Source organism: Physella acuta, unplaced genomic scaffold, assembly GCF_028476545.2.
Source record: "Physella acuta isolate Inbredline_101_S28 unplaced genomic scaffold, ASM2847654v3 ptg000981l, whole genome shotgun sequence".
NCBI classification, from domain to species: domain Eukaryota; kingdom Metazoa; phylum Mollusca; class Gastropoda; family Physidae; genus Physella; species Physella acuta.
The window spans coordinates 1-114,317 of NW_026732498.1; the positions used below are offsets into that span (position 1 = coordinate 1).

At 38.1% G+C, this 114,317-nt stretch overlaps 10 protein-coding genes, 1 long non-coding RNA gene and 1 pseudogene across 11 annotated transcripts; 8 read left to right on the forward strand and 4 right to left on the reverse strand.

Moving 5' to 3' along the window:
- The first annotated feature begins 21,695 nt into the window (after window positions 1-21,695).
- On the forward strand, window positions 21,696-56,046 carry LOC131954221 (neurogenic locus notch homolog protein 1-like). The gene is made up of 11 exons (XM_059317784.1): window positions 21,696-21,877; window positions 46,221-46,372; window positions 48,272-48,528; window positions 49,395-49,563; window positions 50,735-50,905; window positions 51,969-52,076; window positions 52,953-53,193; window positions 53,882-54,057; window positions 54,745-54,849; window positions 55,495-55,689; window positions 56,024-56,046. Exons 2-11 carry the CDS (start codon window positions 46,243-46,245, stop codon window positions 56,044-56,046), a joined length of 1,575 nt encoding a protein of 524 aa, XP_059173767.1. The 5' UTR covers window positions 21,696-21,877; window positions 46,221-46,242.
- A 4,376-nt stretch (window positions 56,047-60,422) lies between these two features.
- Window positions 60,423-61,901, forward strand: LOC131954227 (adenosine receptor A3-like). The gene has a single exon (XM_059317789.1). It carries the CDS (start codon window positions 60,552-60,554, stop codon window positions 61,881-61,883), a length of 1,332 nt encoding a protein of 443 aa, XP_059173772.1. The 5' UTR covers window positions 60,423-60,551; the 3' UTR covers window positions 61,884-61,901.
- Window positions 61,902-65,091: 3,190 nt separating this feature from the next.
- Window positions 65,092-66,385, reverse strand: LOC131954231 (uncharacterized). Its single transcript, XR_009388746.1, has 3 exons — window positions 66,269-66,385; window positions 65,881-66,010; window positions 65,092-65,249 (listed from the first exon to the last, which is right to left on the reverse strand). It is a non-coding gene; the product is annotated as an uncharacterized LOC131954231 (long non-coding RNA).
- Window positions 66,386-69,453: 3,068 nt separating this feature from the next.
- On the reverse strand, window positions 69,454-70,927 carry LOC131954222 (adenosine receptor A2b). Its single transcript, XM_059317785.1, has one exon. The coding sequence runs from the start codon at window positions 70,894-70,896 to the stop codon at window positions 69,454-69,456; it is 1,443 nt and encodes a 480-aa protein (XP_059173768.1). The 5' UTR covers window positions 70,897-70,927.
- A 3,373-nt stretch (window positions 70,928-74,300) lies between these two features.
- On the reverse strand, window positions 74,301-77,801 carry LOC131954220 (adenosine receptor A1-like). The gene is made up of 2 exons (XM_059317782.1): window positions 77,653-77,801; window positions 74,301-75,642 (listed from the first exon to the last, which is right to left on the reverse strand). Exon 2 carries the CDS (start codon window positions 75,451-75,453, stop codon window positions 74,314-74,316), a length of 1,140 nt encoding a protein of 379 aa, XP_059173765.1. The 5' UTR covers window positions 75,454-75,642; window positions 77,653-77,801; the 3' UTR covers window positions 74,301-74,313.
- Window positions 77,802-80,151: 2,350 nt separating this feature from the next.
- LOC131954229 (adenosine receptor A2b-like) lies at window positions 80,152-81,817 on the forward strand. The gene has a single exon (XM_059317790.1). The coding sequence runs from the start codon at window positions 80,485-80,487 to the stop codon at window positions 81,655-81,657; it is 1,173 nt and encodes a 390-aa protein (XP_059173773.1). The 5' UTR covers window positions 80,152-80,484; the 3' UTR covers window positions 81,658-81,817.
- A 5,706-nt stretch (window positions 81,818-87,523) lies between these two features.
- LOC131954223 (F-box only protein 39-like) lies at window positions 87,524-92,429 on the forward strand. The gene is made up of 5 exons (XM_059317786.1): window positions 87,524-87,768; window positions 89,698-89,788; window positions 90,482-90,747; window positions 91,605-91,769; window positions 92,274-92,429. The coding sequence occupies exons 1-5, from the start codon at window positions 87,589-87,591 to the stop codon at window positions 92,427-92,429; spliced, it is 858 nt and encodes a 285-aa protein (XP_059173769.1). The 5' UTR covers window positions 87,524-87,588.
- Window positions 92,430-93,276: 847 nt separating this feature from the next.
- LOC131954232 (uncharacterized) lies at window positions 93,277-95,129 on the forward strand. The gene is made up of 3 exons (XM_059317792.1): window positions 93,277-93,451; window positions 94,076-94,240; window positions 94,747-95,129. The coding sequence occupies exons 1-3, from the start codon at window positions 93,416-93,418 to the stop codon at window positions 94,945-94,947; spliced, it is 402 nt and encodes a 133-aa protein (XP_059173775.1). The 5' UTR covers window positions 93,277-93,415; the 3' UTR covers window positions 94,948-95,129.
- Window positions 95,130-99,798: 4,669 nt separating this feature from the next.
- Window positions 99,799-100,949, forward strand: LOC131954230 (adenosine receptor A2b-like). The gene has a single exon (XM_059317791.1). The coding sequence runs from the start codon at window positions 99,838-99,840 to the stop codon at window positions 100,885-100,887; it is 1,050 nt and encodes a 349-aa protein (XP_059173774.1). The 5' UTR covers window positions 99,799-99,837; the 3' UTR covers window positions 100,888-100,949.
- Window positions 100,950-104,764: 3,815 nt separating this feature from the next.
- LOC131954224 (adenosine receptor A2b-like) lies at window positions 104,765-106,203 on the forward strand. Its single transcript, XM_059317787.1, has one exon. It carries the CDS (start codon window positions 104,785-104,787, stop codon window positions 106,201-106,203), a length of 1,419 nt encoding a protein of 472 aa, XP_059173770.1. The 5' UTR covers window positions 104,765-104,784.
- A 631-nt stretch (window positions 106,204-106,834) lies between these two features.
- LOC131954225 (26S proteasome non-ATPase regulatory subunit 8-like) lies at window positions 106,835-107,722 on the reverse strand (annotated as a pseudogene).
- A 5,798-nt stretch (window positions 107,723-113,520) lies between these two features.
- LOC131954226 (adenosine receptor A2b-like) lies at window positions 113,521-114,133 on the forward strand (the record flags this gene model as incomplete). Its single annotated transcript, XM_059317788.1, has 1 exon — window positions 113,521-114,133. A coding segment is annotated over exon 1 (613 nt), but the record flags the coding sequence as incomplete, so codon positions are not given.
- Window positions 114,134-114,317: the final 184 nt, after the last annotated feature.

The following is a 114,317-nucleotide window of genomic DNA, read 5'->3' on the forward strand; positions in this document are numbered from 1 at the left end:
TTAAAAATGGATTAAAAATCATGTCTATAGCCCGAGTTCCCATCCCCTGTTATTTTATATAAGAATATTCGAGAAAGTTTAGGGGAGATCACTCCCGGTTTATTACTTTCTCGTATATACGAAGTAGGCCTAATAGAGAAAGTATTGTAATCGTGCACAAAAATCACTTGAAATTTTAACAATTTCACCGTATTACGCCTCAGTCCTTCATCACAATCCGAGTATAGAGGGACTTATTTTAATCGGGCCAAAAATTATCAATCCAGATTTCTCAAAATTAAGAGGTTTTATGCGTAAGCCAGTCTGAAAAACAGGGCTTTGCAATTCTGTCCGTATGTCTGTGTGTCTGTCTGTATGTCCGTGTGTAAACACGATAACTTGAGTACCGTTACAGCTAGGTTGATGAAATTTCATATATAAGTATTTTATCAAAATCGTAGATTCGTATCAACTTTTGAGCGATTTCCGATAAACGGAAGTGGTACTTTTTCTTCGTGAATTTTCAAAAGCCTATAACTTGAGTACTGTTTCAGATAGATAAATGAAATTTCATCATGTAAGTAAAAAATCTAATTCTCTACCCTTCTGTTAAATTTTGAGTAATTTCCGTTGACCGAAGTAGTAATTTACGCTACTTCCGATTTCTCAAAAAACTAATGTAAATTTTTAAAGTACTAATAATATTGCGAACTTTTATGCACTCTTTTTATTTCGCGTTCACCTTGGTGTGGCTATTCTTTTGTCTACGAGATTTTATTCTATTTTTTAAAACTTTAAGTATTTAAAATGGGATTAAAAATCATGTCTATAGCCCGAGGTTCCCATCCCCTGTTGTTTTATATAAGAATATTCGAGAAAGTTTAGGGGAGATCACTCCCGGTTTATTCCGTTTGAAGTTGTGTATTTGTTTTTGCCAAATTGTTTTTAATACCGTTTTAATGAAGTATAATTTAAAACATTTTTTTAAGGAAATTATCGTCGCTTTTTAATATATTTTTTGTTGACATTTTGGAAAAAAAAATTTATAATTACATCTAGACTACTTATTCGATATTTTTTCTTTTTTATTAAATTTGTTTTGTTAAGTTATATTTTTTGAAAGTTATTATAACTTTCGTTAATTAACACAATTAAAGTCACCGCTCTACAATATAATTGAAAAATCACCCAGGGTAGATAGTTTACATAACTGGCCCTACGAGTAGATGAATTCGGACTTTGACTTTTACTTTAATTTAAAAAAGCTGCATGGCACCAAGATTTCTCTAAAAAAAAAATAGCTGTATGGCACCAAGATTTCTCAGCACGCTTGTGCTCACCATTCCTTGACAATACGTTTGTGTAACCGCCTTTTTAAACTTAATTAATCTCATTAGTTTTGAGGTCCTTCCTTAAAAGTCAACAAGGGCCCTAGGACTAGGAGTGAAAAAATGGAGGGGGGGGTAAGGATTTGTGACCATACATGACATGGGGGAAAAGTTGGGGGGGGGGGAGAAAGTGTGGCGAGATTGTTTCATCTTACAATATAGTGTATACAGCTTATTTTAAATGTAAATAGGCCCTACTTGTTTCAGAGTAAATTGCAATAGTAATTTATTAGTATATTTAATGTTGGCCGAGCTCAGTAAATATCAAAGAAGGAAATCGAGGTTTTCAAAAACAAATACTGCTATTTTGTTTGGGGCGGGAATAGGCTGAGGTGGGGCGGGGTATGTTTTACGTTGAGTGAGCATATGGGAAGTGGGTAAAGGTGAAAGTCATTTAAAAATCGTGACGGGAAAAACGGATGACCCGTTGTCTCCTAAATTTTCTTGTACGCCTGTTATAATTGTTTTGTTTTTTTTTGTAGAGAGGAGGAGGGTAGTCGAATTCAAATGACATTTTACACGATTTTTTTTATCAGTTCAAAACTCATTCGAAAATCTATAAATTCTACAGACTTGAAATAAAATAATTTATTTCTCCATTAAAAATATTTAAATTTACAAGCAACATTAGCATATTGGAATATTTTGTATTACCATTAAGAAGTAAGTCAACATTCCATCGTGTTTATTTTCGGAAATACCAATTCTAATTTTAGTCTTCGACGTGTACTCTCGCGACCAACCGGCATGGAATAACTACTATTTGGGTTCGTCTAACTCGCAGGCGTGGACGTAAACAAACAATGGGTACGGCCGCAGTTGAGATTATCAACTTTAAAATAAATTAAACAAAAGATAAAACTAGCCCGGTATTTGAAGCGCTTATCTCATGCTTGAAGTTCGAGTGGTTCGCCTGTCAGCATCGCCCAACCCCACCCAACCCCGCCCTTTTAATCTGCATGTAATACACGTCTTGCTAACAAAATAAACGGTTTTTTTTTCAACGATCATATAAATAAAAAACATGATAATTTTTGTTTAAATTAGATAAAAAAAACGACAATAAATTGAATCCATTTGAGGGGGGGGGGGGGGGGGATTTTAAATTTAAATTTAAAAGATCAATACACAATAATAGGATGTTGCATTTTGTAGCTTTAGCTGATGCAGAAAATGTTTTTTTTTTTTTGGTCAAAACCTTAAAACGAGATTAATTTAGGCTTATAAAGCCACTAGCTTCGTAGAATTCAGAGCAGTTATAACTTATAAGTAGCATTTGATGTAGCTATCATAAGAAGTAAATACACAACTAACTGCGCTTCTTATATCACACAAATGCGACAATTTTGGGAATGTCACATCATTACATTTCATTAGTTAATCTATGGCCACAGTGGTACTAAAATGGTGGTTTTGTTTGAATTTTTAAGAAAAAAATTTATTTTTAAAAAGACGATGACGCAAAAATATTATAGAAACTTTAGCAATACAAGTTTCTGTTGGAAACTGTTTTAAACCATTCTACACATGGAAAACTTGAAATTTTCGTGACTTTTTATGGCGACCTACTATATGTTGAAGCACTTGTCCGATATTTAAAAGGTAACAACCATCTGATCTATTCCTGAGGAACTTTACTCTCGTAGACATGTAAATGAAGCTCCACGGCGTAAGGCTCAACACAATACTTGCATTCAAGCATTCCCTCCCCTGGCACAACACATTTCTCGTCGCTTCACGATCATTGTTGAACGTCTCATTGTTTAAATCTACGTTTTGTTTTCTCTCTAAAAGCTAAACGGGAGCTTAGGCATACTGAAACCTAACACTGAGATCTTGGGGTGTTGAGGTTATTTTAGGGATTCCAAGACCTAACATTGACACCTTGGATGTTGGGGGGGATTTTAGGACCACCAAAACCTAACATTGACACCTTGGATGTTGGGGGTGATTTTGGGACCACCAAAACCTAACATTGACACCTTGGATGTTGAGGTGATTTTGGGACCACAGAAACCTAACATTGACACCTTGGATGTTGGGGGTGATTTTGGGACCACCAAACCTAACATTGACGCCTTGGATGTTGGGGGTGATTTTGGGACCACAGAAACCTAACATTGACACCTTGGAGGTTGGGGGTGATTTTGGGACCACAGAAACCTAACAATGAAACCTTGGATGTTGAGGGTGATTTTGGGACCACCAAAACCTAACAATGAAACCTAGGATGTTGGGGTGATTTTGGGACTACAAACACCTAACATTGACACCTTGGATTTTGAAGGTGATTTTGGGACCACCAAAACCTAACATTGACGCCTTGGATGTCGGGGGGGGGGGTGATTTTGGGACCGCAGAAACCTAACATTGACACCTTGGATGTTGGGGGTGATTTTGGGACCACCAAAACCTAACATTGACACCTTGGATGTTGGGGGTGATTTTGGGACCGCAGAAACCTAACATTGACACCTTGGATGTTGGGGGTGATTTTGGGACCACAGAAACCTAACATTGACACCTTGGATGTTGGGAGTGATTTTGGGACCACCAAGACCTAACATTGACGCCTTGGATGTTGGGGTAATTTTGGGACCACCAAAACCTAACATTGACGCCTTGGATGTTGGGGTAATTTTGGGGCCACCAAAACCTAACATTGACGCCTTGGATGTTGGGGTAATTTTGGGACCACCAAAACCTAACATTGACGCCTTGGATGTTGAGGGGTGATTTTGGGGCCACCAAAACCTAATACCGAGATATTGGTTTTGTTGAGGTTGGACGTGTTGTGTTGTGTAAACAAACTTTATGTTTGCTAGAGGGGACAGGCGTGGTCGAGTCGGTAAAGCTCATCGTTGTCAAACCAAAACGTCTCGAGTTCGAACCCTCGGTGAGATGAAGCTCGATAACTGTGGACAGCCAAAATCAAACAACTGCTGCCTTGTAATTTGTTCTTGTTTGGACGAAGGCTGTTGAAGCAAATCCAAACAGAAAAGCAGGCAGAAATACGGCGCATAACAAGTTGACGCGTTTTACTTAATTGTGTTGGAGGGAATCCCAACCACCACTAGATCAAAGAAGTAGTAGAAAGTTTGCTAGAGTATATATCAACATATATCACTCTGAAGATACTCGAGATATTTCTCCATTCAGTTTTGGCGACCCATGATAGGAAAAATCATTTCTGTATTGTGAAGTTGTGGCCATTAAATAATGATAACGCACACTTAAAAAAGACACTCAACTAGATATAACCGATTCGATGTCAAACGCCCTCGATCCCCAGCAGATATGTCGTAAAAAACGAGCCTAGATTGATACTAAGAGATCTTAAAGTTTTAAATAGATATTATAAAATATTTAAGTAATGTATTCATGGAGTTTAGATTTAGGGTAGCTATTTATGTAAACCTAAGTTATTTAGATATGTCACAGGTTAAGAATGAATTGAACTAGAATAATTAATTCAATAAATCTCTTGAATAAAATGCATGTGATAGGATAATTTTAAGACGGTTGTGAGGAGACTCGTGTGTACACTAATCAGAGGCGTACCGACCCTTCCCGGGGACAATCTTTCGATTTGCACCCCCCCCCCCCTTTCAACCTTTCAATTTATTTTTCCAACCCATTTTGGCGCTCCCTAAGGTCGGCGCCCGGGGACATATGTCCTCGCCCCCACCCCCTCGCTACGCCTCTGACACTAATTACTAATTAATGAGTGTCTGCGTCAGAGTGTTTACATTAAGTCACTAAAGATCAGAAGATCGCTGGCTTTACAAAAATTCAAAGTCGCAAACTGTTCTTAGATTTTCTACGACCGATGTATTTTTAACAAAAACATTTGCATAAAAAATATTTTGTAAGCACACATTTCGATTAAAATAGCTTCTACTTCTACTTATTAAACGATAGGAGAGTGTGGATTTTAGTTCTTTAAACTTTTGCTATTTCTTTGTCCAAACATCCGCTTCACTATTTCTAATTCCAAAAAGGGATATAACTCCCGGTTTCAAAATAAGGGATATAACTCCCGGTTTCAAAATAAGGGATGTAACTCCCGATTTTATTAATCACCCAGCGTCATTGTGAACTGATGAGTCAGGCAAATCTGTGAGTTATGTTGTAGTAGATTGGACATTAAAACAACAAAATGGTTAAACGTGCGTAAGAACTAAAACATTATACGGGAAATTCTCTACCGAAACAATTTTTAAAAAATAATAAATCCGAATGTAAAAACAGTAGTCCGAATTGCTGATCTGATCTAGTATATGTAAATAGTAGACTTTACTCCTTGGTTAATATGGTGCTTTTTCGACGTTTCTATTTCTGTCCATGGGTGGCTACAATGTTTCTTTTTTTACTTTCTCGTATATACGTAGTATAGAGAAAGTATTGTAATCGTGTAAAAAAAAAAAAAAACGAGATTTTTACAAATCTCGACGTTTTACACCTCACTGATACGGAAAAACATAATTTTGCAATCTTGTCTGTGTGTGTGTCTGTGTGTCCGTGTGTAAACACGATAACTTGAGTACCGTTACAGCTAGGCTGGTGAAATTTCATATATAAGTATTTTATCAAAATCGTAGATCCGTATCAACTTTTGAGCGAATTCCGATAACCGGAAGTGGTACTTTTTCTACTTTGAATTTTTCAAAAGCCTATAACTTGAGTACTATTTCAGATAGATAAATGAAATTTGATATGTAAGTAAAAGAGCTAATTCTCTACCTTCTGTCAAATTTTGAGTAATTTCCGTTGACCGGAAGTACTTATTTACGCTATTTCCGATTTCTCAAAAAACGCATGTAAATTTATAAAGTACTAATAATATTGCGCACTATTATGCGCTTTTTACTTTCTCGTATATACGTAGTATAGAGAAAGTATTGTAATCGTGCAAAAAAAAAATCGAGATTTTTACAAATCTCGACGCTTTACACCTCACTGATACGGAAAAACATAATTTTGCAATCTTGTCCGTATGTCTGTGTGTGTGTCTGTGTGTCTGTGTGTAAGCACGATAACTTGAGTACCGTTACAGCTAGGTTGATGAAATTTCATATATAAGTATTATATCAAAATCGTAGATCCGTATCAACTTTTGAGCGATTTCCGACAACCGGAAGTGGTATTTTTTCTACTTTGAATTTTTCAAAAGCCTATAACTTGAGTACTATTTCAGATAGATAAATGAAATTTCACATGTAAGTAAAAGATCTAACTCTCTACCTTCTGTTAAATTTTGAGTAATTTCCGTTGACCGGAAGTAGTAATTTACGCTAATTCCGATTTCTCAAAAAACTAATGTAAATTTTTAAAGTACTAATAATATTGCGCACTATTATGCGCTTTTTTATTTGGCGTTCACTTGGTGTGCAATTAATTTGTCTACGAGATTTTAGTCTATTTTTAAAACTTTAAGTATTTAAAATGGATTAAAAATCATGTCTATAGCCCGACTTCCCATCCCCTGTTATTTTATATAAGAATATTCGAGAAAGTTTAGGGGAGATCACTCCCGGTTTATTTTTAGATATAAATATATATATATATATATATATATATATATATATATATATATATATATATATATATATATATATATATATATATATCTAATATATAAAGCTCAGTTCTGTATGTAATGCATATGTTTGTCGTTGGAATTGTATGAATTTAAGTGTTAGAAAATTATCGTGCGCATTTGTCTAAATTTATGAGCTTAAAAATTACTATTGAAAGTGTTGGGAAATCATTTTCATTTTTCAAATTATAGTAATAATTGTCGGCATGTTCATTAAACACAAGTTTTAAAAAAAAATATCATCTTTTACAAAAATTCTAATTATGTCTTTATTTAGTCCTATAGCACTTACTTCCCTTTGATAAATTAGGAAAACACAATTACTTCCCTTTATAAAACCATTGCATTTTGTGGAAAAGTATTTACTTTTTAATTACTTTGTTTTGGTGTTGGGAAAAAAAAATAATTACATAATTAGCGGGGATTGATCAAGTGCAAATGTTGTAGGTATTTTACGGATAAGCTTGGAGTATTATAATTGTTCATCAAATTGAAACAGGCGCGTTCGTTTAAGTGAGTGCAAAAGACTATGAATACGTTGGGGTACTATCGTCGTTCATTAAGCTAAAACAGGTGATTCCGCCCCGGGCGTTTATGTTCGCGTTAGTGTTTTCTTTGTGTTTAGGTGGGTTTGCGTTAGTGGTTGCGTTTTGATGTGGTTCGTTTTTGTTCTTTCTTTTTTCGTTTTTGTTTGTGTTTTTTTCTTTGGGTTTGTATTTGTGTTTTTGGTTGGTTTTGCGTTTGGATTTGGTTTGTTTTCGTTTGCTTTTTCGTTGTTTTTTTGTGTTGGTATTGGTGTTTGTGGTTGGGTTTCTTGTTAGGTTTTTGTTTTCGTTTGTATTTGTAATTGTGTTAGCGTTATGTTTGCGTTTTGTTGTTTTGGTTGGTTGTGGTTTGGGTGGGCAATGCCGGGTTTATGATGATTACTAAACACACAGGTAATGGTCTTTAACAGAAAGGTTTTTCACAGAAGCCAGAGCAGGGCCTGGCCGGGACGGCTAGTATATATATATATATATATATATATATATATATATATATATATATATATATATAAGGGTGGTTACAATGTGAACTATTGACTCCGCAGCTAAGATTGGAGTACAGTAAACTAAGCAGTCAAAAGAAACCGAGTTTGCACACCTTATTTTAGTCTAGTTATTATAGCATTTTATTTTCTGACTTTGATTATTATATATGCAATTGATGTTCATGTCTTTGGTGCTGTGTAAAACTATCATATAAACGAGAAAAATGGCCCGTTGAGGAAGGATACACCGGGCGCTAGGTTGATAGTGCTGTCTCTTTTCTCTAAACTAAAACCAACCCACCCCCCCACACACCACCTCCACCCCCCCACCCCCCCAAAACACACCACCCCCCCACCCCCAGCCCCCCCCCACCCCCCCCCCACCCCCCACCCCCCAAAAAACATGTCTACCGTCCCATTCAACGAAATATAATTATATACTTTTTCCAGTGTCCGCCCCCTCCCAGAAAATTCTACACCCGCCCCCGAAAATTTCAAGTACCCCCACCCCTCTCCGGGGAGGAAAAAGTCTAAATTAAACCCCCCCCACTCACCCCCCCCCCCCCACACCACCCCCCCCCCACCCCCCCTAAAAAAACATGTCTACCATCCCATTCAACGAAATATAATTATATACTTTTTCCAGTGTCCGCCCCCTCCCCGAAAATTCTACACCCGCCCCCGAAAATTTCAAGTACCCCCACCCCTCTCCGGGGAGGAAAAAGTCTAAATTAAAACCGTCCCCCACTCACCCCCCCCCCACACACACACACACCACCCCCCCCCCCCCCACCCACCCCCTCTAAAAAAAACATGTCTACCGTCCCATTCAACGAAATATAATTATATACTTTTTCCAGTGTCCGCCCCCTCCCCGAAAATTCAACACCCGCCCCCGAAAATTCCAAGTACCCCCCTCCCCTTTCCGGGGAGGAAAAAGTCTGAAAGAAACACTGGTGTCGCGCTTAGCCACTACGCGAAGAATTGCATTAAAGAAATTGCGAGAAAACCACTTTTTAGATTAGACACATTAATTAGGCGGTAATTTTATTATAGAGTGTCGATGAAGAAATTTCTTTTGAGTTGGGGAGGGGGGGGGGCTCAGACGTTCTTACGCGTGGGGTGGGGCTTCGCCCCTACCCGAAGAATTGTATGCAAGAAACTCTTCACGCAAACCATTTAGATTAGACAATATTTCCTTTTTAATTCAATGTTTACGCGATAATCAATGACGTCATTATATTACTGTGTGCACTTTCCGCCTTGAGATTAATTTCTACTCTGTGCTAAATGTGTCGACGTCATACTTCGTTTTTCGAAATACTATGCATGTTTTTAAATTGCTTGTGTTTTCTCTAGAGCGTTCTTGTCAGAGCGTTCTTGTCAGATACACAGACAGACAGCGAAACTATTATTATAGATTACGAGAAAAATGGCCCGTTGAGGAAGGGTACAACGGGCGCTAGGCTGATAGTGCTGTCTCTTTTCTCTAAACTAAAACCAACCCACCCCCCCCACACACCACCCCCACCCCACCCCCCCACACACCACCCCCACCCCCACCCCCCACCACACACCACCCCCAACCCAACCCCTCAACCCCACACACCACCCCCACCCCCCACCACACACCACCCCCACCCCCACCCCCACCCCTCACCCCCACACACCACCCCCTCCACATACCGCCCCCCCACCCCCCACCCCCCCCCCCCAAAAAAAACATGTCTACCGTCCCATTCAACGAAATATAATTATATACTTTTTCCAGTGTCCGCCCCCTCCCAGAAAATTCTACCCCCGCCCCCGAAAATTTCAAGTACCCCCACCCCTCTCCGGGGAGGAAAAAGTCTGAAAGAAACACTGAAACCAACCCACCCCCCCACACACCACCCCCCACCCCCCCACCCCCCACACACCACCACCCCCACACACCACCCCCCACCCCCACCCCCCACACACACCACCCCCCCCCACCCCTCCACCACCCCCCACCCCCAAAAAAAACATGTCTACCGTCCCATTCAACGAAATATAATTATATACTTTTTCCAGTGTCCGCCCCCTCCCAGAAAATTCTACCCCCGCCCCCGAAAATTTCAAGTACCCCCCACCCCTCTCCGGGGAGGAAAAAGTCTGAAAGAAACACTGAAACCAACCCACACACCACACACCACCCCCCCACCCCCACACACCACCCCAACCCCCCCCCCCCCCCACACCCCCCCCCTCCACCCCCCCCCCCCCCCCCCCCCCCCCAAAAACACATGTCTACCGTCCCATTGCAAGAAAACCACTTTTTAGATTAGACACATTAATTAGGCGGTAATTTTATTATAGAGTATCGATGAGGAAATTTCTTTTGAGTTGTGGAGGGGGGGGGGGGGGGGGCTCAGACGTTCTTACGCGGGGGGTGGGGCTTCGCCCCTACCCGAAGAATTGTATGCAAGAAACTCTTCACGCAAACCATTTAGATTAGACAACATTTCCTTTTTTTCAATGTTTACGCGATAATCAATGACGTCATTTTACTGTGTGCACTCTCTGGTTTGAGATTATGTTCTACTCTACGCTAAATGTGTCGACGTCATATTTCGTTTTTCGAATTACTGTGCATGTTTTTATTTTGCTTGTGTTTTCTCTAGAGCGTTCTTGTCAGACAAAGCGTTCTTGTCAGACAGAGCGTTCTTGTCAGATAGACAGACAGCGAAACTATTAGTATTAATTATTACTGAAAAAAAAAATACGATATATTAAAAAAAAATATTACGATAAATGAGAGAATGTCCAGACTACGAACAACCCACGCTTTGAAATAAAGCCGAATTAAAGTATGACGTTTATAAGCAAAATGAATTTATATATATATATATATATATATATATATATATATATATATATATATATATATATATATATATATATATATATATATATATATGTTTTACGCAGTAGCACAGAAGTACTATTCGAATAAATGTTATTTCTTTCAACTGTTGATAGGCAAACGATGAAAAAGGTGCAGGGGGGGGGGGGGGGGGGCTGATACTAAGAAAAGTGTGTTGGGGGGGGGGGAGGGTATGGTAGAGGGTGATTAAAAAGATAACATCTCGCACTTCAAACAAGATCGTTGAATTCTTCCGCTGTGATCTTATCGAGGGTAACACAAATTGTTTATAGTACGCTATCGTCGGATACAAATTTCAGACACATTTTAGTGTAATGGGGCGGTTCTCAATATATGGGTGGTGTGGGTACTGTCAGTTATTACACAAGAGTCTCTTTACTGAATGTGTGGATATGAGAGCGTTCTGCGAAATCGGTTACAATGAGATCCTTCTTTCTTTCTTCTTCGTTCTTAGTTCTAGAGTTGGGAGGGATTCCTTTCAACACTATAAAGTATGACGTGTCAACTTGTTATGCGCCGTATAGGCCATTGGCTCCGATTTCTGCCTAATTTTTCTTTTTGGATTTGCTTCCATAGCCTTTGTCCAACCAAGAACAAGCTACAAGGCAGCAGCTGTTTACAATTAAATTACCGTAACTGTAACATCGAAGTGATATTGCCAAAACGTTCTTTGTAAGTTGTACGTGCTAATGTAACATTTAAAGTTATGTTTTGGATAGAATTATTAAGGCTTTTATTAAGACACCATACTTGTGATGACTTGTGATGGTGATGTCTGATAGACAAATGGACTTACTAGCTTAGTCTAAACCTGTTCGTGAACGCCGGCCATTGTGACGAGGGTACTGCTGAATAGATAGACTGAGAACCGTCGTGTTTTACCTATTAACTAGCTTTAAATCTCCGCGTTTGTCAAGAGTTCCTGGTCGTGTTTGTTATCTCAACACAATCACAGGGTGACAAGACACGCACCTCAGGACACGCTGTAGACAGGCGAATCTTCGGTGAATAGGACTCGGTATAGCTGTAGAGAGGCGAATCTTCGCTGACTAGGACACGGTTTAGCTGTAGAGAGGCGAATCTTCGCTGACTAGGACACGGTTTAGCTGTAAAGAGGCGAATATTTTATGTCAATGACATGGCCTCGTCGTAGACAGGCCAATCTTCTTCCCTGATACTTCAAAAAAAAAAAAAAAAAAAAAAAAAAAAAAAAAAAAAAAAAAAAAAAGCAGACGTAGATCTAGACTAATACATTTCATGATTCTTGTTTTTTAAATATTTTAAGTTATTTATTTTGCAATATGACATAATAAACAAATACGCAATCAAACTATATATCTAAGTCCAGTGTGGGTATAACCTTGCACGGCAGACCCCGTATAAAAAAAAGTTAAAATCCCGTTTCTCCATTATTTATATTTGATATTACAAAAAATGATGTAATATCGGACAAAAGTCAGAAGACTCCAGGAAACTAGTCATTGAGCCTTTCTCAATCAGGCTCTTATGTACGGGACACAAGTCGGGTGTCTGACACTTCGGGCAACAGTCCGATGTCAAATATAAGTCAGGTGTCGGACGCAGATCAGATGTAGGACACAAGGGAGGTGTCGGACTCCATTCGGGTGTCGGACACACGTCATGTGTCGGACTTTTCTCAAACTTTAAAACGGACAGAAAACTGATGCCTTATGTCTGGGGTCTGAATGTACGTGGGTTTTTGTGAGTGTGTTTATGTGTGTGTGTGTGTGTATGTGTGCGTGCATGTGTGTGTGCGTGTGTTTGTGTGTGTGTTTGTATGTGCGTGTGTGTGTGTGTGTATTTAAACCAGCCGCTGATCATAAGGACAATCCCCCCCCCCACCTCCCCACCACATATTACTTTCATTACACGGTTGACTTAACTTCCTAATCGGAAGTTAGTAGTTACACTCCCATGGCTTTTATTAAATTCATTTAGTATTAACTTTAAAAGAGTCAGTCTCGCAGTGCCGACTCTATTGGGTTAGGACTAGGTGTAAGAATAGAGTTGTACATTAGGGGTTGGTCTGGGTTTGTTATAGAATGCGGGTGTTGTACTGTCTAAATCTACACGTTCACACCACAAGGCCTAAGAAACACATCAACAAAAAAACGCTAGGTGTCTTTCTGTAATTTAATTTCACGATTTGTATTAAATTTAGACAACATAATTAAGCCTGGATAAACAGAACACCCGCAGACAACATTTAAAAAACCACCCAAAAATCTACCCCCCCCCCCCTCCTATCCCGCTTGTAATCCCACCAATATATCTACACAATATAAAAGTATTAAATCTCCCATTAGATAGTAACAACCCCCCCCCCACACACACACACACATACAGTCTGTCTGAACCAGGGACCCCCAACACCTTACCCTACCTGCCGCGTACAAATTGACGGGTAACCCTGCTATTCCCCGTGAAACGCCGACAGATATTTACCTGGGGCCGGGGCTTAAAATGTTTGGTGCTCCGTTAAGACGGACTTCACTCGATGTCTCCCCCCCTACCCACCCTCCCACACACTCCCCACACCCCTCTCCTCTCCTTTCCTCACCCCCCACACCTCTCGTTTCTCTCGCCCGCCGAGCTAGCCCCCTTTTAATCGTCCACATACCGCCGGTGGTGAAAAAAAAAACTAAAAAAGGGGAGACAAAAAAGTACAAGTCAAACTGGCACATGCTATCCTACCGATATCCTTGATGGAGGCGTCATAACTGATCTTATCTGGCCAGTTCTGCTCCCGCTAACCAGACAGGGGCAAGCGGCAATTACTGTGCTGTTTATTTATGGTTTATTGAAAAGTTTAACCTTTGACAATACAAATATAAATTTATATTCGATAAGTGAATTAACGAAACAAAACGAGACAGAATAAAAGGATTTTAAACTTTAATTATTGTGGTGTGAATTGTTTTTTTTTTCGGTTGATGAAGCGGCGATTACATCAATTAATTAATTATAGTAATTATGTCGTGTATGGAACATACCGAAATATAAGTACAGGAAACTGTTGATGAATTCGATTCCTCAATTGGAAATATTATTTTGAAGGGTAAGTAGATGCATTTTTATTTTATTTTTTAATGTAAAAATTACTTTTATGGTGTTAGTTGAAATTTATAGTCTAGTTTATAGCAATTAGCTGAAGATAGTCAGAAACGAACCTTATCTCGTGTCTTAAGGGTCTAGTAGTGTTAGGTTTAAGATGTAATAAAGATGTACTATTAAGGGTTAGGCTACGGATTAATATTTTATCACAATTTTTAATAGTATCTTAGATTTAAAGATAATATCAGCATTGTCACAATAGATTGGATTCGTTCATAAATTCATTGATAAATATTTGTTTCAAAATGTCGGTTAAAATGTTGAATGTACTTAAAGGCAAGCACCAATGACATTCGATCGTAAATATTTGTGTTTCAAAATACCCATTAAAATGTTGACTTAATGACTGTCCTTCAACGACAAAAAAATGTCCACTTAACGACAATACCCCAGAGAAATCTGAAACAAAAAGACACTCAGCAACCTTGTGAAGAGACATTTTGTTAGCCATTTTCGAACTTCTAAAATTATCGATTACAACATGTAGTTAACCTTAGTGGTATCCCTGGACGGGGTGGTCAGAGAGTAGAGCATACCACTACTAGCCTGAATGTCTCGAGTTCGGATCTTAGATCGAGTCCGTAGGGCGTCCAATGAGTCCACCCAGCTCTGATGGGTACCTGACACGTTGGGGGAAATAAAGGCGGTTGAGTATTGCGCTGACCACACTATCCCTTTACATGCAGTGGTCACTGAAACAGGTAAATTCTACTTCACCTGCACCATGAACCTTCAGGTTCAAAAGGGTCCACTCTTATTGCGTAAATACAAAGTTAGTCATAAGGGCACACCGAGTCCGCCAAACAATATCTCAACTGTTATTCACATCTGTCTAGCATTTCTAAACAAAGTATTTTTTCCCAAGCTTCATTAATAGAAAGTTTTGAAAGTAAAAATGTCATAACATATGTCAAAACACCTGCTTGATTATTAAAAAGGGATTTTTGTTTTAGTAATCCTGATAATAATTTTCATTGACGAGTGATTAACAATTAGGATAACACATACAATAACTCCTGCATTTGAAAGATCAGTAAATGTGATGAGAAACATTGACCTAAAAATTAAACCAAGAAATGGTAAAGTTTAGTCCAAGGATATGACGTTTTAACGAAGGTTGTAAACGACCAGAATAAAAAATAGTATCGCTTTTTTTCCTTGCAGTAACCGTCGTTTGGTTTAATTTCTTGATTCAGTATTTTTTTTTTGTTAGGGAAAGTGTTAAAGAAAGGATTAGAGTTCTGATTTGGACTGGGCTTGGATCTACTATAGCAAAATTAGCTAAGAAAATGTTACAACTGCTTCATGTCGTTGTACCAAACTGTAGCGTGGTTTTTCTTTCCTTCCTTGAAGCTGATGCATTTTTTAAAGGATGATGTCATACACTGTTACTCTATCTTTTCTAAACAGAGTATGTATTCCAATAAGTAAAATTGTCATTACGTATATTTTTAATGGAATAATTGTCCTACAAGCTGAATAGCTTCTTGATTAAAATAAAAATCCTTTTTTTTTAGCAATCCTGATAATTTTCATTGTCAGGTGAATTACAATTAGGATAATACATTCAATAACTCCTGCATTTGAAAGATTAGTAAATGTGATGAGAAATAAATACATTTAACGTAGAAGTTAAACCAATAAATGGTAAAGTTTAATGGAAGTATATGACGTTTTTACGAAGGTTGTAAACGACCAGAAAAAATAATGATATCGCTTTTTTTCCTTTTAGTAACCGATGTTTAGGTTATCTTCTTGGTACAGAGACAGTTCAATATTTTTTGTTAAGGAAAGAGTTAAAAAAAGAATTAAGAGTTCTGATTTGGACCGGGCTTAGATCTACTATAGCAAAACTAGCTAAGAAAATGTTTTAAATGCTTCTTGTCGTCGTACCAAACTGTAGCGGGTTTTTCTTTCCTTCCTTGAAGCTGACGCTTTTTTTTAAAGGACGATGTCATACACTGGTACTCTATCTTCTGACGTCAGCAGGTCATATCCTTGGTCATTTGTGTCAGCTTACATCACACACTGACGCTCGCAACACACCCACACACACGCACGCAGACACACCCACACACACGCACGCAGACACACCCACACACACGCACGTAGACACACCCACACACACGCACGTAGACACACACACGCACACTTACGCGCGCACACACAAACGAGAATGTCAGATGACTTGACCTAACAACCCTAATTATAACCTAAAACAAGTAATTATTTTTCACCCGACGACCGTCGTGGAAAAAAAAACGAGGTTAGCCTAATATGCCGAGTGTCACCAAAGTCACGTCTCCCCTCCCCCCCCCCCCCCCCGCCCCAAGTCAAGCCCGGTACAGCAGTCATGTTTTGGTGGATTATATCGTGTGTATGCTTTGACTGCTGTTCCATTACACGACGTCGTTCTGATAGTCAGTCAGTGGTTCTCAAAAATTACCCGATGGTCTTTTTTTAAACTAATTCATTAAATAAATTAAACGTTGCGTTGATGATCCATTTGGGGCTCCATTGATAGATGTTTCTTCCATACTTCGAGATTTATTTTTAAAAAAAAATCCATCTTCTTTGTTGCTATTCTATTGAATTTAGCATCAAAGAACATTAAAGGATTTACTAGTTGTTTTTTTTATATCAATTAGAATGTACAATGGATAAGTAAATGCAAGATCAACTATAAGTGAAACGTTTGTGTTCTTTACCTATAAAGATCCTAAGTGCAACACTTTTTGAGAAAATTCTTTTTTGAAACCGACGGTCCTAGGGTCAAGTAAACTAGCGGTCACCTCTTTCAGTGACCTCGTCATATGAAAGGACTATACCCAGCCGCCTTTACTTTCCGTAACGTGAGTTAGATACCCATCAAAGCTAGGACTCAAGAACGTTCTTCTGACTTGAACCCCGGATTCTGGTTCTATCGCTCTACGGCTAGGCCACGCCGCCCCGTATTACCCGCTTTCCTATTACAATTATTACATTCTCCCCCCCCCCCCCCCCTTCTCAATGCATGAGATGTTACAGCCACCCGTGTAATCGAACCCACAACCGTTACGTCAGGCTGAGTGACGGTGGCAGAGGCGGTTAGAAATCAGGCGCGTGAAAAATATGGAACAGCTGTCCTCCCACACATTCTGTAGTTTTCATTTGACTTGGTTAGTTTGTAAATTGGGGGAGGTGGGAGGTGGTGGTGATTGGGGGAAGGGGTGGTTGAGGCGGTAGTGGGGGGGGGGGGGTGAGAAAGGATGGGGTGAGGGTTGGTGTATGTGATGGGAGGGCGAGGAGGGACGGGTTGGGGGGGGGGAATGTTAGAGGTTTGGGAGGGGGTGAGACGGTGGGGATGAGGGGTCAAGTTTGCAAGTGGCATCTGCTTACACCCACTAAAACACACACGGTGAAAACATCTCAAACTTAAGAAACCGTCAAATTTAATCAAACTGAAAATTTGGGGTCATACATAGTGTCTACTACTCCTAGCTCTCCCCCAACCCCCAACAATCGATGTTTTTCTTATTTGAAACATAAATTTAATTCTAAAATAATAAATGAGCTGGGCCAAGATTAGACACATGTTCATTACAGTTTACAAAAGAGACTGAAAAACATGAGAAATAGCTGCAGGGTCTGACTAAAAACATGAGAAATAGCTGCAGGGTCTGACTGAAAAAAACATGAGAAATAGCTGCAGGGTCTGACTGAAAAACATGAGAAATAGCTGCAGGGTCTGACTGAAAAACATGAGAAATAGCTGCAGGGTCTGACTAAAAACATGAGAAATAGCTGCAGGGTCTGACTAAACACATGAGAAATAGCTGCAGGGTCTGACTAAAAACATGAGGAATAGCTGCAGGGTCTGACTGAAAAACATGAGAAATAGCTGGAGGGTCTGACTGAAAAAACATGAGAAATAGCTGCAGGGTCTGACTGAAAAAACATGAGAAATAGCTGCAGGGTCTGACTGAAAACGTAACTTAAAATAAACAATAATTTTTTTATGTGATATGTTCTAATACAACTTCTAATTTTCATTATTTTTTAACGCCTTTCTTTCCTCACGGTTTTAGAACTGTTGATAAATTATGTATAAGTTTTTAATAAACTCATTAAGAATGGAGATGCCAACTTATCGTAGTCTGGTTACAATCAATGGGATCTCACAACCCTCGGCTAAACGAACACTGAAAGGACCTAGCTGTTTGGTTAAAGTTATAGACAAGATCAGCTGGGATATTACATAGATGATATGTTTGGTTAAACGTATAGACGAGAATATTGATATGTTATATGGATGATTGGTTAAAGGTATAGACAATATCATCTGGGGATGTTACATAGATGATGTGTTTGGTTAAAGTTATAGAAAAAATACATCACGAAATGATACATAGGATATATTCGGTTTAAGTTATAGACACGAATGAACACAATATGTTACATAGATGATATGTTAGGTTAAATTTATAGACAAAAATCATCACGAAATGACTAAAGGCGGATTTGTTTTGTTTAGCTTATAGACACAAAATATCATTGGTTCAACTATGCTAGTTTTTCAATAATCTTTCTACCTTTTTACGAGTTTGCAAAAAAAGTATAATAGAACAGAGCAATTTATTAAAATCGATAAAGTACCTTGGCAATAAATGCCACAAAAATATGGAGATAATTTGGTCTAATTGGAAATCAATGTTTAAAGGTTCACCGATGTGCTGTTAAAGAAATTTGTCATGTATTTTCAAGATAGGTAACGATTCAGTAACGAAATGGAGCTTTTGTCAAATAACAGGAACACATACGTGCTATAGTTAACTATCAAATCACAAATGTTTGGTTAAGTAATACACATCAATACAAAGGGGTGATGTATTTAAATAAATAAGTAAAAACGTTATGTAAAAATTTATGAAGTTAACCAATCGGACAGATGGGTTAACAGCGCCAACGAAGTAGAGTTTACTACTTTTTTAGATGCAGTATAAGAAGAGATCAGTTGAACAATTTGATGCCCAACATACTGTACTTTCTGTTAAGGGATGAGTAGACCCTCGATCCAAACTCAAAATTTTTCGGGTTAGCAGTCGTGCGCTCTACTTCCGGGTCACGCCGTACTCTCATTACATCATCACTTTTCTGTGGGCCCCTTGTGATGCATAGGGGACACAACCACACCACTCCATCGAACTCGGTACTGAGCGATTCCTCCAAGTTGGGTCCACGTCATTCAGGCTGCTTCTGACAATCATCTTTTCCAAGTTTATTTTTGTCTACCAACTTACGTCTTTCCTAGGGGATTCCGACCTGGCGATATTGCTAGTTGGTTTACGCAGAGGTGTGTCCATTCAACACCCATTTGTACTTTCGTATTTCTTTGCACATCGAACTACAGGACTATGCAAAAAAAATAAATGATAAAGCAGTACTGTCGCAGTCGGGTTTTGCATGCATTACATAAATTTTAAAACAGTTGTATAGTGTCGATATAGGCAGACACCTAGACATTCGTCACCACGACTGGACTAGCTTGACCACCCAATCCAATCATAGAAGCGTACGTAGTACACTAATTGACCAAAATACGTCCCTTCGTCACATAGACAAGCCAACACACGGGTCCCAGAACAGAATGGAACCCCCCACCCCCGAAGAAAGTCTACCGCCCCTCCCTCCAACCCCCCCCCCCCCCCACCCGAACAAAATGGAATCTATTATAGAAAAGATATACTTTTAACAGTGTCCGCCCCACCCTCCCACCCACCCGAAATTTTCCTGAGAAAAAAGTCTGAAAGAAACACTGTGCCAGAGTGCACCACCAACTTGTCTGTTCAGACTTGCCGTGATCCCCGACGAGAACAGCCGCCATGATGGATTTACTGCCTCTATTGTGACACGGTGAATTTTTTTTTTTACTGCTGGTGATCGCGGTTTAGTGCCGCACTAAAGTCTGAAGCGGGCTGACGATGTCTCTTGGGACAGATTACACAACAATAAACATCTAGATAATTATAGATGAGTTGTTTTTTTACTGCTAGATTATGCCTCATGATCTTCTCGTAGGCTCTCGCTTGAGATTCCGGCCCGTACTTATTTTGTTTGTCCTTTATAAAAACAAAATTAAGCCAACAGAAGTATCTTGAGGGTATAGTTTTTGGAAGGTTTTGAGATGAAGAAAAACGTGTTTTTTAAACATATAATTTGGCTGTTTTATATTTAGTTTGCCATCAATATTACCTCAAGAGCGTAGTTTCAATATATTCATTGAAAAGAAAAATCGATTCAGGTCGCTTAGCTCGTAAATTGGGCGTAAAATACTTTTCATGATAATTCTCATAAATTGAGTGTATGTAGTATCGATTAGGCTTTTAATGTTTGAAAAAATGCACATAAAACGTTTTTTTAATAACACACTTTTATGAAATACGGCAATAAAAAGGAGAACATAAATTATGTTCTTTAAATATGTAATAATGAACTACTAGTTTGATAACTTAAAATAAAAGCGTGGGTCTCTATATAATGTATCGAATACCTTTACTTGAATTTAAGAAGCGACCCATGCTTTTATTTTTAGTTATGAATAACGCACCTAAGCAACATTATTTTCAACCAATCACTCTGACCACAGGGTATCACATCCTCCATTAAACACACAATTAGTCTGGGGGTAAAAAAAAGAAAACAGCGCCCAGCTCCGCCCATACATTGTTAATTATCACGTCCAGTTGTAAGGCGACCTTATACCGGTTCGTTACGGGCCGCTTCCCTCTGTTTCCTGTGTGGTTTCTAGAGCGCTGGTCAGGTATAGTGGGAGATGTGGAGATAACGAACCTGTCAATACATGTGGAACTGTGGTATAGGCCAGGCAATTAACAATCATGTTTATTCTGGGTCCAATCAGCTGTGTCATAGGCTCTGTATCCAACAATCAACTGTCATAGATTCTGTATCCAACAATATCAACCTTGTCATGGGCCCTGTATTCAACAATCAACTGTGTCATATGCCCTGTATTCAACAATCAACCGTATAATAGGCCCTGTATCCAACAATTAACTGTGTCATAAGCCCTGTATCCAACAATTAACCTTGTCATAGGCCCTGTATTCAACAATATCAACTGAGTCATAGGCCCTGTATCCAACAATCACCTGTGTCATGTGCCCTGTATCCAACAGGTAATTGTGCCACACGCCCTGAATCCAACACTAAGAATTCTTGTAGGTCATTTATCAAACACTCAAGTTTGTTATAAATCTACATTCAACACTCACTGATTGCTATAGTTCATGGAACCGACCCTCGTATATCTTGCCGGTAATTCCTTCAATACTACGATATCTTAAGAAATCCAACTTTTACATAATATATCATACTGCTCTGCTATTGGACGTACCGAACGAAGACCAACCCGTAATAATTTGGATTATGCTTTGCGTTTTATACAGAGTAAACTGTGACTAGTTCTGGTTTCAAATGCTAAGAGCAGTTATTAGACTTGACAATTCTAGATCCAGATCTATCAATTTTGTGTTTACGTAGTATTGTTATACATATCACGTGATCCGAGTTTACTTAATATTTTTTGGTTTATTCTTATTTCTGTTTTTGTAAAATAGTTTTAATGTTATCTCGTTTTTGTTTTATCCATAGGTAGACTTAGTTGTCTGACTGCTACACTGTAGCTACCATTCATTCAAACACTCTGGATAGCTACACTGTAGCTCTAGAACGTTCATGAACATTTTACGTACCCCACACTATTTGGACTTAACTTTTTTCTTAACCCAGCACCAGAGGAGAAGATTCCAGGATATTTTCACTTCTCTATTTGTGACGGGGTAAGTAACTCTATTTCAGATCCGTAGATATGTAGACCTTTTAGATTGTGAAGACTTGCACATTGGGTATCGCTAGGTGCCAACCTCAGGCAGAACACAACGAGAACTCGCACCAAAGCATGAGGTCGATTACTGAGGATCTAAACCTATAAAAAGTAATTTGTGAATGGTATTCTAATTGTGCATACAAAGCGAGAATCGCAATCTAGTCAATGGAAGTTTTGTTTTAAAATGTTTTTACATACCATGGACTATGTGATCAGAGAAACGTGTTAAGTTCCCTATTCGAACCTGATGGTCTATGGGGCAAGTGAAGCAGAGTTCAGCTGTTTCTATGACCTGTTTCTGTGGCCCACAGACAAAATTTGTATAGAAGTTAAATTTGTTTGTTAAGGAAACGAACACTTCTGTGAAAAACACAGGTGCTAGTGGATGAGAAATCAAACCGAGATCAACAGAGCCATATTGATCTAAATATTATCTGAATTGTTCTTAAATATAGGCGATATGTTCAATTATGTTCTTACAAGGTAATACAATTTACTATTTTTGAAAAACGCATTTCATTGTAACACGCAATTCAATGGTTTTAGGGGTTCATTAGGGGTCGGCGTGGTCGAGTCGGTAAAGCTCATGGTTGCTAAACCGAAAAGTCTCGAGTTCGAACCCTCGGGCAGATGAGGCTCGTTAGCTGGGGACAGCCACTCTTCAAGGAGAGACAACTCCAAAATTAAATTGTAGTTTGTTCTTGGTTGGACAAAGGCTATGGAAGCAAATCCAAAAAAGAAAAGCAGGCTGAAATCGGAGTCAATGGCCTCAATGGCGCATAACCAGTTGACACGTAACGCTTAATTGTGTTGGAGGCGTGGTCGAGTCGGCAAAAAGCTCATGGTTGAAAAATTCGAACAAAGTCTCGAGTTCAAACCCACTGGCAGATAAATCTCGATCCCCTTCAACACTAATAATTAAGAACAAAGAAGAAGAAGAAGAGGGGTTCACTCAGTGAATAGTCGAATTTCTGGAGATTAACGTCGTTACTACTTTTGTCTATAAATGAACGCTTTTGTAAATTATTGGGGAAACAGATACCAGTTTAGTATAATTAATTTAGCCAAGTACTAGTTCGGCGTAACTTAAAAAAAAGATTTCAAAAAGTTCAGTAAATAATAAAATAAGCTTGTAATTTTCAATAGTTAAAATCATTATACCGATTTCTTCAATGGCATTTTAAAACACCGAAGTTTAAAATTATTTTTAAGTAAAAAACACATCGTTAAAATTTGACTAGCACGGAACCCGAGTAGTTTTCGAACTCACGACCGCTATCTGATCTGATTACGACGACTGTTGACTTAGCGATTGAGTTTCAACGCCAAGCTGTAAAGTTACGTCTGCAAACAAAACACGACCAGCTGTTTCCTGTGCTGCGCGCGCCTCTCGCGTCAAACCGGATCCTCTCGGTGCAGCGCCCCCTTGCGTTAGGGTCTTGACGCTTCTTGTGGGTTGTGTCTGACGGATGATTGTGTCAATGTATGTGTGTCTGTAGTGTCATGTGTGCATGTATATGTGTGTGTGTGTCTATAGCTATTTGTTGTAAAGATAAATCGTTCAGCTCAACTAAAGGAAAAGAATTTAACATGTTTTGCATGATTTAACTGTATTGTTATGGGCCTTATTTTTCGAAAAAAAAAAAGGGTCTGTGCGTGTTTGGGGGTAAGGAGGGGGTTGGGGGGGGGGGGAGAGGGTATTGTTATTTGATTATAAAATATTAACAATTAGAGAACACAGGCATACATTACACAGTATTTAGAAATTTTGTTAAATTAATTTTTTATAAAGCTTTATTGGGTTTTTCTGTTGTAGTATTTTATCCTTTTATATACCTGAAGTATAATATATGCATCCATACATCCAGGCATATATATATATATATATATATATATATATATATATATATATATATATATATATACATATATAATGCCTAGCTACTAAATAATCTTCCACCACACCCTACAGACATAGCTCCCAACCACGACCCCGACACGTTCACCTATAAGAAAACACATGCGGTGTTAAATTCTCTTTTATAAATATTCAAATGGCCAAGTGTATTTCGATACCCAACAATTTACACAGAAAGAAAGAAAAAAACTTGAGCCTGACAGTTCCTCTCCCCCCCCCCCTCCACCCTGGGTTCCCGCCCCCTCCCCCCCTGGGTATCGTTTTGCTGTCATGTAGGTAGTCATTGAGAGAAGTTCTGTAGTTGGATCATTCGCCCCACAACTGGTGCTAGAGGCAGAAAAGTAATACGTGTGTCTTTGTGTGTGTATCTGAGTGTGTATGTGTGTATGCGTGTGTGTATGCGTGTGTGTATGAGTGGAAGAAAGAGGTTTTTTGGGGGACTGTATCGGCATGTCTGAGTGTGTGTGAGTGTGCGTGTATGTGTATGTATACAACTGTATATATGCTAGTGTGTGTGTCTAGGTAGATCAGAAACGCTTGAAATGAACCATGGAATTAAGAAAAAAGATGCTAGTTATGTTTGCTCCATACTCTAGTTAACTTCCCCTCATAGACTGAAAGGTCTTGTACATCAAGGAACTACACCATATATACTCATTTTAAATCAAAACTTTTTATCGTAAACTGATTGTTTAAAGATATTCTGATATTTAAATCTATTGACGATACTAGTGTAAACAATACAAAAATCCCTTCCTTTACTTGTATTTAAGAACCACCCGGGACAAACTTTCAATTTGGCGCCCCCATCGAGAGCAAATTTTCAATTTGCACCCCCATCAAACTTTCGATTTGCAACCCCCCCCCCCCCCCTCAAACTTACTATTTAAAATGCAAAAATGAAGCTAAAATGACATTTTAATCTGTTTTTACAACCCATTTTGGCGCCCCCTAAGGTCGGCGCCCGGGGACATATGTACCGCTTGCCCCCCATCGCTACGCCTCTGTGTTAATCTTGCAACTCGCAGGCTTCCGTTGACTTCAACAGCGAATTAAAAACACAATTAATGGACTGTTCTTTAAACCTCTAAAAATTGAAAAATAAATCTTAATTTAACTTACATATGGAAACGCAAACTTTTAATTTTTTACACTGGGAGGTCCACGTCTCCAGCCATTATATGCATGCAATTAGATATGTATTTAGTTTTCTTTTATACTTTGTCACTCCATGTGTGTATGTGTTTGTGAGTGGGAGGAGGGGGGTGAAGTGGGTCCTTGTCCCTACAAACAGGTGTTCATATTTACAAACGCCGATTATTGTATCCGACTAATCCATTGAGACAGGACTGATCGAGCACCAATACAAGAGATTCATCAACAAACACATAACGATCGAGATTTTACAAACATTATTTTTTTTACACATTTAACCTACCGCTGTGTAGTGGTTCATGCCGTTCCCCCCCCCCCCCCCCCCCCCCCCCGCAATATCTCGCGCTGCCATTGGTTTTGACAATGCGCCACAAATCAGCCATTGTTGGCGAAACGAACCAAAACACTTAAAGATATTTGTGTAGACACTCCACGTAATTTGTTTTTAACACTTGATGGCACGTCATTCAATTAGGACGCCCTGGCATTGCGTCTATTTTTATTTGTGAAAATATTTTACTGGAATAAGATTTCAGCAGGAGAGATAACCCATTTTTACTTTAGTCTGTTGTTTTGTTTTTACCGAAAATCTTCACCTGGTTAGGTGGTATCATTTGTTTCATGATTATTGGCTAGGGTGGCTGCATTCGTTTTAAAAGTGTAAACTTGATTCTTTACATAGGTAATTTTATTCGTTTTATAGGTATAGTGCAAACATGATTTTTTTTAATTTGGTCGGTATCATTCGTTTTATTGGTGTAAATTTGATTCTTTACTCTGGGAGAGGGGGATGTGGACATTTGTTTTATAGGTGTTAATTTTAATCTTTACTTGGAAAGGGGGGGGGGGTATCATTCCTGTTACAGGTGTAAACTTGATTCTTTACATGGGTGGCTTTATTTGTTTTATAGGTGTAAATTTGATTCTCTACATAGATCATTAACTCGTTTTATTGGCGTAAATTGGATTCTTTACTTGACTGGTAGCAAGATGTTGGTGTTATGTGTCTTTATGTCTGCCATGCACATGTGCCCCTGCCATTCCCTCCCCCCCCTTCCCATTTTGTTAAACATGTCAGTTTATCCAGGTCAAATTAAATCTGTTAAAATGAAAATAAAGGTTCACTGTATGTTTAGTCTACAGAAACAGACATAAGTTTCAAACTTTCATTTAAACAAATCTTCGATACAAGCCTGAAAATAGATGGAGGGTTGCAGTTAGGAAGAATTATAAAGGTTTCCGATATAACAGTTTATTAAATATAGTTTTGTTGGGACACTGTAATTTATATACTGTAGTACACACGTTCTCACACGTACATGTACAGATGCGTACACAAACTCTCATATACATATTTATTTATATGTTTCTTACAGCTGTTTGATGCAAGTTAAAATAATGCATTATATAATTATTCACAGCTAAATCTAAACTTAAACTGAATTTGTTTAAAAAAAATTCCGCATGTACTGATGGCTTTGAAGTGCAAAACAAGATTTGTCAAATTATGCAAACTTTAACGACCTGATTTTAGTGTGAAAAAAAAAACAACTCCAAAATAAAAGAGCGACCAGTAAAGGCAACGGAAAATGAAGCGCAGGATAGTACGAGATTACCATTGGATGGGACGAGATTATCAACCTTTGGTAATCTTTCTGCACTAGCGTCAAGGCACGGAGCTCAAATATTTTCATCCACGTCTTCACACGTCGGGGTCTTTACTTTTTTTTCTTCTAGCATGAACGATTTATGGCAGGAGTTAGGTCCCTTCTAGCCTCGGTTAGGGGCGTTCTCTTGTTTTATCGTGAGGGTATTGTAGGTGGTGGGAGCTCCGTATCGTATGTCTTGACGCCTTTCATCTTTTCGGGACGGGAAACTAAACTTACATATGTAAAGATGGGTGGCTTGGTGGGATACCCCACAGGTCGTGGGTGGGTGGTGGTGGTGGTTGATTCTTTGTGGTTGGTGATCATTTTTTTTTTGTGGTTAATGGTTGGTGGTTGGGGTTGGTGGTTGGTGTTGGTTGGTTTTTTATAGTTAGTGATTGGTGGTTGAATTTGGTGGTTGGGGTTGGTGGTTGGGGTTGGTGGTTGGGGTTGGGGTTGATGTTGGGGTTGGTGGTTAGTGGTTGGGTTTGGTGGTTGGGGTTGGTAGTTGGAGTTGGTGATTGGGGTTGGTGTGGGGTTGGTGGTTGGGGTTGGTAGTTGGAGTTGGGGTTGGGGTTGGTGGTTGGGGTTGGTGGTTGTGGTTGGTGGTTGGGGTTGGTGGTTGGGGTTGGGGTTGGTGATTGGGGTTGGTGGTTGGGGTTGGTGGTTGGGGTTGGGGTTGGTGGTTGGGGTTGGTGGTCGTGGTTGGTGGTTGGGGTTGGTGGTTGGGGTTGGTGGTTGGGGTTGGTGGTTGGGGTTGGTGGTTGGGGTTGGGGTTGGTGGTTGGGGTTGGTGGTTGGTGTTGGTGTTTGGTGTTGGTGGTTGGGGTTGGTGGTTGGGGTTGGTGGTTAGTGGTTGGGTTTGGTGGTTGGGGTTGGTGGTTAGTGTTTAGTAATTAGCGGTTATCGTTGTTTGAGGTGGTTGGTTCTTTATAGTTAGTGGTTGAAGTTGGTGGTTGGGTTTGGTGGTTAGTAGTTGATAATTATAAATTGGGGACGTCCTACAAACAAAAGCCTGGGATCCTAACTCGAGACTCATGTTAGAATTCGTGCGCTCTACCGTCCGACCACACCATCCCTTGCAGAAAGTTGTTGCCAGTTCTAGATGGGATTCTCTCCCTTGAAATAGACCTCCAATGGGTTAAATATCTAACAACGAATTTCCTTGATGTTTTCAAATATCTACCCTTGTTCTGCATTTTTTCACATAGTATATCTTTTGTGAACTTTACTTTCGAATCAATGCAGAATTTCGACATAACTTCATCACACAAAAAAGTATGCTTTTTGTAAACAACCACACAAACTACTCAAACGTCATTGTAAAAATTGTAACATGGATTGGCCATTTATTTTTGACAGAAATAAATGCCGTTCTGTTTGAAGAGTAAGCAGAGAGAAACCAGGGTACAAAAATAAATAAATACTGAAGGGTGGTGGTGAGGGGGGGGGGGGGGGGCAAAAATGTGGAGAAATATGACAGCGTGATTCCTGCTTCGAGATAAAATAAAATAACAGAAATAATTGAGATCAAATTTCTGCGGCAGTTTTTCCCCGTGTCTTTAGAATGCTGTATTTTTTTTTAAAGTTAAATATCGACTACCTGATCTAGGTTTTAGTACAACTATTTTTATCACAGATTTGTTGCAGTTGTCACGATTCCTTAATAAAATATATCATTTTTTTACATTTTGATAATTTTTATTGCAATACTATCAACTAGGTTTACTTGCATGTATCGAAATATAATCCATATTCTTTGAACAGGCAAATACGTTCAGATGTAGAATTCTGGTAAAAGTGGCGTCAAGGCTATGCAGGTTTAGTTTCTGTTCGTGTAGGTAGTAGGGTTAGTGTGAAGGTTAGCGTTAAGGCCGGTGTAAGGATAATGGTTAGGGTCTGGATTAGAGTTATGTTATGTTGTTAACTTGGGTAAATAAGTCAGAGTTTCTATTAGGCATCTCTTCAGAAGTGGGAGCCAGTGTCTCTTCCAGACTTTTTTCTCCGGGGATGCACTTGATATTTTCAGGGGAGGGGGGGGGGGGGGGTGGACAACTTTTTCCAGGGGGGGGGGGGCGGATACTGGTAAAAGTATATGTTTTCTATATAAATTCCGTTTCGTTCGGGGGGGGGGGGGGGGGCGAATAGATGCCTGGAAGAAATGCTGGGGGGAGCTCTGACCCCCGAAGAACTGTCTACCTTCCCCGTCCCTCGTTACCCCGAACGAAATAGAATTTATATAGAAAATATATAATTTTACCAGTGTCCCCCCCCCCCCCCCTTACCGGAGAAAAAAGTCTGAAACAAACACACTCAGGTTAATTTAGAGATAACAAAAAAAACTTAAAATAACTGCCAGATTTTTGAAAATCTATTAAAAAATATTTTTTGTATGTGAATTTACAAATTTTTAAAAACTTCAACGACCGCACGTGTCATCTAATTACAGCACCATGACACTCGTGAGCACTAAAGATCCGAGCGTTGCACGGGACGTGCGTCTATCTGTGTGCTCGTAAAGAATAGCCTTGTCAGACAGACGCAAGGGTTGCACTTAAAGACTGGTGGGCGGTAGACGCGAATACACCAGCGAGGTGTAGACCAATATCAGTGGTTTGGTGGAGGAAGGGGGGAGTAGGGGGGGTTGTTTAGTGGTTGGCTTGTATAGCGAGCAGAAAGGTACTAATTACATGCTTAGCATAAACTTGTATACACATTGTGACAGAGATTTACAGGCGCTGGGGGAAAAGGAGTGCAGTTGAAAAACAAGATACTACACGTTTTTTTTCTTTTCAAAAGGAATTTGAGGAAAGGAAAAAAAAAATAGAAAAACCAAAAAAATAACATTCAACTAAGTTTTGAACCTTGAAAGGTGGAATTTTCTTTTTTTTTTTTTTAATTCAATCTGTTTTGATAAAAATTACATTTCGATGAGCCATTAATCCCAGTCTTGTCTAGATTTGAACGTAAAAATATAAAAACGGCAGATAACAATGATGTATGTATGCATACTGCTCAGTGTTGAGAGAGATGAAACGTGTGTGTAGAGGCTGCAGTGTTTAGAGATTATGTGAGTAACATGCAAACTCACCATGCCTGACGTTGTATTGATGTTTACGATTTAACGATTTGTTAAATGCACTACACAACTGGCCCAACTCAATGCCTTCACGTTCTATGGACCAGTGTAATGGAAATATACTTCTCAACCCACACTGTAGAAAACAAATTCTCACCTCCAAATTATATCCAACAACTCCATATCACCTTCACTCTGTCTCCATCAAATTCCACCCCCACACTGTATCCAACAAATTCTCACCTCCATGTTGTATCCAACAAATTCTCATCTCCACACTGTATCCAACAAATTCTTACCCTCACACTGTTACCAACAAATTCTCACCTCCACACTGTATCCAACAAATTCTCACCTCCATGTTGTATCCAACAAATTCTCACCTCCATGTTGTATCCAACAAATAATCACCTCCACACTGTATCCAACAAATTCTCACCTCCATGTTGTATCCAACAAATTCTCACCTCCACACTGTATCCAACAAATTCTCACCTCCATGTTGTATCCAACAAATTCTCACCTCCATGTTGTATCCAACAAATTCTCACCTCCATGTTGTATTTAACAAATTCTCACCTCCATGTTGTATTTAACAAATTCTCACCTCCATGTTGTATTTAACAAATTCTCACCTCCATGTTGCATCTAACAAATTATCACCACACTGTATCCAACAAATTCTCACCCCACATTGTATCCAACAAATTCTCACCACACTATCCAACAAATTCTCACCACATTGTATCCAACACAACCAGATTCTTAACGCACCAGAAGACACTCATAAATTTGAGAGCAGATACATATGCTGTCAGGCTACCTCTACAGGACGCTGATAAGCTTCTAAAATCGGTTTTACATACGATGTTAAAACACACACACATCGCCTTGCTCTTTATAATAGCCTTGGTTAATTACTAGTTTAAATTTGAAATTTCTGCTTAAAAGATATTTTTTAATCAGCATAGATTGGTTTGTCAAAGTAACATGCTGACCGCTAATTTTGAATCTACTGCTTTGAATTTTTTAAATAGTTTTTCATAATGCGTCAAGAATACAGTTTAAAATTAGCACGAAAAAAGACACACACAAACAAATAAATAAACAAACTGACATACAGAAAAGCGGCTATTTCTGTCTTGTACCCCAATCTAACATTATTTCATATTGGGTTAAACTGGTTGTGTTATACATGTTTGGGTACATAACTGTCTTTGGTGAGATGAGACGCCGCAAAGAGTTACTAATAACAGTGGCGTAAGAATCGAAAGTTTGAGGGGGGGGGGTGCAAATCAAAAGTTTGAGGGGGGGGGGGGGTGCAAATCGAAAGTTTGAGGGGGGGTGTGTGCAAATCGAAAATTTGTCCCCGGGTAAAAATTGGACCCCCCCCCCCCCCTTGAGACGATCCTGGCTACGCCAATGACTAATAATGTATTCCTAGTAACGCTTTAAAGGTTCTAAGTATTTCCATGGGCGTCAACTAGCGGCAGATTAATTATCCGGATTACCGGGCATCGTTAGTTTTAGAGGCTCATTAGCAAAACGCGGGCGACGCATGGCTAATTTATTCAGACGGGTTAATTAATTAGGTATGTGCATTGTTTATGTGGAAGATGCAGTTTAAGCGTCTCCATGACGGGCCAAGGTGGTTTCAATGACAGGTGGTTTTAAAGCTATGACAGGTGGTTTAAAGGCTTAGGGAAATGGTGTTACGGTGTTAAGGGCTTAGAGAAATGGTGTTAGGGTGTTAAGGGTTTAGAGAAATGGTGTTAGGGTGTTAAAGGACAATTAGTTTTAAGAAAATTACTGACTTGGCTTAAGGGCCTGTATGACATGTGGTATTATAACTTAATGACAGGTGGTTTTAGGGACGTAATGAGTGATGGTTTAAATGAGCTAATCACAGGTAATTTTAAGTACAATGAGAAGGGGCTTTGGGGGACTTAATGAGAGATAGTTCGAATAATTTAATGACAAGTGGTTTTAAGGATTTAATGAGGTGATTTTAAGGACAATAAGAGAGGGTTTCAAAGACTTAAGGGCTGATAGTTTTAAAGGCCTTTTGGTTTTAACACCACCTATATTTGACGCTGAGCTGGTAATAGAGGACTAATGACTACACATGTCTACGAATGTGTTTGGAATTCGCTTGAATATTTTTTTTTATATTTTAGTGAATTAATTGAAAAAAAAAAACAACAATTGTTTACGGTATTAAAAAGTATGACCTTTTGTCGTAAGAATTCTCCCGACATTCCTCGGCGACTAGACGATGGCGTCATAATTAGCAAAGGTGAGTCAAGCAGGGGCAGATCGTGAGCAGCAGACTTAAGCTAGCTTCACATTTCAGACATGTGGATCATCGCAGGTTATAAACACACGGGCCGTAGTGCGATGTTTCCCACAGGCTCGATGCTGTAAGTCGTCTGCTCCATGCCTTAAATACCACCTGACCTTGACACCAAATACCACCTGACCTTGACACAACTCAAACCCCACCTGATCTTGACTCTACTCAAATACCACATGATCTTGACTCTACTCAAATACCACATGATCTTGACTCTACTCAAATACCACATGATCTTGACTCTACTCAAATACCACATGATCTTGAAACTAATCAAATACCGCATGATTTTGATACTACTCAAATACCACCTGATTTTGATACTACTCAAATACCACCTGATTTTGACATTACTGAAATACCACATTATGTTTACACATGATCTTTACACTACTCACTACAGTTAGACTTAAGTACCACTTCAACACCATCTGACAGCGACAACACACAAAAACCAAATGACACCACTCAAACAAAATGACACCACTCAAGCACCACCACCTGACACCAATTAAACACCAAAAGCCATCCCTATTCCTGACACCATACGAACACCACGTAACCTTGACATTACTGAAACACCACTGACCCTGACACCACTGACCCTGACACCACTCACACTACCTCCTTCACTCCTAAGCTCCCCAAAATATTTTTATTTTACTGTTCTGCACTGAACAGTTTAAAAAAGCTAAATATTATATTTTTACAATTTGTCGAAGGCCACGGATGAAGGAGGCCATTGTAACCGTGTGGCCCAGAATACATTGGTGTATAAAGAAACGGTACTAAACCTATTTTTGACTTCAACTTGAAGTATACTGCCCGTTTTGTCTACCATCATTTGGTGGGTATGTCTAAACCGTTTTATGCTTGTCTAAACTTGAAGTGAACGCTTCAGTTTCTCGGTTAGGTCTCTCATCATGCTTGGGAAGAAATTAGTTGACTAATTACAGATAATTAAAACCTCAAAGCTTCAACCAAAGTCTGCGTCGGTATAAAAAATAGATAACATAGCTATGTTAAGAATAGATTTTTAATACCTTGTAAATATTACAAAATATTAATTCAGTTTTTTTTTCTATTATAATTTAAGTAAAAAGAATATTTAGCCGAGAACTACCTAACATATGCTGGGTACCTATTATATCTTTGAGGCCCCTAATTCTATTTTAGGCCTCTATGTTTATATAATTATGCCCTGTACCAAAAAAAATTAGATAGTTTACCTCTAAAAGAACGTGTTCAAAAATAGTTTAATAACCCCAGAGCAGTATGTTATTTTTAGCAATGTTATTATTGTGAAATATATAATTTAATCTCCCTTCCCTTTTGATTTCAAGAGTGATCGTTCTTAGCGGGAAGACCTTCGCCGTATAACGAAAGTGAAAGTTCAATTATTCTATTAGTTTAAGCGTCTACTTATCCGTCGTCGTAATAGTGTATTCATTGCCTTGTAAAAAAACACACAGACATTCCTTGTCATCGTAGTATTTGCGAGTATAATTTTAATTTTAGTCCCAAAATTTGACACTTGGAAAAAAAAAAGACTTTAAAAGAAAATGCCAAGTTTCATGTTCATGGGTTAATATTTTATGAGATTAGACTGTTGAAGGTTCAGTTTAAAAACAAAATGGACGTTTTTATATTACAGAAGTTTCATTTTATTAAAAATGTATTTAACCTCTCTTAAATATTGTGTCGCAATTAGATCAGCTGAAGTCAGGTTACTGAGAGATACAGTTTTTGTCACTGTTTACATTTATCTAAATTAGGAGAGACAGATGATATGTGAACCAATATAATGGAGCTTAAAACTTTGCATAATAAGAGCTAATTATTGGAATACCATTCAATACTAATAATTAGAAACGACGAAGACGAAGAGCTTGGCTTATACTTTTAACAGTAGCAATATTTCTAACCAGTTTTGCAGTTTTGACGGCTCCGCAGTGTGTTTTAATGCGAAACATTTAATAATTAATATTTCCAAGCACGAATACTCTGCATATAAAAACATTAATAATTAATGTTTCCAAGTACGAATACTCTGTTAAGTCTGTTTGCATGTAAAAATGTAAAAATATTAATAATTAATAATTCCCAACACGAATACTCTTGTATCGCATTTAGCATTCTACTTTAGCTTATTTCTTTTCTTGTTTTTCTTCATTAAAAAAAACGAATTGTAATCAATTTAAAAAAAAAATTATGATTCCATAGAAGAAATTATTTTGTAAGGCCTGTAATAAATGTCAAAAGTTGTTAAAATAAAGTGGGTGTTTTTCTGTTCAACGCTCCAGCGACTTAAGTACTGTTCGCATGATGTACAAGGTTTGACACCATTGTGTACAAAGCCTCATCCAACATACCCCCCCCCTCCCCAACATCAATTATACAGAACAGGGTTTAAACTTAAGAGCTGGGGAATTTTCTTTCGCCTCAATAACGAAAATGGATTTATTCCCACGTTTTCTTTAACTTGCTTTCTCTGTTTGTGTGTTTGTCTTTCCAATCAAATCTTGCGATCGAAATTTCTGGCACTTCCCAGTTAGCTAGCGCGCTGAAATTTTCAGGGAAGCTTTCTTTTGGATGACCATTGAATATTCAATTGTTATTATTACTAAATTGATCAATGGAAACATTTTATTGAGCATTTTAGACCGCTATATAATCTATATATATAATTATCCTCTGCTAGCCATTAGAAAAAAAACCAGCGACGCGTACCTCGCGCGCAGTGAAGCGAACGATCACATGTCGCCACAGGCTTAGGGGCAGAGAATTTAGCTTGAACCGAGTTTAAACTTACAGGAGGTAGGCCAGTTTGGGGGAGACGATATGGTCGAGTGGTTGGGCACACGATTGCTATCCCACTCGACACGGGTTCAAATCTATGTGTTCTAGTCAGTAACGTATTCAAACAACGTGTTTTTTACGAGTTGTCTTTTTACGAGTTGTCTTTTTACGAGTTGTCTTCGTTTACCCAAAAAAAGTGAAAAGATAAAATCGATAGCAAGATTTTAATGCAAACAAACAGACAAAGACTAAAAAGTAGAAAATAATAATCATTAAAAAAGTTTTAAAAAACCCACGTTTTCTGATTGAACTAAAAAGTAGAAAATAAATGCTATAGGCCCTACATCACAATAATGCAAGCGATCACTCTACTATAAGCGAGCAAAAACGTGGGGCGCCGTGATTTTCTTACAGTTTCTAATACTGTTGACTCTCTACAAGCTCCCTAATAAAAGTCAATAGTATTATCTAATCAATAGTAATATAACTTTTACTTCGGCGCCCCACGTTTTTGATCGCTTATAGTAGAGTGATCGCTTGCATTATTGTGATGTAGGGCCTATAGCATTTATTTTCTACTTTTTAGTTCAATCAGAAAACGTGGGTTTTTTAAAACTTTTTTAATGATTATTATTTTTTTCTCTTTAATTTCGGACCATGAATTGATGTTCTACCTTCGTGTTATTTTTCTTTCGCATAATTATTGTAATTACAACAGAATTTTTTTTTTAAATTATTACCTAGGCACGTAATCTACGCTGCGGTCTAATTTGCACAGGCATATAGAATTCTTTCTTTCTTAACTTTTACGTTAGCGAATCATTTGGTATGCCGTGGATAGTTATGATAAAAGTATGTTTTTTTTATATAAATTTAGATTAAGTAGTTTTTGTCATTGTCTAACTAAAAATGTCCATATTGTATTCCACTATTAGACATTCGATGCAGTAGTATATTTCCTTATTAATGTATTAAAGAAAAGTGAAAGTAGAAGAAATGGATAAGAATCGTACATGACATTTAAGCCTTTTATCTGTTGTGTGTGAAGTGAGGAGTTGGGTGTCAGGGTGCTATCTATAAATGGCAGCACTGTGGGAAGAACACATGGGAATGAAATAATCGGCTCTCGACAAAACTGTGATGGGACAGTCTACTGTTCTTACTTTCGTATTGCCTATACAATCATAATAGAGTCTATCGATGATTGTATGCTGAACAGATCCCAAAAGAAGACAGAAACGAATTGTATCGAACCCATGTCTCCAGCAGCAAGGCAGTGCTGGTGTTGTAAAAATGTTATTGGCCCACATCGGTGCATCATTTGTGTAGTTGTACAGGGTAAAGTTCCCTGACGGTCCATAAGGCAAGCGAAGAAGAGTTCACATGTTTCTGTGACCTCGACGTATGATCAGCACTACGTTTTTACTTTCCCTAACGAGATGTATGTACCCATCAGAGACGTTCTACGGATTTGAACCCGGATTCGAACACGAGACTTTCGAGCTAGAAGTCTAACGCTCTACCTCTTGACCGCGACGTCCCGTATTACGGGATGAAGGGGGTGGGAAGTGGAAAGTGGGAGGTGTTGGGCTTGTAGGTAATATTTGTTCCGGGTACCGAATTCGCGTTTTTTTTTTGTCTGTAAGTATTTTCCACCTCATGATTACGCAGTAGCGATGAGAATTAAAAGAATGTCTCTCGATTCAACTCAGAGGCGTAGCGACCCTTCCCGGCGCCTGGGGACACACTTTCAATTTGGCGCCCCCCTCGAGAACAACCTATCAATTTTCAATTTGCACCCCCCCCCTCTCCCTCAAACTTTGAAATCGCACCCCCTCCCATATATTTTTTTATATTTATAATGTAAAACTGCAGCTTTTTCCAACCCATTTTGGCCCCCCTTAAGGTCGGCGCCCAGGGACATATGTATCCCCCCCCCGCCCTTCCCCCCCCCCTCGCTACGCCTCTGATTCAACTGTTTACACGTTCTAGGATACAAGAGATGGAAACTCTTTGCGAATATTATGTCTAATATTCTCCGTGCCTTAACTCTGGGTAATTGTGCTTAGACTTAGTTCTAAACCAAATACAAACAACTCTACAATCTTGACTCCGTTGCCAATCTAAGTTAATTATCTGACCTGACCACACCTATTTTTACACCAGAGACGAGGTGACCCATTCCCTTGACGACTCTATGAGTTTTTGCGTCTTACCCCTCAATTTATATACAGTTCTCATGTTTCCGAAAAAGCGCCCCCCCCCCCCCTCGGTATAAATATGAAATGGTCGAGTGTGCTATTTACCAGTCACTGTCCCTTAACTGTTCTTATGTTGGTTGTACACAACTGTTAAAGGAAACAGTTAAATCTGTAAATTTAATCTCAAGTAGCAGTCTATTTTATAATTCAGTAGTGCAGTTCAAAGTATTTCTTCTACCCCGTTTGGCGCCCCCTCTCGGGGTCGGCACCTGGGACTGCCGCTCCCCCCCCCCCCCTGAGACCAATTTACACGTCATTCGCCACGTTTCACACAACCTATTTAAAAACCCAATCCCGACCACGGCACTTCTCAAATAAAACGGAATTAAACTTGAGCAGATCAACAATAAACTACACCGACAGCAGGTGGGGGGGGGGGGGGGGTCATGTCGACAGGAACCTGGCTTGCACGTGGTGACCATAAAATTTACGACAGAGTTTTTGATCTATAGTGCCGACATGTATGTGTAGTTCAATACAAACTACAACAATACAACTGTCGGCTAGCATGTTTTTGTATGTCTACAGGCCGCGTCTATTAAGCGATAAGTGCTTTTTATTTGCATTTTTATTTTAAAACCCAACAAAGTTCAATACACTGGCGTGTTTCGTTTGTTGTTTAATAATTCTAAGGCTTACAGCTATAAAGTTTGCATGGTATTTTAGTATAGAAATCTGATTCTTTGGCCACAGGTGGACGCATGTCGTGTCTTTCTGTCTACATGTCTGTCAGTGACTACTTCTCTTTTTTAAAAATTCCTGTGTGTCTATATGTGTCTGCGTTGGTTTGTGTAAGCAGTGTATGCTTATATGTTTGGGTCTGCAGGTATGTTTATATTTACGTCAATATGCTTATGTTTCTGTCTTACTACTTTTGTCTTCACCAGGATCTATCCGAGAGTTGACACTGGTTATTAGTATTCAGTATCGCGCTAGTTCATAACGCTCGGTATATCAAATAAAACAAGTCCTATATACTGCCCCTAAACAGCTGAAGATAACGTAAACACAACGCTGCTTTAAGGTGTCTCCATAACCGCTAATTTTGTTTCATTATTTCACGTTTTAATTTGTATTACATTGATTGCCACACTCCTTGGTTTATTGAGCTTCAATTGATGAAAAAAATTCTCATTATATGATTCATCCCAGCTAATACGACGTATCTTCTAATTAAAACAAATTTTGGCTGTGATTGCTCTTATTTTATTGGCAAGTACACACTGAGCACCAAGCTCTGGCTTAAGTTGTGGAGAGTAAAAAGTCTCGAGTTCAAACCCACTGGCAGATAAATCTCGATCCCCTTCAACACTAATAATTAAGAACGAAGAAGAAGAAGAAGGAGTGGAGAGTAAAGACGACTGGGCATAGTGCTGACGACATTATCCATTCATATACCGAGGTCACGAAACATGTGAACTCTACTTCATCTGCACAATTGATCGTTAGATCTATAGAGAAACTTTACTTACATATAAAGTGGTTAAAAATGAATAGATCAACTAAACACAATAGCACTTCTTCTATGTTCTTAATTTTAGAGTTGGAAGGGATCCCCTCGAACACAATTAAGTATACGTGTCAATTAGTTATGCGCCACATAGGCCGTTGACTCTGATTTCAGCCTGCTTTTCTTTTTGGATTTGCTTCCTTAGCCTTTGTCCAACCAAGAACAAACTACAAGGCAGCATAATAGCTAATTTACTTTATCTTTGTTCATATTTTATGGCTGAAAACGGCCAATGACATCCTAAAAGGTATTCATTTTTGTTAGCAATAGGAGGAGATATCCAGTCCATGGCGCCCCTACACATTAACATTTTTCTTCAAAGTCAGAGCACACAGCTGAGCGACTTAATGCATCAACATATATCTTCATAGTCAGAACACACGGTTAAGAAACTCAACACAACACATATCTTCCTAGTCAGAACACACGGTTAAAAGACTTAACACATCAATATAAAATATGAAGTTAGGCGAGAAAATTGATTTTCGCATCTACGCAATTTAAATCACTACCACATCGTTTTCATAAGCCAATACTCGTTATTTGAACCTAGCGGCAAATATGATAGGGCTACTTTCGTTATGAGTTAATTGTTTATTCCCCATTTAAGCTTTATGTACTAATAATAGAGAGGCAATTAAGGTTAACAGGTAAACTTGTGATCAACACATTGAAGAGAAAAACGTTCGTTTGTTGACGTTTTGGGGCTGTTAAAACCACAATAAAATTTTATCAAGAAATTAATTTTTGTTTAGTCTAGAAAAAAAGTTTCAGTACATGTCAGGCAAATTGTTGAAATCTTCGACGACGCGGCATGCAGGTTAGCCTATTGTTTGTCTGGAATGTCTTCGGTGCTAATGAACTCGTGATATCCGGTCTGTGGATGTACGCCCGTGCCAGAGTCTCAGCGATGATAGGCTTTTCTTGTCTCGTGGAATCAAGAGAGATGGGCACGCTGATAGCTGGAAGCGCGCGCGGAAATTTTTCCGAGAAAATTTTTCGAGTCGTCTGCTGCTCATTGACTGACTTGTTAGATCTTTGATTACACGGGAGTGACGGGCACAGACAGGCGTTTAGAAGTTGTTTCCGTATGCCGGAAAATCTAGAAATTCCACGAAATCAGTGAGTCCTTTCTCAATCATCTTGAAATATTAGAGTTTGTTTACCCAGCGGCGTTAGTACACTGTATGTTACACATTTATAAGCACCGACCGTTTATATTCACAGGTATATGGAGAATTAATAGAAGTCGCGTGGTTCGCTTTTGCTACTTTCATCCTATAACTCCATACCCCCGTCCACCTCTTCAGTATGAATGATATAATCCGAATTTGGATCTATACTGGTGACATGAATCGTTCATGTTCTCTGATAGAGAGATAATGTCGTGTGCCGGGAGTCTAAAGAGGGGGAAGGGGCATGGTGGGATTGATGACACGAGTACCTTCTAAGCACGTGTGCCGGAGTTTAGCCCGACTGGTCGTTTGGGTTCCTGGACCCAGGACAGAGCCTGGTACAAGAGTCAATGACTGCCAATGTGGACTTAAGAGTTATTGGTATGTTGTTATATGGGCTTTTGTAGAGAGAGAGAGAGAGAGAGAGAGAGAGAGAGGAGAGAGAGAGAGAGAGAGAGAGAGAGTGAGAGTGTGTGTGTGTAGTGTGCGACTATATACAGTTAAAGTATGCAAGTGCGCTTCTATATATAGTGAGAGTATGCAAGTCTGCGTCTATATACAGTGAAATTATGAAGTGTGCGTATACAGTGAGAGTATGCTCGTGTGCGTCTATAAAAAGTAAAGAGTGTGAAGTGAGCTGCTGGGCTATGTAATTTCTTATATTGGGATTATGTAAAGTGTTGTCGTAGCTACGTATCTCGCTACAGATTCGCCTACGTTTTCACCTCTAGATATGAGGGTGTAGGAGCTGTGTCTTCTCCACACATCTACTGACATATATCAGAAAACAAAGAAATAAATCTCAACTTAACCCTAGACTAATTACCCCGATTGTTCTAACCCTAGACTAATTACCCCGATTGTTCTAACCCTAGACTAATTACCCCGATTGTTCTAACCCTAAACTAATTTCCCCTGATTGTTATAACCCTAAACTACTTACCCCGATTATTCTAACCCTAGACTAATTACCCCGATTATTCTAACCCTAGACTAATTACCCCCATTGATTTTCTACCCTCCCACTCTTTTGTTGACGGAAATTACGATTAGTTCCGCCCATGAAGACACCAGTTCCGGAACAAACAAGTCCCTGTATTGATTAACACCGCCATGCCGCGGTACCAATCAGTCTGTGACTGCCCTCATCGAATCTGCCAGCACTTCATTATGCCTGTGATGGCTAGCAGACGACCCATCTGTTGGTCAACGCCCCAGCTAGACTGCCGATCGGGGGACCTAATTCACTTACACCGCAGTGAAGTAATAGGTTTTATACTTTTTGATGGACAACTACTTCAAAAAATTGGTATCGCACTACTGGTAATTTTCGCTCATAAAGCCATTTTTAATTTTGAAACCAAAGGAATAATTTTTTTAATTTTTAAAGAACCGTGTATCAGTATTTTCTATTTTATGCAAGGGGTTTACGTTATTTTAGTATTGTAGCACATGCAAATAAACTACTCATATCAAGGTGTGCATGGCAGACAAAGTTAACGACTGCTGACAAATGTGAAATATATTTCTGGCATTAAATAGCCTCTTCATTTTACGGAAATCACTTTCAAAATAACCTAGTTTTATTATTATGAAGTAGGCGTAGATTATAATGTTGTTTTGATTATATACTTAAAAACCATCAACACACAATACTTCTCGTTATTAGCTCGACGAAAGCCAATTTAACAATTTATTTACATTCGTTGTCAAGTTACTTTATCAGTCAATTTCGCAAATATCTTACATATTTGATATGACCATATCGAAATCATTATTACTCTTAAGAAAATACAAATCTAAAGTAGATTTTAAAAACGTAAAAAAATACTGGTTTAAAAACTACTGCGCGAGAATGCTGGGAACGAACTACTTTTTTTGCAGCACCAATTGAAAGACGACGAAAGTCATAAAACACGTAGCTGGCAATAAGCAATTTGACTGCGTGAAGATGCTATCTCGCAAACACATTTACTGCGGGATACCGCCATACAGATGTGGGCCACTGATACGTCACTGACAGCCCCATTTTGGGATCTTGTTAATGGCAGACAAGTGGTTATGTTGTATTTATGTCATCGTTTTCAGAGTTTCTTCCAGGCATCTCTTCGGGGGGGGGGGGGGGGGGGGGCGAAGTCCTATATACTGCCCCTAAACAACTGAAGATAACGTAAACACAACGCTGCTTTATGGTGTCTCCATAACCGCTAATTGCTTCATTATTTCAAGTTTTGTTTTTGCATTACATTGATTGACACTCTCATTGGCTTATTGAGCTTCAATTGATAGAAAAAAAATCTCGTTATATGATTCGTCCAAGCTAATACTATGTATCTTCTAATTAAAACAACGTTTGGCTGTGAGAGATCTTATTTTATTGGCAAGTACGCCCTTGAGTCCACCTAGCTCTGATAGTTGCCTGACTTAAGTTGGGGAGAGTAAAGACGACTAGGCATAGTGCTGATCACATTATCCTTTCATATATCGAGGTCACGAAACATATGAACTCTGCTTCATCTGCCCCGAAAAATTTGTACCGCCCCCCCCCCCCCCGAACGAAATGAAATTTATAAAATTTATATACAAAATATATACTTTTAACAGTGTCCGCCCCCCCCCCCCGAAGAAAGTCTACCGCCCCCCCCCCCGAAAATTTCAAGTGCCCCCCCCCCCCCCCCCCCCCCCGGAGAAAAAAGTCTGGAAGAAACACTGATCGTTTTCTTGCTGTCTCTGTGTGTTTGGGTGTTATGTACTGTTGTCGTTTTAATTTATTTGAAAATTAATATTTAAAAAAAAAAAACTTTTTTAAAAATGTAATTCATATCTTGAAAATTAATCAAAATAAAAAAAAATGATGTTTTCATAATCTAGATTTTGAGTAATTTGGCGTCATAAACCTGTCAAAATGTGACCAGATTTCTTGTTTGTTTATTAACCCACAACCTGGCGTGGGTGTGAGATTTTCTTTGACGTAGATTAGACGGACGATATCGGGTATCCGTATCTTATCTTAACACCCCCCCCCCCCTCAACCCCCATTCCGCTATACAGCGGCTCTCAAACTAGGCTTTATAACAAGTCATAAAGCACCGTAGCGTTGGGGTAGGGGGGGGGGGGGTAATTTAAAATTTCACTTTTATCGATTGCAATGTGTAGTTTTTTTGTGTGTAGAAAGCGGCTCTCAAAATATGCGTTTAACAAATCAAACAACGCCGTAATGGTGGGGGGTGGGGGTTGTTAATTTAAAATTTCAGTTTTATTAATTGTAATGTGTCGTTTTTTTGTACGGTTGTTAAATGTGGTCTAATAGGGAAAACAACTTATATAATTTTTTCAAACTTTGCCGACCTATCAATTTCGCTTTAATTTGCCGTCATCACCCCCCCCCCCCTCCAAAAACACATGCAATATTATGTTCATAATCTTATGCTTTGATTTTTTTATTTTTAAAGCATGCAGTAAATCAAAGAATAGGCATAAGAAGAAATAAAAGCTCTCTCAGATTTAAAAAAAAACAGCAGTTTTTTTTCTACAAAAACACATTAGAATATTTTAAATTTATAAACCGGATCGTTTATATTCATTGTACACCACGTTGAAAAGATTTCTTCACGCGAGAAATCAGGTACGGTTGGCGAGACATTACAAAGCTCAACACGCTTTACATGAAAAAGTTTATGGAAATTTACATTTTTTACTTATTTTACGTCATAATATTCACTCGTTTTAAAAGGTCGGTTAGAAAAGCTTAAGGAAAATGAACTGCAAAGTTCGGTAACTCCATTGTAAGCCCACCTCCATTTGCTTTGATACTCGGGGTGGATAGAGATTAGGAGAAGGGGAAAGAACTGCGAAGAGTTAACGTTCTTAAGGGTAAGTGAAATTTAAACACGTTCATGCATAGGGGCGCAGAATACACTTTATTGTAACGTAGGTGTAATCAATGTATTTGTGTAAAGATGTGTGTTATACGTTCACCGTATTAGCCAGTGGTTTGTAATAGGTTAGGTGTCAACCAGTGCCGAGAGGTTTAACCCCCCCCCCCCCCACCCACTCCCACAATTTTGTATTTTCGATTTTTGGTGTCACTCTTCTCCCCTTACAATTTTTTTTATATTAATTAGATAAGGCATTGTATCTGACTGTCTTTTTCTTCTTCGTTCTTAATTTTAGTGTTAGAAGGTACTCCCGCCAACACAATTCAGTATATGTGTCAAATGGTTATGCGCCATTGAGGCCATTGACTATGATTTCAGCCTGCTTTTCTTTTTGGATTTGCTTCCATAGCCTTTGTCAAACCAAGAACAAACTACAAGGCAGCAGTTGTTTAATTTTGGAGTTGTCTCTCCTAGAAAAGTCGCTGTCCCCAGCTATCGAGCCTCATCTACCCGAGGGTTCGAACTCGAGACTTATCGGGTTAGCAACCATGAGCTTCGACTCGACCACGCCGACACCTATTTGACTATACATGTTAAGATTAATTCTTCGTGGTGCCACCACCCCCTAAATGGTATCACCAGGTGCGGACCGCACCCCCACACCCCACACACCCACACACCCGCCGTGTGTTAGAAACTAATAAATACTGGATGATCGGTGGATATATTCACAAGTGATGTCAAGTCTAATTTTACCTGTCTATGCCGTCCTAAAAGTCGCATTATTTGTCAACTAAGTAACAACATAAGATTATATATCAGAATTTTATAAAGAATATAGTGGTTATGATTTGTTAGGCTTTTCATTAGAAGTTTGGTTCAAAATTAGGGTTATAGTTCCAGCTAGATTGTCAGGTTTAAAATGACGTATCGGCTTAAGTCTATAGATAGTGATAAAACATTGCATAGTATGACACACCCACCCATGTTTCACATTTCTCCTCAAATTCTCATCACATTTTACCTTAACACCCCCGCTCGAATTTTTCATATCCTCCCCCTTTCACCCCTCACCCAAACGCCACATTGCCTAGGCAGATGTATACCAAACATATTATTCACAGTTATCCCCCATTAAAGAATTTCGAACCGATAACTTCAGCGGCGAGGTCGCGTGGGGGAGGTAAGTACAAAGAGAGTTCGTTGGCACTTGACATAACGCAGTTGCGTCCCTTGTGATTCATCGACATTTTTTTCTGAAACAGCTTACCTCAGGAACTCATTTTTTATAGGATGTATTTACCTGATTCATTAAGGTCAAGCTGGATTTTTTTTTTAATTATGTAGATCTATTTTAAAATATGAAAACTATTTAAAACTCTAACAGAGTGTCAACAATAATATGGAAGAATTTCATTTCATCGGTTTTCTACTTGAGATGTCGATAGTGTGTTATTGTTACGGTAAAATGGCTAGCATGGTCTGTTTTTGCGGGTCAGAATTAGATTATTTTAGTTAGTCTCCGCTGTCTCATTTTCACCTCTTAGGTTGTCTCATCTGACTTATGTCGTCTCGCCTGTCTTATGTCGTCTTATCTTGTTGTCTCACCTGTCTTCGCTAGTCTCACAGTCTCACCTGTCTTAGCTAGTCTCACCTGTCTCACCTAGACTCACCTGTTTCACCTAGACTCACCTGTCTCACCTAGACTCACCTGTCTTAGGTCGTCACACCCGACTGTCTTAGTTAAACCGATGACAAAAACTACTGCTTACGTCACATTCACATTTTTCTTCAATCTCAAACGTCACCGGATACCCCACTGGGAGAAGGGATGGGTGGACGCACTCTACATCAAGATAACCCGACATCAAACAATAGTCGGAGCCGCACCAACCACCCAACATCAAACTACGCCAAGGGACGGACATACACAAATATTTTTGTTTTGTATGTGGGACGTTAAGTACCCGCAAATTTCTAATCGAAGGGAGATCAAAAACTTGCGAAGTGAATCAGAGAATTCCTGTCCACCCTCCGTCTGCCTAATGCGTATAGGTGTGGTGGCGACAGTATAAATATATGTAGCCTGTTTTCATCTACCCTTGAAATACATAGGTGCATTCATTACTAAAACAAGTACTATATTGTATGTATGTATTAATTTATAGTTTTATATATATGTTATAGTAGCTTATATGAATATATACTTACAATAATAGATTGATATATGTATAATTGGCTGTTAACATTTTTATATATATATATATATATATATATATATATATATATATATATATATATATATATATATATATATATATATATATACATTGATACATATAGATCATAGGTATAGATATAGTTTATAGATATATATGTAGGTATAGATGTAGATTATAGCTAGGTGTATGTGTAGATATAGACACGAATAAATTAAGACTGATCACATAATCGTTACTTTGCCCCGAACACATGTGACCACCTGACACTAATTTACCCCCCCCCCCTTTGGTTTCTCCACAGACGCTAATGTGGACGCGCTGGCATGACGTCAGGCCACGCCTCCTTGCTGTCATCAAATAGTCGAGGCACGGGCTACCTGGGATGGACCCTGGAGATCGTCTGCTGCGCTCTGGCACTGGTCGTCTGCCCAGTGCAGGCGGCGTCGTTTGTTGGTGAGTTCGTTAGGTAATCATTTAATTATCCCCCACCAGAGGCGTAGCTAAGGGAGGGCGGGTGGGGTGGCCGCCCAGGGCGCCGACCTCAATGGGGCGCCAAAAGGGGTAGAGAAATTAATTTGAAAGTTCATATTAAGCTGAAATATTGAATTATACACTGTCAAAGCTACGAAAAAATAAACGACTACAAGGCTTCACACACTGATTTAACAAGTTTGTGAAGCCGAAAAAGAAATTGTTACAGGATAGTAAATGGTAAGAAGCGCTACAAACCTTTCCAACTTAGGGGGGGGGGGGGCTTTTTCTCAGACAGGAATAACTATATATAGAAATAGGGGGGGGGGGCGCAGAATTGATAGTCCGCCCTGGGCGCCGGATTAGGTCGCTACACCTCTGTCCCCCACCCGGTTATTTTAGTTCCCTTGTTACTATTTTGTTTAATGTGTACAATGCTGTTGGGAAGTCGCCGATACAAAGCTTATGGGCAGTCAATCGTGACACAGGACATATAAACATAACCATAAACAGGCAGTGTTTTTCCAGACTCTTTCTCCGGGGAGGGGGGGCACTTGATACTTTCGGGGGCGGGGGGACAACATTTTTCCGAGGGGGTGGACACTGGTAAAAGTATATGTTTTCTATATAAATTCCATTTCGTTCGGGGTTTGGGGGGGGGGGGCGCTAGACTGTGAACAGGTGAACTGTAAACAGGTAACAAAACACTCGACTTGAAGAAAACCAATGCTAGTTATAAGTAAACAAGTATAGATGGAATAAACTTTCTACACAGAAGCTAGACGAGAATTAAAGTCTATCATGTCTAGCCCAACACAGTGATAAAAACATTTGAACACACCGGCATCTACCACTACCCCACATATAAATTAACCTGGACTTACCTGGTAGCAGAAATACATCGCCACGGGAGAGAAGAGGATCCGTTCACACTTTCGCTTTCATCCATCTTTACAAGTTACACACCGTACGGAAATAAGAACACACTGGACTACACACTGACAACAACTCACAACACGAGGAGTGAACCGTGACAACTCACCTAGATTATCAAGTACAGTAACACATGTTTTGTGTGTTACGCTACTTCCCACAGCACAGTGTGTTTTATAGTCGTAAACATACAGCATGTTATATCACTTTAAAACTAAACACACGCCCAAACCATTGTACTAAATCCCCTAATCAGGCCCGTAGCTATGTTGTGTGATACGACTTGTGTCAATTAAAACATCCTTATGATCATCTCTTTGTTGATGGAAGCAAATCCAAAATGAAAAGCAGGCTGAAATAGGAGTCAATGGCCTCAATGGCGCATAACCAGTTGAAACGTATACGTAATTGTGTTGGAGGGGATCCCTTCCAACACTAAAATCAAGAACGAAGAAGAAGAAGAAAGAAATCGAAAGAGTTTTTCTATTTGTAAAACCGAAAGGAAATACCGTGTTACTTTCAAACATGGTTAGTTAGCTTGATCATTAAGCTACCACAGTAACTAAGTTACCCTCTACTTTGTAAAGTTACCTCGGTGACTATATTACCGTCTAATTGTTTATTAATCCCAGTGACTAAGTTAACCTCTAATTTCTTCAATTACCTCAGTGACTACGTTACCTTAAAATTTCTTCAATTACCTCAGTGACTAGTAACCCTATAATTTCTTCAATTACCTCAATGACTAAATTACCCTCAAACAGGGTGAATTAATATTATAACGAAACCATCCGCGCATATATTTGTTGCATTTATAACCAACACTAAATTACCACCTAATTTCTTCAATTACTTAAATAACTAAGCCACCCTAGCACGTATTTGTTGCCTTTATAAATAAACCAAGTCACTCCCCCCCTCCCCCACCCCCCCCCCCCCCCCCCACAGTTTCAGGCTGTGCTGACGGCACGCGAGAGGGTCTCCACGGGTCAGAGAACACGGCCGCCTGCGAGGGCGCCTGGGCCGGACACATCACCAACGCCAATTCGCTCTGCGCCCCGGGCTGGAGGGTGTGCACGTCCTTCGACGTCCAGATTCTCCGCAACATCACGTGGCTGGAGGCACAGAGGGTGCCCGGATGTCTGGCGTACAATGCCGCACAAGATGGCGGACGGTGCCGGGAGTGTCGGGGTGACTTAGAGCACGTGAGTACTAGCCAGCAATTAGTTCTTTCACAAAATAAAAAATTGAATTCAGCATCGAACTCGTTCATATATCATTCATACTAAACGTAAGAATTTTCTTTTATTAATCTTTTGATAAATGAAGGCACTGTTGGTTTTTCATTATTTTTTTTAAATTTTCACCGAAAGAAATATATTTAATATCTGAATAACAAAAGACGCCTCACTATATTATAAAGAATGTTATAAAGCAGATTTTGTAGCCAGCTATAAAGCAGTGCATAGCTACAGTGGCGTAGCGAGGCCGGGTGTCACCCGGTGCGGCACTTAGTGAAGTCACCCCCCAGAGGGGTAGCGAACCTTACCGGGGACAAACTGTCAATTTTCGATTTGCACCCCCCCCCCTCAAACTTTCGATTTGTCACCCGGTGCGGTCCGCACCCTCGCCCCCCGCCCCCCCCCCCTCGCTACGCCACTGCATAGCTATATAATTAGCAAACTATATAGCTAGTATCTTATAGATTATAAAGCTAGCTATATATCTAGCATGCTTTAGGTTATAAAGCAAACTGTATAGTTAGCATCTTATCGGTACAGAAGCCAGCTATAAAGCAGGTTACACATCAAGTCACAAAGCCAGCATAAATCATGTTAAAAAGATATCTATAAAGCGTTAAAGTCACACAGCCAGCATAAAGCATGTTATAAAGATAGTTATAAATCGTGTTATATAACAAGTCACACAGCCAGCATAAAGCATGTTATAAAGATAGTTATAAATCGTGTTATATAAAGCATGTTATACATCGTCTCCAACCATCAGGACGACCTGGCCGGTATCGGCTACCAATGTTCAAATCATGCTATATATCATGTTCTACCTCCAGGACGACCTGGCCGGTATCGGCTACCAATGTCCGCACCAGACGGCCGGCCAGAGCTCCTGTATCACGGGTGGCAGGATCGATTCCAGCTGCTGCACCGACTCCCACTTCAACACGGCCTGTCATTTCAAGCCGGGGGTCATGACAGGTGTCATCTGCTGCCGACTTCCAGGTAGGTCATAGCAGTTCAATAATAGAGCTTAACTTTGTTAAAATGAAATATTTGTGGTTTACCTGTTTTGAGATAGAGGTTATTTATCGTTGTGTCGTGGGTGTGTTTGATTGTTTACCGCCAATATTGTTTGTAAAATTGAATGTATATCTCATGTAAATTTTGAAATTCTTAATTTTTTGTTAAACACATTTCCGTTTAACACCTATAGTTTTGTTATTTTTTAAATGTATAATTCTTCTAGAAGTCATTGAAACTGACTTTGCTGTTTGATTACATTGAAACCCTGATAGTTCAGTTAGCTGATATAAGCTGATAAATTCATTTCTGGTTGTAATATCATACTTACCCTAGCTTAGAAATCAAATGTATTCTAGGACCCTGCGTTCTGAACATACGTTGTTTGCTGGTTGACATTGGCTGTAAAAATTGTGTGATCTCACCTGTCTAGCCTCCACCACAGAAATCACACCTTATAAAATCAAATTGTCACGTCATTTGTTTTTTAAGCCATTCGAATAGCTATACGTTTTTGTTAAGATAATCAGACTACACCTGCCATAAAAGGGGGAACTCGATGAAAAAATATATAATAAATTATTAAAGCAGTAGACCGTTTTTTCCGAAACACCAATTATTGTGTTGTTTACATTTTTAAAATTTCGTTTTATTAAAATTGGCATTACTTCTCTCTTTCTCATCGAAGAAACCCAACATGTGGTTGTGTTGTGTTTACATTGCCATTACTTCCATCTCTCCCCCAGCCAAGAAACCCAACATTGTGGTCAAACCTATCTGTGTATTGTTTACATTGCCATTAATCCCCTCTCTCTTAGCCGAGAAACCCAACATCGTGGCTGTGTTGTTTACATTGCCGTTACTTTAATGTCTCCCCCAGCCAAGAAACCCAACATTGTGGTCAATCCTCTTTTTTTTTGTTAAAATGTGCATAACTTTTCTCTCCCCCCCCCCCCCCCCCAGCCAAGAAACCCAACATTGTGGTCAAACCTATCTGTGTATTGTTTACATTGCCATTACTTCCCCATATCCCAGCCAAGAAACCCAACATTGTGGTCAAGCCTATCTGTGTATTCCATCTCTCCCCCAGCCAAGAAGCCCAACATTGTGGTTGTGTTGTGTTTACATTGCCATTGCTTCCATCTCTCCCCAGCCAAGAAACCCAACATTGTGGTCAAACCCCCAGAGCGACACAGGGTGTACAAGGACTTGATCATCATCCTGACCTGCCAGGCTTCGGGCATGCCCCCACCCCGGGTCCAGTGGTACAAGGACGGACGGACGTTGTCTCCGGGGAATGGGCGCATCTCCATATTGTCTTCCGGTGGGTTTCTGTCTCCCCCACACTGGGGGCAAGACTTTGGTTATATTTGTATACATATCTTTTTAGTACGAATACGTGGGTCGCCAGCTCCGAAAAAAATGGGGATGGGGGGACGACGACGACTTTATTTTGAAACATTTTACTTATGGTCAACGACCATTGACCATCGACATCTAGGTAACTGGGAAAGTAGTTGGAAAAACTCGAACACACCAAACTTACTTTATGAGCCATAAGAATCAGCGGTTAATTAGCTGTCACGTATGTTACATACCCGCTGCATAGGCGTGTACTGAATAACTTCACATATTTAATTTAATAATGATTTGAATTTTCTCAGCAGTTTTTGTACTGAGCACATAGTTAAAGGTAAAAACATTATTTAAAAATATTTTACACCTCAGACGTAAAGTTTTCTTTCAGAGCTAAAGATCCATAGCGCAGATGAAGTAGAGTTCATATGTTTCTTCACATTGGCATATGAAGGGATGGTCTAGTCAGCACTATGACTAGCGCCTTTACTTTCCCTAACTTAATTCAGTTACCCTCAGAGCTGGGTGGACTCTGGGACGTCCTACAGTCCCCACTCCAGACCGAGATCCGAACTCTAAACCTTCGGGTGCTGTTGAACGCTCTAGCGGTCAACCCGTCCCATAACTTCATAATTGATACATTTAATTATGTATTTAATTTATACTTTAATGACAGTTTACCTTAGTATTTCAAAATGATAATGTACCGGGAATGTTATATTTTGATAAACACTGCGTCAAACTAAACGAAGACGATGATGAAAAAAATAAAAATCCACAATGGATTGCTCCTATTTATAACCACACAGCAATTGCTAACCCAAAACAACAAACAACTTGTGTCTGCAACATACAAGTCTCGCTCCCCACAATGGATTGTTCCTATTACGTAACTACACAGAAATTGCTCACCCCCGATAACAACTAGCACCGTGTCTGCAACAGTTAAAAGAGGAAACCATCCCTTGTGTCTTGTTACACCGTTACCTGCATGTTAACTCACACCCGACCCGTTCTCTTTTGTCACACAGGTGAGTTATTGGTAACACTGGCAAGAAAATCAGACACCGGCCTTTACACCTGTGAGGCGATCAATGAGGAGGGAATAGACACAGCCAGTTCTTTCGTGCAAGTTGCTGGTGATTACAAACTTTTTTTTTCATGTTTTTTTTTTAAAACTTGTTTGTGTGTTTGGTTTAGAAACGTGTTGCTTTTCTTACACTATATTTTATCCGTCTGTGTTTATTTTAAAAGCTAAACATTTGAATTACAATGACAAACACATACAATACAATTTTACAAAATACATATGTAACCTGTAAAATAGCATAGTAACAAATCTTCATAATAGGATACATTTAAAATTTACTAAAAAATACACATGCATTATTTTAATTGTTTTTACAGTATATGTTAACTACATTTTATTATCTTTGTTTAATTCACTTTAATGTAATGTCTCCTGTTTGCTAGAACTAAAATCACTATAATTTCAAAATTAGTATAGACAGAGAGTGTTTGACTGTTTTAATATTATCTTAAAATTGCTTTATCTTAAATCTATAACATTTTTTCTCTGATGTATTAATAAAAACAACGTGTGTCTTAACTTACAACGTTATATTTTTGACGACAAATGTACAGCTTGATTGAATGACCACATTACTCCATGTTGTAAATCTACAACATTTTTCTATAACGACTAACTTGCACCATGTTCTAAATTAGCAATATTTTCTATAAAGACTTAATAACACCATTTTGTGAATCAGCATAATTTTCTACAACGACTAAAACACAAAGCACACTTTTTCTCAATTTCTCTATAACGACTAAATTACACTATATTGTAAATCTGAAACATATTTCTATGATGAATAACGTGCACCAAAGTTTAAATCATCACAATTTCTCTATAATGACCAAATTACACCATGTTGTAAATTGGCAGCATTCTCTACAACAGCTAAATTACTCTATGTAGTAAATCCGCAACATTTCTCTCCCACCACCAGAGTACACATCAGGCTGCGCCGATGGCACCACGGACGGTCTACAGATGCACCGCGACATCCAGGCGTGTCAGGGCGCGTGGGAGGGTCACGTGCGTCTGGGGAAGTCCCTGTGCACCAAGGGCTGGCGGGTGTGCAGCCCCCGCGACCAGAGGAGTCTGCAGGAGCTGACCACGTACGAGCTCTTCGACCTGCCCGGTTGCTATGGTTACAACGCTGCCAGCAGGCGGAACAGGTGCAAGAGGTGAGGCTGTGGTGACGTGTCCCAACCTGATCATGTGACGGGCATCTTTTCAAATAACAAATATAACAGTTAATATAGATGTTTATTCTCTATACATCCCCCCCCCCTCCAAGCTGATTAAATATAAATTCTCGAGTTCGGAATGGGAATGAACAATATTTTTTCCAAAACTTGTAGCCTGAACAATTAGCGAGGACACAGATTCATTTGGCGAAAAATACAAATAAAACGTGAATCACTACTGACGCCATTTTGATTTTGTAATACGACTTAATTGAACCACCAAAAAACTATACTTCACTATACATAACAAGTAAAAAGTAAAGAATCCTCTGTAGACCTAGCGATCCATTGGGCGGATGAAGTTGAGTTAATATGTTTCTTGACCTTGGCATATGAAGCGGTGGTCTCGTCAGAACTATGCCCAGCCCACCTTACTTTCTCAAACTTGAGTCAGGTACCCATCAGAGCTGGATTTTCTACTGACTTGGACCCGGATACGAACTCGAGACTTTCGGGTTAGCAGTCTTGAGCTCTACCTCTAAGACCACGCCGTCCTATAAAAAACAACATACTTAGTTCTTAGAAATCCAATGTTCATGTTATGATCTATTTTTGACTGAACTGAATATGTTGGAAACCCGACTATTGTGACAACCATATTAACCACACATATAATTCAACACAGCTGTAAGGCCAGCAAGATGGCGGGTGTGGGCAAGGACTGTGGTTGGGTCAACTACGCCCACTCCTCCTGCCTGTCCTATGGTCGAGTGGACGTCTTTCCTCTCAACGTGACGTCATCCTGCGACTACACGCCCGGTCTCACCACGGGCGTCCTGTGCTGCAGGAAGTCTTTGAAAGGTCAGTTTCCATGGCAACACATCCGGTCTGTTCAAAACTTTAAAAGGTCAGTTTCCATGGCAACACAGTCTGGTTAAATCTTTAAAAGGTCAGTTTCCATGGCAACACAGTCTGTTTAAATCTTTAAAAGGTCAGTTTCCATGGCAACACAGTCTGTTTAAATCTTTAAAGGTAAGTTTCCATGGCAGCACATCCGGTCTGTTCCAAACTTTAAACGGTCAGTTTACATGGCAACACAGTCTGTTGAAAACTTTACAGGGTCAGTTTCCATGGCAACACGGTCTGATCAAAACATTAGAAGGTCAGTTTCCATAGCAACACAGTCGGTCTATTCAAACTACAAAACTTGAGTTTTCATGGCAACGCAGTAAGCCTTTGGTAGTCAATAGTAATCACAGTATATTACCTCGAATAGACAACAAGACATTGAAAGAGCCAGTTAGTAAGAAGAGAGTGAGAGAAACAACTACAAGCTTTAGTTCACATTGTCAACACTTACAAACCTCATTACAATCTTCTATATATTACTGATATATTGACAGCAGAAACTTATATCATGTGCGTTTACTAATTGCACTATTATGTACTTCTATTATTTGTACTATTATGTGCTTGCACTATTATGTGCTTGTACTTTGTATTATTATGGGCCTGTATTATTTGTAATTTAAATACATTTTTCTTTAGACCGGAAGTTGAAGTGTAGCCCTACGTGTAAAAATGGCGGCGAATGTCTGGCCTTCAACAAATGTAGCTGTAAACCAGGCTACAAGGGGGCACGGTGTCAATTACGTAAGTCTTTTAGTCCAAACCTCTACGTAGATACTGACACGTGAACTATTTAAATACACCTTAGAGTGATGATGGCCCAGTCTATCTGATTCCCTTAGTCTGATATTTATATCCCACTAAATCGTATCCTAGTAGTGTTATACTATCCCACTGGCTCTGATTCTAATAGTGTAATGATAGCCCATTATATCTGACCCCCTTAGTGGGATAACCCACTCCATCTGACCCCCTTAGTGTGATAACATCCCACTTCTTCATATCCCAGCAGCAATAGATTTGTTATTGTTTGTTGTGAAAATATCCCACTTAATCTCATCCCATAACTGTGAAACTATCCCACATCCAGTTATCCCATAACTGTGATAATATCCCACTGCCTCTTATCCCATTACTGTGAAACTATCCCACTGCCTCCTATCCTATAACTGTGATACTATCCCACTGCCTCCTATCCCATATGATATCCCACTGCCACCTATCCCAAATGACACTATCCCACTGCCTCCTATCCCATATGATACTATCCTACTGCCTCCTATCCCACTACTGTGACACTATCCCACTGCCTCCTATCCCATATGATACTATCCTACTGCCTCCTATCCCACTACTGTGACACTATCCCACCACCTCCTATCCCACCAGCCATCTGTGAGCCAGCCTGCGGCGTGAAGGGAGTTTGTGTCAGCCCCAACACCTGCCTGTGTAACGCGGGCTACACGGGGCCCGCGTGCCGACAGAAGGAACACTCATGTAGAACCCCTTGTCTCAACGGCGGCCGCTGCCACCTGGGGAAATGCAAATGTCCTGAGGATTTCCACGGCAAGGCCTGCCAGTTTGGTGAGTACATGTTTCGTTAACGCGGTGATCTTTCCGCGGTGTGAGTTTACGCTTGCGCGCCAGCTGGCGTTCTGTAGGAGTTGATTTCGCGGCGTTCCCGCAGAACATTCTTGTCTACACCTTGATTTTTGTCGCGAACATTCCAGTTTTTTTTTTTTTTAGTCGGGTAGCCTACATTAGATACAAAAATAAATTGAATTATTATTTTTATAATATTATCATAAAACTATCAATTTTTCTTCGTTTTAAAATAAGTATCATACTTAATTTTTTATCGTGAATTTAAATTTCATCTTGTGTTTTATGACTATGCCCTTTTCAATGTTTCTTTCAGGCATCTTTACGGGACGAAGTTGACATTTTTTTTTATATTGAAAATAAATAATTTAACATGCTTTCGTACCTTTTCTTCACCCAGGTTTTAAGACCCCGCCCCACCCCACATACCCTCCGGAGAAAAAATGTCGGAAAGAAACCCTAGCCCTTTTGTCTAAATTCCGTTTTACCAGCTGTCATAAGTAGGCCTATTTAGTAATCAAAATCAGATTTACAAAAAAAAATCAATTTACTTCTGAAAATTGTTAAGTCGTGTGTAAGTTCTTTTTATCACAATACAAGAAACTCCTGTTCCATTTGTCCATTTTTTAAAAAAATAAACTTCTGTCATAGCTCAATTTCTTTGTCCACTCAGCCCAAACGAGTACCTGGCATTAGTTGGGTAAAGTAAAGACCACCAAAAATTCCCACCATACTCCTTTATCAAAAAAAAAAATGAGCTCTAACTTTCCAGTGATATGACAAGTCAGTTTTTATGACTTTAAAAAAAAAAATTCTTACTTGACTTTTTTTCTTTCCTTTACAGCTAAATCAGAGAATTTTTTATCCACACTAAACGAAACGAAGAGATGAGAAAAACACAAAGATGACCACGTTGTCAATGTTTACAAACAATTCACACCCCGTCACACCCACCGGAAGTGACGTAGCACTGATGTCATGAGTAGCAACTGAGGGGTCCCATTCGCTACACCCAATCTCCTTGAAGAGTGTATTACAATTATTATGTTGAGTTGTGCTGGGGCGTCTAGGTGTGTCGGGGTGTTGTGTGTGTGTGGGGGGGGGGGGGGTATATGTCTGGTGCCAAATGTATTGGTGTTGTGTAAATGAGGTTATTATGTGTGTGCTCTCGGGTGAACCTTACTACCTTATGTTGGCGTTAACAGAGGCGTAGCGAGGGGGGTGGGGTCGGGGGCGTACAAATGACCCCGGGCGTCGACCTTAGGGGGCGCCAAAATGGGTTGGAAAAAAAAGAATAGCTCATTTTAGCTTCAGTTTTGCATTATAAATATAAAAAAAAATATATGGGGGGGAGGGCGCCAAATAGAAAGTTTGTCACCGGGCGCCGGGAATGGTCGCGACGACTCTGGGCGTTAAAGTTAAGATTTGGCCTAGATATAATGGTCAAAAATGTAGTTTTATTTAAAATTAGCTTCCGGTTTGAAAATAAATATTTAGTTTGCAGTATTTCTTTAGATTTTTTTTGTCCGCAGGAGGTGGGGGGGGGGGGGGGTGATTGTTACGGACTGAATTTTCCGGAGTGGGTCGGGGGGTGGGGGTAAGGGTGTCGGACGCTGATGACAGTTTATATATATATATATATATATATATATATATATATATATATATATATATATATATATATATTCTATTTGACAGACTTGGATGTATGACGTGGTTGGTATATTTGAGTGTAGATTGAATGCTAATGAATAGATGAGACTGTACTTAATAAACTCAATAATGTTTACTTTTTCAGAAAAAACAATCACAATTTCAATGTAGATAGGTTTCTAGATAAACTAAAAAGTTAATTTACACATTTGAATTTAAATATGTATATATATATATATATATATATATAAACTTGATATTTGTCTGCTAATTGTGGGTAGCGCAATAAATGATGCAGATTGTTATTAGCTGATCAATCTTAGATATACGTATTGAAAACATCTAGTGGAAGTTAAATTGTCTTGTCATCATGTTTTGAAAGAAAACACGTGTACATTTTGTTAGTTTACTTTTTAATCCAATCACTCTAAATGGTTTCTGATCATTTATTTTGTTTAGCCTAACTGTAAACAAAACATTGTAAAGAAAGAACTGTCATGAGCTGTTGTGCGTGTGTGTCAGTCTTTTAAAAAGTTATAAATAGTATCAAGATAAAGATACTCTGTTTGCTGTTGTATATTTTAATTAGCTTTTGTATTAACAATAAAATCCTGTCATAATCCTACGTATCTTTAAAAGTTGTATTGTTAGTTCAACTGCATTTATGGATCATAAAAAGTTAGTACATAGTACTTAATAATTGTGTTGGAGGAAATCACTTCCGACATTACAAATAAGAACGAAGTAGAAGTGTTGTAGCAAGTAAAATCGTTTTGATGTTACTGTGGTAATGGCAAGATGAAACTTGACTTTGACTTGACTTTATCCTCTTTACACCTTGTGGAGCATAGGGCCTTAACCATACCCTTTCATCTGGCACTGTCCCCGGCTGTTGATTTTGCAATCTCCAAAGACATCCCTACTGTCTTCAGTTCGTTAGAAGACTCGGTCTACAGGTCTGTCTTGGGCGCCCTCTCTTTCCCCTTCCCTGGGGGTTCCACTCAAGCGCCTGGCGTGTCACATAAGAGTGAGCCTTTCGCAGTGTGTGTCGCTCCCAGCGCCACGTCCTCCATATTTGTATTGTCGTGGGCTACTCCTTTGTCCTTCTCTATTGGTCTATATAAGGCACTGTGTACTACAAAAAGAAAAAAACAACATGGTGCGAGAGGGATACATGGTACCTATCTCATCATAACTCCACTGCTAACTGTGTGTGAAAGATGGGTAGGATACAAATGTCGTTACTCATTTTAAATGTTTACATTGTTTTACTGTTCCTGTTATATTTAATCTATTCAGTAAAAACCCAGTTCACGTCAGTAGAACGTCCCTGAGTCTACCCAGCTCTGATGGTTACCTAACTCACGTTAGGGAGAAATTTATACGACTGTGCATAGTTCTGACTACACAATCCCTTCATAAGTCGTAGTCACTGAAACAGATGAACTCTACTTCATCTGCCCCATATGTCTTGGGCACGAACGGGAAAAGATTTAAATGATTCACCAAAAAGTTTTAAAAACCGTGTTTTCTTTTATAGATATTTTCAAGGGAAATAATAAAATAAATAATGTCAAAACTTTTAGACTACCTCCCTTTTATGTAAAATTATTTGCCGTAAATCTTTCCCAATATTGTTTCAAGATTTTTGTTTCGATATTTTAAAAAACAATCAACCCGGAAGCAAAATATTATTTAGTGAACATGTCAGTTTATTCTACATTTGATAATATTTTTTCAATATGAAGCCATAATAAAGGACAAACATTCATCTAGCTGTATTTACACGGCAAGTTTTAAATCTCTACTTCGATTTAATATAAAAACTCTCGAGTTCAGCTTTTTAAATGACACTTTGAAGTGACGTTTCATTTATCAAAAGCTAGGATGTGAAATAGAACTTTTAAAAAACACAACTCGACTACAAGTCTGTCAAATCTACTGTATGGAATATGTGAATCTGATCTACTATGTTTTATCAAAAAACAGTGGAAATAACTAAGTCTTGGTTGTAGAGAAATTAAATAGCAACATGTCTGCCTGATTGCGATGTTTAACAGGAAGTAAGTGATTTGGTATAGTTACATAGTATGTTTATATTTTAAGGTGAGTTAGTTATGGTGTTAGTGTTTCTTTCAGACTTTTTTTTTCTCCCTGGAGGTGCAGCTTTTGTAACTTTCGAGGGGGGGGGGCACTAAAAGTATATATTTTCTATATAAAATATATTTCGTTCGGGAATCGGTAGACGTGCTTCCCCCATTCCCTCCCCCTCCTCGAAGAGATGCCTGAAAGAAACTCTTTATGGTGTTAATACAGTGATACTTAACAAGATGTAAATATACCAGCAAGGATAGCGTTGAACACTTTCACATAACCGACATCCGTTATAATGGACATAGAAAGGAAATGAACGCTTTCGTAACTGGGCAGATGAAGTAGAGTTCACCTGTGCCTGTGACTTCGGCATATGAAGGAGAGAGTGTTGTCAGTTCAATGCCGCCATTCCTCTCCCTGATGTGAGTCAGGTGCCCAGCAGAGTTAGATGGACACAAAGACGTCTTAATGTCTCGAGTCTAGGATCCAAACTTTCTACTTTGGTGTCCGTAGTTGTGCGTTCTACCATCCAACCACCCCGCCCCTTTTAAAAATCTATTTTACGTTTGCACACATCAGTACTAAACTGTGGGTAATTTTTTTAAGGTCCCATAAACGCAAAAGAGTAGTTAGTCATTCGGGTTTTTTTTTTTAATTTTCGTTTTATATTTTTCTTGGAAGGGGGTCTATAAATGTATGTGTGTTAAAGTGTGGGGCGTGTTAACCCTCCAGGTGACTCCTCCCCCTTGAGATCCTATACAAATATTCATTTACATATATCATAAAAATATCAAATTTACAAATTATTCTGATACCTTATATTTTTCTTCAATTTACCCCCAAATCTTTTTTTCTCGAGGTTATGGTGGGAGACGGCCAAACGTTACAATAGCTGGGTGTGCTGATTACATAACTTCTCTTTTGTTTTCACACCATTCAGTGACAGCCGACAGTGAGGGTGCCGTGTCCTATGCCCTACCCTCGTGAGCCATGTCGTATATAGAACTACCTGTGTTTTATGCAGTGACGGAAACATGAGGTGTACCTAAAATAAAAAATAAAAACATTGCTGCTAACAAAAAGTAAACACCGCTAAAATGGCGGGGTTAATTGACTTTGACATGCTCCTGGCGGCCAATTCCGAGTCGCAGAACTTCACCTTCGGCTACCTGAAAGACGACAGCGTCCTGCTGACGCAGAAAATTTTCCTCGCCGTCTCGGCCGTGTACGTGCCGCTGATCACCCTGTCCAACTCTCTGGTCGTGTTCGGGATGATCCTCTACCCTGGCTTCTACAACTCCAACAACATCCTCCTGCTCAGCTTGTCCGTGGCGGACCTTCTCATGGGGATCTACTGCCTCCCCCTCTACATGCTCAGCTACATAGACTCAACAAAAGCCATGTTGTTCTCTAAACAAAGCACCTGTTTGATTTTCCTCACCTCCCCCGTGTTAACGGCCGGCGCGTCGTTGTTGTCTTTGCTCTTTATCACTTTAGACAGGTATCTTGCCATCATGTGGCCCATGAAGTACCGGCAATTCATCACGGTTGAGCGAACCATGAAAGGCACGATCATCATGTGGGTTTTGATCATAGCCTTGACGTTGGTTCCCTTCTTCGGCTGGCACAACTACAACTACGACATCCGTAATGTCTATCTGCGCTGCTACTTCTACCAGACGTTGCCGAAGTACTACGTGCTCATGATCGTTCTGGCGGGCGGGGCGCCTGTACTCTTCGTCTGTACGATCCTCTACTCCCAAATTCTGGTCGTCGTCTGGTCGCAGGTGAAAGCTTTTGAAAAACAGGGCATCGGGAAAAATGACGAGCAGTCGATCAAGTTGAGGAACCGAATAAAAACCGTCAAGATGACGTCGATGCTGATGCTGATGTTCATCATCATGTGGTTGCCTTTCATCGTCATCTCCCCAGTCACGTACTTCAACGTCTCAAAACGAGACGTTGAAATCATAAGGTGCGTCTCGCTCATCCTCTCCTTCGGGAATTCCCTACTCAACGCGCCGATCTACGCTATATTCAGGGAAGACTACCGAGAAGTCTACCGGATCATGCTGGTGACCTGCCCTTGGCGATGGCGGGCGACCTTACGGGAGATGTATCGGGAAAAACACGGGATGGGGTTTTTCCGCAACCCGGACGAGAAAACGACCTTCGCCCAAAGCTCCTTTGCTCGGGACTCCATCACGGAACAAAATTTCGACGCGGCCGCACGCTACGCGAGCAACGTTGAGACCGGGTCGTCCCACTCTTCCGCGTCTCACAGCAACGTGGATCCGGTGAGGAGACTGACCGTGGAGACGGCAAAAAGAAGTAAGGAGGAGAGTAAAAAAGATAGTGCATCTGAGAGAAGCCAGTCTGTTGTATCTGGAGCTGTATCCCGTGCAAGCGAAGCGATAGTGCGTGCTTGAAGTGTTTTTTTTTCTGTTTTTTTTTACACACATAAAAATGTCGTTTTTTTTTAATAGAAACTTTTGTTTTAGTTTCAAGTTATCTTGTTTGAGACTGAATAAAGAGACATTTTTTGTTACTGTTTCATTGTTTTAAGTTTTCCAATAAAGCGAGTATTGAATTGTGGGAAGTGCAACTGTATATCGACTGACCATCTATGTTAAAGATTACTAATTAAATGTTTTCAATGACTCAAGGTTTGGTTAGAGTTATACAAATATGTTGTGAATAGTTCAGAACGACGTCATTCTAAACAAGAGTCGAACCCAAATTTCAACCCATATTACAGTCTTGTCACAGTAGTGCAACTTTACTCACTGAAGCAAACTCTACTCATGTAAAAATGTCACAACTTGGTTTAACTTTTGTTTTCCTTAACATTTTTCTATTTAGCATTTTGTAAAATGTAATTGTTGTGTAGCTAAAAGAAAGGGCCAGAAATATTTGTTCAATAATACTTTGGTGGATTTCGAACTTCTTCTTCGTTCTTAATTTTTAGCGTTGGAAGGTATCGAGCCTTATCTGTCAGAGGGTTTAAACCATGAGCTTTTGCCGACTCGACCACGCCTCCATCACAATTAATATACGTGTCAACTGGTTATCCGCCATTGAGGCCATGGACTCTGATTTCAGCCAGCTTTTCTTTTTGGATTTGCTTCCATAGCCTTTGTCCAACCAAGAACAAACTATAAGGCAGCAGTTGTTTGATTTTGGAGTTGTCTCTCCTAGAAGAGTGGCTGTCCCAAGCTAACGATCCCCATCTGCCAGTGTGTTCGAACTCGAGACTTTTCGGTTTAACAACCATGAGCTTTACCGACTCGACCACGCCTTTCCCTGGATTTCGAACAAAAAGTGTTTAAATCTCGTAAAATAACAAACGAAAAATTGTGTTCGGGGGTAGCGCACGATGTGTGCGTGTGTGAGTGAGAGAGAGATATATATAGAGAGAAAGAGAATGCGTGTGTGTGTAATTGCGTGCAATCAAACTTTACTCGAAAAATTAATGTCACATTTTTCTTTCCAACCAAAAATACACTGTAAATAATCAAATGAAGATTAGCCAATGATCTGGCAGCACTGTTCGTGTTTGAGTGCATTGTTTATCATTTGCTGCTGTTGTTGATCGGCCGGACCAACTTATCTTTAGTATATCTGAAGGGCTACAGGACTTCACCCCCCCCCCCCCGGAATTACCCCCGGACATCCCCCCGTATTTATCCCCCGGAGCAATTACCCCCTATCAATTCCCCCCCCCCCATGGGGAATTACCCCCCCCCCCCCCACCCACACCATCTCTTAAGTTAGAATCCTAACTCTGACTAGAATTCTATACCTATATACTACTTTAATCCTAACCTTAAGAAAAAGACCAAAACCTAAGCATCCACATTTGCCTATAACTTCACACAAAACCAAAACCAACGCTAGACATTGGTTTGACCCTAACCCTAACCCTAACCCTAGCCCTAAACCTAGCCCTAACCCTAGCCCTAAACCTAACCCTAACCCTAGCCCTAAACCTAGCCCTACCCTAACCCTAACCCTAGCCCTAAACCTAACCCTAACCCTAGCCCTAACCCTAAACTAGCCCTAACTCTAACCCTGTCCGGGGGGTAATGTCGGGGGGGGGGAATCTCCGGGGGGTAAATGATGAGGGAAATGCCCTGTTCCTATCTGAAGAGATTAGAGAGAGAGAGATGTGTCGGTGGGAGCGACAGAAAAGGAGGAAGAGACAGTGACTGAGGGAAAAAGAGGGAAAGAGTGAGAGGTATACAGAGAGAAAGAGAGGGAAAGAGAGTGAAAGGGATATAGAGAGAGTGAGAGGGATACAGAGAGAAAGAGAGAGAAAGAGAGTGAAAGGGATATAGAGAGAGTGAGAGGGATACAGAGAGAAAGAGAGAGAAAGAGAGTGAAAGGGATATAGAGAGAGTGAGAGGGATACAGAGAGAAAGAGAGAGAAAGAGAGTGAAAGGGATATAGAGAGAGTGAGAGTGATACAGAGAGAAAGAGAGGGAAAGAGAGTGAGGAGGATACAGAGAGAAAGAGAGGAAAAGAGAGTGAGAGAGATAGAGAGATAAGGAGAGAGCGAATGTGATTTGAGCCAAGCCTTATCGTTGCCCTTGACCTCTGTGACCCATGCAAATTGCCCAGGTTAAAGATAGTATTGTGGGGGTCAGGTGGTCTAGATCACACACAGGTAAAGTACACACCTACATGTTGATCACCTGAATTCATCGGTCATGTAACTAGAAGTTGTTCGAAGCATGTTACTAGCCCAGAGGCGTAGCGTAGCGACACTTCAAGGCGCCCGGGGACAAACTTTTCGATTTGCACCCCTCCCCTCAAACTTTCGATTTGCACCCCCCCCCCCCCTCAAACTTTCGATTTGCACCCCCTCAACCTTTCAATTTATTTTTTTCCAACCCATTTTGGCGCCCCCTAAAGTCGGCGCCCGGGGACAAATGTCCCCCCCCCCTCGCTACGCTACTGTACTAGCCAGCTGTCATCTATTGGGTTGACATTGCCCCATTGGGAAGGGGATTAGCTAGTACTGCATATGGACACTATTACTTATATGTTTTACTGAAGGTCCTCCATAGATAATGTCTTGCTATTTTAGTTGATTTACTAATCCCACACACCTCCGAAAAATCAGAAATGATTTCTCATCAGATTGCGTAATCAGTTGATAGAAAGACTCACGACCACAATAGAAGCCATTATTCTGATGATTTTTTTTTTAAAAATGTATTATGTTTCTCCTTACAAATACAAAATACACGTCTTCGTCCGCCCCCCCCCCCTTTTTTTCCACACACAAACAAACAATCGTCACAAAATGTCTGAATCGCCGCCGTACCCGTGGGTGAATGATTTCATTTTCATGACGAAACCCGGCCCAATCAGCCGGGAACTGTTTATTTACTCACGACTAACATGGGGTCAGCTATATAACCCATGCCTCACCCTGACTGGCTAATGACCTTAGCTTGAGCTAAGAGATAAAGGGTGAGAAAGAGAGAATAAGAGAGATATAGGGGATACTAAGATAGAGGGACATAGTGAAAAAAAGAGAAAGAAATAGCGAGAGAAAGGAAGAGAATTGACAGAGGGGAAGAGAGAGAAGGCTGAAAACACAGTAATGAACACAGATATAACTAACATATTGTATAACAAATCTTCCTGTATTTTTATTTTACTACACTAGACAGCAAGTGCTGACATGATGTCCATAGACTGACATCCACTGATGTGTTCTAACCAAACATCACTGTCCTGTTTACAGAATTGTCTGACCACCAATCTGTGCCAGCAAATCGTCATAACTAAAGATAGAATAATTTAATAAAATAAATTCAAAATTATAGAAATCACTTTAAAGTTTAAACTAACTACAAATGGTTAATTTCTTGTTACAATTTGTATAGAATAAAGTTCATTCCTTGTTACAAAAAGAAAGTACAATGTCAAAACATACTGTCCATATGGCAGGTGAAGTAGAGTTCGCAGTTTTATAGTCCACGACATGCGAAGGAATAGTGTTGTCAGCACTATGCCCATCCGCCTTTAATTTCTTTAACGTTGAGTACATGCGGACTCTAGCCCGGCACTTTCGGGTTAGCAGTCGAAAGCTCTACTCTTCGACCACGCTGCACCACACATGTGTTTCTTACAGACTTTTTTGTCCGGGGGAGGGGCACTAAAAATTTTCTGGGGGGGGGGGGGGGGTGGGGCGGATTAAAATTTCCGACGGGGGGACGGTTACTGTTAAAAGTATACATTTTCTATATACATTCCAATTCGTTTGGGGGGGGGGGGGGGGGGGAGAAAGGCGGTAGACTTTCTTCGGGAGGGAGGGGGGGCTCTGACCTCCCCTCCTGGAAGAGATGCCTGGAAGAAACTCGGGCTTACACACGTTGCAAATTTTAAATTACAAGAAGAAAAAACCACAATTACGCGTGTAGCTGACAGTACTGTTGACATCCTTGTTGAAAGAGAGGCTTCGACTCAGGTGTGACGTAATGATTGATGTCTTGGATACACTTCATCTGACAGGACTGGTAAGGTGTGATCAGCTGACCACAGCCTTAAGAAAACAATCAAGATAAATTCATTTATGTTCAACAAATTAGAGCTACTACTAGCTTGAAAAAAGTCAACACGACTTCATAATTTTATTCCTGAGATTTTAGTTCAAGTGTGTTGTTCAAACACGAAATATAGGTTCGTTTCCAAACGAAATATCTTATTTATATAAATTTTAAATAAAGCAGCTAATATAAAATCTGTGATAAAACATTGAGCTACAGGTACTATAATTTTATATAAGGATGTGTGTTTTTACCTGCCGAAATAAATAAGACGAAAAATAGAAAGGACAATCTTGGAGCGGCCATCTTGTCTGGTGTCTGGTACTTATCTCTGACGTCACAGATAACAAGACCAGCTGTAACACAACAATCTGTAGGACAGCTGTAACAAGCTACATGACAGCCTTCACGGACAGCTGTAACAATCTGTAGGACAGTCTTTACGGACAGCTGTAACAACCCGTAGGACAGCCTTTACGGACTGCTTTAACAATCTGTAGGACAGTCTTTTTAGACAGGTGTAACAATCTGTCAGACAGTCTTCTTGAACAGCTGTAACAATCTGTAGGACAGCCTTTACGGACTGCTTTAACAATCTGTAGGACAGTCTTTTTAGACAGGTGTAACAATCTGTCAGACAGTCTTCTTGAACAGCTGTAACAATCTGTAGGACAGTCTTCACTGACAGCTGTAACAATCTGTAGGACAGTCTTTACGGACAGCTGTAACAACCTGTAGGACAGCCTTTACGGACTGCTTTAACAATCTGTAGGACAGTCTTTTTAGACAGGTGTAACAATCTGTCAGACAGTCTTCTTGAACAGCTGTAACAATCTGTAGGACAGCCTTCACGGACAGCTGTAACAATCTGTAGGACAGTCTTTACGGACAGCTGTAACAACCTGTAGGACAGCCTTTACGGACTGCTTTAACAATCTGTAGGACAGTCTTTTTAGACAGGTGTAACAATCTGTCAGACAGTCTTCTTGAACAGCTGTAACAATCTGTAGGACAGTCTTCACGGACAGCTGTAACAATCTGTAGGACAGTCTTTACGGACTGCTTTAACAATCTGTAGGACAGTCTTTTTAGACAGGTGTAACAATCTGTAGGACAGTATACACGGACAGCTCTAAACCAACGGTACTACAGCCTTTAAATAAAAGTTCCTCTTTGTGTATGGGGTAAGAGCAGCTGAAAGCGACGCAACTTAATCGGGAATCACGTGGGCAAAGTTGTGGTACACACCCAGCAAATATGTGAATGTGATCTTTTACCATAGGATATGTGCATGTGATCTTTTACCATAGGATATGTGAATGTGATATTTTACCATATTATATGTGAATGTAATCTTTTACGTTAGGATATGTGATCTTTTACCATATTATATGTGAATGTGATCTTTTACCATAGGATATGTGAATGTGATCTTTTACCATAGGATATGTGAATGTGGTCTTTTACCATAGGATATGTGAATGTGATCTTTTACCATAGGATATGTGAATGTGGTCTTTTACCATAGGATATGTGAATGTAATCTTTTACGTTAGGATATGTGAATGTTGTCTTTTACCATATTATATGTGAATGTGGTCTTTTACCATAGGATATGTGAATGTGATCTTTTACCATATTATATGTGAATGTGATCTTTTACCATAGGATATGTGAATGTAATCTTTTACCATATTATATGTGAATGTGATTTTTTACCATAGGATATGTGAATGTTGTCTTTTACCATAGAATATGTGAATGTGATCTTTTACCATATTATATGTGAATGTGGTCTTTTACCAAATGACATGTGAATGTGGTCTTTTACCATAGGATATGTGAATGTGGTCTTTTACCATAGGATATGTGAATGTTGTCTTTCACCATAGAATATGTGAATGTGATCTTTTACCATATTATATGTGAATGTGGTCTTTTACCAAATGACATGTGAATGTGGTCTTTTACCATAGGATATGTGAATGTGGTCTTTTACCATAGGATATCTGAATGCGATCTTTTACCATAGGATATATGAATGTGGTCTTTTACCATAGGATATGTGAATATGATCTTTTACAGTAGGATATGTAATTGTGATCTTTTACCATAGGATATGTGAATGTGATCTTTTACCATGTGGTCTTTTACCATAGGATATGTCAATGTGGTTTTTACCAAATGATATGTGAATGTGGTCTTTTACCAAATGATATGTGAATGTGGTCTTTTACCATAGGATATGTGAATGTGGTCTTTTACCATAGGATATGTGAATGTGATCTTATCTCTCACACTTTCACTATAGAAAATGTGAATGTGGTCTTCTGTTTCATAATTTTACCATATAATGTGTGATTGTGATCCACTGTCACAATAAAACTTGTGATATCTACCTTGTGTCTTTTATTGTCATAATGAGATTTGGGATTTGAATTATGCGTCTAACACTGTCACAATGACATGTGTTATTGTACGATGAAATGGGATACAGAATTACTCTTCAAAAACAAAACCACAAATATATGCATGAATGCATACAAATTTATAAGTCTCTAGATTTACTTTAGAACTTCTTCCACAAAGCGAAAAACACAAAACACGTTCATGGTCATATTCCAAACAGGCTCATAAAAGATATCAATGTGAAAAAAAACAACCAAAAATTGTTTTAAAAAAATTATTTTAATTTTTTTTCGTAATAAAAATGAATACTAAAATATAAATGCCTTACATTTGTGTAATTATTAAAATTATTAATTGATAAATTGATCATCAACAGCGACAAGAACTTGAAAAAAAAATATATGTCGTGCAGTTTGTCCCAAACAAATACCAAAAATCATCAGCGTCCTTTTCTTCGATAACAGCAACGTTTTCAACGGTACCCTTTAAGACTGGCGTCTTCAGAATAGTTGCTCTATTGCGAACAACAGGGAAGTCACTGCTATGTGTGCTCTTCGATTTTCAGAGATTTCTATAGCCCATGTAGTGTCTTTTTCCAGGTTAATTTTATATTTGCTTGGTTCTGTTCGCTTGCTGTTGTCGGGTCATAATATAGCCTACTCCACAGGAAATGAACATTTTTTTAAAAACATATTCAGTTGTTATTTTTTTTTTTATAATCAGGCTTGGCTATATTTTTTTGTCTTGGTTTTCCCCTGTATAACCCGTCTTATCCATCATGGATAACAGCTCTCCCCCCCCCCATTCTTTCTGTATAATCAGTCCTGACCGTCACCCCACCCCAACTATCCTGATCGTCTGTCCCCCCCCCCCCCGAACTAGTATAATCAGTCCTCAACGTCCTTCTTGTTGACCCCCCCCCCCACCTCTGTAATCAGTCCTGACCGTTTTGGTGTGTGTGTGTCCCCCCCCCCCCCCACTAGTACAATCAGTCCTGACAGTACTTGTCCCCCCCACCCCCTTTGTATAATCAGTCCGACTGCCCATGTTGTTGTCCCCCCCCCCCACCTCTGTATAATAAGTCCTGTTGTCCCCCCTCCCCCACTAGTATAATCAGTCCTTCTTGGTCTCCCCACCCCCCTGCTCCTCCGCCGGCTCCTCCGTTTTTTTTCGGCTGATACGTGACCACGAAGACGGAGGTGGCGATGGAGCTGGACACCTTCTCTTTCTCCTGTGCCTTCACTTTTTTCTGGTGCCTCTGACCCTGGTCCACCGACGTCCCCACCATCTCCTCCCCGGGGCTCTTGACCTCCGCCTCGCGTGCCGTGCTCACCACCGTCTCCTTCGTCGACGCCGCCTCGGATATTCTCTCCTCTTCCTCCTTCGCCGCGCTGACGTTCTCTCCCGGGGCAAATATCACCACAGCCGAGGACCTGTCCGTGGACGTGCCGACGATGGAGTGGTACCCTTTGTGGTACAGGCGCAATCTAAACCTCCACCTCCACGGCGGGTTGGTCAGCATGATCCAATATACCTGTCTGAACTCCTTGCGCATCGTCGCGTAGATCATCCCGTTGTAGATGGAGCTGGAGTAAACCATCAGCAAGCTGACGTAGCGCAAGATCGCTGAATCTCTCTTGCTCAGTACGTTGTATAACTTCATCGGGGAGTCTAGAAAGAAGGGAGCCCACAGCACGATGTATAAAACATTGAGCGCGATCGTTACCTTGATGGAGTTTATCCGAGAACGGAACGACCGGATCTGATCCGACGTCCAAACGGAGCTCTCCTTGGCGAACGATTTCACCTGCCGCATGACGATGATGCCGATGTGAATGTTGAGGATGCTGGAGATGATCACGCACATCAAACCCAGCAAGAACACGAGCACCTTGGTGTAGACTTTGTGCAGAACGTGAAAAAAGACGCACCGGTCTTGCAACGGTACTCTGTAGTCGTAATAGTTCCAGCCCATCATGGGGATACTCGCTTGAAAAGCATTAAAAATACAAAACGCTACAACCATCTTTTTAGCCCGTTCGGCTGTGATCCAGTTCTTGTATCGGAGGGGGAATATTATCGATAGATAGCGATCGATTGTAATTATAAGCAAAGAGTAGAGCGAACCTAACAGAGATAAGGTCAGCGAGAAAAACCGCAGCATGCACATGTGTTTATTTCCATCCACGGCCTCCAAATTAAAATAACGGATGAGATAAATCGGCATCGCGAAGGCACCGACGAGAAAATCGTAGACAGACAGGCACAGGAGGAAGATGTTGTTGCTGTGGTTGAAGCCTGGGTAGAGCGCGATGCCCCAGAAGACCAGCGTGTTGATGACGATGATGAGCGGGATGTACAGTGCGATGAGAGCGTGGAACAGCAGGTCAAGGTGCCGGACGATGGGGTCGTTGAGGGTGGAGTTGTCGTCGGCCACGTCAATGGAACCAGGCGTCCCGAGCATCACGTCCATTCTTGTGGTCAGTGTAAGCTTGAGCTGTCTGTAGGTAATTGCCTGGTGAAGAACACCTTCGTAATGGACAACACCTTCAAAATGGATAACACCTTCCAAATGCAGAACACCTTAAAAATGGAGAACACCTTTCAAATGGATAACACCTTCCTAATGGAGAACACCTTAAAAATGGAGAACACCTTTCAAATGGATAACACCTTCGGAATGGACAACACCTTCCAAATGGATAACACCTTCCAAATGGATAACACCTTCCAAATGGATAACACCTGCCTAATGGATAACACCTTCCTAATGATGAACACCTTCCAAATGGATAACACCTTCCTAATGGAGAACACCTTCCTAATGGATAACACCTTCCTAATGGATAACACTTTCCTAATGGATAACACCTTCCAAATGGATAACACCTTCCAAATGGATAACACCTTCCAAATGGATAACACCTTCCAAATGGATAACACCTTCCTAATGGTGAACACCTTTCTAATGGTGAACACCTTTCTAATGGATAACACCTTCCTAATGGAGAACACCTTCCTAACGGAGAACACCTTTCTAATGGATAACACCTTCCGAATGGATAACACCTTCCTAATGGAGAACACCTTCCTAATGGATAATACCTTTCAAATGGTGACCACCTTCCGAACAGCCTCGGATATTACCTAATGTAAACACCTTTTAAATATTGCCTAATTAGAACACATTTTAAATATTGCCTATAGGAAACACCTTCCGGGTAGTTTTAGTTCCTGGGTTTATTCCAATATTCGGCAATGTTGGCTTTATCAGGCTGGTTTAATTATTTCACTCACTTCCAAGCTAAAGACGGATACCATTTTATTGACGGACACCATTTAATGACGGTCACCTTTTTAATGACGGACACCTTTCAATGACGGACACCTTTCAGCGACTGACACCTTTTAATGGCCGATTCGTTCAATGTATGTCTTCAAACAGCTTGAGTATTATCCAGGTTAAGAAATCCATCCACAATGTACACGACTGTGATGTGTTTATTGGGTAGTTTCGTCGGCCTATGGTATTCTAACCGACAGCAATTTCAAACTTCAATGTAATTAGAAAAACGACTTTCATGTGATACATTTATGTGATACACTGTGGTTGGTGTTATAGTATTTTTAACAATTGTATCCAAACTAGAGAGCCGCATCTATGTTGTAGGTTTTGTGATTATTTTCTTGTGGAGTAAGTTTATTCAAAAGTCATGTCTTAAAGAAGATTAGTTTCCTTTAAGTTGTTCAACGAATTCTGTCCACAAAAACATTCTTGATTACCAACTTCATTGGCATGTTTGGGATTTTTTTTTTCAATGACTTGGATGAGTGGGTATCTTTAGAGAAGAAAATGTATACAGCCAAATTTACACAATATATCGACATACAATTTATCATGGGTTTTTTAATGCATTGTTTTCTATTCAATTACTTAAGTACTTTTTCGCTCCCAAATAAGTAAGTTAAGACATTATATGAAAAATTGATAAAGCCCAATAACGGACACAATTTAATGACGGACATCATTTAATGACGGACACATTTTAATACCCTCACATCTGAATAATCTTGAAACCTAACTCTAAACCAAACTTGTGGCCTATAACCTTGCGGAAGGGGGGGGGGGGAGATATACGCTACTGGCTATCTTAATGGTAAATGATGGTGCTAAGGTTATGATGTGATGTTTACTGATGGTGCTAAATTTATGATGTGATGTTTACTGATGATGTTATGGTTGTGATGTGATGTTTACTGATGGTGCTAACGTTATGGTGTGATGTTAACTGATGGTGCTAAGGTTATGTTGCGATGTTTAGTGTAGTTAAAAGAACGAAATAAAAACTAAATGGAAACTATTGACCACTGTAATAAAGGCTATCACTAGCACAGTATATCCCTACTTAAAAGGATCGTTGCTTTATATTAAAAAGTATTTAATACAGAAGTAACGAAATGTTTTAAAATGTTTGAATATACCATAGACTAGGTAGATCTAGATCAAGCAAGATTTAAATAAGCCGATACACATAATGATAATCCCATAGTTTGCTGTTCTGAGTGTTAGCCACTATAGTCACAACAAAACAAACTCAAGACACGCTACACACAACACATTTAAGACAAGCTACACACAATCAAACCTTGAGAACACAGTCCTCCTCCCTCACTATTCAGCAAATTGTTCTTGACATACCGGAAGCCGAAGGAAAGGAACAACCAAACCTCTAAAAAACTATCACCGCCACAACCAAAACATTAGACTTCGATGTAGTTAAATATGGTGCGTAGTCAGACTGGGTTTAGGACCTATTCATAAGAGGTGTGTAAATGTGTAAATGTGTTTTCTTATACTCAGCTGTGTCGTGACTAGGATTTTCCCATACCGTGCACACCATCTATATTCGGTGATGATTTCACTGTAAAACTTTTGGACAAATAATACATGATTTTGAATTTCTAAATCTACTTCACTTAGTGAACGAAAAGTTTTATTTATTTTAATGTAGATTCTATGTAATGTGTCTGTTAAGGATAGATCTATCTGGAATTTTTAATATATTTTATGCAGTTTTTATTTTTTTATTTTTTTTGTTGGTGTTTAAATGCTTTTTTTTTAAATCTTATTTTCTTACGATTTAATGAGTTGAAGAAATTACCACCAAGACTACTATTGTATAATATATTAATTAAAACAATTAACTTGACATTTATATTCTTCAATCGGCATCAAATAGTCAACTAGCGGTTCGCCCAAGGCTAGTCATAAGGCTACATGACTTACCTCCTTACTGTACGTACCTAAGACAAAACCCATCCTTAAGAAATAACCGAGGACAAATGTAGAACGCAATATTTAGAAAACGTAACAGCATCAAGTAAGACAATTTTATCAATTAAAATAGTATTTTTTATTGTAAATTAAAGCTTTTTAAGCCTGGAGTAATAGAAAGTTATATATATATATATATATATATATATATATATATATATATATATATATATATATATATATATATATATATATATATATATATATATATATATATATATATATATATATATATATATATATATATATATATATATATATATATATATATATATATATATATATATATATGCTAATATTGTATATAAAGCGCCAGTTGATATTAGGTGAAGACAACACATTCCCTATACTAATGGTGGAGAAATTCTTCAGGTAAAAATAAACATTTGCTTTACTCTACTGTTTACTCAGTCAATGAATCACATTCTAATTACTGCGTGTTTAGAACTATCCAACATCTTCCTCTATCTCCATCACCCATCTCTGTCTCTGATAATCTATTTGTGAAAACCGCTTCACGTTAGGCTCTGTCACCCCCTGCCGGCTTCAATCGGATTAAAAGATTAAAGTCCCTACTATGGACGGGCGCAGGTAGATGTCGTCGACCTGAAAGCACTCCTCCGGATTCTTCAGCTCGCTCTCGTAGTGGATGGAGAACCGGACGTTGCGGATGATGAAGAGCCGGTGCAGTTGGTTGGGCCACCGCCACGGTGCCGTGTACACCATCATGGCGAAGACGGCCCGGTAGTCGTTCCTCATCGCCGCGTACATCGGCGCGTTCAGCATGGCGTTGGCGAAACACAGCATCATCGCCAAGGTGAAGGCGATCTCAAATGTGTTCTCGTCGAGGACGAGGCAAATTTTTAAGTAGGAGATGACGAAGTAAGGCATCCAGCATAGGAGAAAGAGAAGGAGAAGGATGTTGGAGACTTGCAAGGAGGAGATTTTCAACTTGAACATCCGGAGCTGGTCCGGGGTCCAGCTGTCGCATTCCGAGTCGCAGATCGCTTTCTGTTCTTTCGTGATGAAGAAGATGTGAACGTTGATGACCGTGGACGCGGCGAGGAGTATCACCCCCGGGAGTAGGACGACGTACTGGATGTACAGGGGAGGAAAAACTTTGTACACGTCGCATCTTTCGATGAGATTCTCGATGCTGTCGTCGTAGTTGTGCCAACCCATCATGGGGATGAACGCGCGGATCCAGGTTAAAAGCCACAACGCGGTGATGATGACTACCGACTTGGCCACCGTCATCCATTTAGCGTAGATACTGGGTCGGAGAACAGCGATGTACCGGTCTAAAGAAATGAGGAACAGGGAGTACAACGATCCTCCGGCCGCGACGTTGACGCTGCAGTGTTTCAACAAACACACGTACTTGTTTGAAGACACCGCCTTCACCGACTCGAAGAACATCAGGATATACAACGGCAGGCACAGGGTGCCAGAGAGCAGATGGAACACGGCGAGACTCAGGTGGAACAGGTGCTGGCTGTTGAAGAAGCTCGGGTAGAAGACGACGGCCCAAATGACTAGCATGTTGCTGAGGATGATGATGGGGATAAACGCGGAGGCCGCTGTCGTGAAGACCAGGTGCGCTACCTGTACACTCGGGTCGCTGTACACTAAACTCCTCCCTTTTGTAGCTGACCCCGTATCAAAGACATCGCTCGGCAGATATTCACCCTCCATGTTTTTGGGATCAGTACATCTGGAACTATCAGAATAAGTCACTGCAGTGATGACACTGCTTGGTTCTCTCCATTGAGATCGTCGGTAGGACTAAGCGATTCTTTTAAAGGTGTTTGAAATCGATAATAAAACAAAGGTAAGTGTAGATATGGGTTCTTCTTTCCGCAATCCAGTTGAGGAATAACTTATCTGCAGAGTAAATATTAATTATTATCACATTAAATTACAGTTAATGAGTACACATTATATATATGTGTGTAGTGTAAATGTGTAGCGTGAAGGAAAAAAAGAGAGGTTTTACAGTGTCTCAATTTGTAGTGGCGTAGACAACACGGCAGCAAATACATTGATCACATTGGAACAGCTTAAAGTGCATGAAGGTATGTTAATAAAACACAATTTGTCAACAAAACACCATTCTTCAACAAAATACCATTTGTCAACAAAACACCATTCTTAAACAAAACACCATTCTCAAACATAACACAATATCCTTAAACATACCACCATTCTTCGGCAAAGCAGCATTTGTCAACAAAAGACCATTCTCAATCATAACACAATTTTAAACATATCGCCATTCTTAAACAAAACACAATTTTTCAAACGAAACACCATTTTTCAAACAAAGCACCATTCTCAAACAAAGCACCATTCTCTAACAACGCACCATTCTCTAACAAAGCACCATTCTATAACAAAGCACCATTCTCTAACAAAGCACCATTATCAAACAAAGCACCATTCTCTAATAACAAAGCACCATTCTATAACAAAGCACCATTCTCTAACAAAGCACCATTATCAAACAAAGCACCATTCTTTAACAACAAAGCACCATTCTCTAACAAAGCACCATTCTCTAACAAAGCACCATTATCAAACAAAGTACCATTATCAAACAAAGCACAATTCTCAAATATAACATGGTTCTCAAACATAACACAATAACCATTATTCAACATAACACAGTTCTCAAGCATAACACCATCCTTAAACTTAACACCATAATATGATCATCTTAACAATATCTTTATCTTGCTGTATCTTTATTTTAAGGTTAGGGTTAGTATTGGGGCCTAAGCGACGGCTGATTCAAGATTAGTCTTAGGTTAGTGCTCCTAACTCAATAATAAACTTCAGACGTGTAGTCCATCTACGACCTTAACAGGGTTTCTTTCATACATTTTACTCAGAGGAGGGGGGGTAGACACCGGTTAAAGTAAATATTTTGCATTCCGATTATATTTTTTTCCTTTTCATCCTGGGGGTGAGCGGTGGACGTACTTGGGCGGGGGGGGGGGGGGGGTGAATTAGGAAAGACACCTGAAAGAAACTCTGGACCCAAACACGTTGTTTGAAGGTAACGTCATCATCTCACTTGTGTGTGGTTTCGGTTTAATCTATTATTAGTTTTAGACTATTCACTATTAGATCTAAGACTGTTATTTAGTACCAGTAGGTCTTAGGAGGATGGTCCACGTTCTCTTAACGTCTATAGTCTAGACATTCACTATAGTGACTATAGTCTAGACATTCATTATAGTGACTATAGTCTAGACATTCACTATAGTGACTATAGTCTAGACATTCACTATAGTGACTATAGTGTCTAACACTGTTAGTACCAGTAGGTCTTAGGAGGATGGTCCACGTTCTCTTAACGTCTATAGTCTAGACATTCACTATAGTGACTATAGTCTAGACATTCACTATAGTGATTATAGTGTTAGACTATTCACTATTAGATCTAGCAATATTAGTACCATTAGGTCTTATGAGGATTGTCCACGTTCTTTTAACGTCTATAGTCTAGACCAGGGGTTCCCAACCTTTTTTTACTCTAGAGCACATTCTAAAATATCGGTAGGGTGGCGGGCACCACCTATTTTAAATCGACAAACTCCTTCCAGAGGCGTAGCGACCCTTTTCGTCACCCGGGGACAAAACTTTCGATTTGCACCCCCCCCCCCCCTCAAACTTTCGATTTCCATCCCCTTCAACCTTTCAATAATGTATATGAAAAAAATTCTGTTGCTGTCGAATAGTGAGAGGCGGGCACATACGAATCGTTCGGCGGGCGCCATGGCGCCCGCGGGCACGGGGTTGGGAACCCCTGGTCTAGACTCTAGACATTCACTAACAAACATAGTAGAGTTAGAATACAGAATACAGTGATGTTAATAATATATTACTTACATATGAAAAACGTGAAAAAAACCTGACAAAGTTCACTTCACAATCCTACAGGGATTTACTTCAATAATGGTCGAGTGCTTACAAACAATCCATTGCACGATAGCAATAACCTGTAGCCTAAACTACTAACCAAAACAACCTCCGCCATTTTCTAGGATGTAGTGGTAACCGGAAGTTTTGATTTGTGTTTAGCTTTGGGTTGGAGGATTTTTTTTTTACGCGCGATTTAAGTCTGTCAATATGCTTTGAGATAAAATAATATAAACTTACTTCAAATCATATTTCATATAAATCATTAAGTAAAAATCGTTATGAAAACATATTTTTAAATACAAAATTAACATTTAGTATTGTTCCAATCATACAATAAAAATAATAATTAAAAAAAAAAATTCGACAAAAAATTTCGGCCATTTATATTTATAAAGTTAAATTCAGTTAAAATAAATATTCTTTTCAGGCTCAATTCAACGCAGCATTGATTAGCATTCATCACACGAAATCATCGTGCGGAAAACAAAACAGTTTTATCTCGACTGATTCTAAACAAAAATGTAACAATTACCTGTAGTAAATAAAACTTGTGGAAAAGTGTCGCTGTGGTCAGTCTACATGTTCTCAATATCATTTTGTGAAAATGGGAAACAGCCACTATCCCCAGCGAACGAATACAAATAATTTCGTTAGATTTGTACAGGTAGGCGCCTACTGTTATTTCAAGTTTGTGTCAGAAAACAATGCTGTTGACATTATACACACATTTTTCCCCAAAACAACATCACTGCAATATAATAAAATGTAAGTTATACCTCAGTTAAAAACACATTACTTACTTTGAATTAATCCTCTTCACTGTTTGTTGAGCATACTGCCTTGACCATACCCTTCCATTTTGTCCGGTCCACAGCTGTTGATTTTGCAGCCTCCCAAGACATCCCTGTTGTAACATGCACAAACTGCACATTAAATTTAACTGAGAAGGCAAGTGAATTCTGCACAGTCGTTACTATCTGTTCAATTTTTTTTTAAATCTTTCGTGACATCTTTCAAAAAATCAGATAATAAAAGTACTTTTTTAAAAATCTCTAATCCAAGAGGTAATGAAACCGGAAGTAATGAATTCAGACCACTTTTTAAAGCAACACACGGAATGTTGTTGTGAGTTTATCATTTAGCGTTAACCTTTCCTAAATCAAAACATAAGAAAAATTGATATAAAAATTAGACTAGAATTTTGTTTTATTATGAACCAGAACAAAATAGATCTAATAGATTCTAGCTCTCTAAACTCAAAATTTATAAAGTGCATTACACTTTAATAATCCTAAGCACTTCATAAATATTGAATGCGTATCAAATGTATTTTTGGCTGTTATAAATAATATAATAGTATAAACATGGTCGCTGACCCTAACCTAAGGCCTAATCCTTGCAGTTGTAAGGAACTAAATCTTTCATCGTAACGATCAGAGCATTTTTTAAATAGTCGGTAGGCAGTTTTAGAGGCAATTCACTTAAAAGTATCTTTACCAGAATCTGACATTAAACTTAGGTAAGACTACAAACCGAAACCACCTAACGATTTATAGGGCAGATGAAGTAGAGTTCACATGTTACATGACCTGTACTTTCAAGTGCGCAATTCAGGTACCCATCACAGCTGGGTGGACTCAGGGACGTCATACAGTCACAAGGCCGAACCCAGATCCGAACTCGACACCTTCGCGCTAGCAGTCAAGCACTTTACCACTCAACCCCATAATCACATCCGTAAACCTACCTTTAATCATAACCACCTCCCTGATCCGAAGTCAATTCTAGACCCTCCCACCTATCTCGACAGAAAATTTTTCATTTTTTACATCAATATTAATTCTTACAGGGAACAGAGACAAAACATGAGCAGTGTTGCTTCCAGACATTTTTTCTCCGGGGGGGGGGGGGGGGGGGGCACTTGAAATTTTCGTGGCGGGGAGGGGGGCGGACTAAAATTTCCAGGGGATACTGCGTTTATATATTTTTTTTTTTTTATATAAATTCCATTTCGTCTGGAGGGGTGGGGGCGGTAGACTTTCTTCGGGGGGGGGGGGGGGGGGGAGAGAGATGCCCGGGAGAAACTCTGAACATCAGTTAGGTTCAATGTTAAGGAAACAGCCTGTTCAAGTTCATAATTTTTAGGCTACGAGTCAGGTGTTTAAAAGAGTCCTTCAGTTTCTGTGGCGCCGTGAAGACCCGAACCTCTCATCTATGAGGTATTGTCTGGGCCAACAATCTTGCGCTCTACCGGCTAGACCACGGTATTGTAAAACACTTATCTTCAAGCTAATCATGAACTTAACCGCGATAACGACAGACAAACATAACCTGTTCTGCGTAGATTTGTATAAGAACTTTTACCAATTGATGCTGGTTGTTTTGTTGTCTTTTTAATGGAGTAATGAATAACATTAAGCTTTTTTAATCTAATGTTTTCCAACATTGAATGTTTGCCAGGTCCTATGTTCACAGAAGTTCACCTCAGACGGTACCAGCGGATATGACACCTTGTGTTGGCACATGATTCCCCCTCAGCCACCACAACGAGGCGGCGCATGCGCCTGGGTGGTGTTTACTATGGCGACGCTCGTAGTAATGCAATCGCTCTGTATTACATAACGACGCTGCGTACGAATCGTGCAACTGCTTATAACATATGACGATATAACATTCTAGTTTAAACAATCCACGGCGCAATACATCACAGAAACGAGCTTCATTTGATCTCTCTGTTACAATTCGATTCCGTGGATCGATTGTCCTCGTAGATACCGTTTACTCCACATATAAAAAACGATGGAATTCGACGAAGCACTTTTCTATCCGCTCGAGTACATACAAGGAGCGAGGGGAAATAAAACCGAGCCCCACGACTCTCTGATCCACGGCATCCAGGTCACCGCAGTCGTCTGCTTCTCCTTCTTCATCCCCCTCACCATCTTCTCCAACGTCTTGGTCTTCTGGGGGATCGTCCTGTACCCTGGTTTCAAGAACAGCCACAACATTTTCTTGCTGAACCTGTCCGTTTTTGATTTCATAGCCGGAGTGCTGGCCATCCCGCTGATTCTCATGTCCAAGATAACAGTCACCCATCTCTACATAAGTGACAGTAAGGTTTTGTGTTTATTTAAAAACGGTGTCGTTGACCTGGCGCTTGGGGGGTCGTTGTACTCTCTGATACTCATCTCCGTGGACCGTTATGTGGCTATCACTCGTCCTTTGAAGTACTCAAACTGGATATCGACGGAAAGAGCGTACAAAATTGTGATGGGTTTGTGGATTTACAATACCTCCAGGGTTCTAATCATGTCGATTTTTCTCAACACGTACGATTATTCCATCAACGTGGCCCAGCGTTGTCAGCTTATAAAGATCTTCAAAATCGACGTGATAAACTACGTACTCACCTACCCAGGCCAGGCGTGTCTAATCGTTTCAGCCGCCATCAACATACACATTGCGTACATTGTGTACAAGCAAGTCAAATCTTTTGACGTCGAGAGGTCGGTCTGGACGAAGGAACAAGTCCGCAGCTTTAAGAATCGAATCGGCGCGGGGAAGTTGACGCTAGTGCTGACTGCGCTGTTCATCATTCTGTGGGTGCCCTTCTACACCGTCACCCCGCTCAGGGCCAACAACATGCTGAATAAAAGACAGGACAAGTTCCTGCGGAGTCTCTCGGGGATCATGACAGTGGCCAACTCGATGGTCAACGCGGCTATTTACGCGGCGGTCAGGAAAGAGTACCGTGACGTGTATAGGCTGATGCTGACTACCGTACCGTGGCTCTGGAAACGGGAGTTACGGAAGCTGCACGGTGTCCAGAACTCGGTCTATGCGGACTCGTCTCAGAAGGACGAGCGGAGCTGCAGCAAAGTCATCCTGAAAGAGGAGTCGAAGGAGGTGGTGGCGGTCAAGTCGGACACAGAGGACGGTGAATTTTCGGGATCCCCTGTGGATAAAACTTAAGAATCTGCTGGGTTTCTTGCATGGTTGATGCATTAAATACTGTATTTAAGAAGAGGCTGGGTTTCTTGCATGATTGATGCATTAAATACTGTATTTAAGAAGAGGCTGGGTTTCTTGCATGAGTGATGCATTAAATACTGTATTTAAGAAGAGGCTGGGTTTCTTGCACAGTTGATGCATTAAATACTGTAATTAAGAAGATGCTGGGTTTCTTGCATGGTTGATGCATTAAATACTGTATTTAAGAAGAGGCTGGGTTTCTTGCATGGTTGATGCATTAAATACTGTATTTAAGAAGAGGCTGGGTTTCTTGCATGAGTGATGCATTAAATACTGTATTTAAGAAGAGGCTGGGTTTCTTGCACAGTTGATGCATTAAATACTGTAATTCTCATTACTATTTTGCAATCCCGTGTGACTTAGCGTAAAACAGATACGGCATTTCATTAAGGTTACACAGAAGATTATGCATCGAGTACCGGCAAATAATGTGCAAGGCGGACATGAGGTCACATAAAAATTAATAACAGAAAACATTTTGTGACTAAATTCTGTAGAACAATATAGCTGATGACAGTCTTTAACGTGTACTTATACAGAGTGCTTAAGAGAAACAGCAATCTATATTGAAATGCTATGCTCATGTCGGTGGAATCGGCTTTGGTACATTGAAACGTTTGTCAGAAATTTGATTTTTTCAAAAAAAAAATGTTATGTCCATACTTCCGGCTATATTGGTTACGGAAATGATTTCAAACATTTTATAATTCACTATTTCAATATTTTGTTCACCGTATAAAATACTCAATTCTTCTTTATACACTTATGTTTTAGCTCTCAGCGTAGACTGTTGATTCTAATCATTGTGTGAATGTCGTGATTTGTAAAATTATGGTTAGTCTGTGTTTACGCCAGCCGGTATGTTCCATTACTCAACTCAAGACGCTTATCTGATGTCTGTATATAGTAATGTTAACTTTCGTTTTGATATGAGCAATGATAGAATGTGAAACAAGAAGTTCTAGAAACTTATATAATGTGATTCAATAATTTTTAACTTTAGATTTGATGCGGAAAATAATAGAACCTTAAACAGGAAGTTCAAGAAACTTGTATGACCTACTTAAATATTGTTATTCCGAGTACTAGGAGTTGAGAAACTTGTATGACCTACTTAAATATTGTTATTCCGAGTACTAGGAGTTGAGAAACTTGTATGAGCTACTTGTATAATGTGATTAAATAATGTTTAGCTTTGATACGGAAAACCTTAAACAGGGAGTTCTAGAAACTTGTATGACCTACTTAAATATTGTTATTCCGAGTACTAGGAGTTGAGAAACTTGTATGACCTACTTAAATATTGTTATTCCGAGTACTAGGAGTTGAGAAACTTGTATGAGCTACTTGTATAATGTGATTAAATAATGTTTAGTTTTGATACGGAAAACCTTAAACAGGGAGTTCTAGAAACTTGTATGACCTACTTAAATATTGTTATTCCGAGTACTAGGAGTTGAGAAACTTGTATGACCTACTTAAATATTGTTATTCCAAGTACTAGGAGTTGAGAAACTTGTATGAGCTACTTGTATAATGTGATTAAATAATGTTTAGTTTTGATACGGAAAACCTTAAACAGGGAGTTCTAGAAACTTGTATGACCTACTTAAATATTGTTATTCCGAGTACTAGGAGTTGAGAAACTTGTATGACCTACTTAAATATTGTTATTCCGAGTACTAGGAGTTGAGAAACTTGTATGACCTACTTGTATAATGTAATTAAATAATGTTGAGTTTTGATACGGAAAACCTTAAACTAGAAGTTCAAGAAACTTGTATGCCCGACTGATATAGTGATGTTGCTTTAATCTGGAGTTTGCATGAAGAAACGTGTACGACCTACGTCTATAATGTAGTTGCTTAAAGTTTGTTTAATCTGCAATTTGAAATAACATTATGATAAAAAATCATGTCGGGTACTAACTTCAGCTGAGTAAGGGCTCAACGATTCTCTACTTTTTTGGAATTGACTGTCGGTGAATTAAGTAATGACTAACCTAAACTTTGTGGGTTACTGTCGTATCTGTAATTACTCTGATATGAATATGTGGAGATAGCAAAGCAATAAGAAAAAAAAACATTGTGTATGGAAACCGAATGAAGATATTATAAGAGAAATAAATAAGAATTCGTTGTTTTAATTCCAATTTTCCAAAACATTATTTTCTTTTAGTTTTGAAAATAATAACACCAAACTAAATTATTTGTGCTCATTAAGACTTGTATTGTATTTTGGCTTTGTTAAGCCTCAGTTTTATTGAATAGTCTAGTGAGAGCTTGTATTGTATTTTGGCTTTGTTAAGCCTCAGTTGTATTGGTTTAGTCTAGTGAGAGCTTGTATTGTATTTTGGCTTTGTTAAGCCTCAGTTGTATTGGTTAGTCTAGTGAGAGCTATCAGATTGTATTGACTTTTTCATGTCAATTCAAATTATTAAAGCAAATTCTTTTTAACCAACTTTTTTGTTTAGTTTTTTTTTACCAATAACCCTACCACCGTATATTTGTACTCTGTCCCTTTGCCTCCCACCCCTCCCCCCTCTCTCTCTCTCTCTCTCTCTCTCTCTCTCTCTCTCTCTCTCTCTTTCTCTCTATCTTACCGGTACCTTTTGTACTTTTCCGGGTATTGTGAAAAAAAAGCTGGCGAATTAATCTGTTGCTATCTAATTTAAAGCGCATATCACTCTTATTGAAAGTCTTAACTCCTTACCTCCTACTGAAAAGAGTAACCCACATTTACGCTTTGGTTTCTTCTGTATACAAAGTTCAAGATTTAAATTATTACTAGCCGTCCCGGCCAGGCCCTGCTCTGGCTTCTGTGAAAAACCTTTCTGTTAAAGACCATTATCTGTGTGTTTAGTAATCATCATAAACCCGGCATTGCCCACCCAAACCACAACCAACCAAAACAACAAAACGCAAACATAACGCTAACACAATTACAAATACAAACGAAAACAAAAACCTAACAACAAACCCAACCACAACCACAAACACCAATACAAACACAAAGAAAAAACAAACAAAAAGCAAACGAAAACAAAAACCTAACAACAAACCCAATCACAAACACCAATACCAACAAAAAAAACGAAAAAGCAAACGAAAACAAACCAAATCCAAACGCAAAACCAACCAAAAACACAAATACAAACCCAAAGAAAAAAACACAAACAAAAACGAAAAAAGAAAGAACAAAAACGAACCAAATCAAAACGCACCACTAACGCAAACCCACCTAAACACAAAGAAAACACTAACGCGAACATAAACGCCCGGGGCGGAATCACCTGTTTTAGCTTAATGAACGACTATAGTACCCCAACTTATTCATAGTCTTTTGCACTCACTTAAACGAACGCGCCTGTTTCAGTTTAATGAACAATTTTAATACTCCAAGCTTATCCGTAAAATACCTACAACGTTTGCACTTGATCAATCCCCGCTAATTATGTAATTATTTTTTTTTCCCAACACCAAAACAAAGTAATTAAAAAGTAAATTATTTTCGACTAATGCAATGGTTTTATAAAGGGAAGTAATTTTGTTTTCCTAATTTATCAAAGGGAAGTAAGTGCTATAGGACTAAATAAAGACATAATTAGAATTTTTGTAAAAGATAATATTTTTTTTAAAACTTGTGTTTAATGAACATGCCGACAATTATTACTATAATTTGAAAAATGAAAATTATTTCCCAACACTTTCAATAGTAATTTTTTAGCTCATAAATTTAGACAAATGCGCACGATAATTTTCTAACACTTAAATTCATACAATTTCAACGACAAACATATGCATTACATACAGAACTGAGCTTTATATATTAGATTAACCTTAGCCAGTAGCGTAGCGAGGGGGGGGGGTCATATGTCCCCGGGCGCCGACCTAGGGGGCGCCAAAATGGGTTGGAAAAAAAAATTAAAGGTTTAGGGGGGTGCAAATCGAAATCTTGAGGGGGGGGGGGGAGTACAAATCAAAATCTTGAGGGGGGGGGGTGCAGATCGAAAAGTTTGTCCCCGGGCGCCGGGAAGGGTCGCTACGCCTCTGACCTTAGCTCTGACGGTTCTGCTCATCGTTCTATTGAATCCATTCTACATCGTCTTGCCGCTGAGGTCATACCAGGTTCTGACAAAACGACAAAGAGAAAATCCTTCGAACTATTTCTAGCATGTGCAGTGTCCAACTTGATGGTCAATGCTTCTGTCTACGCTGCCATCAGAAATGAGTATCGTGATGTTTGCAAGCGGATGCTGACAGTCGGCTCTGTGTCGGTGGAAGAAAGAACTACGCAAGCTACATCAAGTGAGGAACACCAGCTACGCAGTTTCATCCAAAAGCGAAGATAAAAATTCAGCGAAAGAAAAAGAATTGACATTCGTTGACGACGTTCCCACACAAGAACAACCGCAACAACCCACCGCCGTTGCTGTTGAAAGCGAAAGCACCACCGTCGCACGTGATTCTATTTCCGGGGTGGATCCGAAACCACGTCTGCAAGCTGCGGATGAGGTGTCGATTGGAGGTCAGAAGAAAGCATCTGTAGGCTTGGAGAGTTTAGACCCGCGTCAGGTGTTGAAAAAAAGAGGATGAAGTCAGTAAAACATCCGCTGGATCTGGCGTCTTCCGTTTTTATGAGAGACTGGAATCAGAAGACGTGAAAAATGTAGTTGTTATATCTTCTTGTTAATTTTTTTTTAAACCAATAAACACCGTGTTGGTTTCTTTTGAAAAAAAAGAAAGGGTTGAAAATTTTTTTTATAATACGTATGTTTATTATTACTTTTTTTTTGCTTTTGATACTTTTAAAAAATTCATAAAAAACGTTTTAATAACAAGCTTTTATGTAATAATGCACTAAAAAGTAGAAAATAAATTATAGACTACTATTTAAATAACTATAAAGAAAAGCGTGGGTCACTTTAGTATCTATTGGACACCTTTACTAATGTCAAGGAAGACACCCACGCTTTTCTTTATTGATATTTAAATAGTAGTCTATAATTTATTTTCTACTTTTTAGTGCATTATTACATAAAAGCTTGTTATTAAATTTGTAGTTCTGTTAAACTTTTCAGCGATTTCCGATAGCCGGAAGTATTCTAGTTTTTCAAAAGCCTGTAACTTGAGTACTGTTTCTGGGAGATAAATGAAATTTTAAATGTAACTAAAAGATCTAATCCTCTGCTTTCTATCAAATTCTATTTTTAAAAGTTTAAGTAATTAAAAATGGATTTAAAAATATTGTCTATATACCGAGCTGCCATCCCCCATCGTGTTATATAAGAGTATTCGAGAAAGTTTAGGGGAGATCACTCCCGGTTTTCAGAGCTTCGGTCTCGGAGTTCCTGTAGAGCCAATCAATGTTTGTCTTTCTAAAGTAAAGCTTCATGTTTTTATCTAGGCTTGATGAAAATAAATAGAAACGTTGCCTTTAACTCAAAACATTATTTTAAAGTTCTATGGATTTGCAAATCCTACAACATTGATTCTAAAAATATTATATTTCCGAATTAATTTAGGTTTATGTTTTTTTTTTTTTTTTTTTTTTTTTTTTTTTTTTTTACGGTGGCTGTGATTGCGAAATCTAAAAAAAAGTATCCATGTCAACAATAATAATGGAAGGATTCGCTTCAAGTCGGTCACTACATTGATATTTTTCTTCTTTCAAGTACTCTATTTATTTACTTAGTTTTTTCGGCACAATCCTCTTTTACGCACTAATGAATTTAATCGGATATTTCCGGTAAACAAATAACACAAATCACGAAGTTTATACTCTCTTCCGGAAATGAAACACTACTAGATTTTTATTTACAGCTTTGCAGGACATGTAAAACAAAAACACAATGCTATAACTAAAGCCAAGATGAACAAGCGCAAATGTTTCCCCCAGACATGTGAATTGTCAGTAAAAAGACGACGTGTACAGGAATGTCCACCGAGTTCACAGACTCCCGACCAGGGTGCGTGGGATGAAATCCCATACGTGGTGTTGCTGCACATCTTCAAGCACTTGGATTCTAAATCTAGATGCGCTGCGTCGACGGTGATTACTGCTACTAGATCTATACTTTTCGGGTAATCTCGCGATACAGCGTCGGAAATTATCCGGTAATGTTGGTTGAGTTTCGTAAACATTCGTTACTGTAAACCCATATAATATTTGACCGTTGAAATTTAAAGAAAGCCGAGTGTATTAGATTAATGTTTTAACTTAATTTTAAGTTTAATCGAGAGAAAATTAACAACAATTAGTAGATCTAGATCTAAATATTAATGATAAAGTCGAGTATAGTAATTCGTGTTTTATTTTAAGAAACCAAGAAATGACTTATAGAAGATTTGGGACAACTAGATCTAGACCTAGTAAAATAAATTGATTAGATCTACTAACTTAAGTAGTAAGAGGGACTCGTACAATGTTTAGTAGCAGCAATAATTAGCACATACACTTAAAATTATAAGAAATACAAAATAATTAGCAAACCAGTATTTAAAATGCAATAAAATTAATCTATGCAAATTTTTAAACAATTTTTTTTTTAAAAATATGGCGTCAAATAAAATATGGTTTACTGTACTTCTGTGGTTTCCCGAACGGCGCGACAGACCGCCATATTTTTACTGTTTTTTTTTACTGCTGTACCATTTCGTAATAATAACCGAAGCTATATCGTGATTTTACCCTATTTTGTTCTTGTTCATAATAAGACATACAATTCTAGTTCAATTTTTATAACGATTTTTCGTTTGTTTTGATTTAGGAAAGGTTAACGCTAAATGACATTTTTTTACTCTTTTTTACTGCTGTACCATTCCGGAATAATAACCGACGCAATATCGTGATTTTTACCACTTTTCGGTCAAACCACGACTATGTTCACCGTTAGATCTATAACGCATCGAACGGAATATAGCCTGAAATTCTAAAAGATTCAAAATTATTGTTTATTTGCTTCTACGAACGATCTCAGTATTTAATTTTACAGTTTACATAATTTTAGTATACATTGTTCCTTTTTATTAGTCTTGTACAATTTATATCAGTAATTAATCTTGTATTGTCAGCATTAGTTGTGTACACAAATATTCTAATCGTTTATCTTGTGTAGTCAATACTAGCTGTGTATCGATTATATTAGTTTTATAGAGCGTGTTTGGACATATTAGTTTTGTTTTGGAGCACTTGACTGCTACTTAGAAGGTCTCAAGTTCGGATCCTAGCCGGACTGGAGATTTTCTGACGTCCCTGAGTCCATCTAGCTCTGAGGGGTACCCGACTCTAGTTAGGGAAAGTAAAGGCGGCTGGCTATGGTGTTGACCTCCACTTCATACATGGAGATCAATAAACATATAAATTCTACTTCATCTACATCACAGAAAGTTAGTTCTGAAAGAGTGTATACTAGTCTATGAGAGTCTAATCTTATACAATATATATTTGTCTTGTATAGTATATATTCATCGTGTACAGTCTATATTAGTTTATTAGCTCCTATATTAGTCTTATCGTCTATATTAGTCTTGTAAAATATGTATTTTTGTTTTAGCCTACCTATAAGTTGAGTACATAATATGTTCGCCTTGTGTAATCTTTTATTGTAATATTCCTAATTCCCCATCCATAATAAACTCGTATGGTACCACGACAAAAGTAATGTAAACCAACGAAATAATACCTACATCTTTAAAAGTAGCTTAAACAGTCAAGTATGGTGTTGCCTAGAGGTAGAGTGCTAGCCTGCTAACCCGAAAATCTCGGGTTCAACTCAGTAGACCGTCCCTGAGTCCACCCAGCTATCATCAGCACATAACTTACGTTAAGGAAAATAATTCGACTGACCACATTATCCTTTGTATGTCGAGATCATATAAACAGATGCCCTCTACATCATCTGCCTAACGTTTCTTTTGCACAAACGGGATACAATGATGATGGTGTTTGTATGTCACACCTGTCAAAACTATTTTCCAGGTATGCAAGCGATGGAACTTCGCGTTTAAAAATGCATCGTTGTGGCGTTCTGTTGCGCTTACGATTGGTGGATTAAACGCTAAGCACACAGGTGAGATACAGAGTGGTTTCGTTATTTCATTGCACATCATCAATAGGGGATACGTTCGAATCATCTATATTCTAATGTACGTACGCATGACGAAAAGATTTAGAGATATAGAAAAACTGAAAGCAAGTATGGATAATCATTTAGTCAAAGGTAATATATGTTGGGTTTAGGTTAATGGTCTTAGGTTAAAGATTAGGGCTGTAATCGTGGTTAAGGTTAAAACAGTGGTTAGAGATACAGTATTGGCATGTGTTACGGCAATGGTTAGGGAGATAGTTTTCTTACGAACAGTGGAAGTATATAAATATTAATTGATGCTTCTAAGCATTTAACTTCCAAGGTTGAGATCTTCAAAATAACACCGAACTATTGAACGCATACTTTTTATGGAACGTTACTTTTTTTTAAAGGGTCCCCATTACATTGATTGGGCAGCTTTTAAAAAAAAATATAAAGGTTTGTGAGACAAAAAAACAAACAAATTTGTATGTGTCGGATATTAGAGTGGAATAAGTGAAAACGAATTTCTTTTTTCGAACCTGGGTGGGGTGGGCATAATGGAACTTTGTGTTGTGCAGATATATATATATATATATATATATATATATATATATATATATATATATATATATATATATATATATATATATATATTGATATTAAGCATCCGTTTTTCTCTCCCTGCTGTGACAGCATTCAAATGTATACGATTTTTGAAACTGTTCGGCCCCCACCTGCGAGAGCTGAGGATCAGCTGTCAGGTCCTGTCCTACAGCAACAGCCTGCTCATCACCGACACCCTGCACGCCATGTTCCTGCTGCTGCCAGAGTCCGGTCTGCGCGTGCTGGTGCTGGACAACCTGGAGGCGGACAACCACGAGTGCTGGAGGTACCCGAGACTCGCGGCCAGCCTCGTCACGAGCCTGGTCAACTTTGTGGATTCGCAGAGGAGCTTGGAGGCAAGGCTATGTACAATTTTTTTTTGGCTTGCTGTTTTTAAGGGTGTTTAAATCAGTGGCGTAGCCAGGAATTGGTCATGGGAAGGGTTAAAACATTTTTCCATATGTATACAATCTCATATATATATATATATATATATATATATATATATATATATATATATATATATATATATATATATATATATATATATATATATATATATATATAGGGGTCCATGGGAGGGGTTATAACCCCCCTTTGCCTACGCCACTGGTTTAAATTGTGACTATTTGGAAACAAAGTGATTGTTCGTTGTTGTGTTTGCAAATTTTTAAAAATCGTAAGCTGCATGTTTAAAGTTATTGAAAGGCTGTTTCTTCTACTGAGAATATAAATAACTATATAAATAACAAATAAAAGATGACGCTCGTTAGCTGGGGACAGCAACTCTTCTAGGAGAGACAACTTCAAAATCAAACAACTGCTGCCTTGTAGTTTGATCTTGGTTGAACAAAGGCTATGGAAGCAAATCCAAAAAGAAAATCTGGCTGCAATCGGAGTCAATGGCCTGAATGACGCATAACCAGTTGACACGTATCCTTAATTGTGTTGGAGGGGATCCCTTCCAACACTAAAATTAAGAACGAAGAAAAACAAATAAAAATTAATGATGAATTATAATAGAAATAATGAAAATAAGACACTGAACTAAAATTCGTCTAGCTAAAATCAAAAAGTTAGATTTTAAGAAAATAAAATTATTTATACTTTATAAACTACATTTTTCGTAAGCTTTAACGTATCGACAAGTAACATTTTCCCCCTACCTTGTGTAGAAATAAAAATTGAATGTTTGAACGTGTCTGGTCTAAAGCAATTCTCCATGAAGTCAGCCAAATTTGAAGAGCAGAACGGCATCAGGTTATTGCAGGCCTTAGGACAACCTTCAGCCTCAAACTTGTCCTCACTAGACCTGGAAGCTTTCTTCAGTGAACATGTTTCCGTCGCAAACTGCGCGGCGTTTAAAACAGCGTTAACGGTAAGATGTAGCTTTGTTTTATTTTCGAGAAAAAAATATTCATACATGTAGCTTTGTTTTATTTTCGAGAAAAAAATATTCATACATGTAGCTTTGTTTTACTTTCGAGAAAAAAAATTCATACAATCTTACCCTTTTCATAACCCTTATAATAATTAAACCAATAATAAACTTCATTAAAAATCGAGAGATTTCCTTTTTTTTTACTTACCTGATTTAATAAAATGTAGGTAGGATAGCGTAATCTGAGAAGGAGGGGAAGTGGGGGGGGGGGGGGGGGGGGGGGAAGAGGGCGCACTTTTGCTATATCGAAAATCTCGAGTTCTAATAAATGTAGGTATACTTATAAGAAAATCAACACGCTTGATTCTAAACATCACTTTCAACTTAAATATAACACCCTCAAAACTCTTCATTACACTGTCAAGTTTCATAACGCTCTCAAAACTCCAAATTTACACTGTAAAGTTTTATAACACTCAAAACTCTTACTTACACACTTAGACATTCTCGCACGTTGAGACGTTGGCACTAAACTACTGGTACCTGAGTGACGAACTCATGAAACAGATGGCGTTAGCTTTTCGTCGGCTCAAGCGTTTGAAAGTTACCTGCCTCTGGGACAGTGACAACGACGGTATGTTGCTTCGACATTCTTGAACGCTTGTATTTAATTCACAACTTATGTTTGGTTGTTTGTTTGTGGCAAATCTTGTATTTAGTTCACAATGTATTTTTGACTGATTTTTTTTATACTGTGGAGTTGTGGGAAATCTTTTATTTAGTTAACATTGTATGTTTGACAGTTTGTTTGTGGCAAATTTTGTAACTTAATAACTTAATTTTGACCTACTTCTAATATTGCGATTTCGTTTAAACTTTTATCGCTGATGACAAGGCAAAATATATAATTCTTAATCTAAGTAGACATAAAATCAACTATAAAACTTAAAATCAAATATTACTAAATCCAATAACAAAAGGTGATACAAGATTAAGTATTAACCTAGGCGGGGCATTGTTGGTCACGGATGGTTGGTTTCGCATATGAGAGCCCACCACTGACTGAAGGGGTAGATAATTGCCTTTTGGATATTGCAAGCCAATGATACGGTTTTAAAGCAAAATTCATGGTTGTAACCAGTGGCGTAGGCAAGGGGGTGGGAGGATAGGGCAGGTAGGGGGGAAGGGGGGGTATAACCCCTCCCATGGACCACTACCCCTATATATATATATATATATATATATATATATATATATATATATATATATATATATATATATATATATATAATTTTATACATAAGGAAAAATGTTTGAACCCCTCCCATGACCACTTCCTGGCTACGCCACTGGTTGTAACTGTAAGTGATGTCGACTTCATTTAGAGCGAACGGGATTTTTTTTTAAAATATTCAATAAAGTAGCGTTAACTTTAAAAAAAACAGTATTAATTCGCTGTTTTATGTGAATATATCTAATTCTATTTCTGTACAGCGATCCCAGAAACGATAAGCGACGTGCGGTGGAGGTCACTGAAAAAATCGTGTCCCGAGCTAGGCGTGTGTCTGACTTTGTCGGGCTGTGATAGCGTGGACTGCACGCTGCTCGTCCTGACCAAGAGCATCCCATTGGTCAGCTTGACCATGACGCCAGAGTTCTACACAGCCAGGGAGCTTCACGTAGGTGCCCTAACAGAATGCTCTTTCAACATCTACTGAGGTGGGATAGGGAGGGGAGGGGTAAGGTTAACAGAACGAGAAAGGCTGACGACTGTTACACTGCATTACCACAATATGAAAGAATAACACAAGACTAAACTCAACCTCAAAAAAATATATTAAATAAACATGTCTCTTGCACATATGTTTTAATAAATATAAATGTATAGTCTTATTTATACAGAAGTGTATGTCTCTCTCTCTATATATATGTGCATATATATAAATAAATATATATATATATATATATATATATATATATATATATATATATATATATATATATATATATATATATATATATATATATTTATTTATTTATTTATTTATTGATTTATTTGTGTGTTTGTGTTTATAGATGTATATATAATTAGATGATGACACGTACGAAGCCTATATGTATTTTTTGTGTAATTGTGTATTTATTTTTTTAATTAATTGATGTTTTTGGATTATTATTTTTTTATAAAAAAAAAGATATTTTTAAGCAACTTAGTTATTGTAATTTATTTAAATATTTTAAAAAAGATGTTATTACATTTTAAATGACAATGCAATTTCCTTTTTTTTTCTGTTGTTTTATAGATAATTCTAGAGTTTATCGCCGCCAACTTTCAAGATCTGTTGGAAGATCTGGACTTGGATCTTGAACTTTATGTGGACGGACCCACCAATTACGATTTTATGCTTCCCGTTGTAACATGCCAACGACTCAAAAGGATAAAACTGAAAATATCCAACAACTTAAATGTAGGTATTTTGTTATTAGTCTAGTAATTAAAAGAGCATAGTTTTCTATTATATATATGTATGTATTTATATATATATATATATATATATATATATATATATATATATATATATATATATATATATATATATATATATATACATATATATATATTTATATATATATAAATATATATATATACATATATATACATATATGTGTACATATACATATATATATATATATATATATATATATATATATATATATATATATATATATATACATATATATATATACATACATATATATATACATATATATATATATATATATATATATATATATATATATATATATATATATATATATATATATATATATATATATATATATATATATATAATACAAAATTGTGTATGTATGTTACTTTTATATCTCCAGGCAGAAATCGTCAACTCTATCTTCTCCTTCTATATCTTCGGGCAGAAATCGTCAAATTTACTTTCTCCTTCTCTGTCTCCAGGCAGAAATCGTCAACTCCTTACAGCAGCTAACAAATGTCTCCACTCTGAAAGACGTGTCCATCCGTTTCTCTGATGAAGAAATGTCCCAGGAACTGAGGACGGTGTTGAAAGAGTTTGGGGACAACTTGAAAAGCGCCTTGGCAGACAGGCATGGGGAGTTCGAGTTTCATTTGATTCCCGACCTTTACGAACTTCAGTAACAGAGATCGACATCTGACGCACAACGAGAAGAGTTTCAACAACTAGGAAGATGGTGGTTTATGTTAGTGGGGACGAAACTTATCTCTGATCAATTGATTGAAAATACTTTTAAATTTAACGTAGATATATTTTAACTACTACCCCTGAATAATCATTTCGTAATGAAAATAGACATACGTTTTATACACACATCGTGTTTTTCAAAAAGATGTCGAATTATATTTTTTAACGAAACAATAAAAAAATTGAATCATTCCCGAAAATAACGATTTCATAATGAAAAATCTTTAAAACCTTTTTTTTTTCTAGTAAATAAAATTCCATATGCCATGTATCATGATCCATACATTAAATGGATTTTTTTTTTTAAAACCACATACCCGATTACCCCATCCCCATTGAAACCCTTGGGTGTTAAGAATGAAAGAAACCCAATTAGCCCCCTCTCTCTGTCAGGATACATAATTAAAATCTCCGGGGAACTTTAGATACTGGATTAATGAAATGGTGAAGTTCACTGAGTATTTTGATGGAGTGACTTTTGTCCAAAATAATTTTGGGAAATGTATACTAGATAATATTAAAATAACTTAATCATATATATATATATAGATATAGATATAGATATATATAGATAGATACGATAGATATATACGCACAAATAAGAGAACATCTGTTTCCCACCATCATATTTACTATCCATTACCTAATTAATAAATCTCTCTGCATTGGCATAGAAATCAAGATTACATGTCCATTGATCGGAAAAAACAATGTTGAACATCAAAAGTTATGGATAAATACCATCTGTATAAAAGGGGGAAAAGTGCGCTGTTTTCAATTCTCGTCCATCTGATCAATAAAATATGAAATACAACTTCGATGGCTTATGACTTCTATGTTTATATTACCTTATCGTTTCATGGCATTATATATATATATATATATATATATATATATATATATATATATATATATATACATACATATATTTACATGTGTGTTTTTGTGTATGTGCATGCGTGTGTGAGTGTGTGTTTGTGTGCTCTCGTCCGTTCCTAGTATATCTATCATCATCATTATTATATTTTCCCATTCGTGCTCCAAAGCACATGGGGCAGATGAATTAAGTTCAACTGCTTCAGAGAACTCGCCTTTTAAAGGAATAGTGTCAATACCATGCCCGTCCGCCTTGTTGTTTTTGTGTGCCTAAAGTAAGTTGTGTACACATCATAGAACGTTAATTACCTATCAGAGATTGATGGACTCATGGATATTCTACTGAGTTGAACCCGGATTCGATCTCGAGACTTTCGGGTTAGCAGTCTAGCTCTCACACCACACCATCCCATGGAATATCTATCAGCTGATTAAGAAAAAACAACTACAAACACGGGTTCGTAATAAACTAGCCTCAAATAGATCACCCAATCAAAATGTGTTTGAACTATTATCTATTAATACTCTGACATAAGATGGAATGATTGAAAGACTAAATGATACCTGTATCTAAACAGTCCCCTCTACTTGAGAACAAGCTACAGTTGACTCGTACAGAGGGAAGTGAAAGTGTTCAGCATCAGATTTATTTAAGTTCATGTAACTGTATCAAATAATCCTGATTATGATCAAGTATAATGCTATTATATAAGTTTGCATTTTATTTTTGAAAATTTTTGTTTTGAGTAAAATTATTTTAAGGAAATTTCAATATTTCAAAAGTTTTTAAAAAAATTTCTCAACGAATTATACATTTATCAAGATTATCATCATCGTTTCCTTTTTAGCGAGAGAATTGTCGAGGCCCATGCAATACATATATATATATATATATATATATATATATATATATATATATATATATATATATATATATATATATATATATATATATATATATCTATAATATAACGCTGCTGGTAGTGTGTCAGTCCTTCCTTCCTTCCTTCCGTCATCGCTATAGCTTTTGGAACCATAAAAGTAAACATTCGCACCATGCTGTGCTTTTCAGTGCACCGCAGTGTCTTATTATAAGTATTAGAGTAGGGTTTGTTTATATAGCGGCATAGAGCTATTTTATAATTGCCACGGTTTTTACTCTTTCGCATAACGTCAAGAAAATATTAAATACACGCAAACTGCTAAAACGTATTAAAAAGATTAATGTCAAATATCATTTTCGTTTAGGCTCCAAGAAAAAGTGGATACATTTTAATAACATAATAACAGCAGGGTAGAAAAATCAAATTAACTTAACTCTTTTCTTATTTTGACAAAGGAGGTAATTTAAAAATACATTAAACTCACGCTAATAAAAAATGTGAATGCAAATATACGTTCGTCATAGAAGGAATTAGTGTTGCAATAATATAATTAGCAAAATGTGAATGCAAATTATTCGGATGTGTAAGAGGAAATTATTGTTAGAAAATTTTAATTAGCATGGATTGATAAAAGGCAATCTTTTATTTATTTTATTCACTGAATGTAGGCCCTACTATTTATTACTTATAATTTTTAATCAACTATTCAGCACTATTATAGGCGCGTCATCACGTTCATTAGGTGCGCAATGGTTTTAGTTATGAAACTCTATTGTAAATTTTTAAAATTTAAAGTACTGGAAAAAAAAAATGCGTGAATGGATAAAGTGAAATATTGTATATATTATGGATACTGCCTATTATTTATACTGTTTTCTAATTATTATTGTATCTTTCGGGTTTTATAGGAGAGGCGTAGCGAGGGGGGGGGGGGGGGCATATGTCCCCGGGTGCCGACCTTAGGGGGCGCCAAAGTGGGTTGGAAAAAATTTGCGAGGGGGGAGGGGAGTGGTAGAAATCGAAAGTTTTAGGGCGGGGGGGGGGGGAAGGGGTGCAAATCGAAAGTTTGAGGGGGGTGCAAATCACCGGAAAGGGCGCGATTTGGCGCTACGGGCTAGACTGTGAGCAATATACCTTTATGATTGCAATCAAATTGTGTTTATGTTATGAGTGTTGTGTTTTTTTTTTCGTTTTTTTTTTTTTTTTTTTTTTTTTTTTTGCGTTCGTTTGTGTTGTGTTTAGTTTTGTTCTGTTGGTACATTTAAAAAAGATTTACCGTGGCGGAGCACGGGATGCAGCTAGTATATATATATATATATATATATATATATATATATATATATATATATATATATATATATATATATATATATATATATATATATATAAGGTTTGTGTTTATGCTTGTGTTTGCAAAAACTGTCAAAAATTCATTTAATTTTCGTGCACGCTCAATACAATACTTCCTCTTTTACTCTGTAACTGTATACGAGGAAGTAAAATGTGCACAGCTAGGAAGAATCACGCACCAAATAAATGTATGAACTGTGCTAAACATTTTAATCTCAAACCAGTGACATTGTGTCTTTGAAATAAAAAGTATGCCGCAGGTTTTACCGGAAAATGAAAGTAAACATTGCTCAACTGTTCCATGATAACTTGTAATCTGTAAATTCTGAGATAATTAGATCTCAGATTTAAGGGATACTTTCCTGACTGATTAAGTAATAAAGGTTTCATTTTTAAAACGTGTGTAATTAGTAATATTGTTGAATAATTTGAATATAAATCTAGGTTTGGCTAAAGTTGCCGCTACTAGATCTAGATCCTCTAGATCTAGATTCTTGATAGATCTATAAATAACAATGTTGAACACTCGCTCACAAGTTTAATCCTTTAAGCATAGCTTAACATTAACTTGAATAAACATATATAGATCTACGTTATAAGTATAACCCACCACTAACAAAGAAACATAAGGCTAGCGATACGTTTGTTTTTCAATTTTTGTTTGGTTTGTAGTTACATACATTGGCAATGCTAGTTATTCCAATCAATATGTTGAACCGATACTTCCGTAGAACTAATGTGTTCGTTTTTTAATCGTTCAGTTCTAAACATACCTAATCATTAATCTATACTTTGATTGTGAGCCTTGATCGAATTAATTTAAGCCGTATTGGCCGGTGAGATTACAAAGTTCTGTTTATTTCATTTATAAAATTAGAAATGTGTTAGAGATATTACATCAATTAATTTTAAAAAAATCACTTTTGTAAGTTCAGTGTCCATGGTTATATGGGCGAGTATTTAATTTTAGTTCATCCATGACCGTAGTTCGGCTTTTCAAAGTCTGAATTAAGTCTCAGTGATAAATAAAAAGGCACGTTTTATCTTTTAGAAATCTCAAATATTTGAGAAACATCGAATAAAACTATGGATTTTAAAAAAAATTAATTATACGCTTTACAACAACTGGTTCGGAAAAAAATCTATTATATTGCCTATGTGGCGATAATTCTATTGTGACTGCTATTTTTGTAACAATAAATACATTAAAACTCTCTCGAATTGTATTTTTTTTTTACTTTTTAAACAGGCAAACGCGTCTTACCATGAAGTAACCAGAAATCCTTTCCAGGCACAAACTCTAAAACTTGCGATGCTGTTTACAGTAATAATCTAAACAACGGTACGATGGATTATGACATATACTTCAGTGAGGACTTTGCTAAAGCGGCAGAGTATATACAGACCAATAGCACCAATGCAACACATCGAACGCCGGGTGCCCCAGGCCGATCGCCGCCGGATAGCGTTGTGCAAATGTTCGATTACGTTTCAGTTTACATCTACGGTTTCATCACCCCCGTGACCATCGTGTCCAACATCCTCATCTTCTGGGGGATCGTCCTCTACCCTGGCTTCTACAACAGCAACAACATTTTCCTGCTCAGCTTAGCCATGTTTGACTTCTTGGTGGGGCTGATCGCCACGCCTTTTATTCTTGTTACAAAAATACCAGAAATAAACGAATACGTCAGCTGCCGTAAACAATTATGTTTGATGAGGGTTTCATCGTCCATGTTTTCCATCGGCGGGTCCCTCTACTCTCTGCTGATCATCTCCATAGATCGATACCTCGCCATAATATGTCCTTTGAAATACAAAAAATGGGTCACTGCTGAAAGAGCGTATAAAATTGTCTTCTTCATATGGTTCTTTATCTTCTTTAGAGCAGCCATTCCGGCAATGGGATGGAACGTATATAATTCTAAACTACCGATAGAAAAACGTTGCTCCTTAACATATGTTTATGATCCATACTATTATAGTTTTGTTATCAATTGGCCTGGTCGGATTGTGTTTACTATTTCTCTCTTCATAAACATCCACATTGCTTTGATCGTCCGTAAACAGATCAGATCATTCCAAAGCGAAAGATCCGTCTGGACCTCGGAACAAATTAAAAATTTCGATGCGCGGATCAGTTCAGTGAAAATCACATTGATTCTCACGGCCTTGTTTCTAGTACTTTGGTTTCCTCTATATGTTTATACTACTCTTAGGAACAACAATATGTTAGGCCCACGAGCAACAGCTATTATGCGAACCTTCATGAGCCTTTGCTTAACGGCGAACTCGATGGTCAATGCCCCGATATACGCTGCAATCCGGAGTGAATACCGCGATGTTTACAAGACAATGCTAACAGCGTGGCCTTGGCATTGGCGAAAAGAATTACGGGGCTTGCACCGTGTAAGAAACACCAGTCACCTCTCGTCGTATAAAAGTGAAATGAGCACAGCTAAATCTGTGGAGTCTGGTCCAGAGGAGAAGTTCGAAGAAGAAATTCATGATGATAAGGTATCTGTCGTATCTAAGCAGGAGACTGTAGTATCTGACGGACGTCAGGATTCCAAAGATTCAAATGTCGATACAGGACGGGATTCTATCTTTAACAAGCCGGAGACGTTACCTCTAGGATCTTCTTTGGACCCGGCCAGATCCCTAGATCAACATTCAAAGGCCAAGTCCTTTAGTGGCTCGGAGAGAAGTGGGGTAGAGGAAGTTAGGTCTGTTTCAACAGTACTTGAAAAGTTAGACCCTCGCTAGAATGTCTCTGTAAGTGAGGGATCAACATTCAAAGGCCAAGTCCTTTAGTGGCCAGGAGAGAAGTGGGGTAGAGGAAGTTAGGTCTGTTTCAACAGTACTTGAAAAGTTAGACCCTCGCTAGGATGTCTCTGTAGGTGAGAGAAATTCGAAATTCAGAGGGTGTGTGATCAAATACTGGAACTACACCACACTCTGCAGTTCTTGTAGTTAATGGCATCGATCGGAAATTTAAAGAGTTAAAGTTTTAACCCTTGATTGATTTGAAAAGCAGTATTAGTTTTTTGTGTGCTTGTAAGTGGGATGTGGGTGGGTATGTATATCGTTCTGTATATTGTGTGAATCATTGTGTTTCATTTCGATGAAATGTGTGTATGCTTGTGTGTGTGTGTGTGTGTGCGTGCGTGCGAGAGCTTATGCATGTATGTGTGCACTTTCGTTCGATGTGTAAAAATTTATTTATAATTTATTTTTAGGTTTGATCAAAGATTAACTTTTGTGCCTAAGGTATACATCGGTTTAAAATATCGGTTGTTTGGTTCATTCGTGAAGTATCCAAAACATACATCCTTTTGAAATGTATGTTACTTGATCAAAGATTAACTCTTAGGGAAGGTAGATGTATCCATTATTTCCTGTTTGATTTTAATCTTGAAACTAGAAATTCATGTCAATAATCATCGAGTTTGTTTTTATTAAAATAATTAAATTTTATTTCGTAGAGATGTATTGTTTTTTTTTTTATTTATTCAATAAATTACATTTGATTATTTTAGTTAATGGCGTTACCAGGTTCGATAACCCACACGGGTAGTTGATTTTGTTTAAAAAATGATATAAAAAATTCTGGGCTTTGAATACGACTTCAATTTATGCACCTAAGATACATATATATGGGCAAAGTGTTGACCACACTATCCCTTCATATACCGAGGTCCCAAAAACAGGTAAACTCGATTTCAATTAACCCATGGCCATCAGGTTCGAAAAGGAAACTTTACTTTTTTACTATACATATATCCATTTAAAGTACCACCCTCTTAGGATATGCTCAAATATTTGTTCGGAAAATAACTACGATTAAATAATGTAGCCGCATTTTTCATCATCCGAACATTGGGACTGGGCTACTTTTTACTCTCTCTTTAGCCATACATTGAAATGGTAGGAGATTTTGTGACAAGCCCACGTTTTTTGTTTTTTGTCGATAAAACACATATAGCAAAGTGCTCATGGAACAGGTTGCTTTGATAGTAAAGTTTAAATCAGGGACAGAGGCGTAGCGAGTGGGGGAGGCGGGGGGGTGCGGACCTCACCGGGTGACACCATTTAGGGGGTGACACCAAGGCAAAAAATAGCAAAATATATAGAGAAAAACTTGAAGGGGGGGGGTTGCAAATCGAAAGTTTGAAAGTTGTCCCCGGGAAGGGTCGCTACGCCTCTGAGGGGTGACACCATTAAGTGCCGCACCGGGTGACACCCGACCTCGCTACGCCACTGATCAGGGACTCAAAAATTTCAGTCTTAAAAAGAAACTTGTTTTCAATAACGGTACTAAACTTATTTACCAATTTATAGTATTTTGATAAGCAAATTATTGTGATTTCGTGTTGTGATAAATGTTTCTTTTCCAATACTTAGTAAGGGCAAACTTTTACGTCAACAACGTCACTTTTAAAAATCAACAAAAATTTGATAGAAATATGTGTTTTATGAGAGAACGATATATATGTATCAACTGCTGAAGGTATTTCTAACTGCTGTCAGTCAATTCTGTCATTCAGGTTAGTGTTGATCTAGAATAGGAAGGGGAAAGTGGGCAATTATGATCCCCTAAGGAAAAAACTATTTTAAGAAAAATTAAAAACACTGGTGGTTTAATTTTAATTGTTAAAACAAAATGGGAGGGTATGGCGCGGCCTACTATACCTTCATATGCCAAGGTCTTTGAAGCAGATGAACGTTACCTCATCTGCCCCATGTGTCTTGGGTACGAACCGGAAATGATGATGTTTAAAAAAAGGGCACAGTAAGAGGTTTGAAAAGTCTTGTTAATCATACTAAATGTTTTAAAATTTCTTTTTAAAAAATTACGGCAAGTGATAAAATTTTAGTTATATTTTTAAAAATTAAAGCCGTTTGGGAACTATCGGTTAAACCGATTTACATATTTTTGTATTGAATATAAGCCATTGAAAAAGCCGTTTAGAATTATCTTATCAATTCAAATATTTAAAAAACTGCTCTCAACCCCTTCTTGAGGTCAACCGGACTGGCCAGGGAAAATAAAACAATTAAAAATAACAATAATTGTTTTCTGTGATAAAACACACAATAGCGGTCAATTGGGTATAGCCTAGTAGTTTATTTACATTAAATAATAAAACATCCCTTACCACCACAAAACACTGACTTTACTAATCCAAATTAAAAATAAAAGTTTTAGTTAAATTACTATTATATTACTAGTAATTATTTGTTTGAATATTTATAGCCTTAATAAAACCAGTAGTCATTTTGTACTTATTTCTCAAATGTTATAAAATATTCAATTTCGGTTGAAAAATGCGCTTGCTGTCATCAAACTTTTGGAACCATTTGCATTTGTGAATATTATATTTCTTTCCATAGTAGTGTCTTCAGTTTTAAGGAAATTCTATACCTTGATAAGCGATCTATTAGTTATACGACAAAATGTTGTTTTTTATTATTTAAGTACCCAGGTTGTATGTGAAGCGTTTCTAAAAGCATTTGTATTTGACACTAGTGAAATTGTTTGTTCCTTTGCGAGTTAGACTTTTTAACTTTTTTGTTGTACGCTATTAAACAAAATCTCTAACCAAATGGCAATTTTCGAAGATCAAAATAAAGAAAATGGCAACATCGATGTTATTTTCTTAACACTGTAAGGTGAAACGCATAGTGTGGTAGATCTAGTAAGGATCATACACTATTTAGAGAACTTAAAGAAGTGTTTTTTTCTGCTTTAGAACACATGAAGTTACTTCTAAACTTGATAGGATCAATAAGTAGAGCAAGCAACCATTAATAATTGATTGTCGTTGACATTGATTAAATAAAAACCTAGAATCTAGTCAATGTGTATGTTTTACATTTGATTTTGATAGATCTAGAATCTAGATCTAAATTGTAAATTAAAAAGTTTTTAAATACTATGAATTTAAAAGGTTCAAGAATTTACTTTAAAGATTTTTCAGACGCTTAGAGGTTGAAATTTAGATTTATGTTTTCAGAAATATTTGACTAAATCTATGGTTATACAAAATTTTGAAGCATAACGATAAGTTATAGATCTATGTAAGATGCAAAAAAAATATCCTACATTTAATGGCTGCACGATTTTTTGCAAAATGTCTAGTTATAAGCTACTGGTTTATGTAAAAATTTAAATAAACAAACGCTAGTTTATCTTTGACTTTGGCACTTTAACGAATCTAAAAATTAACCACTTTTCATATTTTATATAGGCCTAATGAGGGTGATGTGACGTGCGGTATTTTACCTAATCGTATAATAAATCGTGTTTGGAAACAGCAGGGATATTTTTTTAAATTGTATTATGTAACAAGGGTTAAGTTAGGATAAACTAAAACAAGGGATCAATGAGATGGATAACTACTAGATCGTTATCAAACAAGGTAAACTAAATAATTCGAGCAAAATATTAAACTAATGTTTAAATATTTTTTTTAAATAATTAATTTCAGTGACCTGACTCGGATAAAATCGTCAAAATTAAATGAGTCCCTATAGTGAACTAGCGTCAACAAAAAACGTCAAAATTAAACGTCACTACAGTTAACTAGCCTCGACAAAAAACTTAGGAATTCTTTGAAGCCAAGTTCAACGTTGTACGAAAGTTATTTTCCAAAACGCCAAATGGATTACGACGAAATATTTTTCAGTGACTGGCTTGAGGTAGCAGAAGATATACAGCACAAAATCACAAACGCCACAAACGCCACACATGGCATCCACCCCACAAATAGACCAAGACCAGGTCGACCGACACCGCCACCCCCGGATAGCGTGGCGGAAGCGTTCAGTACCTTTTCTACGGTCATGTACGCCATTTTCTGCCCGATCATCATCGTCTCCAACATCCTCATCTTCTGGGGGATCGTCCTCTACCCTGGCTTCTACAACAGCAACAACATTTTCCTGCTCAGCTTGGCCGTGTTTGACTTCCTGGTCGGGCTGATCGCCACGCCCATGACGCTCCTGTCTAAATTAAGTGACGTCAATGAATACATGACGTCCACGAAACAACTGTGTTTACTGAAACTGGCTTCGATGAGTTTTTCCGTCGGCGGGTCTCTCTACTCTCTGCTGATCATCTCTATAGATCGATACCTCGCCATCATGTTTCCGTTGAAATACAAAAAGTGGGTCACTGCTGAGAGAGCGTATAAAGTTGTCTTCTTCATATGGTTTTATATCTTCTTTAGAGCAGCCATACCATCAATGGGACTGAACAAATATGACCATAAGAAACCGGTACGGACACGTTGTTCGCTAAAAGAGGTTTACAACTCCATCTATTACGATTATGTTATTACTTGGGCAGGTCGAATTCTATTTGGTATTTCTATATTTATAAACATCCACATTGCTTTGATCGTCCGGAAACAGATTAAGTCGTTTAAAAGCGAACGATCAGTCTGGACCTCGGAACAAATTAAAAGTTTCGATGCACGGATCAGTTCAGTGAAAATCACATTGATTCTCACGGCCTTGTTTTTATTTCTGTGGGCCCCCGTGTATGTGTATGTACCAATGAAAAGCTACGATATGTTTAGTCCAAGAGTGGATAAAATATTTCGTACTTTAATGGGGCTTTGCTTAACAGCGAACTCGGTGGTCAATGCCCCGATCTACGCTGCGATCCGGAATGAATACCGCGACGTTTACAAGACAATGCTAGTTACCTGCCCGTGGAAATGGCGAACAGAGTTACGTCGGCTGCATCGACAGAGAAACACAAGCTTCGCGTCGTCGTATAAAAGCGATATGAGCACAGCTAAATCTGTCGAGTCTGGTCCAGAGGAGAAGGTCTTGGATATAATTCAGGAAGAATTTGAGGAGTCTGTGGTATCAGCGGCACCCTGGGACTCATCCGTCGATCCGGTTCAGGATTCTGTTTCAGTCAAGAAGGATTCTCAAGTTTCAAACGTTCACTCGGAGTCCGTGGTCGAGCCGGGGCGGAAATCGCTGGGACAACAATCAAAGGCTTGGTCAGACAGTGGTTCCAAGAATACGGAAGTTTCCACGGTGCTTGAGACGTTAGACCCTAATTAGAACTGCATTGTCAGACAGGGGTTCGAAGAATTCAGAAGTTTCCACAGTGCTTGAGAAGTTAGACCCTAATTAGAACTGCAATGTCAAAGAGCTCCAGAGATTTAGTGCAGAAAGTTATTGGTTTTCGACTACTTTAGAAGGCACACTATTCGTAAGCAAATACGCACTTGAATACGTTGCGTTAAATAGCCGGTGTGTCTGAATATGGCTTTCGATATGTTGAAAATATTTGTTTAACAACTATAGGCATTGCTTTAACGTTCTCTATTTAGTTTAATTTTTTTTAAAATTATCTTTAAGTTAACATAAAAAGTTAAGATAAAAATTCACAATGAGTTGTGTAAACATTACCGCCACAAAAAAAAACACACCGAACAACTACTTCATTTTGCCATTATGACTTACCAATTATACTAATTTTACTTTTTTAAGTGTTTATGTTCCTTTTTATGTTTCTAGTACTATTCAGATGTATTTTATATACATAATATTTTGTTTCAAATTTTAACACAATCTATCACGTTATACAATCTCAAACCTTGGTTGTTTTTTTATTTATTAAAATGTAAGTTCCTTTCAAGTCAAGCTTGTCGACTTTTGTAAAACAAAACAGATGAAAATGGCTATCAATTCAAAGTTTATATTCAATAATTTGTGTGGCTAATATTTTAGGCAGGGATAGTGTGATCAGCATCCTTAGCTTCATGAATAAAGTGGAAAAAGCATCTCTACTCTCCATTTGTTAATAGCACAATCCTTCTTTGGCTTTTGTGCGTCTAAGAAAATCATCCTATCAACTTCATGAAGATCAATCCACCTTTATCTAAGCACTCTGCTATTTCATTTCTGATTGTGTTCAGTAAAATATCAATAAAGAAGTTACATCAGTACGATGGATCATTCCCTCTAGCTATAAAAAAACTATTGTAACTCCATTTAATACTGTCACATGCTAATTGGATATTTGATGTGAATGCTATTCTGAATCTCATTTACAGGTAACATTTCAAGTAGTTCCATATGAAATTCTGCCAATCTATTTTGAGATAGTAGAGACAAATTGTTCAGTCCTAAACGCTGGTGTTTGAATGGAGACTTTGGAAGGTCATATGTTAGTATTTTAATTGGCCATGTATCTTGCAAAAGCTGGAATATATTTTTAGCAATATTTTGTAAATAAATTCCATCTATATACAGTGCATTAACAAGAAACCGGTGTAGGAATAAATATATGATACTGTTAAAAGATTGTTTAAAAATTATATACTTCGCTATAACATACTCTAAATCTTTAAAATATACAGTGTTTTTGTCATACTTTTCGTTTTCCAAATCGTGTTCCCATTTTGTTCTAATGATATCTCGTCCACTGTTAGTTTCTGTGTTCTAATGTCCTTGTTGAAGTTTGTTGAATAAATTATTCTCGTGTACACTCATATTTTTAGTTTTGTAAGATTAGGCGATTTTATGTTCCCTTATTTAACTTTACATTTTAAGATAAGAGTCTTACTCCCTCCATTGTGTGTACTATACTGATAATATCATACGCATTTAAAATTCACTTCTATTGAGGAAATTAGTTACATTTCAATTCTTTTGATTTTGTACAATTATTTGAATATGTATTTATTTATTTTTAATTAATATTTAAATAAACATGCTGCTTAACTTTTTTTTTTGTTTTCTCAAATATATTCACTTTAATAAGTTAAATAATCGTTCTTGTCTTGAGCAAGTTATTTCATTACATTTTATTTTCCCTTTATATGTTAGTAAATACGTTTTTCTCTACTTTCCTAATATTTCCATAGTTAAAATAAACCGGGAGTGATCTCCCCTAAACTTTCTCGAATATTCTAATATAACACTACGGGGGATGGCAACTCGGGATATAGACTTCTAGACATGATTTTTAATCCATTTTAAATACTCAAATTTTTTAAAATAGAATATAATCTCGTAGAAAAAAGAAATGCACACATAGAGAACGCTAAATAAAGATGTGCATAATAGTGCGCAATATTATTAGTACTTTATAAATTTACATGCGTTTTTTGAGAAATCGGAAATAGCGTAAATAAGTACTTCCGGTCAACGGAAATTACTCAAAAATTGACAGAAGGTAGAGAATTAGATCTTTTACTTACATATCAAGTTTCATTTATCTATCTGAAATAGTACTCAAGTTATAGGCTTTTGAAAAATTCAAAGTAGAAAAAGTACCACTTCCGGTTATCGGAAATCGCTCAAAAGTTGATACGGATCTACGATTTTGATAAAATACTTATATATGAAATTTCATCAACCTAGATGTAACGGTACTCAAGTTATCGTGTTTACACACACACACACACAGACACACACACAGACACACAGACATACGGACAAGATTGCAAAATTATGTTTTTCCGTATCAGTGAGGTGTAAAACGTCGAGATTTGTAAAAATCTCGATTTTTTTTTTTTGCACGATTACAATACTTTCTCTATACTTCGTATATACGAGAAAGTAAACAAGTAATTAAAAAAAGTCTAGTGACAATTTTAGCGCAATTTCCTTATGTTATCTAAAAATAGCTCTGTCGTAGCGTAAATCAAGAGCAGGGTTAGTAAAACCATTGGTTAGTTATTAAAACGTTGTTTATTAATTTTTTTTCAGTATTTTACATGTTTTATTTACAATAGAGTAACATGACTAAAAACCATTGCGCGCCTAGCTACCGAACGTGATGTCATAGCCATTGAACGTGATGGCGCAGCTATTGAACGTGATGACGCGTGTGGTGTGGTTGAATAAAATGCCTACTAATTCGGTCCAAATTTTAATTAATTAAACAATTTTTTTGTGACCAAACGAAAGGATATTTTTGAAAACTTTCTTCGGCAATATTGTTCTAAATTATGGCAGGAATCGATTGGTACATGTTTCAGGTCGCTAAGTGGTCTGGTTGCCGAGATATGGGCCAAAAACTGCATTTTTTCGAGGTTTTTTTGCTTTTCCGGGAAATCCATGAAAGAAACCCGGAATTTTTATAGCCTATGTTCATCCTCGTAACTTGCTTAACATAATTGTTTTTGTAACTAGTCATCGATATTGCTTCGTTGAGGAGGAGATACGACTTAAACCTGCGGACACACATCCATACATTCATCCATCCATCCATCCATCCAGAAATGACGGGTTAATAAACGCAATTCTCCAGAATAGAAATTGCGCTAAAAAGTACACGTATTTATAAACGGGTGTGTAAATTGTTGAACTTGGGAGCAGAGGCGTAGCGACCCCAACCGGCGCCCGGGGCAAACTTTCAGTTTGGCGCCCACCCCCATATATATATATATATATATATATATATATATATATATATATATATATATATATATATATATATATATATATATATATATATATATATATATAATATATACGCATATATATATATATATATATATATATATATATATATATATATATATATATATATATATATATATATATATATATATATATATATATATATATATTTATTTATTTATTTATTTATTTATTTATTTATTTATTTATTTATTTATTTATATGTGTGTGTGTGAGATAGTTCGACAGTCCTGAAAAGTCGGAAAAGGTTTAATAATTACGATGTATGATTGTCGTTCCCTAAAACTTTACTCGAAACCAATTAAATTTCCCTTAAGATGCATTGTCCTTTAAAAAATTATTATTAATGTCAGAAAAAAATAAACCTCATATGAGTTTAGAGTGCAGTTTTCAGCAGGTGCCAATTCGTTTAGGACAGTCTTTTTATGTTCTATCTTTGAAACAGTCTCGGTTATGTCATAGTACATAGTTGGATTATAAGTTTGTTAGATTAAGGTCATACGAAGTGTTTCCTCCGCCTATGTTCCTTAGGAAGCCGAAACGAATAAAAAGAAGAAAGTCAAAGAGTTTAGAAAAGTGAGTTCCATCGAACCCAAGAGGTTCGGTAAGTCAGTGTCAGGGGTTCGGCGTAGGTCAAAACACACAGCCGACTCATATGATTCACGATCGGATTTTTTTAGGGTGGACGATACAACTATTAAGAAGGGTTCTGTGAATGCGCATATGAAACTGTTGGGGTTTGGTACCTCCAAAAAGTTAAGAACCACTGCTTTAAAGTGTACTTTGCAGAAAGTGCAGGTCTACTTTTTGGTCGTGTTGTTAGAACAATTTAGATAATCGTGTATTACAGTTTTAAATTATGCTAGGTGGAACAAAGTAACAAATTGTGATAAAAAAAGCAATAAAAACAAGAAACAAGATCTATTCGGTACAATATACTTATTTTCTTCTCTCTTAAAATTTTTTGCAAAGAGTGTCGCCTTCCACCCACCCGCCCCGACAGTCTTATATTTTAATGATGGGATAGCGATACAAGAATCCGTGATATTTATCTCTCTTTAATGCAGTGATCCAGGTAAGATGTAATCCAAATTAAGTAAAAGTATCTGATCTCTCACGTTGAAGTTGAGAGAATCGCAAGAATCGTACAAATACTATAGTCGCGCCATTTCTTAACAAAACTGGCTAGTGAAACTGTGTATTAAGCGCTAGTAAAATTGGTTTATTTTCTTAGTGTTAAAAGAGTTATCTACTCACCAATCCAGTGTAAATCCTTGAGATTTTAATTTGGCGAAACCCCCCCCCCCCCCACCATCTTGACAAAGTTAGTAGTAGTTTAATGTCACTAAATCGTACAATACACTTTAGTACAATTGGTTTCTTTTATAAGTGGTAGAGTTTATCAACTCACTAATCCAATGTAATTTTTTCTTTTTTTAGTCTTCGAAAAAGCGCCCTTCCCCCCAGGAAGCTGGAAAGCGGTTTTTTTTTCCGTTCACTGTTTCTTAAGGGTATATGTTTTACAGTTAGCCGTTAAATTTCTTAACTTTGACTGTTAATAATTTAAAACTGCAGCATAAAATAGCTTTTAAATATTTTTTCTACCCCTTTTGGCGCCCATCTAGGATCGGCGCCCGGGGCGGCCGCCCTCCCCGCCCCCCCTTAGCTACGCCTTTGCTTGGGAGAGGAAATAATGTTTGGCTGTGGGTAACTAGAAACAACAACGATGACTTTACATACCAGCGGTAAAAACAAACACAGGCTCAAACGAAGTTGAAAACGTTAAATGGAAAAATTATCTTGAACAAATCAATGTTAAAACTTGCTATTCACAGCTTGGGAAGCTTTTGAAATTCGAGTAAAAATTTTCAATTCATAATACAGCAAATCACGCTTTTCTTTATTGTAGTGTAGTATAGCAGTGTATTAATATATATTTAAAGAAAATAATTTATTTTCTCCTTTTAATAGCATTATTACATAAAAGCTTGTTTAATAAATTTTTACGCATTTTTACAAGCTCTCATTTAACTTGTTACCTCGTCATGTCTGTTTATCTTATGGATCGAAAATGGCGAGCGAAATTTCGACCTCTTCTAACCGACCAATTGCTATTTTAAATATGAAGTCGACCACCCGTTATCCCTTGGATAATATCACTTTCTCCGGGTAGGGGGGGGGGGGCACTTGAAACTTACGGGGATCGGACACAAATGTGTATTTTCTATAAACATTATTTAATTTTTCTATTTCGTTCTGAGGGGAGGGGGGTGGGTAATGTTTTTGGAAAAAGATGCCTAAAGAAGCTCTGGGTATGAAGTGTCATCAAGACTTATTAGTGTATAATCTACTGTTGGCTGGGTTAATTTGTAATAGGATAGTAACCTACCCTAATAAATTAACACAATTTTAAAATCCAATCCAATTAAAATGTACCCTTTTAGAAGGTGAACATGATAAGACAAGGAAAAACATTTGTTGTTTTTTTCAGGCATCTTTTCGGGGTGGTAGGGTGGGTGAAAGGCGGTGCAAAAATATATACAAAATATATACTTCAACCAGCGTCCGCCCTTTTCCTCCCCCCCCCCCCCCCCGGAAATTTAAATTCACCTTCTTCTGAAAGTTTCAAGTCGTTGTCGTCCTCCCCACCCCCCCCCCCCCCCTTACGACTTTGATTCGTAACTAACCCAAGAATATTTAGCTTGTTCGATTCGATGACTTTATTCTCAATTGTGGTATGTAGAGACTGAAGAGGTAAACGTTGACGTCTTTAATTTACCTTAACCTATGGGACGGAGTGGTCTAGCGGTAGAGAGCTGGACTGCTAACCCGTAAGTCTCGATTTCGAATCCGGTTTCAAGTCAGTAGACTATCTCTTCTTATGCCGAGGTCACAGAAACAAATGAACTCTACTTCACTATAGAACGTCAGGTTTGTAAAGGGAACTTTTACTTTTTTTTACCGTAAAATACAACACATTTTTTTGTATTGGAAACTAATGAAAAGGTTTGTTGCATTGCGTGTTACACTGTAAAGTGTATAGTTTTTAATTTTTCATCATTTAAAAAAAAAATTAATCTCTAACCAAATGGCAATGTTCATATTAAAGAATTTTCGGAAATCAAAATAAATCAAAATGGCTGCTGCGATTTTTATGTCCTTGTCACTCTGTAGGTTTCGATTTAAGTAAAGTTTTGAGGAAATGTGTGAACCACTGGATCGTTGGTGAAATTTGGAGGGGTGTCAATATATTAAGAACGTTACCCAATGGAAAATATTGTGTAACTTACAAATGGGTAAAATAGAAAGGGGGGGGGGGGGGGTTACAAAATGTGAGGTAGCATGTCTTTATTTATTATTATTATTTATTATAATTATTATTATTATTATTATTATTATTATTATTATTATTATTATTATTATTATTATTATTATTGTTGTTGTTGTTGTTGTTAATATTAATATTGATATTTTATTATTATTATTATTATTAATCATAATAATAATTAGTAGTAGTAGTAGTAGTAGTAGTAGTAGTAGTAGTAGTAGTAGTAGTAGTAGTAGTAGTAGTAATAGTAGTAATAGTAGTAGTAGTAGTAGTAGTAATAGTAGTAGTATTTTTAAGGGATAAGTGTACGTAACTTTAATATATTGTTTGAATGTTTATTAACAGGAAAATTTGCACACAATAAAAGACAAGATAGTCGTCGAACAACGAAAACTAAATGATTCTATCAAAATCTTGAATCGATGTTTCAATGACTTTTTAAAAAGAAATACTTAATTACAGGGAACTGACAAAACATAATGGATACACAAGACACTAAAGTGAGCTAGTTTTGACCCAAAAAAAACCACAGAATTAAACAAGTCACTATATTGAGCCAAAGTCCTGAGCCAAATTCAACGTTATTGTACAAAGTGTAGTTTGCGTTAAGCCAAATGGATTATGAAGAAATCTTCTTTAAAGACTGGTACGGATTAGTAGAAGATATACAGCACACTATCACAAATGTCACACAAGCCCCAAACAGAACACATCCAAGTAAACCACCACCCGACGAGTTGGTTGAAGCAATTACTAAAGTTTCAGTTGTTTTGTTCGCCATTTTCTGCCCGATAACCATCGTCTCCAACATCCTCATCTTCTGGGGGATCGTCCTCTACCCTGGCTTCTACAACAGCAACAACATTTTCCTGCTCAGCTTGGCCGTGTTTGACTTCCTGGTCGGGCTGATAGCCACGCCTTTGATACTTCTATCAAGGCTACCCGATGTCAATGAATACATGACATCCCGGAAGCAACTGTGTTTACTGAAAATGGCCTCGTCGAGTTTTTCCATTGGCGGGTCTCTCTACTCTCTGCTGATCATCTCCGTAGATCGATACCTCGCCATCATGTTTCCGTTGAAATACAAAAAATGGGTGACTGCTGAAAGAGCGTATAAAGTTGTCTTCTTCATATGGTTTTATATTTTCTTTAGAGCATCGATACCGGCAATGGGACTGAACAAATATGATCCTAAATTACCAGCTGACAAACGTTGCACTCTGAGTAAGGTTTACGATCCAATCTACTACGACTTTGTTATTAATTGGGCAGGTCGGATTGTGTTTGGTATATCTCTATTCATAAACATCCACATTGCTTTGGTCGTACGGAAACAGATTAAGTCGTTTAAAAGTGAAAAATCAGTTTGGACCTCGGAACAAATTAAAAGTTTCGATGCGCGGATCAG

Bases quoted from the DNA above. Each gene is read 5' to 3' on its own strand.
- LOC131954223 (XM_059317786.1), top strand. From the start codon at position 87,589: ATGAACAAGCGCAAATGTTTCCCCCAGACATGTGAATTGTCAGTAAAA. The intron at 90,748-91,604 runs GCAAGGCTATGT...TCTGGTCTAAAG, and splicing joins ATTCGCAGAGGAGCTTGGAG to CAATTCTCCATGAAGTCAGC. The intron at 91,770-92,273 runs GTAAGATGTAGC...TTACACACTTAG, and splicing joins CGTTTAAAACAGCGTTAACG to ACATTCTCGCACGTTGAGAC.
- LOC131954224 (XM_059317787.1), top strand. From the start codon at position 104,785: ATGGATTACGACGAAATATTTTTCAGTGACTGGCTTGAGGTAGCAGAA.
- LOC131954229 (XM_059317790.1), top strand. From the start codon at position 80,485: ATGGAATTCGACGAAGCACTTTTCTATCCGCTCGAGTACATACAAGGA.
- LOC131954230 (XM_059317791.1), top strand. From the start codon at position 99,838: ATGAGGGTTTCATCGTCCATGTTTTCCATCGGCGGGTCCCTCTACTCT.
- LOC131954222 (XM_059317785.1), bottom strand. From the start codon at position 70,896: ATGGACGTGATGCTCGGGACGCCTGGTTCCATTGACGTGGCCGACGAC.
- LOC131954227 (XM_059317789.1), top strand. From the start codon at position 60,552: ATGGCGGGGTTAATTGACTTTGACATGCTCCTGGCGGCCAATTCCGAG.
- LOC131954221 (XM_059317784.1), top strand. From the start codon at position 46,243: ATGACGTCAGGCCACGCCTCCTTGCTGTCATCAAATAGTCGAGGCACG. The intron at 49,564-50,734 runs GTAGGTCATAGC...ATCTCTCCCCAG, and splicing joins CATCTGCTGCCGACTTCCAG to CCAAGAAACCCAACATTGTG. The intron at 52,077-52,952 runs GTGATTACAAAC...TCCCACCACCAG, and splicing joins TTCTTTCGTGCAAGTTGCTG to AGTACACATCAGGCTGCGCC.
- LOC131954220 (XM_059317782.1), bottom strand. From the start codon at position 75,453: ATGGAGGGTGAATATCTGCCGAGCGATGTCTTTGATACGGGGTCAGCT.
- LOC131954232 (XM_059317792.1), top strand. From the start codon at position 93,416: ATGACGCCAGAGTTCTACACAGCCAGGGAGCTTCAC. The intron at 93,452-94,075 runs GTAGGTGCCCTA...GTTGTTTTATAG, and splicing joins ACACAGCCAGGGAGCTTCAC to ATAATTCTAGAGTTTATCGC. The intron at 94,241-94,746 runs GTAGGTATTTTG...CTCTGTCTCCAG, and splicing joins AAATATCCAACAACTTAAAT to GCAGAAATCGTCAACTCCTT.